The 121,610-nt window shown below is 37.1% G+C and overlaps 3 protein-coding genes across 3 annotated transcripts; 1 reads left to right on the plus strand and 2 right to left on the minus strand.

Annotated features, from left to right (window-relative positions):
- Positions 1 to 21,470: 21,470 nt before the first annotated feature.
- Positions 21,471 to 24,794, plus strand: LOC115929627 (uncharacterized protein K02A2.6-like). Its single transcript, XM_030999207.1, has 2 exons — positions 21,471 to 22,125; positions 22,177 to 24,794. The coding sequence occupies exons 1-2, from the start codon at positions 21,471 to 21,473 to the stop codon at positions 24,792 to 24,794; spliced, it is 3,273 nt and encodes a 1,090-aa protein (XP_030855067.1).
- A 34,654-nt stretch (positions 24,795 to 59,448) lies between these two features.
- On the minus strand, positions 59,449 to 115,281 carry LOC100889823 (fibropellin-1-like). The gene is made up of 36 exons (XM_030999209.1): positions 115,253 to 115,281; positions 108,585 to 108,689; positions 107,861 to 107,971; positions 105,460 to 105,570; positions 103,789 to 103,893; positions 103,061 to 103,171; positions 101,800 to 101,910; positions 100,134 to 100,238; positions 99,400 to 99,510; positions 98,143 to 98,253; positions 96,885 to 96,995; positions 95,625 to 95,735; positions 94,361 to 94,471; positions 92,694 to 92,798; positions 91,964 to 92,074; positions 90,294 to 90,398; positions 89,565 to 89,675; positions 88,312 to 88,422; positions 87,048 to 87,158; positions 85,380 to 85,484; positions 84,649 to 84,759; positions 82,978 to 83,082; positions 82,246 to 82,356; positions 80,579 to 80,683; positions 79,849 to 79,959; positions 78,177 to 78,281; positions 77,445 to 77,555; positions 75,777 to 75,881; positions 75,049 to 75,159; positions 73,381 to 73,485; positions 72,652 to 72,762; positions 70,980 to 71,084; positions 70,252 to 70,362; positions 68,592 to 68,696; positions 64,524 to 65,194; positions 59,449 to 59,511 (listed from the first exon to the last, which is right to left on the minus strand). Exons 2-36 carry the CDS (start codon positions 108,661 to 108,663, stop codon positions 59,449 to 59,451), a joined length of 4,293 nt encoding a protein of 1,430 aa, XP_030855069.1. The 5' UTR covers positions 108,664 to 108,689; positions 115,253 to 115,281.
- Positions 115,282 to 120,098: 4,817 nt separating this feature from the next.
- LOC105444507 (leucine-rich repeat extensin-like protein 5) lies at positions 120,099 to 120,740 on the minus strand. Its single transcript, XM_011678840.2, has one exon. The coding sequence runs from the start codon at positions 120,738 to 120,740 to the stop codon at positions 120,099 to 120,101; it is 642 nt and encodes a 213-aa protein (XP_011677142.2).
- Positions 120,741 to 121,610: the final 870 nt, after the last annotated feature.

Genomic DNA, 121,610 nt, shown 5'->3' on the forward strand with positions numbered 1-121,610 from the left:
TCGCCCAAAGTGGAATCGTTGTGATCACAATGACATGTGTTAGTTTCAACGTATCCTTAAACAGAATCTTTATCAATGGAGATCGTTGTTGGAATCACTACCGGTATATCAAATCTGCTGTTTTGTAGATGACCATGCACTTCCATACTTCAAGTGTCTACTCGAAATCAAAAGGAGGGGAGTTTCTATCACTTCCTATCAAGAATGAGAAAAATCCTCGAACTGTATCTGGAAAAATCTTCAATTCGATTACCGACAGTGAGAGAAAGAGTTACCTCATTTGTGAAACTATAAGTAAATAAATGCAACCAAGTAAATGGACTTAATATCTCTTTCAAAGTTCAAATCTGTATGTCTGTACTTTTACTTCTGTTGACTGTCAAGTAACAAGAAACTCAAAGAGTTTCCTCAACAATCACTGTAATTTCTTCTTTTCTGTTTCCTTCTTCGCTCTGTATCTATAATTTCTTTATAAGCAACGAATGAGAATTTCATTGGATTTTGCTTTACATAAAAAATGCATGTATGTAAGATTGTTATCTAATTAGAAGTTAATGCTTACCAGTTTGACAGGTAGTCCCAGTGTAGCCAGCATCACATACGCACGTAACGGTGGGATCTCCATCAGTACAAGCTCCTCTACTCATACACGAATCGGCAGCACAAACGACTAAACATGTGAAAATTGATTTCCAAAGGCAATGAATTTGACGGAAAAAACACACATCCGTTTTGAAAGATTAATCTTCACTTGACGGGATACAGGATATGTGTAAAAAGAAGACCTTGGATATTTGTTTTTATCATGTAATAAGAATTATAATTGTATGCTTCGCAAAGGCGCAAGTATTATTGTAACCACATTTCACACCATAGAGAGATCATGTAATTTGTTTGTATTAAGGTTCATCATGATTAGTGAATGGCCATGAGTGCAATACAAGATTTTGCACGAGGTGAAAGATAAGACTTGAAGAGACCCTAATGGAGCGTCTCATCTTTTACCGAATGCAAAATATTGTTCCATTGCACGAATAAAGACCATTCACTTTTTTATACAACACCTCGGACGTTTATGGGCTTAAAACAGTTTTTCTGGGCCTAAATCTCAGCGATTTCTTGTTTGTTTTTAATTCATGAAATTGCCGATAAGTGAGCGCGCAATATTAAGCAGGCAGCAAACCATGCGCATACCATACGCCGCGCGCGTTTTATTTTTTCGTACCACGGCGGCGAGCCCGGATTCCTATTTTATCATGAATATTCATTACGCAGGGTCGGGGAAAGTCTCGATTAGCTGGGATATTCATATAACCGAGGTGGGAACTGTATGTTGAGCTGAGGTCGCAGATTCATGCACGGCGCGCGCTATATACTCCCACAAAGTGAGAAGATTTAGTTCACGGAGAATGCATTATGGGTGAGTAATTGATTGAAATATCAGTAGATTAAGAGAATTTAGTCATTAATTTGAAAAAGCTGTAATTCGTGATCTACTGTAATTTCTTTACATTTTGAGACTGTTCTCAACAGATTTTTGGGGAAAAGGCTAGGAAAATATTTCTCTTGAAATTGCACTTTGATTTTCATCGTCGTGAAGTAGTTTGACTGCGGTTTGCCGTCATGTCACCCTTTAGAGCCCCGGGGTTCTGGCAGGCCCAACCCGGGAAATTTCGGTGCTCATCTGCATCAAGATAAAACTTTCTAATCAGGTTTTATTCCAAATTTGATCGTCATCGTGAATCTAATTCACCAATCATCCATTGAATTTGAATCTAGATTAAACGTTACACCTTAAAATAATCTATGAAGTATGACTTCTTTAATAATCCAAGAGGGTTAATTCTTGTTTATATCTTTAGTAGATGTGGACTCTGTTGGCTATAGGCCTACTTAGTGCCATCCGTTCGCTCAGTTGCATCATTGGTGCGTGTCAATTTTTAGACCAAAATTGTTTGTGACCATGGATAATCAAACAGCTCCAAACCATTTTTCATTTAGACGTAAACCTGGAATAAAAATATTCAGAAACAAACAAACGGCTAGACCTAGGATTCATTTATTTAATGTTTAGATGTTGTGCGTGTCCAGCTTGTCAAGTTGTCGTAACTTTTCTAGATCTAGAACTAGAGCTATTTAAGATTTTTTTTCTTCTCCAAAGTGTGCAGTTCATTTGATAAATCTATTTTTTGGACGTTGTCCATCCAAGGTGGACATGAAAGACTGGGCGAAATATCTTCAATTTGTAAGAAGGGTATTGAATTAAGTGAAAGTTTGACAAAATCTAGTGATGATCCGAAAATTATAGTTGACGGTCGAAAATATAAATTCCCTTGTGGGAACTGTGATAAGCCAGTCAAATGTAATCAACACGGCCTTCTGTGTTCTTATTGTAAAAAATGGTTTCACACTAATTGTCAAGCTATCAGTTTTTCAGAGTACTGAAGGTTATATTATGATTGCCCTGATGAGAAGTGGAATTGTTTAACATGTTGTCTGCCATCGTTTTGTGACTCAATATTTACTGACGATTGTTTAGAGAAAGAAAGCCAAAACGAGGATAGACTAAAAGAAAACTATTTTAAGGTAACGCGCGTTACACCTGAAAAGCAAGCGATAGCAAGAGTAATTCAGCCAAACCTCAGAGATGAAAACACTTCTCTTTATCAAGAATTTGAAGAAAAGTTTAAAATTAAAGGTCTTCATTTTTTACACCTTAATGTAAGGTCTATTCTTAACAAGATATCGGAACTTAGAATTCTTTTTAAAAGAAGAAGGCTGTCTGTTATTGCTTTCACTGAAACATGGTTAAACAATTCCATAAATGATGAAGAAATTGAAATAGACGGATATAAAATCATACGCCATGATCGATCCTCTGGCTCTGGAGGTGGTGTATGTTTCTATATCAGAAATTATATTGCATTTAATATTATGGATGCTATAAGTACTGGAGATACGAAATCCCTGTGGATAAATTTGCTTATACCAAGATCAAAACCAATTGTTGGCGTTCCGTATCGACCTCCGAAAAACAATTTGTTTATCGAGAAATTGTCCAATATTCTTGATACATTAGAGAAGGATGACGAAATAATTCTTTTAGGAGACATGAATATTTGTCTTCTTCGCAAATCGCCACTGGCTAAAAAATATATTGACTTGTTGAGTCTTCATGGGTTTAGTCAACTCATTAAAGAGGCAACACGCGTTACACCTACACGTTCTTCTGTATTGGATCATGTTGGTTGTACCAAAGAAAATAAAATAAGTCAAAGTGGTGTCATTGATCTAGGTATAGCGACCATTATTTTACTTTCTGTACACGGAAAAATGTTAGACTGGCTATAGGTCATCACAGGACTAATGATATCAGACCCATGAAAAAATATACAGAAGAGTCTTTCAATCTTCAACTATCTGTTGTTGATTGGTCACGAATAACTGACTGTACAGATGTAAATGAGGCATGGTCAATATTTCAACATGTTTTTATCTCAAATTTGAATATGACAGCGCCACTGAAACGGATAAGAATAAAACAAAGATCAGAAACTTGGGTGACTAAAGATATTCTTTCCCTAATTCAAGAGAGAAATATAGTATACAAAAAATGGAGGAAAAGAGCAAAAGATGAGAAGCTCTATAAGAGATACAGAGAATTAAGAAATATGGTCCAAAGAGAGGTGAAAAAGGCTAAACTTGATTACTTACAAAACAAGATAGAAGAAAATAAACAAGATTCGAAAAAACTTTGGCAGAATCTAAAAAGCTTAGGATTGAAATATAAGAAGCGAAAAGAACAAGAATCTGTCATTAAAATTGATGGGGAATTATGTCATGATAAGATGGCCATCGCTGATAAATTCAATTCTCATTTCACAAATGTGGCTGCCAAATTTGTAGACAAACTCCCCCCTTCCAAAGACTTTTTCAGCGCAGACAATGATTGTATTCGTGACTTTTACGAAAGAAAAGGTGTTCGTGAAAACAGCTTTGAGTTATTACCAATCAGTGAACAATTTGTTTTCAAAGAGTTACGTAAGTTGAATGTATCAAAAAGTACTGGGTTAGACTTGATTGCAGCTAAATTTCTAAAACATGGTGCGAAGGTTTTATTTAAGCCTCTAAGTTACTTAATGAACCTATCTATCTTGACGAGTACTTTTCCAGAGGATATGAAAATAACAAAAGTGACTCCACTTTATAAAAAGAAAGATAAAACTGATGTTAGCAACTATAGACCTATTAGTGTTTTAAGCGTAGCATCAAAGATTCTATAAAAATCGGTCTGTGTTCAGATTGAAAGATACTTCAAAGAAAATGATATAATTTATGAATTTCAATCTGGTTTTCGACATGATTATTCGACTGAAACATGTCTAATTCATTTGACTGATTATTTGAGGAGAGAAACTTCCCAAGGGCGCTTTGTTGGTATGGTGCTCCTTGATCTGCAAAAAGCTTTTGATACAGTTAATCATTGCGTCTTATTGAAGAAGTTACAACTAATGGGTTTTGATAAGGCAATATTAGATTGGTTCAGATCCTACTTATCTAATCGGCACCAAGTAGTAGTGGCCATTCATGATATTCGTTCCAAACTAATGCCTATAACATGCGGTGTTCCTCAGGGAAGCATTTTAGGCCCAATTCTATTTTCAAGTTATATAAATGATATATGTATTTGTATAAAAGACTTCAAACTATTATTGTACGCAGATGACAGCGTACTACACTATTCAAATCCTGATCCTAAATATGTTGAGGAAAAGCTCAGTGAACAGCTGTCTACGTGTGTCGATTGGATGACTGATAATAAGCTTTCTTTACACTTGGGAAAAACAGAAAGCATTTTATTTTGTTCTAAAAGTAGTTCTAAAAAGTCATTTGAATTCAAAGTGACACACAATAATCAAGCAATCAAGAGAAAAGAGTCTGTGAAGTATTTAGGCAATGAGTTGGCTAGCGCAATCTCATTTTCATCTTTAGTAGAATCAGTTGTAAAAAAAGCAAATTCTCGTCTGAAATTTGTGTACAGATATTAAAGTTGTATGGATTTAAAAGCAAGACGTACACTCTGTTTTGCTCTTATTCAATGTTTATTTGACTATGCTAACCCTGCATGGTATAGTAACATAAACAAGTCAGATCAAAAGAAGTTGAAGATTATACAGAACAAAATGGTAAGATTTATCAACTGTTCTGGTCCAAGAACTCATGTTGGCTACAGCGAACTTTCTAAAGCTGGTTTTCTTGAAGTCGACCAAAGATCAAAACAACTCGTATTGCATCACGTGCATAAAATATATCATACTAGGTCGAATCATTATATTCGATCCAACTTCGATTTTGTTACTGACGTACATGATTATAATACAAGAAATAGACGATTCAACTTTAACTTACTAGAAAGAGTAGGTAGTATTGGAAATTCGTTTTATTACAATGCCATAAAATATTGGAATTCCCTTCCCAATGGTGTAAAAGAAATAGGAAACTATGATCATTTTAAGAGGAAATTAAAGGAATACCTAATACTTGACAGTCAGAGAAGAGAAGTGAATGACATGTTGTATGATTGAAATTTTGATTCTTCTGTCGGTTCATACTTTTTCATGTTGTATATACTTATGTTTTCGTACGTTATAGAAATTCTACAAATTCATCATTATTTTCCTCTTCTTCCTTCTCCTCTTTTTCTTCTTCTCCTTCTTCTTTTTCTTCTTGTACTTGATATCATTTCTATCATCAGTTTAATGTTGTTATTATTATTATTATCTTTAATAAGTAGTTCTTTTAATTTTCTTATCTGTCTGTAAATATTACTATTTTAACTTATTAATTTTATACATGTCTGTAAGGGACCGCACTGGAAATAAGCTCTCGAGCTTTCGTGGGTTATCCTGTTCAAGCTGACTTATTTTTGATCTGTTATTATTGTATATTGTTGTATGTTGGAAGCTTGTCGAATAAAAATCAATCAATCAATCAGAAGACCCCTAGGGTAGTCGACAATTATGTTTACTTATACGCAGAAGCGGCGGAGCAACTTCCAAAGTGGGGGGGGGGGCACAAACAAAAAGGGCACTTTCTTGAAAAAAGGGCACCTTCAGAGGGAAAATATAATACAATAAATACATTTTTTTTGACATTTGTATATACCCCTATTTTGTGATTACATTATCAGGGATGATTTCAATATTGTTTCTCTTCATACAGCATATAAGATATTGCTTAAGTATCATACTTTGCTGTTGGGTGTAATGGTCTAAAAATTCATTTGCGAGCGAGGAATTTTTTTTAAAGATTTGTGAGGTCGCAGTGCGAAAAATTACATCTTATAAAGAGGAAAACCCAATCCTGATGGGGTTATAAGCACAATCTCATAACGGAAGACTGACTAGATCTTTGATAAGTTACATAATTATAACATCTATAACTATGGGCAAGCGTAGCGAGCGAGCTTTGTGGGAAATTGCTTTTAGTCGCTTGAAATTAGGGACACGTTTAATGGGTTCCATGACACATGCTCCGCCGACGATTGCTCCGCCGACATTTACTCCGCAAAACGCGACAATTGCTCCGCGACATTTGCTCCGCGACATTTGCTCCGACGTCAAATGCTCCGCCGACAGGTGCTCCGCCGACAGTTGCTCCGCCGACAGTTGCTCCGCCGACAATTGCTCCGCAGACAGATGCTCCGCCGACAATTGCTCCTCCGACAATTGCTCCGCCGACAATTGCTCCGCCGTCAATTGCTCCGCAAAACGCGACAATTGCTCCGCCGACATTTGCTCCGCCGACATTTGCTCCGCCTGAAGCGACACTTGCTCCGCCGACATTTGCTCCGCCGACAATTGCTCCGCCGACAATTGCTCCGTCGACAATTGCTCCGCCGACAATTGCTCTGCCTGAAGCGACAATTGCTCCGGTGACATTTGCTCCGCCGACAATTGCTCCGACGACATTTGCTCCGCATGAAGCGACACTTGCTCCGGTGACATTTGCTCCGACGACATTTGCTCCGCCCAAAAAGTGTCCCATTAAAAACAAATGCTACTAGTACTACGACAAATGCTTCGCCGACAATATTTTTTTTTCACGGGTTGTTTTTGTTTCTTTCTTTTTTTCTTCATTTTTTGAATGCATTTCATGACATTATGTAAGTGAAATGAAATGAATGAATGTTGATAATGTGGGAGGAAAAAGCAGTTGCCTAAAAGTCATTTCGAATATACTGAAATAACTTTCCATCTATCACTGTACGTCCCACATAATGTACACTAAACACTCATTACATGTCATGGGAAGTTTTTTTTTTTTTAAAGTAGAGCAGCAAGCCACATTCCCCAATACGCGCATACCTCCTAGTTAATTTCAAACAGCTCATCAATATGTAAGACCTGAAATTACCTCAATGAAAGAAGACTAATAACATGAGAGGAAAGAAAAGAGCAAAAAAGACAACCGTTCTTTGCTATTCCCCATAATGTTTGATTTAAAAAAATAAAAAATAAAATTATAGCTCCTTACGCAAGTTCTCCGGCGAAAGATAATTACTCCGCTCAAAATCTGTTTCATGTATTACTCATTAGCTGATCCAAAGCTCAAGGCTATCTCTCTCTCTTTCTCTCTCTCTTTCTCTCTCTCCCATGCTCCTCCTTTTCCTGTTTACACCGTTTTCTTGTCTTCTTTGCTCTTTTCTTTCCTCTCATGCTATTAGTCTTCTTTCATTTCCATCACTTCTTCTCTGCTCCCCCTCTCGAGTTCTATTTCTCTCGTGAAATTGAAACGTAAAGTAATACAATCATGTAGTACATTCTTGTTTAGAATAATATTTTCAATAATATCCAGTCCATTTTCTAAAGGTTTCTTTCCTTTAGTTAAGTGTATGTAGCTTTAATATATATATGTTAGTGTGCAAAACACTCCGTTTCATTCGAGTACTTTGTTTTCACTAAATAATGTAAGGGACTCACGAAGCCACCGGAAGAAGAGCAATTGGCTTATCATGAAGAACTAACATCAAACTGCAACAAAATGATTTGTATAAATGTAAATAAGCAGAAAGGCTGCCATCTCATTTTCCCGTCTGAATGGGTTCTCTTCCTTACGTATATAAGTGCCCTTATTTTCTAAACTTTTTTTTTTATATTTGTGTGTTTATTAAATTTTCAATCATATAAAAATTACATATTTACAAGTCATTGGTAATAATTAGACAAACAAAAAAACCAATATGTATAAGAACATCTAACAATAATGAAAGGATAAGAAAGTTATAAAAAAAAACATTATAGTAAAAAAAAAAATACACTGTACACATATAAATCATAGTTTGAACTCCAGTGCATAAAGGGGAGTGAGGGGGCACAGGAATAAAAGTTAAATCAACATGAGTATCATAAGTCAAATCGCCATTTCTTAAAATGCGAAACAAGCTTGTTCCTTTTTTTCGCTGAGAAATATTCAATATCTTTTTGTTTCTTTATAAAACTCTTAAAAAGATCAACACTTGGTAAATCCCCCTTACTTATTTTCTAAACTTCCATGATGACCTATTACATTGTATAATGCTTTACCTAGTAAGATGCATTGATCGAGGTAATTTCAGGTATTACATACCCGGCCCCCCACTCAGTGTTATTTAGGGTACGCATATGCTCGTTCCCTCTTTTTGAAAGCACCCCCTATCTGAGGACTGCCAACATTTCCGAACCCCCCTTTCGCGGGCTTTTCGCGGGCTTTTCCTGCCTTGGAGACCCCCCTAAATCGGGAAAAATGCTCAATGTACCCCCCTAAATTCGGAATAATTTCTCAGGATTCCAAAGAGATGAGAGAAAAAAAAGAAAAACACCCCCTTTTTAAAGAAATCTCCGGGTGAAAAGTCAAATACACCCCTTTTTTTACAATTCTCGGGCCGGACTTTGTCGCACGAAAAGTAACCCTTTACCGGACATTTTGGCAACACGCATGCGGTCATTTCGAAACCTGAGTGGGGGGGGCCGGGATTACATATTGATGAGCTACTTGAAATTAACTAGGAGGTATGCGCGTATGGCCGGGAATGTGGCTTGCTGCTCTACTTTTTTTTAAAAACTTCCCACGACATGTAATGAGTGTTTAGTATACATTATATGGGACGTACAGTGATAGATGGAAAGTTATTTCAGTATATTCGAAATGACTTTTAGGTAACTCCTTTTTCCTCCCACTTCATCAACATTCATTCATTTCATTTCATCTACATTATTTCAAGAAATGCATTCAGAAAATGAAGAAGAAAAAAAGAAACGAAAAAAATAGGTGTAAAGAAAATATTGTCGGCGAAGCATTTGTCGTAGTACTAGTAGCATTTGTAGTTTATGGGACACTTTTTGGGCGGAGCAAATGTCGTAGGAGCAAATGTCGGCGGAGCAATTGTCGCTTCAGGCGGAGCAATTGTCGGCGGAGCAATTGTCGGCGGAGCAAATGTCGGCGGAGCAATTGTCGCTTCAGGCGGAGCAAATGTCGGCGGAGCAAATGTCGGCGGAGCAATTGTCGCGTTTTGCGGAGCAATTGACGGCGGAGCAATTGTCGGCGGAGCAATTGTCGGCGGAGCAATTGTCGGCGGAGCATCTGTCGGCGGAGCAATTGTCGGCGGAGCAACTGTCGGCGGAGCAACTGTCGGCGGAGCAACTGTCGGCGGAGCATTTGACGTCGGAGCAAATGTCGCGGAGCAAATGTCGCGGAGCAATTGTCGCGTTTTGCGGAGTAAATGTCGGCGGAGCAATCGTCGGCGGAGCATGTGTCGGGTTACCGTTTAATGATGAGAGGAAAAGGGGACACTTATCGAAAGGGTTAAGACACTTATCAGAAAAGAAAAGGAGCACGTGTCAAAGTACAAAGGCTAATTATCAGAGGTGAAATTGGGGCACTTCTTACACCTAAACAAAGAGGCATGCACCAGGGATGATAAGGACATGGGCATTTGTCGACGGAAAAGAGGCACCCATCAGATTATGATAGGGGGCATTTATAAGCAGTGAAAAGGGGCATTTATGAAAAAGGGATAGGTTCTTTCTAAGAAAGGAAATTGGGTACATATCATTGTTAAAAGGGTAATGAGAAGGGGAAGTGGCTCTTATTAAAAAGAAAAAGTGGCACATGTTAAAATAAACGGGGCACTTATCAAAGACGAAAAGTGGTAATTATGATAAGGGGTAAGGCATTATAGGCATTATATAGGAAGGAAAAGGAGGACGTGTCAAAATAAAAGGGGCATTTATAAGAGATGAAAAGAGTACTGACTAGGAGGGGAAGGGGTGCTTGTCAAAGTAAAACAAGTATCTCTCAGAAGTGAATCGGGTCATTTACAATAGATGAAAAGGGGCACTTAAGAGAATGAAAAGGAACTATTTTCATAGATGAAAAGGGCATTTATGAGAAGAGAAAGGGCCTATTTTTAATGGGGGCACTTATAAGAAAAAGGGGCACTTATTAAAAATGAAAGGGGGCACATGTGATGATATAAGGTATCCAAGTTAAAAGGGGTTGTTATTAAAAGGGAAAGGGGCATTTTAAAAACTAAATAGGGGCACTTTTCAAAGTAAAAGGGGCACTTTCCTATGTAAAAAGGGGCACTTTTCCCATGCAAAAAGGGGCACTTTTAGGGTACTTGAAAAAATGGGAGCGCACTGTGCCCCCCTGCCCCCCCCCCCCGAGCGCCGCCTCTGCTTATATGGTATGTAGTCCACCTCTTTGTGTTATAATAAACTAATCCTACTTCATAGGCCATAGAAACCACTGTTTGGTGCACAAGTTAAATCTTCCATTTAGTTATTTTGTATTGTGGTTCATTAAATACACTGTTGCTCATAAAGGTGGAATATTTTTTTTTATCCCAATTTATGGAATTATTTTGAAAATAATTTAAAAATAATAGATCTAGATAATAGTATGCATTCTCAGATTTTATTAAATAATAATTTGCCAATGTGTGTTTTGCGTGACTGCTAAAGCATGTATATATGCTACTATGCTTATCAACTAGGGGACCTATGCCCTTAAGTCATAAATGACAGTAATGAGGATTAATGCCCCACAAAAGGGCACTAATATAGCACATCGACACGGTGTTGATCCTGGGGCCTCACACTTACGAGGTCATTGCTTTGTTACTGAACCATGACTGTACGCAGCGGGGGCTAGGGTAGGGGGCAGTTTCCATAATTAAAAAAACACACAGAAAATGCAATAAATTTTCAATAATTTATTGCATTTTACCCGGGTCCCCAACATAAAAAAATCCTCTGGACGGCCATGCATTATGGCTCAAAGCATGGGCACACAGAAGATTTTGTTATGTTGGGGATCGGGGTAGAATGCAATAAATTATTGAAAATTTATTGCATTTTCTGTGTTTTTTTTTTATTTATGGAAACTGCCCCCTACCCTACCCCCCGCTGCGTACAGTCATGGTTCAGTGACAAAGCAATGGCCTCGTAACTGTGAGGCCCCAGGATTAACACCGTGTCGATGTGCTATATTAGTGCCCTTTTGTGGGGCATTTATCCTCATTACTGTCATTTATGACTTAAGGGCATAGGTCCCCTAGTTGATAAACATAGTAGCATATACATGCTTTAGCAGTCACGCAAAACATACATTGGCAAATTATTATTCAATAAAATCTGAGAATGTATACTATTATTTAGATATATTATTTTTAAATTATTTTGAAAATAATTCCATAAGTTGGGATAAAAAAATAAATATTCCACCGTTATGAGCGACAGTGTAGGAATGTTGATTTCCACACCATATTAAAATTAAGGCCAACCATGACATAAAAAATAGCTATTAATTTGTATTATGCTAGATCTATTTTATTTCGTTAAGGAGAAAGGGATGCCTTGATTGTCGTATTGATTTTTTTCTTCTTTTTGTTCTAAAAGATTGAAACTGAAGAGCTGGAAGGAGGACATTACAACATCTCTTATATTCGCAAGATGAAGCAGAAAGTCCCATGCAGGTACAGTTATCAGGTTATTTAGCACACAAATATTAAACGACCACCTATTAATTCACTCAAAAGGAAATGGAACTAACTAGACATTGCAAGCATATATAGTGGAGGGTATATTTTATTCTAGTTTTACACCTAGTATACAAATATTGATGTCTTTTCTTTCTTTGTTTACAAAGGAAAATTTGTCCTTATTTACAGTAGGTCCTGTGTTTAGAAGAGCCGTATCAAATGCACATCGTAAGAACTACATGTAGGGTATACACAGGACCCCTCATTATTTTTTTGTAAGGGGTCCTTTCACTTCTTGAGCAATGAAGATGAAGAAGAACACAAAATAAGATTGATAAAAGTCTGTTTATAGGATGTATTATGGTTAATATGTATCCATCAGTATCAGTTTTTAATTGAGGTACCTACTTTGTTTGCTCTCATGTAGGATGAGGCTTCTCTACAGTGGATGATGAAGGCATTCTGGTTCGCAACTCAGGAGAGGAACAAAGAACAGATGTTGACGGGATCATATCTAGAGATGCGGGTGAACTACACTTCATACGAGCAAGTGTGCTAATATACATGAAGGTACTCCCAATAAATTTTTGTGGAACAAATGTCATAGAGAAAATTATAGATATGAAACAGATATTTTTCATTGTCAGTTGACTTGTAAAAGAATAATTGACTGAATATCACAATTGTAATTTAGATTAAGAATTAAATGTCAATATAGATGAAATAAAAGTCTACATTACGTATGTTTCAGTAGCATTATTTCCAGTACATTCTCTGGTCAAAGTTGTTTGGTCATGTTATGTCCCATACTTCACCGAGTATTATTCAATTACCGGTATGAGCACGAGTTGTATTACATTGTATTACTTATTTCATACCTTGTCTGATCCGAGCTCCAGCAGGCCTATCGTCTTAATGGGATCATCAGTAATAATCTAAGATGTGGTCAGTATTTAAACTAGTCTTGTACAAAAAATAGTTTAGGTTTGACCACTAGACCCCCAAGTGAATTTCAGTCCTTCCTTTTTCTGAGCAGGTATCAGGGTGTATGTTATTAGTCATTGTTGATTTTTTTATATCTTATTTCATTTTTCCATTCAACAGACTTGGGTTATATTTTTTTCTGAAAACTAGGCTACAACTTTAGTGATGAATGTAGAAGATATCTACACGAGACTACGTCTTAAAGATGCCACCCTCATATAATGAAAGAGGACAATAGAGATGGGTTTAAACTGGAATATTTACATGATATTTATTTGTTATTTGTTTAATATGTTTGTAGAATACTACATTCAATAAAGCTAATGAAGTTTATCATCTTGTCGACTTTCAAATAATTAAAGATAAGTAATCCTCTATGAATAAACATTAAAATTCTAACAATGTCAACTACCATCTTATAGGATGAAACTGAGAACAGGGCAGAAAGATTCTCCTTCAAATTTGAGTGATAAAGGTCTATCAGTCCATATTAAAGATTAAATTAATCAATGCTATTTTGATTATAATTATACATGTTAAAATTCATTTACATCTATGGACTTCTGTATGGGAAGTTTTGTAGATTATGAAATTATTGCTACTTTAAGTATTGTATGTAAGAAGGTTTGAAAGACAACACTCTAAATGCATTAAATATGGAAATTGCTAATCCTCATTGCCTTTCGTATCCAAACTGCTAGTTTTAATAGAATCATGTTTCGATGCTTCCCAACTTAAGAAAACAGGGAGTGGGGGGGGGGGGGGGCTTGCTATCCTCTTCCAGGTGCTGTTACTACATGGTCCATGTAACAGGTTGCAAAAGTGTACAAAAATGATTATATGTTTATATTAGAAGGATTTAGAAAGTGAAATTTTGAATTATAGCATTACTGTTGGTAGAAGTAATGGCAGTGTCGATTGTTAATGGAAGGTGGGGCTGGTTCCTGGTGAAATTTACGGTATGCCAATGTCAAATTAATAAAGAAGAGAAAACTATTCTTAAAAATAAAAATAATACAGGACATGGGCCTCCTAACAAAAAAACTTGTACCACTTTTTTTTTTTGGGGGGGGGGGGGGTGGCAAACCAATTAAAAATTTTCAGTGTTAACTTCAAATTTCTTTAACAAAATTATGTCAATATATTGTAATTAAACAATGTTTCACTTTCCTTTTTTCAAGTTAGATCTTTGAATAAAATGATTAACATACTTTCTGGTTTCTCTGGCCTCTACATTAAAAATGTTCTACATCTAGCAAAGCTCCTGGAAAGGCTGCAAAAAGGGAGAGTGAAGAGAATGAAATGAAAAAATTAATGTGGACAGTAATGGAGTGAATATGGAATGGTTGATGGTAGTTGATAACGAGTGAATGCAAATGAGTGGCAACAAGTACGACTGAAGGTGAGACAGAAAGGAATTGCAACAGGTTGCTCAGTCAAGAGAACAAACCTTGCAGAAGATAGTTTTCGAAAGACAGAGAAAGAGAGAAAAGGGGAATTATAAAAAAAGGAAAAGGGGGCATGTGTCAAAGGGGCATTTATGAGAAAGGGAAAGGGGCACATATCAGAAGGTAAAAGGGCACTTGTTAGAAAGTGTAAGGGGACGCGTGTCAAATTAAAAAAAATAAAGGGCTTTTATCAGGTATCACAAGGGGCACTTATGAAAATGGAACAGTGGCACTTATTATGAAGTAAAAGGGGCATTGAAGAAAAAGGGGCACCTGTCAGATTTGAATGGTATGTAATTATCGGCAGGACCGTAGCCAGAGTTTGATGGGTTTTTTTTGGGGGGGGGGAGGGCACATACATGTAATTGATCGACGTCCTGGGGAGGGGTCAAAAAGAGTTCAACCGATCTTGGATTAAAAAATAAATAAATTAATGTATGTGAAAGAATATGTAGTTTTCTCTCGAGTTTGTCTCATCATGCGTGTGATCTGTGGGTGCTGGGGTTCCTGCAGCAACCATATACATGGATTTTCTTCAGTGGGTGCATATAACTCATGGACACATTGTAAACATTGTAAACCTTCAAATTATGAATCAGCTCGTGACAAACATATAATCTAGATGAAGTACGCCATAGGAGGAAATCATTTTTGCACAGTATATGAGTAAGGATAGAACAATGTAAGAAAGAAACCAAAGAGAACTTTTAAGAGATAAAGAGAAAGGAAAGGAAAAAAATGATAGCTAGGCCTAAACAAAAATAAGAGCCGATAAAAAAAAAGAAGATTGAAGATATGGTATCAATATTATCTTGCTCCTTTCCCTTTTTTTTTGTCCTCTTTTCATTTCAATTTTCTTGCAATTTATTTGTTTCTTCTTTGGTATCTATTCCGTATTCTTTATTTCTTCCATTCATTTATTATTTATATATATTTTACTTTTTAACTTTGTTATTCTTCTTTCTAATCCCATTTTCCTTTCTTCCTTATGCAGTTAAGTGAGCATAGATCATAGAAATAATTTAAGTGCAATACATAAGTATTTTATTTTTGATAAATGTCTGTATGTAGGCCTATTCTTGTTATTTATTTTACACAGTTTATAATACTGTATCACATATTCAATACCACAATGCAACCTCTGCTTGTAATTTTTAAAAAGCAAACCTAGAACTGATTATTTTCCCATTCATAAAAAGAACTAGATTCAACTTGACCTCAGAAAAAGTAGGCCTAGGCTACTCACAAATTGCCTATCAAAGACTCTTACTTGAAATATATGCTATATATCTTGTCTAATGACATTTTGGCATTTACTAGTAATTAAACACAGCATTTATGACTGGATTATCTAAATGACCATGACATTACTTTTCTATGTCATATTATAGGCCTGCCATTAATCCAACGTACGTGTTACACACGATATTCGATGCTGCGCATGCCTCGATCAGACATGAATATTCAAGAGAATCGAGACTTTCCCCGGCCCTGCGTAATGAATATTCATAATATAATAGGAATCTGGGCTCGCCGTAGCCTTTAGTCAAGGCACTCGTGCTGTATTTCCCTAAACGCGCCTGAATACATAGACTAATCGCGCGACGACTGTGATCTGTGGGACGAGGTGCGTCAGCATCTCGGCCTTTACTAACCTGAGTGGTTGTTGTAGTTTATTTCTTTTGTTTTGTATTATATTTCGTCTATCACGGCGGTAGATAATTAGATGCAAAGCATCTTACCCAGAAAGCCGGCCAAACCGCCCCTTCCAATCCGACGCACCAATCAGAGTAGACGATTCGAGAAAACTTCATGCATATTCATTATCAACATGTATAATCATAAATACATTTTTGAGCTGTACAGAACATGGCGAGCGACGAAGGAGATCTCTTATCAAAGAGCCTTGAATATGCGGTCGAAAGGTTGAAATTATCATCTTTTAAGGAGTTACAATCAAAAGCTATAAAATCAGCAGTGAAAGGGGAAGATGTATTTGTTAATCTTCCAACGGGTTATGGCAAATCTGCGATTTTTCAAGCCATTTCACTGTGCAAGGACTTCTTTGTGCGGACGACCACAGTCGCTGCCAGCACACCATCCCCATCGGCGTCTACTCCCGAAGCTGCCCAGAGTTCGGGGGCCGGGAGGTACTACTCACACCGCACTGCACTGTCCATTGAAGTTATCGTTTCACCTCTTATTTCTTTAATGAAAGAATGTGAACCAAACTTGTCACACACAGTAAAATGATATCTTCAGTATAAGAAATAGCTAGGAAAACTCTTGCACAGGAACCATGCAGAATGTACTGCATAGAAGATATCTACCCTTTTTTGCACATCTATTACATTATAGACCTAAGCAGAATTTATACCAGAATTTGATGTCCTTTTCATTATTTTAATTCACTTGCATGCAGCTAGCTCAGCTAGCCCTGCAAATTCAAAGCTCCATGAACGCATCGTTTTCACACGTACACAGATATTCGAGTGTTGTACAATAACAATTCCGACCAGCTGATCGTGCGAACCACTAGAGTCTATGCGTAGGTTAAAATGAAAAACAAGGGAACAAAATTTTACTATAAATCTACTAAAGTAGCAAAATAATAAATACCCTAGTCAATAAGAAGAATATTGTTTTTGATAAATTCATATTTTATTCGAAATTGAACTAGATATTATTTTATTTTTTTAGTACATTTGAATACCGATTCCCCCACAATTTCATGGACGAAGGCATTCTAAACACCGCGCGGTAGGATTGGCCACGATCATCACTAGCTGCTGTATATGTAAGACCCTAATGCATATGCAAATAATGATGAGCTCCGCAATTTAGCAAAGGCCAAGCCGCTGAAGCGGCTCGGTCCAGCGATCACTGCTGTAAAGCCACACTGCGTTAGTCTATTTTCAGACCCTGCTCGGCAGACAAGCAGCGCGCGAGGCCTTGTCCAAAGGCTAGGCTCGCCGTGGTACGAGAAAATAAGACGCGCGCCGCGTGTACAAAGATTTATGTTTATTGTGACGCGGAGTGCAATTTCGTTTGATCCTTTCGTACCATTGCACTCTGACGTCATTTAGCTCACAATATACTTTGTACATCGTTAGTGACGTCAGAGTGCAATGGTGCGAAAGGATCAAACGGAATTGCACGGCTGGAGAATGATGCCGCTCAATGGTACTTTTAGTGCACGTCATGTGATCAAGAATGGACCAATGAGGTTGCAATAATCTTAGTAGGCGTTGTATAAAACGTATTAATAATGACATTCACATTAATGTAAATTCTTTTTAGAGTAGGGTTGTTTCATATTTTCTAACACAAATATAAGTGATGTTATGTTTAGCTCGTTACATAAGTCTTCTGAAGAGAAATGACATCCCTAAACATCTAAAACGTTCATTTGAAGGAAGTAGAACTCTTCCGGTAAAGAATTTCATAATTCAAAAGATCTTACTGGCGTCACTGCAAAGAGATCCATGAAAACCCGCAGCACATGTACATGCAGATACAGAAAAGGTCCACCTTATTTGTCCACACTACTGTAGGGCCCCTGTCGTGATGTAGGGGCAGCGCTTTTGACGGGTGTCCAGGGGATGGGACCACCGGACTCATCTTAATTAAGTCTAACAATTTAAGGTAATACAAAGTTTTGGAAAATTTTGAAAATTGGGTGGGTAGTGATTCCTAACAATTTGAATATATTTGGATGCCTCTGTGGATGTATTCAAAGCACTAAAAAATTTAACCCCTAAAACACTTCTGCTTTTGAGAAAAATTGAATATAAAAATTTACCGGTGCATGCTCCCGATAAATTTTGATAAATTTCAAAAATCGCCTACGGCCGTACATTGGTAGCTGCGTCCATGAAAATCTCAGAATATGTAGTTGTGATATATAATTTCCAAACGGGATTAGCTAATCGGTCGATTTTAGTCAAGAAACATTGTTTTATAGCTTAATAAATATCTTGACCTTGAGAGGGAGCTATACAACATAAAGAGTTTATTATTTACAATGTTTTAACTTTAGACTCCATTTCAACCGCGACAACGATCACTGAATATTGTAGGCTCGCATATGCTTCCAATATGTTTATTCGAACCAAATTCATGACCCCATACCAAAACTTTGCATTACCTTTAATCTCGAACCTAAAAGATTGCCCTCACGAGCGATAGAAATTACAATTTTCTCCTTGAAATTCACACAGCCCCCATCCTTTTTTTGTTAAAAAAACAATCGTTTCTCTTTCTCCCTCGAAGAAATGCATTATGGGGGTACTATTCTACTTTCATCTAAAATCTTCGTAGGCACACGTCGAGCCTTTTGCAACTTATCTGCAATGTAATCTGTATGTTTAGAGTTAACTTTAATTTGCCCTTCCCCCCCCCCCCGTCTCTCTCTCCCATTTTTCTTTTTCCCTTTTTATTCTTCTCCTTTTCTCTTTCTTTTCTTCCTCGCTCTTTTTTCTGTTTTCCTTCTTTTTGAGGCCGCCACAAAATTGGTGAAGGACCGCAACCGATTCGTCTCTCCCCGATCCGCCCCGATCCGCCGATCCGCCAATTGCGGTAGGTTGAGGTTTCCATCCCATTCAATACGTTGACGTTGACGTTTTCTCTTTCTTTACTTTTTTTTTTTATTTCCGTCGCTCTCCCATTTTTTAGGCTGCCAAACGCTGTGGATTGACTGGTGACGTTCTTTATAATTTTAATTAAGTTGTATACACTATAAAGAGACGATGACATTACAGTATTCTTACCTGCTCTGGTTCCTTCGAATCCTGCTGACCAAGGTTGATAATCAAGGGAAGCATCCCAAGAATTGAAGAAAGAAACAAGTGTTAGTGTGGTCAAAGAATATGAATGTATATTTCCACATTAGATCTCTTATCTCTGTTTTTACTTACCCCCGAAAAAACAACAACAACAATTGTCTTGAAAGTCAAAGCAAGTGAATAATGATACATTGTTATGTTACTAATGTTCAATTATCCCTTATTGAGACCTATGTAGAATGTCATTATTATCAGATATGCATTTTTTAAATGTCATTATGTTATGCACTGTATAAAAATAGTAAATAAATAAACTTGAACTTTTTTCCCTTCTTTTTTATAACTTATTATGGTCTGCGAATCTACCTCACACCCCAGTTGAATTTCTACGCTACACAAATGGTGGGTTCACCCTGTTCAGCATTTTGCTCAGTTTCTTTTGAGCATAACGTATGAAAATATTTAGGAGACAGAACTTGCTCTATTTAAAAAAAAAAAACACACCAATATTTAAAAATGAATAGGTTCGTCAACTATTCTACAACTAATGTCCAACCATTCGGTGTATGTGGAAACTATTCTGTTGTAATTCCTCAACAACTCTTCTTGCTATTCTGGAGCGGGAGCGAATGTCTGAAAATGCCTGTCAGCCGCTTTTGTAATCTATTCGCAACTAAAGTGAGATATACCTCAGTTACACCGTGAGACCGATCCTAGACTGAACCAACACAGAACCAACATTACATGACTCCGAATGACCAAGGACCGGTTGGTTACAAAATGTTTACTGTTTCAACTAACTTGTCATTAGACGGCGCTATATATACAAGTTCTCATATTCGAAATTGAGTTGGTCGATAACTGTATTTGATTTGCGGTTGTGAAACGGGGACCAATCTCATTATCTCTATGGAATAAGGATGCTCTCAAAACGGCAACATATGCCTACCCGTAGTAAATCGAATCGCAACGTGTGTTCATTTGACTTACAACACGACGTAAATGTAATAAAATCAAATGCACAATACGTAACCATACTTGCATAGAGCCAATATTCTGAACAACATGTATCATATAGCACCCATGCAGTCTCAATAAACTATTTTAAATATAAATCATTTTAATGCTTTATTTGCAAGGATATTGTATTAATCAAAGATTTATCTGCATTTAATTGTTACACAGGTCAGACACGGCTTCCTAACTGAATTTATATTTCGACGTTGCATTTTATTACTGGTTTTATAAACATAAACATTGTAAACGCTTATTATACTGTCAACCACGTTTCCTCATTCTTTCTTCTTTCTTTCTTCTTTTCTCTTTCTCCTTCTATTTTTCTTCCTTTCTTCATTTCTCCCATTTATAATGTATAATTGTATTCGTGTATTCGGGCGTACCCAGTACAAGCTATGCTTATCGGGTTTCGCGCCTTCTTCCTTGTAATACAGGTTCTTTAATTATATTTATGTTCCTATTTATAAATTGTATTGTTTGAACAGATGTCAAATATGTTGTCAAATTGAATGGAAGAAATAAATGTTTATTTGAATTGAATTTAATTGAAATTCACTACTGTATGTCTTACTTATGTATTTGCCTATTTAACATGGTACTATTTGCATGCATCTTATATGATGCAGGCTTATTTGTAAAAGGCATCACCTTTTAGCTGTAACTTTGAATTTTTATCAATACACCTTGTCAACTTACTTCAATTCAATTCAATAAATAAGACACGTCACAACACGACGTTAATATTTTAGACACATCTTAATTCGAATTGCAATACAACCTTAGGTAGACAGTGTAATATGTGATCTTATACATTGACTCAATGCTACATGCTATACACACACACACACACACAGTTAATGTACACTGTGGTATATGGGCTCTTCTTTACACAATATAACCAGGCATGCTGGATTGCAACCTAACTCTGATGTTTCTCTATGTGTCTTCATTTGAGTACTTACCATACAGCTAAACAACCCCACATTATATGGTGACAGCGATATAGAACCTACTGGACAATATTTGTGAACTTTGCATCATTTTGGAGTGATTTTGGAGGCCATCTTATTGGCACACTGTCATTGGATCAACAGGTGCTCCTTTCTACGGTCCCATATGATGATTTTACTGTGAGTAAAATATGCATTGACATTTGCATTACTATTGGAGTTTGAACAGCTGGTATGAACTATGAACGAATCATTTACACCCCGCATGAATTGGGAAGACCCCGACAGAGCCAATGCTGTTAAGATTTTTCATCAGCAGTGTGACTTATACTTCTCGGTCAAGAATGTTGCGATTGGAAAGCAAGTGGATCATGTTCTTTTGTTGGTGCCATGTTCTGGTGCCACAAGTATCAAGCTTTACAACTCGTGGGGTCTGGAAGGTGAAGATAAGAAGAATCCAACTGTTGTTTGGGAGAAGTTCGAGACACAACTGAGGCCAAGGGCAAATTTCCGTGTAGCTAGGCTATACCTTCAGAAATATGTACAGAAGGAGAGGGAAAGTGCAGATGATTATATCTCGCGCCTGAAGCTGCAGGCATATGACTGTGAATTTCGTGATGACACTGAGCTCCAAGAACGCATCATTGAGCAGTTCATCACAGGCACTAGATATCCTGAGCTCCAGAAAGATCTTCTAGGGAAGAGCAAGTCCCTCACTCTTACACAGATGCTTGAGCTGAGTAGAACATTTGAGGCATCACTGATGCACATGGCTCAACTAGCTCAAGTGCAGACACATATTCAGCCTGCATCGATTGATGTAGTTCGTCGGAAGACTAACACTAGTAGCAAGTGTCCTAATTGTGGTGGAAATCATGCTCGCAGTCCACGGGAAGCATGTCCGGCTTATGGCACCAAGTGTAACAGCTGTGGAAAGTTGAATCACTAGAGGAGTGTTTGTCGATCTCCAGCTCCAAGTACCCAGTGGTCTGGGAGATTTCCAGCTTCAAGTACCCAGAAGTGGAAGCAGAAAGCTAATTACGCTACGCCCCATCGTGGAGGCAAGCATGTGCACTCCATCCACAGCACCAACAATATTGAGGCAGCAGCAGCGGTTCCACTACTGAATGACGCAGTGGATGTCCTGTCATTCAATCGAATTATTGTGTCAGGTATCAGTGCTGTAGAGGTGGATGACAGGGACGACCTAACAATAGCGTATGTGGAGGTCAGACGGGATGAGAGAACCATAATGAAACTGCGTTCGAAGGTTGACTCCGGTGCGGAGGGCAACACACTTCCTCTTCGGATGTTTCGTGGGATGTATCCTGGCCATCTCACTAAAGATGGAGTTCCTCACCCTCAATCGGTGCATAACTCAAGTGCACGGCTGTTCGCTTACAACGAAACCCCAGTGATGCACTACGGTTCAGTGAGACTACCCTGTCGTTTCAACAACTCAACTTGGCTCTATGCTACATTCTACATCGTAGAGTCCAGGGGTCCAGCGATCATTGGATGTGACACAGGCTTGAAACTGAAGCTGCTTACTCTACACACACGCATCAACGAGATCAAGCATTCAGCACAGATAAGCTCTACTGATGACCTAGTAAGGCAGTATCCAGACCAGTTTGACAAAATTGGCAACTTCCCAGGAGAATATCATATTGTTCTTGATCCAGACGTTCAGCCTGTTGTCCATGCTCCTAGACGGTGCCCAATCCACCTACGAGATGAACTGAAGCTTGAGTTTGATGACATAGAAGGTAATGGCGTGATCACTAAAGTCATTGAGCCTTCAGCATGGGTCAGCAGCATCGCTGTTTCAAGGAAGTCGAATGGCAAACTCCGTGTCTGCTTGGATCCCAAGGATCTCAACCGAGCTATTCGACGTTGCCATTATCGCACTATCACATCAGATGAGGTGATACACAAGCTATCAGGTGCTAGACACTTCAGCAAACTCGATGCCAAGAACGGTTATTGGTCTATCAAGCTCGACCATGACAGTTCACTTCTAACTACCTTCAACAGTCCCTTTGGACGGTACAGATATCTCAGGATGCCTTTCGGTCTAGCAATGTCTCAGGATGTATTCCAGCAGCGAATGGACGAAATCCTCAAAGGTTGCCCCGGCAAAATAGGGATCGCTGACGATATTGTTGTGTTCGGCAAGAGTGAAGCAGAGCACGATCAGAATCTGAACCACCTCATGTTCAAAGCTGTGAAGTACGGTCTGCAGTTCAATAGTGGCAAGTGCAGCATAAAGGTCAACCAGATTTCCTTCTTCGGTATGATCTACGATGCAGATGGCGTCCATCCGGATCCTCACAAGGTCGAGGCAATCAAGTCAATGTCTCCACCTGAGAACAAGACCCAGCTTCGTGAGTTCCTTGGTATGATAACTTACCTTAGCCCATTCATGCGAAATCTTTCAGCCCAGACTGCAAGCCTACGTGGTCTTTTGAAGCAGGACGCTGAATTCCAATGGACTCCAACGCACCAGACTGCCTTCAATGATTTACGTGACAAGGTATGTCACGATGCAACTCGGGCGTATTTCGATGTTAACAAGCCTACGGTACTGCAGGTAGATGCTTCTCTGCAGGGCTTGGGAGCGACTCTACTGCAGGATGGAAAGGGTATCGCGTTTGCATCAAAGGCCCTCAGTGATGCAGAGACGAGGTACGCCAACATAGAGCGAGAGCTGCTTGCAGTGGTCTTCGGCTGTGAACGATTCCACATCTTCCTGTACGGGAAAAGTTTCATAGTTGAGACGGACCACAAGCCCCTGGAGATAATCCAGCATAAGCACCTGGAAGCAGCTCCACCTAGACTCCAGCGTATGCTTCTTCGTCTACAGCCATACAAGCTGACAATTGTCTACAAGCCTGGTAAGGATGTACCAGTAGCTAACTGCCTATCCAGACGTCCTCTTGGTCCTCCAGAACACATCCACCTTGACCTGCAAATCAAATTTGTACAGTTTGCTCCAGACCGTTTGAGTCAGTTGAAGGAGGAAACAGCCAACATGGCTCTACTATGTATCTGTGCCACTCCCATTGACAGACGCATACCAAGCCCAGCTGAGCTTCTTTACGGGAGGAAGATGAAGGACAACTTACCAACTCGAATCCGCAACAACTCCCCTGGTCGTGATGATGTTAACCATCGCATGCAGCTTCGACAGCAGAGCCAGAAGTATCATCACGACAAATCAGCCCATGACCTAGCACCACTCTCACCTGGACAGCTTGTGAGAGTCCAAGACCAGACATCACATCACTGGATAACAGCTACTGTTCGTGAGCAATGCCATGAGCCTAGGTCATACCTCGTCGAGACGCCTAATGGAAGGGTGCTACGCAGAAACCGGCAACACCTCGCTGATATTGAGCCCAGGCGTATCCATCATGATGAGGAGGTAACCAAGACACCTGATCCTCCTACACACGAAGAGATGACGCTTGATCCAACGCCCGACATCGGAGGTTCTCCTGCTCCAACCCCTGCCCCAAGCCCCAACCACCAGCAGACTACCCGCAGTGGCCGGGTGATCAAAAAGCCGGAGAAATTGACTTATTGATAGGACTTTATCTTTGACTTATTGATAGGACTTCATCTTTGGATATTTCAAGTTTGGACATTATGGACTCAGTTTATTTTTCTGTCGGGGGGATGTAATATGTGACCTTATACATTGACTCAATGCTACATGCTATACACACATACACACAGTTAATGTACACTGTGGTATATGGGCTCTTCTTTACACAATATAACCAGGCATGCTGGATTGCAACCTAACTCTGATGTTTCTCTATGTGTCTTCATTTGAGTACTTACCATACAGCTAAACAACCCCACATTATAGACAGTTTTTGTGAAGGCAGATTAAAAGTCATGTTAAAATTCGAATTAATACTTGTCTTAAATATTTTGTTGTGTTTTTAAAGTGACTCGGTAACACTGTTGAAGGTTGACGAAAAAAATGCGTAATTTGCGTATGAAATGTTACCTATTATATTCCTTCTAATGTTCTAACCCTCTAACATGCAACAAATCCTGAAAAATTCTCAAACCTCTGTGCGACACTCTTTAATAGTAAATTTTCCCTACGACTTCTGAATTTTACCAACCGTTTTTCTATGAAAAAAAGGCAAGAGGCAGGCTTTTAAACACTTTAAAGTCTGGAATGGAATTTAGAGCCCATTCATTGCTTTGTTATATTTTACATTTACCTAAAATATAATTAACTTGTAATCATATATTTTGAATAATTAAGGAATCGATCAGATCATTTTCCCAATTTTAATCATTAATAATGGTCTGTTTTCACTCAAACTTTCAGATTATCTTTAATTGTGCATCTAGCATTGAAGTCACTACCTAAGCACCATTTTCTCCCATCGGAACAATGTTACCAAGTCCCTTTAATACTACAGTACATGATTGACGATCAACAAAGTGGCTCATTATACCTGCTAGCCTTGCCCTTTTCCGGTCGTAGACACGAAGCCTTCCCAGTAACAATTGCCAAAATATTTTTAAAGATATCTAAACGAAAACGAAAAAATTAGGGCACATAAGGTTTTTTCAAGCGTTCCCAAAATAAGGAGATGGCAAATAATGACTTACCTGTAATGATTAACATTAAGACCAAGGCAATCGTCTTGTGATCCCCCATTCTTGTTAATTGTTTGAAATCCTGGAATAGAATAGATACACCTCAAATATGTCAATAAGCGCTATATAAAAGCTGAGTATTATTATTATTATTATTATTATTATGATATAGAAACATCTCCCCAATGTTTCTATTTTACAGAATTACTTAGAAAATGATCATCCAACATTTCTTTAGTTAGAAAGACACTTGGATGTAAATTCTCGTCAAAATATTGATGAATGATTCAGTGGTTATCATTTAATGTACAAGTACGAATTGTAGAATGTATATATACGTTAATTGTTACGCTGCAAGTCTATGACAACTTCGAACAGATAAATTAATTACAGTACAATTGTCTCATGGAATTAGAAATGACACAGACAAAGCTTACACTAATACATTCCCGAGATTTTGGAAAAATCAATTCCCTACCCATGGGTTGGATTGACCCTGTCATCGATAAACTGTTTTTAAAAATATGAAAAAAATATATTTACAACTAACAAGCAATCATGGAATATAAAATAATGTGCAAAGTAACGTTAATATTAGAGGGAGAAATGTATATAATATGTGCCTGACTGTGAGATTGATTTTCTTCAAATAGAAGTGAAGGCTGTTTTACGTCCTTTAAGATTATTAACATCTTGATGGCGTTGTTGTTTAAATGTATCGATATTCTGGGTATTTTTCGTAACACAAGTAGATTGCAAAATCTTATATATGCGTAATACCTATGCACCTGCATTATTGAAAGCATTACGATGGAAACATGACGGGAACTTTCAGAAAGGCCAAGTTTCTACTATAGTGACTACAATAACTTTAGCTTACGAAAGTTTATTGATTAAAAATACAAACAATTGAATGACTTGACGAGGGCTGAACACAACGAAGTATTAGAAGAAATTTCGAAAAACGCCCTCTATCGTCGATACGGTAAATAAATCCATTTTCATAGGTGAAGCAATTAGAATGATAGATGATATAATTCGTCATACATCAGTCAATGAAATACCTGGATATATGATGATAATTGATTTGAAAAGGCTTTCGATTCAGTTTCACAGACTTTTTTGCAGAAGGTTTTGTTTACATTTGGTTTTGGACCACCATTTTGTACATGGGTGGAGACTATATGTAATAATGCTCAAAGTTGTGTCTTTAATGGGGGCTCATCTACTGGGTACTTTGATATTAAGAGAGGTGTAAGACAGGGGGACCCCCTGTCCTCATATTTGTTTATACTTTGTATTGAAATCTTAGCTCGTTCAATATACATGTATAAAGACCCTGAAATTCAAGGATTTACTTTTAATAACGTACATGTAAAACAAATTCTTTATGCAGATGATATGACTCTCTTTATTCGGGACTCAAACTCATTTAAAAAAGTGGGGAAACTGTTTGAAAATTTTGCTAGAAATTCTGGATTAAAAATTAATAAAGAAAAAACTTTTATATTATTGTTAGGCCCTTCTCAAAATGAAAATATTGCTCTTCCTTTTGTTAAAGTAGTACAAATGGTCAAGATTTTGGTTATATTTTACTTTAGATGTTGAAATTCAGGAAAGGACAAATTATAAGGAAATTTCGAGTAAAATAAAAAAGTTGTCTTGGTGGAAACAAAGAGATTTAACTTTAATTGGGAAAATTCAATTGATCAAAACGTTTATTTTGTCAAAATTGATTTATGTATCGGCGCTGACACCAGTACCAAAATTGGATATTTAAAGATTTGGATAAACTGTTTTTTTACTTTTTGTGGAAAGGAAAAGATAAGATAAAACGAAATGTAATGTTCTTGGATTATTGTAGAGGTGGACTAAGATTAACGGACTTTCATCTATTTATTTTAGTGCAGAGGATTATGTGGGTAAAGAGACTTTTAAAAGGGGATGCAAACATGGGATGGAAACAATATTTTAATTATTTAACTAAAGATGCTGGAGGAATTTTGATATTTCATAATAATGCAACCGTAGGTATATCTGAATTAGTATTATCAGCATTTTATAGAGACATGTTGGATGTTTGGATGGCTACAAGAATATTTTTGTTAAAGGAAAGTGTTTCTAGGAGGAATGAGATTATCTATAATAATAGATTTGTTTTTATCGATGGTCATGTTCCTTTCGATGAGGGATTATTTAACAAAAATGTTTATAAGTTGCATCATATTGTTGATAAAGAAGGTAATATAAAATCTAATGAGGAATTTCAAAGAAAAGGTTTAAATAGTTTAGTTATTAGTAAAATACAACGTATTTTTCTTGGCATCCCGTCTTCATGGAAACAATTTTAAAATAAAAATACTCACTCAAATATAGATAGGGAATTAGATATGAATATTATTATGTTTGAAAAGGTATATATGTTAGATCAAATAACCTCACAAATTATATACGCTTTTTTATTAAATAAGAGAGTAGAAAAATCATATGCAGAACGACATTTAGAACAGACTTATAATATTCATGGAAAAGATATACGATTAACATTTTTAAGACTTAGAAAATGCACATTGAATAGTAAGCTTAGAGAATTTCAATTTAAAATGCTTTATATTATATATACTAAATTACATTTATATAAATTTAAAATGGTTAAATATGACAAAACTTACGAGCATTTATTTTGTCTTTGTGAGAAAGTAAAACCAATTTGGGAAGAGTGTGGGAATTTATTTAATTTAGTAGAGATTACAAATATAAATTGGAAAGGTATCCATGTAGGGATAATTGAGTTTAACATAGAGAAGGAACAGTTATTAAATCATATCATAATTTTGATAAAATATATGATATTTATAGATAGTAAAAATAGATAAAAACCACCAACTTATTTGGAGATTAAGAAAAGATTATTAGAAAATAGAAAGGAGGAGAAGAAATTAGCTGGGGACCGAAGTACACTCACATATCATTTTAGAAAGTGGGAAAATTTAGAATAGCTTCGTGCAGAATAAATAAAATAAGGAAGGCGAATAGAAGCAATGAAATGGACATGGCTGATAAAATGGTCGAGATTCTCACAAAATGTAGGCATGTTTTAAGTGTGTGTCTATGCACGTGTGTGTGTGTGTGTGTATGTAAGTATTTCCTTTTTTTTTTCTTCTTTTTTTTCTTCTCTTAAATGTCTTTTTATGTTCATGCCTTCTTCATGCATGCATGTTTCATGCTTTATTTGGGGTAAATTGCAAAAGTTCATTTGTACTATTTAGATGTGAATGTAAAATCATATTCTGTATAATGATATTAACATGCAGATTATTTTATGTATTGATTTTGTTTGGAGAAAATGAAATATCATTGGAGAGAGAGAAGGAAAAAGGAAAAAAACTTGTCAAATGTGGTCTAGCGCCATCTTTTGTTTAAAACATTATAGGAATATCTTTAACACTCATTACCATTGGTCTTTTCTGTTACAATATTTCAAAGTCGCAAACTGATGCAACTTTTAAGTTCTCAAAAGTTTAGTTTAGTTATTGCGTAGTATATTGTATGTAAGTTTATACTGTGTATAAATGAATTACATAGGTATGTAATAGTTTTTTTGTTGTTTTTTAAAAAATATTTTTGTAATGCCTTTTTATGTTCATGCCTTCTTTATGCATGCATGTTTCATGCTTTATTTGATGTAAATAGTAAAAGTTCTTTTGTATTATTTAGCTGTGAATGTAAAATAATATTCTATATGATAATATTAACATGAAGATTATTGTATGTATTGATTTTGTTATTGTTTGTTATTATAATTTTTGTTATTGTTTGTGAAAAGCAATGGAGAAAATAAAATATTATTGAAAAAAAAAATAAAAAAAATTCTAGTCAGTTATTAGGTTTTCTTCTCTGCACAGACAGTAAAAAGACAAGAGTCATCACAGTTGTTACCAGCATGCGGAGAAGCCTGCTTACTTCTTTCCTTCAATTTAGTGCTTAAGCAATCGAGCTCCAAGTGAAATCATTTTGTATGTAATCTGAGCAGTTTTATATCTATAGTATAAAAAATGTGACAATTTCGGAATGCATGGAGGAATTTGTTTCTTTTAAAAACATTAAAATCTTGAAATAAATTTGTTTGGAATACTTTTTTGATTTAACTTAAACATCCTGTATGATTCAGATGAGTGATAATAAAAAAAGAAGATTGCCAACGTACTTTCATTTAAGAAAATAGGTTCTGAATCAGAATTGTGTGATGGAGAAAGACTGAAATAATTGCAAATTGGAAATAGGCTTCACGATTGAAAAACAAAGTATGGATATCGAACACTGTTCTTGATTTTAAGTATCATAAACAGGTGAAGATGAACGTAGCCTGTATTTACTGATCATAACTCCTATTTTTTTTTAAATCGAGTGTTGTTTTTTCTTCAGTTTGCAAATAACTTCAAAGAGAACTGTCAGACTTTTAATATAATTATTACAAGACACCTACCTATACTTGCAAATGAGAAACAAATACAAATGTAAATGATAATGGTAATAATACTGAAATTGCACTTATCTCTATTTGACTCAGGTAATGATTATAATCCCAATAGAATCCGTCCTGAGAAGTCCCTTACAGATTGAAGTATGTGATTATGAGCAAAGATATGACTGTCTATATCATTTTTACCTAAGCAAAAACCAAATTCTATATGTGTTTTTCTCATTAGGGGTATAATGTGCTACGGTTAGCATTATAGATAAGCCGGGGAAAACCGTGTACGCAATGGCTGAACAGGAGTCTCTAAGTGAATTAATCAGGGATATAGTGCAGAACCTAATCCCAGTGAAGTGAGTTATGTGTGAGACATGAATAGGGAAGCTAGAGAAGTGTGGGGAATATAGGTCAATTACGGGACCAAGTTCCAGCCGAGAGTCAAAGAAGGAATGAATTAGTAAGAGATACAGCAAGACTGCAGGTCTTGAGTTGAGAATCTGATTTGGATATTATTTGAAGTGTATCCCTAAACGTTAACTTTTTATGACTTTTAAATTTGTGTGTTGGGTCTATTTTATCTTTCTTTTGTTGAAATATCAGAACTTTTTGTCTTTGCTTACAGCTGAAACTGGTGTAAATGTTTAAACCCGAAATCAAATAGAGGGTATTGCTGTATGGTAAATGGCACATCTGTAAATGCAAGTCTTGTTTTTACCATGTGACACCGAGCGAGGCAATTTCGATTTGGAAGTTGGAAGTGATAATAACAAAAGATGATTGCCAACATACGTTCACTTATGAATATAGGTTCTGAATCGGGATTGTGTGATGGAGAAAGAAATAGGCTTCACGATTGAATAAAAAAAGTATGGATATATCGAACACTGTATTGATTTTAAGTACTTTTATAAAACCTGAAGAGACACAAAGCCTGTATTCACTGATCACAATTAGCCTAACTTTGTCAAAATCAAGTGTTATTTTTTGTTATAAGTTTGCAAGTAACTTCAAAGAGAACAGTCCAACCGTTGCTATAGTCATTACAAGGCAACTGCTTGTACGTGTAAATGAGAAACCAATACAACTGGAAATGATAACTGTAATAATACTGAATTGCACTTACCTCTATTTGACTCTGGTATGTATGTTATCCTAATAAAATCTGTCCTTAGAAGTTCCTAACAGGTTGAAATATGTGATTATGAGCAAAGATATGATTCTGCACAATTTATATATCATTTCTATCTAAGCCACGCCCACTGTTTTCTCATTGCCATGAATATAACGTGGGCAACCAATGGATAGCCAATCAGAGGCGCGCTTTCATGCCTAAAACGAATGAAATATTGGACAATCATTGGCCAGTAATATTGTCCAATGGGTTTACAGTGCGTTAAAGCAGTGTTTTATTCCCTCTGGTTTATGATACTCGTGTGTGTAGGTATGTGTGTGTGTGTAGGTGCGATGGGGTGACCTTATTGATTCATTATTCACGGCTAACAAAAATATCAAACAACCAAATTTGCGTTTATGTCGTGGCTTTATTAACATTTTGAGATGGACGCTTATTTTGCACATTTTGATTTTCTGGGTGTCATAACAAAATAACACAGATATATTGAATCATAAAAAATGCTTACAAATGCAATGCTAGGCCCCCCGCCTATGAAATCGAGTGATGCCTAGGCTAAACTTATATACATTAAGTCATTATGCCTAAAGTTATGCTAGGCCCCCCGCCTATGAAATCGAGTGATGCCTAGGCTAAACTTATATACATTAAGTCATTATATCAGCCCCCCGCCTATAAAATCGAGTGATGCCTAAAGTTATAGAATATAGATGTATATATATACCAGCCTCTCCGCCTGTAAGATCGGATGATGCCTAAGATTAAAACGTGACACCCTGAGTTTGAAAATGTGTAGGTACAACTAGGTCCCCCCGCATTCAAATCGAATGGGGGCCGGAAAACTAAGAATTGACATGCGAACAAATTCGACTGAATATACATTGGCAACCCCCTCGCATGTAAAAATTGAGTGGGGTCGAAAATTATCGGATGACAATTATTGATCAATAAACTTATCAGTACCATGTGATTAGTGATTTACCCATACAAAACCGGGTAGGGGCGAAACCCAATGGGAAAAATTCCCCTACGGCCCACTTTCTTTGTGCACGACGCAAGTTGATGTGCGACCAGGCCAAATGCCCCCGGCTCTGCATTAACTTCATAAATCACTGACCAATTTATTACATAAACCCTATCCGTACCTTTCATACCTGAAACCCTAAATCCTTTCCGTACTAATACGTATACCTTGGCTACTTCGAACCACCAAGCAATACTTAATTTATGCCACTAATATACTAAAAATACTTTTATTGGTGGAGATAATGGGGAGGTGGTGGGAATGTTTTAGACTCCGTAAATTTTTATTCTTGTCCATTCAAAATGAAAGCCATAACTAGAATGAAAGCCCCTTCGTGCTATTTTTAATTTGCTGGCGGTATTTTCCGCGCTTGCTTGATAAGCGTACATACGCTTGTACATTTCCTTCCAATGTAATACAAAGTATTACATTTCCTAGCGCGTGAATTTCCCTCAAAAATGTAAACAACCTCTTGACCTACATTTTGTCAGCCTGTCAATAAACCATTTTAAATCGTTGTCTACTCTTTAAATTTTATTCATTCGTATAAAATGCATGGAGATAAATATAGGGATATGGGATGTTTGTGCCAAATACACAAACATGACCCCGACCCATTTATAGACATTGAAAAGGGATCATAACAGGGACACGTATACATGTATATTATACACTGTCGTCAGAGGTTCTGGTTAAACTATGGGCAAGAGGTGTCTCCACTATTTGCTGAGAAAATAGGAGTATTGGAGTCACTAGTTAAACCAGTACCTCAAATAGAAGGCATGGCATATATGTTTTATATCCTGCAACATTTTTTTAAACATTTTTTTTAAAGAATTTATTTACTGAATTGTGTTGAGAAAGCTATCCGTTGTCTGTTTGAGCTATGGCAGCCAGCCTATTACTATAATGCAGTGTACTTGTTTGTATATATTGATATTGGTCAAAAATGCATTTTTTTTTTCAAACTCCCCCCAAATACCCACAAATACTAATTTTACTACCATACATAATAATGATGATAATAGCACCTTTTCAGAGCGACCTAAAAATAGTTGAAATATTTCTGGTACAGAGCACGAAAAAGGGATAGTTTCACTATGAATTTGAGAGCGTGAGAAAATTTACTATTTGGCGTGGTATAGTAAATTCCGGAATCCACGTTTTCCACCTATCACCGATATTTCTGGGATCTAAATTTCTTCAAAGTTTGGAGTGCAACAAGCGCGCAAGCAAAATCTCCAGTTTGAAGTTTCTTCAGCCGGTATGGTGCACATAGCCATCGGAAGAGTTCCGGCGCCGCGTGCGCGTAGGATAGCTCATTGAGAAAAACAGCTGAAAAAACATAGTTCGACAAATTGGCTGCAGACTATCCCCGTATTCACCTGTTAAATGTTGAAGCATTGTTGAAACTTAATGAAGGAAGTGACAGCAAAAACACGAAGAAACAGATAAGGTACGGACCTTCTTTTAGGATTTTTGTAAGGAAATAAAAGCCGATTTTGATGATGATCTTGTGGATAACGAAGCCAGTTAGACCTCCTTCTCTCGCAGAGCTACGCTGGAGCTCGGAATCGAAACGGTGAATACTTACAGCAAGAAAACAATACAGGCCTTGTAATAGTTTTTTAAATAGTGAGATGCTCATGAGGGATATAAAACAGATAAACAATGCATTTCTTGGCTCTAGCAACTATGAGCTGTCAGAAGCATAATTATTAACTTTTCCTCGAGGTAATTTTGATATAAATTTACCCTCGGGAAAGTAACTATTTATGCCTCTTCATTAGCTATTATTTTTTGCTAGACTCTCGAATGGTATTGTTTATTTGTATAATTATGTATCACCTAAGATCCAGAACGTGAACAATAATATCACCAAACATCTTACAAGTACAGGAAATTCTTATTTAGAGCTCTGCCCATAGGAAAGAAATGAGCCTGCCGCATACTCCTGCGGCAGACTTGCCGCAGATCTGCAGCAGACCTGCCGCAGACAGTCATCTTTTTCACATGCAAATTAGTCTTGCCGCAGACTTGCCGCAGACTTGCCGCATACTCTTTCAGTATGATGAAGAGTCTGCGGCAGGTCTGCCGCAGACTTGCTGCAGACTTGCCGCATACTCTTTCAGTATGATGAAGAGTCTGCGGCAGGTCTGCCGCAGACTTGCTGCAGACCTGCCGCATACTCTTTCAGTATGATGAAGAGTCTGCGGCAGGTCTGCCGCAGACTTGCCGCATACTCTTTCAGTATGATGAAGAGTCTGCGGCAGGTCTGCCGCAGACTTGCTGCAGACTTGCCGCATACTCTATCAGTATGATGAAGAGTCTGCGGCAGGTCTGCCGCAGACTTGCTGCAGACCTGCCGCAGACTCTTCGTCATGAATATTCATATCTCATATAGACCTGCTGCAGACCTGCCGCATACTCTTTCATATCCAGTACGTGTCAATAAAGTATGCATGTAGAAGAACCAGTGATAAAATGATTGATACATAATCGATATTGGCAATATCGAAATTACCAATTAGGTAATACCAATATATATCGATGTTACCAATTAGGTATATTCTTTTCTCAATTGTATTAACTTCATCACATTGATCATTTGAAGTGTATTCAATAGTAACATTTAAAGTGACACAGGCTCGTACACATATATATACTAAATATGTATATTGTTTCTTGGTTAGTAATCATAGTTTCTTGGTTAGTAATCAATATATCTATTGCTTAAACGTGAATGTAATTGTAACATGATCAGACAAAATAATCTATTGGTTAATAATGGCAAAAGGAAAATAGAAATCACAAAAATGATGTGCATTGTCTTAATTTGCTTAACAAATCATGATAAATGTATTTTTCTGTCACACGTGTAAAGTAATAATGAATATGCATGAGATGATTGGTTTCAATTGGCCCTATTAGACTTTAATGGGATTTCCTGTGGCAGACCTGCCGCAGACTGTTCCTGTGGCGTACTGGTATGCGGCAAGTCTGGAGCAAAGTTTCGCCCTGCCGCAGATCTGCCGCAGACTGTTCCTGTGGCATACTAGTATGCGGCAAGTCTGTAGCAAAGTTTCATCCTGCCGCAGATCTGCCGCAGACTGTTCCTGTGGCATACTAGTATGCGGCAAGTCTGCAGCAAAATTTCATCCTGCCGCAGATCTGCCGCAGACTGTTCCTGTGGCATACTAGTATTTCGGCAAGTCTGGAGCAAAGTTTCATCCTGCCGCAGATCTGCCGCAGACTGTTCCTGTGGCATACTAGTATGCGGCAAGTCTGCAGCAAAATTTCATCCTGCCGCAGATCTGCCGCAGACTGTTCCTGTGGCATACTAGTATGCGGCAAGTCTGCAGCAAAATTTCATCCTGCCACAGATCTGCCGCAGACTGTTCCTGTGGCATACTGGTATGCGGCAAGTCTGCAGCAAAATTTCTTTCTGCCGCATACTTCGGCATACTCTTTGCCGCAGACTAAAAGTCTGCGGCAGGTCTGCGGCAGATCTGCGGCAGGTCTGCGGCAGGTCTGCGGCATACTTTTCACTTTCCTATGGGTGGTGGGCCAATCCGAGCAAAGAGTCCACTGCATCTCAGAATGATTATGAATACAAAACAGGCAATACAAAGGCACAAATTAATACCAACACGCAACACGCGAGCCGTGCTCAACCCGGCAATTTTATGTCATATAAACGGGAGCTTAGTGATCCGCGAGCCGTGTAAAACCCGCCATTTTGGATCCGCCAGAATGGTGGTTTTAAACCGCGAGCTGTGCTCAACACAGTAATTTATGTCATCTAACGAGATCACTGATGTATAGGTTAATGACCTACGCACATTGGAGTGGCAAATTCCCCTGATTGTGACGTCATTGTGACCCTCGGACCATGTTAAACTGGCCTGTTTTTGTCCATATAAACGCGGTCACGGTTGCCCTCTTCGTATTCAACACTGATTCAACAATGATTCAACCCCCGAGCCGGGTCACTGTGTAAACACGGTAAAAAGGTGATGGTGCGCGTGTTTGCGTGTGTATGTGTGTGTGTAATGAAAACAATCCATATAATAATACGCTAAGGCGTCGAGGGGGGTATCCGGGCTCCATTTTACGGCGCCCAAATCTCCCCTCCCGCCCGCCCCCGGGCGCCGCCGGGCGGTCCCGCGGACGGACGGGGTTTCAATCTACAGAATTGGCCACGTCCCGGCCCGGTGCGACGTCCCGGTCGTCGTCGACGTCGTCGATGCGTCCGCACGTCCTACTTATCCGTCACGAATTTCATGCTTTAGCATGAAACGGAAGTGGACGAGCGGTCTGAGGCGCCGGTTGCGTTCGATTCGCCGGCAGCTCTTGCACTTTTTGCACGCACGGGTTCGATCCCGCCTCCGTCGCAAGTTTTTTTTTCTTCCCCGTGTTTGTTTTGTATATTTTAGATGTTGTAATCTTTACCATTTTTTAAATTTTAATTAAAATGTAGACCTCATATTTAAAATTTAAATGAGTTGAGTCTTTATTTGATATTTATTAGCTTATTTCATGATCAGCGCAACAGATGTCTTCCCATATCCACGTCCAAACTTAGAGACCTATTTCCATCATTATTGCCGGGATTTTTATATAGTTTTCGTGAGTGGAGGTATGAAATCAAAGCTTATTTTGTGATTATTCTGGCCATGTTTACTCAGTTTTGATTATCATTTATTAAAGGAAAGTTTTCACAAGAAAATCAGAGAAAAACATCGTTCAGTTTCAAGAGCTCTGCCGTACGCATACAGTGTGTAGTGCAGTGCAGCTGCGCTGGCTGCTCGACTGATCTGAGTGAGTGAGTGAGCTAGCTATTCAGAGTCGAAGAGACTATGAAGGGCCAAACATGCCAATATTCGACAACTATACGCTATATTATGTATCCATCCATGCGACTATTTTATGTCTATCCATTCATTGAAGTAGGCCTACACGTGAACACAACAGCGGGCAGGCCGAAGTGCCATAAGATCGTTGGGGGGGGGGGGGCAAAATATTTTGTTTGCATCTTACATGTTACAAAAAAAATCTGCATCTTACATGTTACATGCAGACCCCACAAAACATTTTACAAAGTGTGGGGGGGGGGGGGGGTCAGGTAGATCGAAGCGAGTTGAGTGTAGGCGTGGGGTCCACGGGTTGTGGGGAGGGGGCGAGGGGATCAGGTAGATCGAAGCGAGTTGAGTGTAGGCGTGGGGTCCACGGGTTTCAAGGGGCCATAAACCCCCGAAAGCTCGGGGGGTTTAGGCGTTTAATTAGGGTCAGATGAGCATATTTTTAATACTTTATTTGGCGTGGGGTCAATACCTAGAGTTGCGTAGTGTTGCGTACCAACTACGCTGGCCTACGTTACTATATGCTGGGGGACGGAAAGGGGTACGCAAGATGAACGAAAACAATTCAACATGTTTAATTTTTTTCGCGTACTTTCGGCGTAGAAACTTGACGCAGAAAGTACGCCTTTTTACGCAACACTACGCTACATGACTACGCAACAGTACGCTACCCTACGCCAGATTGACAAAGCAGTAAAAGCTTTCCACACAGTAAGCAACCATAAGCAAACCTGTACGCCAGCCTACGCATAACCTACGCAGGGACTATTTTCCCATTAATACGCAGCCTAATTTCTGCATAGTCGGTACGCCACACTACGGAACTCTACGCAGTTCCAGTGGCTTAAAGAATAATTACCGGTACAGTTGGATCGTTTTTTTAATTTTTATATAAGGCCAAATTAAAAAAAAAACATTTTTAGCATCCTGTTTTCTCGAAAAATGGGAAGGAGGAGGCCCTTTTTTTTTTCTTTCAAAATGGCCGCTCCGTACATTTTCCCTGACATTCGGGCTATTTTTCAAGATGGCGGCCGACAATTTTTTTTTTTCTTATTTAAAATCAGAAATACATTTTAGCAGTGCTTTTCATGTTTTTTTTCTTTCAAAAAAAAAACAAAAAAAAAAAAATAAATAAATAAATAAATAAAAAAAAAATAGGAGGCGGCCCCCAAAAAGGAAGCAGGCGGGAACGCTGTTTTTTTTCTTTCAAAAATAAAAAAAATTAAAAAATAAAATATTTTTAAAAAAAGCGGGCGGGGACGCTAAACATGTATATTTTTTTAATGGCCTGAATGGCAAATAAAGTTCTTGGTGGTTTTAATTTAGACAGTCTGTATATATCTATTTACACCCCCCGCCCCCCTCTAGAATCCCGCGGATTTCCGCGGGTCCTGCTAGTCCATATAATAATACGCTAAGGCGTCGAGGGGGGTATCCGGGCTCCATTTTACGGCGCCCAGATTTCCCCTCCCGCCCGCCCCCGGGCGCCGCCGGGCGGTCCCGCGGACGGACGGAGTTTCAATCTACAGAATTGGCCACGTCCCGGCCCGGTGCGACGTCCCGGTCGTCGTCGACGTCGTCGATGCGTCCGCACGTCCCAGTTATCCGTCACAAATTTCATGCTTTAGCATGAAACGGAAGTGGACGAGCGGTCTGATCGAGGCGCCGGTTGCGTTCGATTCGCCGGCAGCTCTTGCACTTTTTGCACGCACGGGTTCGATCCCGCCTCCGTCTCAAGTGTTTTTTTTTTCTTCCCCGTGTTTGTTTTGTATATTTTAGATTTTGTAATCTTTACCATTTTTTTAATTTTAATTAAAATGTAGACCTGATATTTAAAATTTAAACGAGTCGAGTCTTTATTTGATATTTATTAGCTTATTTCATGATCAGCGCAACAGATGTCTTCCCATCCACGTCCAAACTTAGAGACCTATTCATTATTGCCGGGATTTTTATATAGTTTTCGTGAGTGGAGGTATGAAATCAAAGCTTATTTTGTGATTATTCTGGCCATGTTTACTCAGTTTTGATTATCATTTATTAAAGGAAAGTTTTCACAAGAAAATCAGAGAAAAACATCGTTCAGTTTCAAGAGCTCTGCCGTACGCATACAGTGTGTAGTGCAGTGCAGCTGCGCTGGCTGCTCGACTGAGCTGAGTGAGTGAGTGAGCTAGCTATACAGAGTCGAAGAGACTATGAAGGGCCAAACATGCCAATATTCGACAACTATACGCTATATTATGTATCCATCCATGCGACTATTTATGTCTATCCATTCATTGAAGTAGGCCTACACGTGAACACAACAGCGGGCAGGCCGAAGTGCCATAAGATCGTTGGGGGGAGGGGGGGGGGGGCAAAATATTTTTTTTGCATCTTACATGTTACAAAAAAAATCTGCATCTTACATGTTACATGCAGACCCCACAAAACATTTTTCAAAGTGTGGGGGGGGGGGGGGGGGCGAGGGGGATCAGGTAGATCGAAGCGAGTTGAGTGTAGGCGTGGGGTCCACGGGTTTCAAGGGGCCATAAACCCCCGAAAGCTCGGGGGGTTTAGGCGTTCAATTAGGGTCAGATGAGCATATTTTCAATACTTTATTTGGCGTGGGGTCAATACGTAGAGTTGCGTAGTGTTGCGTACCAACTACGCTGACCTACGTTACTATATGCTGGGGGACGGAAAGGGGTACGCAAGATGAATCAAAACAATTCAACATGTTTAATTTTTTTCGCGTACTTTCGGCGTAGAAACTTGACGCAGAAAGTACGCCTTTTTACGCAACACTACGCTACATGACTACGCAACAGTACGCTACCCTACGCCAGATTGACAAAGCAGTAAAAGCTTTCCACACAGTAAGCAACCATAAGCAAACCTGTACGCCAGCCTACGCATAACCTACGCAGGGACTATTTTCCCATTAATACGCAGCCTAATTTCTGCGTAGTCGGTACGCCACACTACGGAACTCTACGCAGTTCCAGTGGCTTAAAGAATAACTACCGGTATAGTTGGATCGTTTTTGTTTTTTTATATAAGGCCAAATTAAAAAAAAAACATGTTAAGCGTCCTGTTTTTTCGAAAAATGGGAAGGAGGCCCTTTTTTTCTTTTTTTTTTCTTTCAAAATTGCCGCTCCGTACATTTTCCCTGACATTCAGGCTATTTTTCAAGATGGCGGCCGACAATTTTTTTTTTTCTTTTTTAAAATCAGAAATACATTTTAGCAGTGCTTTTCATGTTTTTTTTCTTTAAAAAAAAAAATAAAAAATAAAAATAAATAAATAAATAAATTAAAAAAAAATAGGAGGCGGCCCCCAAAAAGGAAGCAGGCGGGAACGCTGTTTTTTTCTTTCAAAAATTAAAAAAATAAAAAAATAAAATATTTTTAAAAAAAGCGGGCGGGGACGCTAAACATGTATATTTTTTTAATGGCCTGAATGGCAAATAAAGTTCTTGGTGGTTTTAATTTAGACAGTCTTTATATATCTATTTACACCCCCCGCCCCCCTCTAGAATCCCGCGGATTTCCGCGGGTCCTGCTAGTCTATAATAATAATACGCTAAGGCTCCGCGGGGGGCGCGACGTCTCGGCGAGTCTTTGTATTCTATTGTTTTTTAATGATGGTGATGGTGCGCGTGTTTGCGTGTGTATGTGTGTGTGTAATGAAAACAATCCATATAATAATACGCTAAGGCGTCGAGGGGGGTATCCGGGCTCCATTTTACGGCGCCCAAATCTCCCCTCCCGCCCGCCCCCGGGCGCCGCCGGGCGGTCCCGCGGACGGACGGGGTTTCAATCTACAGAATTGGCCACGTCCCGGCCCGGTGCGACGTCCCGGTCGTCGTCGACGTCGTCGATGCGTCCGCACGTCCTACTTATCCGTCACGAATTTCATGCTTTAGCATGAAACGGAAGTGGACGAGCGGTCTGAGGCGCCGGTTGCGTTCGATTCGCCGGCAGCTCTTGCACTTTTTGCACGCACGGGTTCGATCCCGCCTCCGTCGCAAGTTTTTTTTTCTTCCCCGTGTTTGTTTTGTATATTTTAGATGTTGTAATCTTTACCATTTTTTAAATTTTAATTAAAATGTAGACCTCATATTTAAAATTTAAATGAGTTGAGTCTTTATTTGATATTTATTAGCTTATTTCATGATCAGCGCAACAGATGTCTTCCCATATCCACGTCCAAACTTAGAGACCTATTTCCATCATTATTGCCGGGATTTTTATATAGTTTTCGTGAGTGGAGGTATGAAATCAAAGCTTATTTTGTGATTATTCTGGCCATGTTTACTCAGTTTTGATTATCATTTATTAAAGGAAAGTTTTCACAAGAAAATCAGAGAAAAACATCGTTCAGTTTCAAGAGCTCTGCCGTACGCATACAGTGTGTAGTGCAGTGCAGCTGCGCTGGCTGCTCGACTGATCTGAGTGAGTGAGTGAGCTAGCTATTCAGAGTCGAAGAGACTATGAAGGGCCAAACATGCCAATATTCGACAACTATACGCTATATTATGTATCCATCCATGCGACTATTTTATGTCTATCCATTCATTGAAGTAGGCCTACACGTGAACACAACAGCGGGCAGGCCGAAGTGCCATAAGATCGTTGGGGGGGGGGGGCAAAATATTTTGTTTGCATCTTACATGTTACAAAAAAAATCTGCATCTTACATGTTACATGCAGACCCCACAAAACATTTTACAAAGTGTGGGGGGGGGGGGGTCAGGTAGATCGAAGCGAGTTGAGTGTAGGCGTGGGGTCCACGGGTTGTGGGGAGGGGGCGAGGGGATCAGGTAGATCGAAGCGAGTTGAGTGTAGGCGTGGGGTCCACGGGTTTCAAGGGGCCATAAACCCCCGAAAGCTCGGGGGGTTTAGGCGTTTAATTAGGGTCAGATGAGCATATTTTTAATACTTTATTTGGCGTGGGGTCAATACCTAGAGTTGCGTAGTGTTGCGTACCAACTACGCTGGCCTACGTTACTATATGCTGGGGGACGGAAAGGGGTACGCAAGATGAACGAAAACAATTCAACATGTTTAATTTTTTTCGCGTACTTTCGGCGTAGAAACTTGACGCAGAAAGTACGCCTTTTTACGCAACACTACGCTACATGACTACGCAACAGTACGCTACCCTACGCCAGATTGACAAAGCAGTAAAAGCTTTCCACACAGTAAGCAACCATAAGCAAACCTGTACGCCAGCCTACGCATAACCTACGCAGGGACTATTTTCCCATTAATACGCAGCCTAATTTCTGCATAGTCGGTACGCCACACTACGGAACTCTACGCAGTTCCAGTGGCTTAAAGAATAATTACCGGTACAGTTGGATCGTTTTTTTAATTTTTATATAAGGCCAAATTAAAAAAAAAACATTTTTAGCATCCTGTTTTCTCGAAAAATGGGAAGGAGGAGGCCCTTTTTTTTTTCTTTCAAAATGGCCGCTCCGTACATTTTCCCTGACATTCGGGCTATTTTTCAAGATGGCGGCCGACAATTTTTTTTTTTCTTATTTAAAATCAGAAATACATTTTAGCAGTGCTTTTCATGTTTTTTTTCTTTCAAAAAAAAAACAAAAAAAAAAAAATAAATAAATAAATAAATAAAAAAAAATAGGAGGCGGCCCCCAAAAAGGAAGCAGGCGGGAACGCTGTTTTTTTTCTTTCAAAAATAAAAAAAATTAAAAAATAAAATATTTTTAAAAAAAGCGGGCGGGGACGCTAAACATGTATATTTTTTTAATGGCCTGAATGGCAAATAAAGTTCTTGGTGGTTTTAATTTAGACAGTCTGTATATATCTATTTACACCCCCCGCCCCCCTCTAGAATCCCGCGGATTTCCGCGGGTCCTGCTAGTCCATATAATAATACGCTAAGGCGTCGAGGGGGGTATCCGGGCTCCATTTTACGGCGCCCAGATTTCCCCTCCCGCCCGCCCCCGGGCGCCGCCGGGCGGTCCCGCGGACGGACGGAGTTTCAATCTACAGAATTGGCCACGTCCCGGCCCGGTGCGACGTCCCGGTCGTCGTCGACGTCGTCGATGCGTCCGCACGTCCCAGTTATCCGTCACAAATTTCATGCTTTAGCATGAAACGGAAGTGGACGAGCGGTCTGATCGAGGCGCCGGTTGCGTTCGATTCGCCGGCAGCTCTTGCACTTTTTGCACGCACGGGTTCGATCCCGCCTCCGTCTCAAGTGTTTTTTTTTTCTTCCCCGTGTTTGTTTTGTATATTTTAGATTTTGTAATCTTTACCATTTTTTAATTTTAATTAAAATGTAGACCTGATATTTAAAATTTAAACGAGTCGAGTCTTTATTTGATATTTATTAGCTTATTTCATGATCAGCGCAACAGATGTCTTCCCATCCACGTCCAAACTTAGAGACCTATTCATTATTGCCGGGATTTTTATATAGTTTTCGTGAGTGGAGGTATGAAATCAAAGCTTATTTTGTGATTATTCTGGCCATGTTTACTCAGTTTTGATTATCATTTATTAAAGGAAAGTTTTCACAAGAAAATCAGAGAAAAACATCGTTCAGTTTCAAGAGCTCTGCCGTACGCATACAGTGTGTAGTGCAGTGCAGCTGCGCTGGCTGCTCGACTGAGCTGAGTGAGTGAGTGAGCTAGCTATACAGAGTCGAAGAGACTATGAAGGGCCAAACATGCCAATATTCGACAACTATACGCTATATTATGTATCCATCCATGCGACTATTTATGTCTATCCATTCATTGAAGTAGGCCTACACGTGAACACAACAGCGGGCAGGCCGAAGTGCCATAAGATCGTTGGGGGGAGGGGGGGGGGGGGGGGCAAAATATTTTTTTTTGCATCTTACATGTTACAAAAAAAATCTGCATCTTACATGTTACATGCAGACCCCACAAAACATTTTTCAAAGTGTGGGGGGGGGGGGGGGGCGAGGGGGATCAGGTAGATCGAAGCGAGTTGAGTGTAGGCGTGGGGTCCACGGGTTTCAAGGGGCCATAAACCCCCGAAAGCTCGGGGGGTTTAGGCGTTCAATTAGGGTCAGATGAGCATATTTTCAATACTTTATTTGGCGTGGGGTCAATACGTAGAGTTGCGTAGTGTTGCGTACCAACTACGCTGACCTACGTTACTATATGCTGGGGGACGGAAAGGGGTACGCAAGATGAATCAAAACAATTCAACATGTTTAATTTTTTTCGCGTACTTTCGGCGTAGAAACTTGACGCAGAAAGTACGCCTTTTTACGCAACACTACGCTACATGACTACGCAACAGTACGCTACCCTACGCCAGATTGACAAAGCAGTAAAAGCTTTCCACACAGTAAGCAACCATAAGCAAACCTGTACGCCAGCCTACGCATAACCTACGCAGGGACTATTTTCCCATTAATACGCAGCCTAATTTCTGCGTAGTCGGTACGCCACACTACGGAACTCTACGCAGTTCCAGTGGCTTAAAGAATAACTACCGGTATAGTTGGATCGTTTTTGTTTTTTTATATAAGGCCAAATTAAAAAAAAAACATGTTAAGCGTCCTGTTTTTTCGAAAAATGGGAAGGAGGCCCTTTTTTTCTTTTTTTTTTCTTTCAAAATTGCCGCTCCGTACATTTTCCCTGACATTCAGGCTATTTTTCAAGATGGCGGCCGACAATTTTTTTTTTTCTTTTTTAAAATCAGAAATACATTTTAGCAGTGCTTTTCATGTTTTTTTTCTTTAAAAAAAAAATAAAAAATAAAAATAAATAAATAAATAAATTAAAAAAAAATAGGAGGCGGCCCCCAAAAAGGAAGCAGGCGGGAACGCTGTTTTTTTCTTTCAAAAATTAAAAAAATAAAAAAATAAAATATTTTTAAAAAAAGCGGGCGGGGACGCTAAACATGTATATTTTTTTAATGGCCTGAATGGCAAATAAAGTTCTTGGTGGTTTTAATTTAGACAGTCTTTATATATCTATTTACACCCCCCGCCCCCCTCTAGAATCCCGCGGATTTCCGCGGGTCCTGCTAGTCTATAATAATAATACGCTAAGGCTCCGCGGGGGGCGCGACGTCTCGGCGAGTCTTTGTATTCTATTGTTTTTTAATGAGATCGCCGACCCAAGTTGGTGCGGCTATCTCCTCCTGAACCCTCCCCTCGGGGTACCCGTGCCCGGTGCCATCGTCCGCGGGAGAGTCTACTCTGTGGAATTGGCTATACTCCGCCCGAGGTCCTCCTCCATGTCGACGTCCAGGGCGAAAACAGACGCGATATGCATAATGCAGGATATGCGTGACGACAGAGATACCTCATGGATATTCAACATTGCATCCGTAGACACACGACCGATGACTATCCGTATAAAATTGTATACACAAAAATCGGTCGTAAAAAAACTCGAACCATATTCCATACCTTACCTGGCTTACCATGTCGCACGCAAGTACGCCAAAACACGTACATTTTCGCAGTTGCGAGATCGAGACGGAGCGTAGGGCTCGAGTTTTGGCGGTCGATTTTGTTTCGGTAGAAGCTGAATCTAGACCATGAACCACTAAACATCGCGAAACTGCAATCAATTTCCATCACGAATTCACGATTGCTGCAATATTATAAAGTTTCCATAAATAGAGGTATGAAATTAAAGCCTATTTTGTGATGTTCTCGCCATGTTTACGTAATTTTGATAGTCATTTCTTCAAAGTAAAGAAAATCAGACAAAATCACCGTAACTGACACCCATACAATACAGTGCATTGCCACTGTATTCACGATTGCTGCAATATTATAAAGTTTCCATAAATAGAGGTATGAAATTAAAGCCTATTTTGTGATGTTCTCGCCATGTTTACGTAATTTTGATAGTCATTTCTTCAAAGTAAAGAAAATCAGACAAAATCACCGTAACTGACACCCATACAATACAGTGCATTGCCACTGTGTAGTGTGTGTGAGATGAGCTGAGTTGCAGTTGAAAGTGTGTGAGTTGAATTCGAGTCGAAGAGATTTGACACTTTGAAATTGTTATCTGTTGGTTTGCATCATTATTGCCGCGATTTCAATATAGTTTCGTGAATAGATTTACGAAACCTGAGCTTAGAATTAGTAAAAGTATTACTAGACTCTAATGTCTACGTTTTTAAAAGACTGTTTGATTTTCCTGTGAAAATTTTACTTTGAAAAATGATTATCGAAATTCATGGTCAGAAATAATCACAATCTAGGGTCTATTATGTTACAGTTCTTGCATCAAATCAATGCATGAAAACTTAGTTATTGAACTAGAAAAATGTTTTTTTTTTTAAATAGGCAATTATGAAGTAGGAAGCCTGAAACCTAATAGCCTACTAAACAAATCTCTACAAAGTGTAGGCCTATCCTTATATGAATTAATGAAAAAGTAGCCCCAGAAAAAAGAGCCCCCGAAAATTTCCCTAAAATTTGAAATGGAGCCCCCGAAATGAAAAACTTAATTTTTTGCCTGCGCACCCCCTCTAGAATCCCGCGGATTTCCGCGGGTCCTGAGTTGAGTGTATATATAAAATAGGCGTGGGGTCCACGGGTTTCAAGGGGCCATAAACCCCCAAAAGCTCGGGGGTTACGTTTTTCAAAGTTGGGGGGGGGGGGGGGGGAGAGATCAGATCGCAGCGAGTTGAGTGTATATATAATATAGGCGTGGGGTCCACGGGTTTCAAGGGGCCATAAACCCCCGAAAGCTCGGGGGTTTTAGGCGTATAGGGTCAGATGAGCATATTTTTAATACTTTATTTGTGACACTTGCGGGTCACTAATTGGCGTGGGGTCAATACGTAGAGTTGCGTAGTGTTGCGTAACAACTACGCTGGCCTACGTTACTATATGCTGAGGGACGGAAAGGGGTACGCAAGATGAACGAAAACAATTCAACCTGTTTAATTTTTTTCGCCAGCCTACGCATAACCTACGCAGGGACTATTTCCCCATTAATACGCAGCCTAATTTCTGCGTAGTCGGTACGCCACACTACGGAACTTTACGCAGTTCCAGTGGCTTAAAGAATAACTACCGGTACAGTTGGATCGTTTTTTTAATTTTTATATAAGGCCAAATTTAAAAAAAAACATGTTTAGCTTCCTGTTTTTTTGAAAAATGGGAAGGAGGAGGCCCTTTTTTTTTCTTTTTATTTTCTTTCAAAATGGCCGCTCCGTACATTTTTCCTGACATTCAGGCTATTTTTCAAGATGGCGGCCGACAATTTTTTTTTTCTTTTTTAAAATCAGAAATACATTTTAGCAGTGCTTTTCATGTTTTTTTTTCTTTCAAAAAAAAATAAATAAATAAAAAAAAAAAAAAAAAAAAATAGGAGGCGGCCCCCAAAAAGATAGCAGGCGGGGACGCTGTTTTTTTTTCTTTCAAAAAAAAAAAAAAAAAAAAAAACTTTTCAAAAAATTTCAAAAAAAAAAAATAGGAGGCGGCCCCCAAAAAGGAAGCGGGCGGGGACGCATAACACGTATATTTCTTAATGGCCTGAATGGCAAATAAAGTTCTTGGTGGTTTTAATTTAGACAGTCTCTATATATCTATTTACACCCCCCGCCCCCCTCTAGGATCCCGCGGATTTCCGCGGGTCCTGCTAGTTATTCTAATATATCATGAAGAGATGTTCATTGTTCCAGCCCAATGGAAGCGTTCATTGAATGGTAATCTCAGGATAGTCACATGCTCAGTATCATGATAAAGTCACGACATACCGAGCTTTCATTTATTTCGTCTCTTTTCCTCTGTTTCGACCTATTACATCGATTTTAGTTTTGACATTATCCGCAGCTGAAATATCTATACTACTGCTACGAATAATGATTATTAATCTTTTACGCCTTTCTTATTTTCATAATTACATTTGATACAATGCTTTACCATACAACATGTTAAAGTCCGTAAATTCCGTGTCAAGCAATTGTTTTAATTGGTGTGGTTCCGCCACTCATGCATTATGTTTATATTTCGCAGCATAATGTGAATGAAACCGTGGGGTATTGAAAAACAAAAGAAAACTTTAAATTTGTTGTATAGTATACAAATATACATTGCCTTGAGAGGTTCTGGTTAAAACTATGCGCAAGAGGTGACTCCAATAGTACTATTTCCTGAGGGGCGCAGCCCCGAAGCAAATGCTACTTTTCGAGTCACCGAGGCCCATAGTTTAACCAGTACCTCGAATAAAAGGCATCCTGCATCAACAATTTATTATTATTAAAAAAAATAAATAAAAAAAAACATTTTTGGGAAAAAAGAATTTAGAACAAAAAATATGTTAATTTTTATCTAAAAAGATTTAAAATATTTTGTTTTCATTGAATTAAGATTTGAAAACAAAAATTAATTAAATAAAAAAAAAAAAAAAAATCACATTTTTTTTTCAACTCCCAAAAAGTAAACCAAAATAGTACTCTCATATAGTACTTTCTAAAAATAGGTCAAATATTTCTGGTCATGTGACGAGCTCTCAACCAATTAAAAGCCAACAAATTTGTGATGCAGGATATAATAATAGCTAGACCACCTTTCTCCATAAATGTCAATATCTTATCATACCTTTTCAATAGTAAATTTGTATGTCTAACCTATCACATGGGTTAGATTGCATTGCAATAATAATAATAATAAAGATAGATTTATTGAGCGCATAATAAACCTAAGTTTACATTTGTTTGCATTTGTTTTTGTGATGTGCAATTTACAAATATGTGGTATTTATAAATTCGGTGTTTTCTTGATGATTGTGTCGCCGATTATCAAACATGGTATCGGCAATGTTGGTCACATCCACAAACATATTTAAAACAAAACGAGCAGGTTATGATAGCTAAGGGTACTAGATGAAATATTTATATCATTTTATATGACTCATATTTTGCTTTTTAATATTTTGTGTCGATCGTTACATTTCTTTTTTCGTGGTTCAAAGAAGCTGATGTCAACTTCTTTAGGATTCAATTTCGATGGAAACAGCCATTCCTTTTTGGTAGAGTAATATCCTCATATCCCTGTATCCTTCAGAGTTTTGCTATTCTTGACATACTTGATGAGCTCTTGACGTTTCCTGTACGACTATAATTGAACATGAGTCCCACGACATGCCGGCCTTGATTGGACGTTTTTAATGCATCTTCAAGACGTTCATCCTGTCACTGATCGGTCGTCTACACTGAGTCTTCAAGATGACAAAGACATTCATTCTGTGACTGATCGGACGTCAATTAGGTCAAACAAAATGTACATGGGCATCAATATTAACTTGACAATATGTCAGTCTCATAGGCTGTCAGCTACATGACCTCTCGGTCTCTTTGGTCATATTGGGGTCATCCCAGTAGACAGACAGCCCATAAGGCCAACAAAGAATGTCAGTCTCACCGTGCGTCAGTCTGGTGAACCCTCGAAACGTTGTCAGAAGGTCCACGAGACTGACATTGTCGGTCTAATGGTCTGTCAGTTAAGTGAGCACTCAAATCAGATGTCAAAAGGCCTGTGAGACCGACATTGTTGGTCTTGTGGGCTGTCATCCCTGAGACCAATTAAACTCTAGGATCACGTACTCATTCCCATTAGTAGATATAGTTAGACAATTTGGTTTCACTATTCTAAAGAAATAAGTACACGTTGACTATGATTAATGACACCTCAATCCAAACTTTATTTAAAACATTAAAGGAAAGTGAATTGACAATACATTAATATTTAACGATGTAATGTATATTTGAGATTATGTACATCCATTGCAAAGAACACAATGTGAAAGCTCTAGTAATTTCAGCATTATGACATATTATTAAGAACATGTATAACCCGAATGAATACACTCTTCACCATAGTAACATTTTTAACAAATTATTAAGAAAATAGCTCTGCATCAACAAAATCAATAACTTCATAATTTTTTGTACAGATAAGCAGCTTTTTAACAGAGAACAGCAAAGTCAAAGTTGAGACAAATCAATTAAGGTGATAGAGCATACCATAGAAAATGTTAGGAAGATACATAACAAATTTGACACTGTTTATTGTGCATCCAAATAGAATCCGAAACTATACAATATAAGACTGAACTACAACTTTCTAGTATATGATATAGTAAGTTAGTTTGTAGGCATATTTCATATCTCTCTTCTTAAAGAACTCAATTCACTACCAGTTGGTATTCCCCTAACCTCGCAGACTTGGACAAATAATTGATTTTTTTTCTAAAGTGCTCCAATAGTTTAAAAGTACAATTATCCTTGGTCATATTGAATGGAGAAATAAAAATGAAAAAATCTGTTTAGTTCATTTCTTCAATGTCTTCCTTTATGTATCAATAACGATTACAGATGTAAAGTGCTTAACACAGTTTTGAGTACCATAGCCCTAAACACGGCCAGCACATAATGTGTGCAACATCTCACCTCAGCCCCCCCCCCCCAAAAAAAAAATATAAAAAAATGACAAGTTCATGTAGGGCATTTTTGAGTATCACAATATTTGTGTACATCTTATCAGATTCTTCATTTAAATATCATGTATGGAGCTTCCTCCCCATTCCAAGACTACAAAATACATTTCCAGTCCCACCCTTTAAACAGTTTCTTCAGGCAATAAATACAATTCATGCATAATTGTTCAACCTGTGTATTGGTCGATAAAGTGAAAATCAAATATTTTTACAATATCCCTGTGTCTGTTTGTGAATAGTTTTTTTTATACCTTTCAGGTCTACATCATCGTACTAGCAATTATCAACTTATTGATACATACACTACATTTTGATAAGAGAAACACATTATGGAAGCAAGCTTTAGAAGCCTGATACCCAGGTCATTTGTGTCATTCAAATTTTAATGCAATTAGAATATCAAACAGTGTTATATCAGATTTGTTGAAACTCGCATAAAAACAATGTCACATTGTTCTCTCCTATAATCCAAAATCTAATTAATCATGTACTTTCCACTCATTATTTATATTACATTTGGTAAGGGCACAAAATCTACAAAAAAATTGAAAACTTCAAGGTACTATTAGTCGTTTTTTAACGTCTTTATTCTGCATTTTAATGTATGTTTAAGAATATGTCCATGCAGAAAATTCAGGACGGATTTTAAGACTTGTTTAATGTGAATAGTAGATTAAAGCTATTCTAAACTTTTCTTATGATAAATATGTACAATAGAAGAAATCTTACCAAATCTAAAATTGATTTCATTTATTTTCAATTCAATGTTTTATTCAATCAATACCTATTTATAAAACAAAAGTCTGTTACTTACTTTTGAAAACACTGATGGTGTGGTTGTAAGAAATAGTTGTTTCCTTTATAAAGTGTTATTTGATTTTGTATATCGAAATATTGCTAATTTGTCTGATTTATTAACATGCTAGTAGCCAACAATAAATAATAAATATGATTTTGCATTATCGTGCGTTTATCTGACAAGACTATCCTGGTTAAATGACACGTTATGATTAATATTGTTGTTGGTATCGTTATTATTATTATTAGTAGTAGTAGTATATTTATTGATATCATTATTACTTTAATCATTAGAACTAAATTTCATTGAGTACATGAGTGCTTGCCATATTTGGATTTAAAAAATGCCTATTTCAAATTTCACATTAAAAATCTTATTGTCTGTATGATCATGGACCTATTACGAATGGACATTCAACGTGATTCTTTCATTGATCCTATGATAGTCGCCGTCTTCTGATTATGTGCATCTTAATGAGAACATTCAGCTGTTTTAACATAACGACTGCGTAAACATTTTCGGTCATTGACAAAGGAGCAGTTTCCCTCTCTTGGGTTTTGTTTGGATGGTGTGCTCTGTAAGAGTGTGTCTTAAATAAAAGCATCCCCAATGGGGAGCAGCAAAGTTGAAAAGCAGACAATTTTGGTGATATGAAATGTATTATTACTGATTCGCACACTTCCGCACACACCCATGACCTTATAAAACAGTTAGAAGGCCGTGATCTTTATAAGCCCTGTGCTTTGTAACTCTGGAATGTTATGAGGAAATAGGGGGAAACGGGATTTTAAATTACAACCCCAAAATCCAAAAATAACCTCTATCTGGTAATATCAACATGTTTTTCAAAATACCAAAACTTTGTATTACAATATAACAATATGTTTACAATATGATTGTGAATGGAGTGGGAATGCTTTTGCCTGTTATAATAAATGGTAATATGGGAACAGCTTTTGACATTTGAGTTTTGTTAGGTTCTATATATAAGTGATGATCATGATGACCACTGAGAAAAGAGATGTCAGCCATGTCACACAGCTAGAAGTGAGACCCTCAGAGCTGGATTTGTTGTCGTTGCATTTTGATGCAGTACAACAGGATGTGCAACTGGTAACACCATTTGCCGAAGTGCAATAAGGTCCACCACCTTCATGATATGTATTGCATTGGTCATCTGTGCATCCACGCGACACAACCGTGTGTGACGAGTTCTCATAATGATCAGTCTGCAAAAAATGAAGAAGTTTTATGATACTCTATGTAACTTGATCGTTCATACCTAGTTGAGTTTTTGGCAGTATTTTTTTTTAACGATGTTGTAGAATTTTAATTTCATCTTTTGATTTCTTGAAAATACGAATCGCACAGCTTTTTCCCCTCATCCAGTTAACTAATGTTTTTGTCCATTGGTTTTTATAGACATCTCACTAAAAAAATTGTTCTCTTGCTTTGTAATGTATTTCATTATTTTTTTTCTTTGATAAGAAAAATTAAAGAAAAAGAGAGAAGAAGAAAAAAAAAAAAATTTAAAATGGACAGAACTATCACTTACCCCGGTATTTGAGGACGAAATAAATAAACGGATGAGACACAACATAAGCTTAGGTGAAAATTAATGTTTACTTTGTATAAATTCGTGTCTTCTGTTTCACACCATCAATTTAGAGATATATCCTCATTGTATTTTCTGTTATAATACCAAACTATATACACATGCTAGATTAACCCTTAGGTTACTGTGAATAAATGTAAATGTCAAAGTAAATGTCAAAGTATTTAAATACCCAACAACTCTGTTCTTCATAGCATGTAACAATTGATACTCCAGAACCGCCTGCAAGTTCATCAGCAGTAGAGCAAACATCCGTTATGGAGTTAGTCGAACAGGAATGACATTGAAGAGTCTGCAAGGAACAGTTAAATGCACATGGTATTAGTTTTAAGAATGGATTATCTAATTATATTATACTTGGATACGTGATCAGCATGTATCGCTAAACATTAACAAATGCTATCCCTTCCAGGTTCCACATCAAAGGTAAACAAAAATTATATTAATAAAAAGATTGAATTTGATGACAACAAAATGTAAACAATTCAAAAAAATGTAACAACATTGTAAAATATTTTCTAAGCAATGATTGCCGTTTTTCTTCAGAACAAAAATGCTTTCGTTCAGAATATCAAACAAATGTATTCTGTAGGCAACAAGTCATTGCCTTAAGCACGAAGGAGAAAGTTCTTTCATAACAAATGTCTTTCATAGACCTTCCTAACAAAGAATTATACACTTTTAGATCATTATTATTGGTAAACACAAATACATAGCCACAAGAAACGTGTACAATATTGAAAAAAGCCTCTCTCCATCAAGCATTCAAAGATTTCACTCACTTACCCCCATCATTCTTGTGGCCGGGGTAGTTGCTGTAGTGATGGAAGTTTGGTAAAATATCATTATTGATATGATGTAAAGACATGAGGTGTTAACTATACATAATTATGTTGCCATACCTTGCTCGGTGATTCAGGAGAGGGAAGGGGGTGTTGCTGCTTAACATTTCCAATACCCTATGGAAAAAAGGGCAGAGTCTTGAAGGGTAAGTGAGGTGTCATTTTGCGAGTGAATATTTTTAAAGTATCCCAGAAATATTGTTATAAAATAAATATGTTAAAATTAGGATCGAGTACTCCCAAACTAGTCTGATCTTTGGAATGTTTTTTTTATACTTCTTTCCCACTTTTATCCTTTTTAGCTCATCCGGCCCGAAGGGCCCGATGAGCTTATGCCATGGCGTGGCGTCCGTCGTCCGTCCGTCCACAGTTTTCAAAATGCTTCTTTTACGTTATTTTTCAACCGATTTTGATTCTTATTGTTTCATATGATAGGGCTAGGAGGGGGATTTAAAATTTCTACACAGAATCGTGAAATTCATTATCTATGCTAATTTATGCAAATTTATTCGAAATCACAAAAAATACTTCTTCTTCATTTCTCTACAGATTTTGATTTGGTTTGCTTTATCTGGTAGAGCTAACTTTGGTACACTTAACTTCTACACAGAATTTTGAAATTGTTCTCTATTAATTAGTTATGGTAATTTATACAAATTTATTCCAAAAATAACAAAAATTGCTTCTCCCTCATTTCTTGACCGATTTTGATTTGGTTTGCCTTATCTGGTACAGCTAAATTTGGAACACTAAACTTTTACACAGAATTTTGAGATTTTGCTCCATTAATTAATTATGGTAATGTATGGAAATTTATTAAAAAAATAACAAATATTGCTTCTTCTTCCTCATTTCTTAAATAATAGGATATGTGATCTGCCTCCAAGTTGTGGTGTTTGGCAACATCTTGCACTCAAGGCAAGCACAACATCCAACACACCTGAGTGCAAATGGCTGAAAGATCACAATAATTAATTTTGTTTTAATTCATCAGTATTATGCATGCATTGTTTTCATTCTCTTGTTACCCCCTAATTCTTCAATTTGTTTAAATATTTTAACAATTTTCTCACACTAACTCGTTTTTGTCCCTTACAAAATTGTTATTTTGCCATATTTTTCTGTTGACAATTTACTGACTATTTATACCTCTGTCCTTTTCTTATCATAATAAAAGGTGAGTATGTTTTCATTTATCTCTAACTAAGTTCGAGTCCTGCTTGTCATACAACTATATATTTTTCACCCAATTTTCATTTCATTTCCTTTAGTTTCTATTTAATCTTGTACAACTAAATGAAATTATGTCCCTTCCAGGGCATCACATTTTTATTTTTTGACCAGTTCAAAAGTGTACCACATAAAATTTACGATATTTGTTGTTGCGAGATGCGGATGAGCGCTACGTCATTGACGTTCTGGATTCATAGTGTTATCCATTCGTTTTTATTATCCCCTTTCTGACAATTCTAGATAAATTGTCCTTTAAAAGAATTGAATTGAATTGAATTTATTTATTCACCACCATTGAAAACATTGAAACAAAAGATAAATGTACAATGACAATGTCAATATAACATAAATGCATGACATGAATTATAAAAAAATACATGTTCTACAGCGATATACATGTACATTATGACAAATATAAAGTAAACTTTGCTTCAAGAGTAAAACAATAAATGACTATTTACAATGATTTTGTGATCGATGGTAAAATAGAGTCAAAAATAGCACATGTGCTAGTCGAGTCTGACTCTCGTTATCTAAAGCATAAAATAAAGTTATTTTAAAAATACATGATGGGTTACCAAATCTTATAAATAAGATTTGTGTATAATATAAAAATGAGACTGGTTACTATATAAAACTATATAGTTACGAGGTTATGATTCGTGGTTTTCACTTAAAAGTAATTTTGTAAGTTTTTTACGAAAAGAGGTTCTTGATCTCTCAATTTTTAGATCAGTAGGAAGCATATTCCAAAAATTACTTCCAACAAACGAAACAGAAAACTTTCCTTGGTCTGTTTTGAATAAAGGAAGACGTAATTGTCGACCCGTTTTTTGTCTTGTGGAATATTCATGTTGTATCATACTGCAATAATGTTTTAAGGAATGAGGTAATCGTTCATTTATCAAATCAAACACAAAAGTACCAATAGATAAGTTATGCAATTTAAAAACATTCAACAATTTGAGGTCATGAAACAGTGCATTAATATGAAAACGATGTGGCTTGAAAGTTATAGCACGTACAGCCATCTTTTGAGTATAAAATATACAATTCAAGTGTGATTTATAAGTACTACCCCAAACCTCGATGCCATATGTAATATGTGGCTGTATCAGAGCTTTATACAACAGTATCAATATTTCGATTATTCGAGTTATCGAATCAGCGCATTTGTGAGAGAATGCAACGTAAACAATATAGTTCAGGGTCAAAGTTGTTTACGCTAGCAAAGTGCAGAAAGGTCAAAAGAGAAACTATTAGTTAGCGCATCGCGCGCGATACCGGTAAAGTGCGCGCATTCCAAGTTAGCATTTCGCCTCACATACTCAACAAGTTCCACTGGGGTTGGATGTTTTTCTTTATAAACTAAACCGGACTATCGCGCTCGATCAAGCCCGAACTTGACAGTGACAATGGGGAAGAAAAGAGGCGGGCAGACGACTAAACGCAAAGATCGCGAGACCAGAGCATCAACACGGAATGTTAGTGTTACCACAGGACCCAACACGAGAGTGACAAGGCCTAGTAGTACTTAGTAGGGCCTACTACTAGCTCTAGGTCTAGGCCTACTAGTAGTAGGAGAGGGAGATACACGTCAAGGTCAATGCCAAGGGAGTCGGTGTCGCAAGATCAGCCAGTGACCGGCCCAGGGACGGTGGAGCAGGTGCCTGCAGCCCAGGCAGCAACACCCAGTCAGTCGTCGGGACGACCCTCGGTCGTGACACAACCGGGTGAGTTTACGACAAACAACCGTCAGCTTGACATTACAGGCATTAGATCTAATGAAAGCATAAAGACCAATTCAGCCCTCGTCCCTACCGTATCGTTCCCTTCCATAGTACCAGGGCGGGATGGAGGTCTAAATCCAGACTTCGGGGATCATGTAGACTTAGATCTAGATCTAGATCTAAACCCGAAACCAATCGATCCGATCCCGTCTCAATCTCAATCCCCATCCCCATATCAACCTCAGTCTCAACAAGTCCCGATGCCATCTCCAATCGGACCAATGTCGCCCCAAACAGAAACCCTGGGTATCACGGTTCCCCACAATTTGAAAGAAAAAATATGGAAGGGAGAATACGTCGATTTTAACGGGTTACTAGGCAACCAGGGGATGACGGCTCGAGGGCAGGGATACGTTCCAATGGAACAGAGTCAATCGGGTTTTACTGTAGTTCAAACGGGACAACAACTCACGCTTTAACCAACAGTAACAGCAAGAAACAAGATCTACAACATTGAGGCGTGGACAAACGCCTTTTTGACATTTGCGAGTGTCTGTTTGCAGGCACATCCAAACTGCGCACAAGAGATCCTAAAATATTGCCACCTCATACGGTCGGTATCGAGCAAATACACGGGAGGCGATCACCAGCCAAACCGCATGAAGCAGATCTAGTAGATCTAGATAGAGTCTAGTCTAGTAATACAAGAAAACTTAAATACTGGGGATCAATATAACGAAGGAACATCAATGGCCAATAATAATAATGTTAACGTAAAGTCGGTAAAAGATCATCAACTACACTCACTAGCTCCATCTCCCATTAAAGTAGAAAGACTAGTAGCAGAGTTGGAAAGATATCCCAATAAAAAGGCAGCGCAATGCTTAGTAACCGGTTTCACCCAGGGCTTCATATTGTATTACAACGGCCCTCGGTTGCCTGCCGATCTACCAAATTTGAAATCGGCAGATCAGAATAAGGTAGCGACAAAAAAGAAAATCGATAAGGAAGTTACTTCGGGACGCTACGCAGGGCCATACGAGAAAAGACCCCTTCAAATTTGAGAGCAAGCCCAATTGGCTTAGTCCCGAAGAAGAACCCAGGGGATTTCCGACTAATAAATCACTTATCCTATCCGAAAGGGTACTCGATTAATGATTTCATTGCCGATGATGCATGCAAAGTAGAATACAGTAGCTTTGATACTGCCGTAGATTTAGTTTCTAGGACGGGAATAGGGGCCGAGTTAGCAAAAGAAGACATACAATCTGCATTCAGACTGCTACCCATATCAACCCAGGACTTTGAATTATTAGGAATAAAATTCGAAGGGAAGTATTACGTAGATAAGTGTTTACCAATGGGGATCCGATGCGCACCGGCATATTTCGAAAAATTCTCCTCATTTCTAGAATTCTGTGTGAGGGACAGGCTAGGAACAGATAGGATAGTTCACTACATGGACGATTTTTTAGCAGTAGGGTCGGCAAATGCAGGAGGTATTAAATGTTTAGGAATAATAACCAAATTTCGCTCAGTATGCAGTGAACTAGGTGTCCCTCTGGCTATGGAAAAATCGGAAGGGCCCTGTACAAAATTGACATATCTAGGCCTGGAGATCGACACCAGCGTCATGCAAGTTCGGATACCTGACGGTAAGGTAGCAGCCTTGAAACAGAAAATCCGCAGGGCCTTAGAACAAAAGTCTTTGGATCTGAGGAATATTCAGTCGTTAATAGGATCCTTGAATTTTGTTTGTCGAGCCGTACGGCCAGGTAGAGCGTTCCTAAGGAGGTTAATAGATCTCCTGAAAACAGAAGACGGGTCAAAGGGTTCACGGCGTTTAACGGATGGAGCCCGTGCTGACCTCGAAGTTTGGTCGTCTTTCCTGGAACAATTTAACGGGGTTACAATCATTCAGCCTAGGCAGTGGTCAACTGACTCAGACTTGAACTTATTCACAGATGCAAGCGGAGGCATAGGATTTGGCGATTACTTTCAGAACAAGTGGTTCAGTGGTGCGTGGCCTCAGCACGTGTTGAAACAAGTTTACTCCATCCTCCTTCCAAAGGTTATAGCGTGGAAGGTTGTAGTTTACATTAATAAAATTGAGAGTGCTCTTCCTCATCTCTCACATGAAGCAAATTATTGTAAGCTGATCATAAGTTTTCAAAAAGTCATGTATACAGTGTAAAAAAAATAAAAATAAAAAAATAAAAAAATAAATAAATAATAAACAAATAATAAGAAACCGATTATCGTGCTTACCAAATTATAGCACGGGCACAATATGATGCTCGTTTTAACCTTAACTACAAACAAGTCGAATAGGGTGGACTATGAATAAACATATGATCGTGAAAAGAATTATGTACATGTATACTTCCCCGAAGAACTCTTTTGTTTTCACCACAGGTACTCGAGCCCAACGGTTGTGGCTATTGGGGGATAGCTTCGTCAGGAGAGCCGGCGAGAGGGCATCCTGGACAGGCAACCACAACCTGGGAGTAAATGCAAGCGAGGTTAAATGGTTTGGCAGAGGCGGCCTAACCCTACACGAATTTCCGAGAGCTCTCCAGGACTTACTAAGGTACAACCCAGCTCCTACCATCATGATCATTCACGTGGGTTCGAACGACCTCGGCCGCTATGGAGCCAAGCAATGTCGACAGGCATTAGATGATGCCCTCACCACAGCCCGGGAACTATTACCGGGGTGCCACATTTCTTTCTCAAGCATAATACCTCGTTTGTTCTACTATGGATATGGCCGTACAGTGCACTCGCAATCAGCGATTGATAAGGTGAGGAAATCCCTGAACAAATATGGTAGAAGAAAGATCAGGGCATGCACAATGCATCGTTCATCATGCACAACTTCATCGCGCAAGAACACCAATACTTCAACAGGGACGGGATACACCTGTCGGACAGTGGATGTGACATCTTGATACAGAGTTTCGCAACGGCGGCTCGAATGGCTGGGTTAACTTAAAACTTGAAATCTCTGAGAAAACGCCGTTTAAATATAATGACTCCCTCAAAATAATGCACGTGAGTCTTGCGACTCAACACTTTAACATTTAAGCTGAATATAAAGATCATTGCAAAGTGTATATACATGCACATGTAAATAGAACAAGGCAGAATCTGATTTGGACCATGATATGGCTCGTTGACGCTGCTATCATGGTTGTTTTGTTGTTGGTTTTGGTATGGCAGCTCGTCAAGTATACCTACATGTATATTTCTAGTTTAGGGAATAATGCCAAAGATAATAAGATAACAGTGGATTGTACAGATGAATACGTACATGTAAATAGACGTTCGATCAAAATAGGACAGTCGACTAATGACTGAATCTTATTTGAGGCTGTGCAGCTCGACTGTACACGGGCAAACAGGTTATTATTGTCTTCAACATAGTGATCGTGTTTAATTGATTTAACGTGGATTCATAAATCGTAATTGTTCATTTCAATTTTGCTCGGCAAAGTCACATAAAATGTGATAATGGTGCAGAGAATTTAAGCACCTGGCTTGGTATTAAGGTTTAGGAACCGATGGAGAAAAATAATAAAAATAAAATTATTAGTATTTTTGATAAATGCCCTTAAAGAGATGACTATAGTTTGCTGTGTTTGAATGGGTCCAAGTGACAACAGATAACATCATTTCATTTAATTGTTCGTCCGTTTATGGCAGAAAGTAACAATTTAGAAAACAAAACAGACAAAACTATTAAGAGGAAAAAAAAAAAAAAAAAAAAAATGGTTTGTATTGGCTGTTTGGGGTTGAAAATTGTCAAGGTTGCTTATTGCTATTGATATTTATGTTAATTGTTGTTCATAACAGGGGAGAGCGGTTTGCCCAATGGCAAGGAGGGGCTCTCAGTAGGAGAGGTTGTTTAGGGGAATCCGTATCTCAGGAAACTGGGACTTCGGTTGGATGTCTTCCTCCCGGCTGGTCACGTGACCCGGGTTCCCCTACTTAGTATCTCGTTTTTATTTAGCCTCTCCCCTCTTCCCTGTACAATAGTGCGGGTACAGATATCGCCCCTTTTTAATTTCATTGCATTTCTGTTATTTGATTGTGACATTAATTGTTGGACGGTTTGAAAGGGGAAATTCTATCCCCAGTGGAATAAATGTTGAGAAAATGGCAAACAATGTATCCATGTTGTATTTCTTCTCACAAATGTTTAGGGACAAAGTGCCGTAATTTAAAGAGGATACCGACCTTTCTCCGTATACAGTCATTAACAGATTTTATATGTGAATTCCATGTTAAATGTCTGTCAATGATAATACCAACAAATGTTGCTTCCTCCACTTCTATTAATTCTGCCCCAGATATTTTTAATCTCCCTTTAAGCACAGCCTTTCTTCTACGACTACTGAAGAACATGAAATTGGTTTTTGACGCATTGATAGTAAGCTTATTTGCAGTGCACCAATTCTGTATTGATTTTAAATTTTCATTTACTTCACACTCATCTATTTGATCTACACCTTTGGGAAAAGTATGAAAAATATTAGAATCATCTGCAAATAGTCTGAAATTGAAATAATTTGTCACAGTTGGCAAGTCATTTATAGAGATTAAAAACAGAGTTGGTCCTAAGACAGAACCTTGTGGTACACCGCATTTGATATATCTACTTTCTGATGATGACTCTTTGTATTTCACAAACTGCATTCTGTCACTAAGATAGCTTTTGAGCCATTTCAGTGCATGTCCTCGGATACCATAATGTGAGAACTTTTTAAATAATATTTTATGGTTTATTGTGTCAAAAGCCTTTTGAAAGTCAAGAAACACGCCAAGCGTAACACATCCTTCGTCTATACTGTTCAATACCGTATTCATAAGATTAATTAATGATAATTTAGTACTATACTTTTTCCTAAATCCGTACTGATGGTGATATAAAATGTCATGCGTTTTTAGAAAACTGGTCAATCGAACATTAACTATTTTTTCTAATAATTTTCCCAAAATTGGTAAGACAGAAATGGGTCTATAATTCCCTGTTTCATGTTTATTACCTTTCTTAAACAGTGGACTGACTTTAGCAATTTTCATTTGATCAGGGAAATTTCCTGTTTCCAATGAAAGATTGAAGATATGTCTTAATGGTTCAGCCAAAATAGATGCACCATCCTTAATCAGGCGTACTGGAATGTTGTCGTAACCACAAGCTTTCTTCTCGTCTAGAGCCAACATGTGGTCATGAATTTTCCAAAAAAGGGATTGCTCAACACTATTATTCAAATAATCTTCAAATAATGTGGGTACATTTGGTATTGCTGATGCTAGATTTGGACCAATGTTTACAAAGAAATCATTAAATTCATTGGCAATTTCAGATTCAGTTGTTAGAACTTTATCATTTCCATTAATACGCCTTATAAGTTTTTCTACCTTAGTACCTTTGTTACCTTTATTTCTCCCAGATAGTAATTCATTGATGATGTTCCACGTTTTACTAGTGTTATTGCTGTTCTCAGCTAGCAAACCACTGTAATAATTTCTCTTGGCATTGCGAAGAACAGTCGTTAATACATTTCTGTAGTTCCGAAATTTTTGTACATCACTTACATCAAAATTAGATTTCCTTACTTTTAAAAACAATTTATATTTTTTTCGAACAGACTTCATTATTGATTTGGTTATCCAAGGTTTCTTATAAGCGCGTCCTTTGCAGCTTCTTTTCTCTTTGATTGGTGCATGTTTATTACAAACATTATTAAACAAATTAAGAAAAATGGAATATGCCATGTTAACATCTTCACAGCTATTGATATGTTGCCACTCTTGCCCAGCAAGATCATCTTTAAAGTTTTGTACATCATAGTTTTTATAACATCTGTAAGTTACAGTCTGTGGATAATGCATCTGCTTCGAATTTATACATGGATTTTCTAAAATCATGAATACAGGGTCAGTGATCAGAAATATCACATTCTATAACACCTGAGTGATTATCATACTTGTTCATATTAGTGTATATATGGTCTAATAAGGTTACAGACTCACTGGTTACTCTTGTTGGATATTTTATTTTCTGCTCAATTCCTACGCATTTCATCGCTGTTGAAAACCCTTCTGTTGTTCCGTCTGAACTTAATGAATTTATATTAAAATCTCCTATTACAATGGTATTGCGTCTGTCGACTTTAATGTCTTCTAGAACTGTGAGAAGACTTTCTTGAAACTCTTTAACATCTGTATTTGGTTTCCTATATAAAACACCTACCATCACCTTCTGGAATTCTCCATTGTTTATTTCAAACCAAATTGATTCTGTATGCTTCACTGTATAATCTTTCACGACGTATTTCAAATTAGAACGAATATAAGCTCCTACCCCTCCTCCTCTTTCTCTACCATCCCGGCACTTTACCTCCAATAAATAACCTTCCATTTCCAAGGTTGACTTTTCTAAAACTCTCCATACTTCTGATAATGCAATTACATCGAATCTGAACTTAACGCAATCTTCATATAACAACTTTAAGGAATCAACATTTTTGTTTAGCGAACGTACATTTACATGGGAGATACTAATTGATTTTTTACCGTCAAGTGGCAATAATGTACTATCAAATGAATTTGGACATAACTTACAAGAATGTGATACAGTGTTCAGGGGCGGATCTAGCTTTTTGCTAAGAGGGGGGTTGACCAAAATAATGACGATGCGGAGCATCGTCCACGAGCCGCGAAGCGCCGAGCCGATTTTTTTGGGGGTGTTTATTTGAACCCCGTAAGTGATGTTTTCCTGGCATCTATTAACACAATGGAGACCATAAAAAGCAGTGCATGATAACGTCTTTTTAAATCAAGTAACAGTTAAATACACAGTTATATCCAGAGTTATCATGTGTTTGGTTAAGTTACCAGATGAGTTGAAAATCTTCTCACAATATTTGCACTTGAAAGGGTTTCTCTCCAGCGTGCGTTCTTTTTTCTTTCTTTTTTTTTCACTTCGGCGGTGGCCCGTGTCCTCAAAAAAGCTGATGGGGGGGGGGGGGGGCAAGGGACTCTGTGACATTTGTTCGCCCAACCCCCCCCCCCCCCCCCCCCCCCAAAAAGAAATAATAATAATAATAATAATAATAATGATAATAATAATAATAATAATAATAAATGAAATAAATACATAGAAATAGAATAAAATAAAATTACAAGTTTAAAAAAAAAGATAAGATTTAAAAAAATGGTCCCCGGATTTTTTTTTTTTTTGGGGGGGGGGGGGGGGGGGGGTTGCAAACCCCCAACCCCCCCTCTAGATCCGCTTCTGGTGTTATCAAACATATTATTAGAATATTTGTATCATGAAAAAAGGACATTATGAGGAGACATTTCTCCAACAGGCGGAGTCTGAAGTTTTGTATTCGACATTATCTAAACCCACTGCGAACAAGTCGTCAGGGGTTGAAATTATCTTAAAAGTATCATCATTCATTTTGCAGACGATGTTCCCTGCCTTTGTCGAAACAGATTTCACCTCTGCAGATTTCTTTGCTGCCATCAAGACAGCATAGCGAGTAGAGGTGAGATCTTCATTCACAAAAACCTGCCTAAAGGATTCCTTCCCCTTCAAGTGGAAACGCCCCTGGTACACCTTGTCTCGCTTACGTTGGGCGACAAAGCGCACGACGGTGTCGCGCTTCTTCCCCGCCACCTTCCTTCCTAAGCGATGGCAAGCCGAGATGTCGCTCTCTGCAAGCTGCATCCCGGTCTCCCCAGCCACCTTACAGATTTTTTCGATCAGGATCTCCTCTGTCTCCTCCTTCTCCTCCTCAGCCAGACCGCTGATCCTCAAATTATCTTTCCTCCCAGCCTGCTCTATTGCATCTTGTCGAAACTGGAGGTGGAGAAGATGGGGATTGACCACCTCCTTAAATGACCGCAGGCATACCTCTTTCACTGCCTGAACTATAGCAGGAACGGCTGCCTTTACTGCTGCCTCAACTGCCTGTTTCACAACATCTCCCATCATGCCATATTCACCAATCTCCAACTCTTCAAGATGATCTCCTATATCAACGAAAATCCCCTTCTTTTCCGGAGATGCTGCAGCTGCCATCCCTCGTTGAGAGGCGACCTTGCGATCTACATCATTGTTGACCACAAATGGGCGCTGTGGTGATGGGGGTTTTGCCTGGCCCTGAGCGGCTCCTCGGAGAAACATTCAAGGCATATTATCCTTCTTCGCCTTTCCCTTACTTCCACGCCCAGGCATGTTGATAACAGCAAAAGGTGGATTTTCACTTCAGGAAAATAAAGGGATGGGACTGAAATGTGCCAACAGCTACAGAAGTCCAGATTTGGATGTGAATTCTAGCTTAAAATTCTCAGTTTCCAGTCATCTGTTGATCTGTGAACTCTCTCCAAGTAGTGCCTTAACACTAGACAAAGGCATCACATATCCATACATGGATCAAACAGTGACAGGTTTTGTTAAATCCAGTATTTTACAGGACACAAAATAGCAGTAAGTAAAACACCTTGACATACCAAATGTACCAAAAGAAGAGTTGCCGCAATGCTAACATGTTCTCTATAAAAAAGCGTTGCCGTAATGCTATTATGTTCTCTAAAAAAAGACTCTGAATTTCAGCGTAATTAATTAGCATTCTTGCATAATGAACAGTTTAGGGTCACAGCTAGCTGTGGACTTTAATACTTTCGTGATGGATTCCACAGAAAAATCGCTCAGTCAGACGCAGTGTTCTGCACTTAGAGAGAGAGAGAGAGAGAGAGGGGGGGGGGGTTCTAGGCAGTTACGAGCACATAGGTGGCAGGGAATGATGGGCATGTATGTCCAACACGTACTTTGATGATCACATGCAGGCGCGTACGCAGGGGGGTGTTTGGGGGGTTAAACCCCCCCCCCTTTGGTATTTTTATGTGTGTAAACCCCCCTAAAAAAACCTATAACCCCCCCTTTGGATTTTTATTTTATTTTATTTATTTTTTTAAATTATTAAAAAAAAGAAAAAAAAAGAAAAAAGAAATACCTCCATGGCTGACCTAAGAAAGGTGACCTTACCCCCCCCCCCCAACGGAGAAAAATGTCAATTTTTCAAATTTCGAGACCAAAAAAAAAAAAAAAGAAGTGGCCTCTTACCCCCCCCCCCCCCCCCCCCCCCCCCGCTTATTCAGCGGTCGGTTGAGTCGTTGCGATTTTTCTGGGACCAAAAAAAAAAAAAAAAGTGTCCGCTTACCCCCCCCCCCCCCCCCCCCCCCCCCCCCCCCCCACCACTGAGCGACTTTTCGGCTGGCTGAGTCGTTGCGATTTTTGTTTGGACTCCCTAAAAAAAAAAAAGTGTCCGCTTCCCCCCCCCCCCCCCCCCCCCCCCCCCCGCCCCCCCCCCCCCCCCCCACTGAGCGACTTTTTGGCCGGCGCAATTTTCAAATTTTCCTGAGTCGTTGCGAAATTTTGGACCCGATTTAAAACCCCCCCCCCCCCCCCTTTAAAAAATCCTGCGTACGCCACTGATCACATGTATATGTGCCAAAAAGCGTACGGCAACATGAGACCATAGCAAAACTCTAATCGAATCACTAACCATACAAGCTACTTTCAAATAGAACAACATACCTTCGCTGCATGATGTACAGTCTACACACGTCACCCCACTGCAGATAACTAGGAAATCAAAATGCAAGGAATAATTTTTAATAAATCAATTTCCTGACCAACGAAGTCGTATGATGTTTTACATGTTTGATTTCAGTCTTCTAAAACGTTATTTTTTGGGGTGGGTGTTCACAGCAAGTTCTCTCAATTTGTTCTGAACATAGTTTTAGGGGCACAGATTTGCAAATGGTTCCCACACACTTGACAACAGCTGTACACAGACGTAAGTGTCATTCGATTTATTGGAGTTTATTTAAATTCAGAGTAATGCGGATCACAGTATTTCTTTCATTTAATAATTCACGCTATTGTTAGATTTCTCATACATAATAATATACACATGAATGTACGTATTCTGTATCTCTTGTTTATGCCTTCGCCACCGGAGAGGTGGACGTATTGCATTATGTTTTTGGAGTTGTCCTTTGAGTTGATGAACTTCGAACTTGATGATTATAATTATGTATCATCATATAAGAGGACAACCTGATTATATATTTCTTGGTTAAAGGTCAAGGTCATATAGGTCGATTTTTTTGGATATGGGCCCCCTCCCCTGGCGTTTAAGGAGGAGGGGGGGGGGTGCGATTTTTCAATATTTTGAAAGCCCCCCCCCCCTCTCCCACCCACTGAGCTCATTTGGACTAGCGGGATTTTCAAATTTTCGGGAGCAAATTTTTTTTAGAAAAAATAGTGCTTATAGTGATTATTTTCTATATCCAGGACGCAAATTCAACGAATTATATTCGTAGGATTTAGCTGACTGAGCTAGGCCATGAAAAAGTAGTTTTTTCGGAGGGGGAGCATAATTCAACAATATCTTGATGCTTTGAAGTAATGCAGGATGTGTTACAAGTTGAACCCTTCAGAGACTACACTGAAAAAACCAGGGTGTTAAATTTAACACCATGGGTGTTAGTTTTAACACCATCCCGGTATCTATATCGGAAAACCCTAGCTGGTATTATTTAACACCAGGGTTTGGAATTAAACAATTCAATTCCACTCTTGGTGTTGAAGTAATTCCGCCTTTGGTGTTAAAATCTAACACCATTGTTTCAACTTGGTGTTAAAGTCCAATTCTAGTTTTGGTGTTTAAAATTCCAACACCATTTTTTTCAACACCAGTGGTGTGTAGAATTTAATCCTGATTTTTTTGTTAAAATCAATACCAATAATTCTACACTCAATTCAAAGAATCCTGCGATGTCTGTTGGATTTTGTGGTAACAATTTTTTAACTTTTCTGTCTGCAGAACAAATGTTCACACTTAACGGCATGATTGCGCTGATGAAATAGGATTTTCAGACCTTGACAAAAAATTCTATAACCACGATATCCCGAAGAGATTCTTGACACCTAGCTTGCGCATGCGCATGTACGATAGGACGTCATATCATATGACAACTGTCGTCCAATGATTTTGCTCGATTCCACTAACTTATGCGCATGCGCAAGTACAACACCATAACACCAAGACTCGGAACATCAACCTGTTATTAAATATTTCGACACTCTGTTGGTGTTGAACGGACGTGAAGGGACGTGAAATTAACACTAAGGGTGTTTTTCTTTCTATTCCGCGCTGGTGTTAGAAATTTAACACACTGTTTTTTGTAGTGTATAATCAGGTACTACATCCCAATATTAAAGTAAAAACTGACATTTAAAAAAATGACAGGTAGGTTTTTTTTGGTAGGCTTTCCCCAAACTTTAGCCCACTCCATTTTCGGGAGGGAGGGGGGGGGGGGGGGTGGGTTAGTGTTTGAAAGTTAAAATGTTGATTTTGACATATATAAAGGGGTTAAGTGCACGATATTACCGTATATCATGGCTTAAATCATCGTTATCATTACGTGTCTAATAATTTCCTTTGAAACCAAAAGATTTGTCGACGTTAAATCCTGATGTTACAACATATGTTCATACCTGTACCACACAACTCTCCAGTATATCCTGCATTACATTGACATGCATTGCCCTCACCATTACAGGTACCTCCGTTCATACATGTGTTGGGAGCAGAACAATCAACTGCAGAGAGAAGAGAAAACATCCTTAAATTAACGAATCTTTATATTCACCGTTTACGTGGAAATGCATGAATGACGAGTATTCAGACGCTCTGGAGTTTTATTAATTCAGAACCTTTATGATAGCCGTCTTGAAATTTGCATTTAAAAAAGTTAATCCATCCCTTAAAATTTTCACTGACCCTATTGGTTTATATTGTTGGGAAGCTATTCTTTGTCACACATACATACACACTCTCTCCTAAGGACAATTTTATAGAATAAAGGTTTGTCTTGGAAACGATTTCTATCTTTTCGGTTAAGGTCCAGGACTACAAAACACCCCAGAATGACCCAGAGGGCCCCTGTCATGTTGCAGCGGCAGAGGCCTAAGTTGTCAGTTGTCTATGCAGGGGAAGGAGCCACCGGACGCTCTTAATTAAGTCTAACAATTAATCTAGAACCTTCAAGATTGCCCTCAACGAGTAGAAAATTGTTATTTTCTTCTTGAAATTCAAACAGTCCCCCATTCATTTCATTACAAACCGTCTCTCTTTCTCTTTCATAGAACTGCATTTAATTTTTTGTATTACTGTTCAACTTTCATCTGAAGTCTTCGTAGGCACACGTTGAACCTATTGCAACTCATCTGCAATGTAATCTGTATGTTAAGAGTTAAGTTTGATGTTCTTTTTTTTTTTCCGTTTCGCTTCCTCCCAATATCTTTTTTTTCTTTGTCTTATCTTCTTTTCTTTTTACCCTTTCCTCCCTTTTTCAGGCCCCCGCTAAAGAAGGGGGGGGGGGGGGGGACCGCGGTCGATTCACCCTTCCCCGATCCACCATAGCTGTATACATTCATTGAATATATTTCAACAAATTGCGGTGGGTTGAGGTTTCCATCCTTTCTAAACAGTCAACTACTTGAACATTTGTTTCACTGAAAGGGTATATTCTAAACTAATTAGCAAGTACCATCAGGTTTAAAAGTATTGTATGATAAGAATGAAAGCTTTGTTTTGCACGTTTGTTGCAATAAACTAAAAATAAGTGTTCATTTTTAAAATTGTTCATAAGGTTATGAATGTAGATTGCTAATTAATTGTAGTTTGGAGTACATTTTCAGCGACTTGTCTCATGAAAATCAAGGGGCTTGAATAATAGTGCTGATTTTATTGAATAGCTCTATCTTGTGTTATAAAAGAAAGAGTGAAAAATAATTTTGTGACGGATTGGACTATTTTTAGCGATAGGACCCGGGGTAGCCTAACAATTTGTCAACCTTGTCATTTATGTTCGACACTGTAGCTTGATTCACATTTTTGTAATTTGGGAAGATTAAATGATTCTTTAACTTTTTACGTCAGGCCATCGCTGGGAATCAACTAAAAAAAGGCCATTAAAATAAATTATCACTGAAACTTTTCACTGTTGATCAAGTGGAGATGCAAGCCGTGAGTTGAATTTGACTCTGATACGAAGCATGAAAGACTAGGTATCTATAATGTCTTGATGAGAAAGGAGCATTTGCTTTATGTCATAGGTGTTTGCATTTAATCTGCCTTGACTTGATAGCTTACCTGCACACGGAGACCCAGCATAACCAGCAGAGCACGCACAAGTATACATGTTCACTCCATCAGTACAATCTTCATTAGCCATACACGGACCGGAAGCACATTCGTCGATATCTATGCAAATTGAGTTGTAATGATATTCATTGGAATGAAAGTGACAAGAAAATAATTTCCATGTTGTCATATTTGTCCATATTTAGCGATTAACAGGAAAATCAAACAACAATTGCTTTTAAATGCATATTAACGACAAATGAGAAAAAAATCTACTTAATTTGTAAAACTATTAATCAAAAAATAAAATAAAGTAAACAAACTAAATCTATCTTGCATTCGTCCGATTAATTTCCAAATTCATGGACTAAGAAGAAGTAAAAATCTATAAAAAAACCAGTTTCGTTGTCACTGACAATCCTTGAAGAGGCCCTCGAAGAAAAAGAAAATAACAGGAAAATTAAGTAAAAACTGACATTTTAAATAATGACAGGTAGGTTTTTTAGGTAGGCTTTCCCCAAACTTTAGCCCACTCCATTTTCGGGAGGGAGGGGGGGGGGGGTGGGTTAGTGTTTGAAAGTTAAAATGTTGATTTTGACATATATAAAGGGGTTAAGTGCACGATATTACCGTATATCATGGCTTAAATCATCGTTATCATTACGTGTCTAATAATTTCCTTTGAAACCAAAAGATTTGTCGACGTTAAATCCTGATGTTACAACATATGTTCATACCTGTACCACACAACTCTCCAGTATATCCTGCATTACATTGACATGCATTGCCCTCACCATTACAGGTACCTCCGTTCATACATGTGTTGGGAGCAGAACAATCAACTGCAGAGAGAAGAGAAAACATCCTTAAATTAACGAATCTTTATATTCACCGTTTACGTGGAAATGCATGAATGACGAGTATACAGACGCTCTGGAGTTTTATTAATTCAGAACCTTTATGATAGCCGTCTTGAAATTTGCATTTAAAAAAGTTAATCCATCCCTTAAAATTTTCACTGACCCTATTGGTTTATATTGTTGGGAAGCTATTCTTTGTCACACATACATACACACTCTCTCCTAAGGACAATTTTATAGAATAAAGGTTTGTCTTGGAAACGATTTCTATCTTTTCGGTTAAGGTCAAGGACTACAAAACACCCCAGAATGACCCAGAGGGCCCCTGTCATGTTGCAGCGGCAGAGGCCTAAGTTGTCAGTTGTCTATGCAGGGGAAGGAGCCACCGGACGCTCTTAATTAAGTCTAACAATTAATCTAGAACCTTCAAGATTGCCCTCAACGAGTAGAAAATTGTTATTTTCTTCTTGAAATTCAAACAGTCCCCCATTCATTTCATTACAAACCGTCTCTCTTTCTCTTTCATAGAACTGCATTTAATTTTTTGTATTACTGTTCTACTTTCATCTGAAGTCTTCGTAGGCACACGTTGAACCTATTGCAACTCATCTGCAATGTAATCTGTATGTTTAGAGTTAAGTTTGATGTTCTTCTTTTTTTTTCCGTTTCGCTCCCTCCCAATATCTTTCTCCCTCTATCTTTTTTTTCTTTGTCTTATCTTCTTTTCTTTTTACCCTTTCCTCCCTTTTTCAGGCCCCCGCTAAAGAAGGGGGGGGGGGGGACCGCGGTCGATTCGCCCTTCCCCGATCCACCATAGCTGTATACATTCATTGAATATATTTCAACAAATTGCGGTGGGTTGAGGTTTCCATCCTTTCTAAACAGTCAACTACTTGAACATTTGTTTCACTGAAAGGGTATATTCTAAACTAATTAGCAAGTACCATCAGGTTTAAAAGTATTGTATGATAAGAATGAAAGCTTTGTTTTGCACGTTTGTTGCAATAAACTAAAAATAAGTGTTCATTTTTAAAATTGTTCATAAGGTTATGAATGTAGATTGCTAATTAATTGTAGTTTGGAGTACATTTTCAGCGACTTGTCTCATGAAAATCAAGGGGCTTGAATAATAGTGCTGATTTTATTGAATAGCTCTATCTTGTGTTATAAAAGAAAGAGTGAAAAATAATTTTGTGACGGATTGGACTATTTTTAGCGATAGGACCCGGGGTAGCCTAACAATTTGTCAACCTTGTCATTTATGTTCGACACTGTAGCTTGATTCACATTTTTGTAATTTGGGAAGATTAAATGATTCTTTAACTTTTTACGTCAGGCCATCGCTGGGAATCAACTAAAAAAAGGCCATTAAAATAAATTAACACTGAAACTTTTCACTGTTGATCAAGTGGAGATGCAAGCCGTGAGTTGAATTTGACTCTGATACGAAGCATGAAAGACTAGGTATCTATAATGTCTTGATGAGAAAGGAGCATTTGCTTTATGTCATAGGTGTTTGCATTTAATCTGCCTTGACTCGATAGCTTACCTGCACACGGAGACCCAGCATAACCAGCAGAGCACGCACAAGTATACATGTTCACTCCATCAGTACAATCTTCATTAGCCATACACGGACCGGAAGCACATTCGTCGATATCTATGCAAATTGAGTTGTAATGATATTCATTGGAATGAAAGTGACAAGAAAATAATTTCCATGTTGTCATATTTGTCCATATTTAGCGATTAACAGGAAAATCAAACAACAATTGCTTTTAAATGCATATTAACGACAAATGAGAAAAAAATCTACTTAATTTGTAAAACTATTAATCAAAAAATAAAATAAAGTAAACAAACTAAATCTATCTTGCATTCGTCCGATTAATTTCCAAATTCATGGACTAAGAAGAAGTAAAAATCTATAAAAAAAACAAGTTTCGTTGTCACTGACAATCCTTGAAGAGGCCCTCGAAGAAAAAGAAAATAACAGGAAAATTAAGTAAAAACTGACATTTTAAATAATGACAGGTAGGTTTTTTAGGTAGGCTTTCCCCAAACTTTAGCCCACTCCATTTTCGGGAGGGAGGGGGGGGGGGGTGGGTTAGTGTTTGAAAGTTAAAATGTTGATTTTGACATATATAAAGGGGTTAAGTGCACGATATTACCGTATATCATGGCTTAAATCATCGTTATCATTACGTGTCTAATAATTTCCTTTGAAACCAAAAGATTTGTCGACGTTAAATCCTGATGTTACAACATATGTTCATACCTGTACCACACAACTCTCCAGTATATCCTGCATTACATTGACATGCATTGCCCTCACCATTACAGGTACCTCCGTTCATACATGTGTTGGGAGCAGAACAATCAACTGCAGAGAGAAGAGAAAACATCCTTAAATTAACGAATCTTTATATTCACCGTTTACGTGGAAATGCATGAATGACGAGTATTCAGACGCTCTGGAGTTTTATTAATTCAGAACCTTTATGATAGCCGTCTTGAAATTTGCATTTAAAAAAGTTAATCCATCCCTTAAAATTTTCACTGACCCTATTGGTTTATATTGTTGGGAAGCAATTCTTTGTCACACATACATACACACTCTCTCCTAAGGACAATTTTATAGAATAAAGGTTTGTCTTGGAAACGATTTCTATCTTTTCGGTTAAGGTCCAGGACTACAAAACACCCCAGAATGACCCAGAGGGCCCCTGTCATGTTGCAGCGGCAGAGGCCTATGTTGTCAGTTGTCTATGCAGGGGAAGGAGCCACCGGACGCTCTTAATTAAGTCTAACAATTAATCTAGAACCTTCAAGATTGCCCTCAACGAGTAGAAAATTGTTATTTTCTTCTTGAAATTCAAACAGTCCCCCATTCATTTCATTACAAACCGTCTCTCTTTCTCTTTCATAGAACTGCATTTAATTTTTTGTATTACTGTTCTACTTTCATCTGAAGTCTTCGTAGGCACACGTTGAACCTATTGCAACTCATCTGCAATGTAATCTGTATGTTTAGAGTTAAGTTTGATGTTCTTTTTTTTTTCCGTTTCGCTTCCTCCCAATATCTTTCTCCCTCTATCTTTTTTTTCTTTGTCTTATCTTCTTTTCTTTTTACCCTTTCCTCCCTTTTTCAGGCCCCCGCTAAAGAAGGGGGGGGGGGACCGCGGTCGATTCACCCTTCCCCGATCCACCATAGCTGTATACATTCATTGAATATATTTCAACAAATTGCGGTGGGTTGAGGTTTCCATCCTTTCTAAACAGTCAACTACTTGAACATTTGTTTCACTGAAAGGGTATATTCTAAACTAATTAGCAAGTACCATCAGGTTTAAAAGTATTGTATGATAAGAATGAAAGCTTTGTTTTGCACGTTTGTTGCAATAAACTAAAAATAAGTGTTCATTTTTAAAATTGTTCATAAGGTTATGAATGTAGATTGCTAATTAATTGTAGTTTGGAGTACATTTTCAGCGACTTGTCTCATGAAAATCAAGGGGCTTGAATAATAGTGCTGATTTTATTGAATAGCTCTATCTTGTGTTATAAAAGAAAGAGTGAAAAATAATTTTGTGACGGATTGGACTATTTTTAGCGATAGGACCCGGGGTAGCCTAACAATTTGTCAACCTTGTCATTTATGTTCGACACTGTAGCTTGATTCACATTTTTGTAATTTGGGAAGATAAAATGATTCTTTAACTTTTTACGTCAGGCCATCGCTGGGAATCAACTAAAAAAAGGCCATTAAAATAAATTAACACTGAAGCTTTTCACTGTTGATCAAGTGGATATGCAAGCCGTGAGTTGAATTTGACTCTGATACGAAGCATGAAAGACTAGGTATCTATAATGTCTTGATGAGAAAGGAGCATTTGCTTTATGTCATAGGTGTTTGCATTTAATCTGCCTTGACTCGATAGCTTACCTGCACACGGAGACCCAGCATAACCAGCAGAGCACGCACAAGTATACATGTTCACTCCATCAGTACAATCTTCATTAGCCATACACGGACCGGAAGCACATTCGTCGATATCTATGCAAATTGAGTTGTAATGATATTCATTGGAATGAAAGTGACAAGAAAATAATTTCCATGTTGTCATATTTGTCCATATTTAGCGATTAACAGGAAAATCAAACAACAATTGCTTTTAAATGCATATTAACGACAAATGAGAAAAAAATCTACTTAATTTGTAAAACTATTAATCAAAAAATAAAATAAAGTAAACAAACTAAATCTATCTTGCATTCGTCCGATTAATTTCCAAATTCATGGACTAAGAAGAAGTAAAAATCTATAAAAAAAACAAGTTTCGTTGTCACTGACAATCCTTGAAGAGGCCCTCGAAGAAAAAGAAAATAACAGGAAAATTAAGTAAAAACTGACATTTTAAATAATGACAGGTAGGTTTTTTAGGTAGGCTTTCCCCAAACTTTAGCCCACTCCATTTTCGGGAGGGAGGGGGGGGGGGTGGGTTAGTGTTTGAAAGTTAAAATGTTGATTTTGACATATATAAAGGGGTTAAGTGCACGATATTACCGTATATCATGGCTTAAATCATCGTTATCATTACGTGTCTAATAATTTCCTTTGAAACCAAAAGATTTGTCGACGTTAAATCCTGATGTTACAACATATGTTCATACCTGTACCACACAACTCTCCAGTATATCCTGCATTACATTGACATGCATTGCCCTCACCATTACAGGTACCTCCGTTCATACATGTGTTGGGAGCAGAACAATCAACTGCAGAGAGAAGAGAAAACATCCTTAAATTAACGAATCTTTATATTCACCGTTTACGTGGAAATGCATGAATGACGAGTATTCAGACGCTCTGGAGTTTTATTAATTCAGAACCTTTATGATAGCCGTCTTGAAATTTGCATTTAAAAAAGTTAATCCATCCCTTAAAATTTTCACTGACCCTATTGGTTTATATTGTTGGGAAGCAATTCTTTGTCACACATACATACACACTCTCTCCTAAGGACAATTTTATAGAATAAAGGTTTGTCTTGGAAACGATTTCTATCTTTTCGGTTAAGGTCCAGGACTACAAAACACCCCAGAATGACCCAGAGGGCCCCTGTCATGTTGCAGCGGCAGAGGCCTATGTTGTCAGTTGTCTATGCAGGGGAAGGAGCCACCGGACGCTCTTAATTAAGTCTAACAATTAATCTAGAACCTTCAAGATTGCCCTCAACGAGTAGAAAATTGTTATTTTCTTCTTGAAATTCAAACAGTCCCCCATTCATTTCATTACAAACCGTCTCTCTTTCTCTTTCATAGAACTGCATTTAATTTTTTGTATTACTGTTCTACTTTCATCTGAAGTCTTCGTAGGCACACGTTGAACCTATTGCAACTCATCTGCAATGTAATCTGTATGTTTAGAGTTAAGTTTGATGTTCTTTTTTTTTTTCCGTTTCGCTTCCTCCCAATATCTTTCTCCCTCTATCTTTTTTTTCTTTGTCTTATCTTCTTTTCTTTTTACCCTTTCCTCCCTTTTTCAGGCCCCCGCTAAAGAAGGGGGGGGGGACCGCGGTCGATTCACCCTTCCCCGATCCACCATAGCTGTATACATTCATTGAATATATTTCAACAAATTGCGGTGGGTTGAGGTTTCCATCCTTTCTAAACAGTCAACTACTTGAACATTTGTTTCACTGAAAGGGTATATTCTAAACTAATTAGCAAGTACCATCAGGTTTAAAAGTATTGTATGATAAGAATGAAAGCTTTGTTTTGCACGTTTGTTGCAATAAACTAAAAATAAGTGTTCATTTTTAAAATTGTTCATAAGGTTATGAATGTAGATTGCTAATTAATTGTAGTTTGGAGTACATTTTCAGCGACTTGTCTCATGAAAATCAAGGGGCTTGAATAATAGTGCTGATTTTATTGAATAGCTCTATCTTGTGTTATAAAAGAAAGAGTGAAAAATAATTTTGTGACGGATTGGACTATTTTTAGCGATAGGACCCGGGGTAGCCTAACAATTTGTCAACCTTGTCATTTATGTTCGACACTGTAGCTTGATTCACATTTTTGTAATTTGGGAAGATAAAATGATTCTTTAACTTTTTACGTCAGGCCATCGCTGGGAATCAACTAAAAAAAGGCCATTAAAATAAATTAACACTGAAACTTTTCACTGTTGATCAAGTGGAGATGCAAGCCGTGAGTTGAATTTGACTCTGATACGAAGCATGAAAGACTAGGTATCTATAATGTCTTGATGAGAAAGGAGCATTTGCTTTATGTCATAGGTGTTTGCATTTAATCTGCCTTGACTCGATAGCTTACCTGCACACGGAGACCCAGCATAACCAGCAGAGCACGCACAAGTATACATGTTCACTCCATCAGTACAATCTTCATTAGCCATACACGGACCGGAAGCACATTCGTCGATATCTATGCAAATTGAGTTGTAATGATATTCATTGGAATGAAAGTGACAAGAAAATAATTTCCATGTTGTCATATTTGTCCATATTTAGCGATTAACAGGAAAATCAAACAACAATTGCTTTTAAATGCATATTAACGACAAATGAGAAAAAATCTACTTAATTTGTAAAACTATTAATCAAAAAATAAAATAAAGTAAACAAACTAAATCTATCTTGAATTCGTCCGATTAATTTCCAAATTCATGGACTAAGAAGAAGTAAAAATCTTTAAAAAAAACAAGTTTCGTTGTCACTGACAATCCTTGAAGAGGCCCTCGAAGAAAAAGAAAATAACAGGAAAATTAAGTAAAAACTGACATTTTAAATAATGACAGGTAGGTTTTTTAGGTAGGCTTTCCCCAAACTTTAGCCCACTCCATTTTCGGGAGGGAGGGGGGGGGGGGGGGGTGGGTTAGTGTTTGAAAGTTAAAATGTTGATTTTGACATATATAAAGGGGTTAAGTGCACGATATTACCGTATATCATGGCTTAAATCATCGTTATCATTACGTGTCTAATAATTTCCTTTGAAACCAAAAGATTTGTCGACGTTAAATCCTGATGTTACAACATATGTTCATACCTGTACCACACAACTCTCCAGTATATCCTGCATTACATTGACATGCATTGCCCTCACCATTACAGGTACCTCCGTTCATACATGTGTTGGGAGCAGAACAATCAACTGCAGAGAGAAGAGAAAACATCCTTAAATTAACGAATCTTTATATTCACCGTTTACGTGGAAATGCATGAATGACGAGTATTCAGACGCTCTGGAGTTTTATTAATTCAGAACCTTTATGATAGCCGTCTTGAAATTTGCATTTAAAAAAGTTAATCCATCCCTTAAAATTTTCACTGACCCTATTGGTTTATATTGTTGGGAAGCTATTCTTTGTCACACATACATACACACTCTCTCCTAAGGACAATTTTATAGAATAAAGGTTTGTCTTGGAAACGATTTCTATCTTTTCGGTTAAGGTCAAGGACTACAAAACACCCCAGAATGACCCAGAGGGCCCCTGTCATGTTGCAGCGGCAGAGGCCTAAGTTGTCAGTTGTCTATGCAGGGGAAGGAGCCACCGGACGCTCTTAATTAAGTCTAACAATTAATCTAGAACCTTCAAGATTGCCCTCAACGAGTAGAAAATTGTTATTTTCTTCTTGAAATTCAAACAGTCCCCCATTCATTTCATTACAAACCGTCTCTCTTTCTCTTTCATAGAACTGCATTTAATTTTTTGTATTACTGTTCTACTTTCATCTGAAGTCTTCGTAGGCACACGTTGAACCTATTGCAACTCATCTGCAATGTAATCTGTATGTTTAGAGTTAAGTTTGATGTTCTTCTTTTTTTTTCCGTTTCGCTCCCTCCCAATATCTTTCTCCCTCTATCTTTTTTTTCTTTGTCTTATCTTCTTTTCTTTTTACCCTTTCCTCCCTTTTTCAGGCCCCCGCTAAAGAAGGGGGGGGGGGGGACCGCGGTCGATTCGCCCTTCCCCGATCCACCATAGCTGTATACATTCATTGAATATATTTCAACAAATTGCGGTGGGTTGAGGTTTCCATCCTTTCTAAACAGTCAACTACTTGAACATTTGTTTCACTGAAAGGGTATATTCTAAACTAATTAGCAAGTACCATCAGGTTTAAAAGTATTGTATGATAAGAATGAAAGCTTTGTTTTGCACGTTTGTTGCAATAAACTAAAAATAAGTGTTCATTTTTAAAATTGTTCATAAGGTTATGAATGTAGATTGCTAATTAATTGTAGTTTGGAGTACATTTTCAGCGACTTGTCTCATGAAAATCAAGGGGCTTGAATAATAGTGCTGATTTTATTGAATAGCTCTATCTTGTGTTATAAAAGAAAGAGTGAAAAATAATTTTGTGACGGATTGGACTATTTTTAGCGATAGGACCCGGGGTAGCCTAACAATTTGTCAACCTTGTCATTTATGTTCGACACTGTAGCTTGATTCACATTTTTGTAATTTGGGAAGATTAAATGATTCTTTAACTTTTTACGTCAGGCCATCGCTGGGAATCAACTAAAAAAAGGCCATTAAAATAAATTAACACTGAAACTTTTCACTGTTGATCAAGTGGAGATGCAAGCCGTGAGTTGAATTTGACTCTGATACGAAGCATGAAAGACTAGGTATCTATAATGTCTTGATGAGAAAGGAGCATTTGCTTTATGTCATAGGTGTTTGCATTTAATCTGCCTTGACTCGATAGCTTACCTGCACACGGAGACCCAGCATAACCAGCAGAGCACGCACAAGTATACATGTTCACTCCATCAGTACAATCTTCATTAGCCATACACGGACCGGAAGCACATTCGTCGATATCTATGCAAATTGAGTTGTAATGATATTCATTGGAATGAAAGTGACAAGAAAATAATTTCCATGTTGTCATATTTGTCCATATTTAGCGATTAACAGGAAAATCAAACAACAATTGCTTTTAAATGCATATTAACGACAAATGAGAAAAAAATCTACTTAATTTGTAAAACTATTAATCAAAAAATAAAATAAAGTAAACAAACTAAATCTATCTTGCATTCGTCCGATTAATTTCCAAATTCATGGACTAAGAAGAAGTAAAAATCTATAAAAAAAACAAGTTTCGTTGTCACTGACAATCCTTGAAGAGGCCCTCGAAGAAAAAGAAAATAACAGGAAAATTAAGTAAAAACTGACATTTTAAATAATGACAGGTAGGTTTTTTAGGTAGGCTTTCCCCAAACTTTAGCCCACTCCATTTTCGGGAGGGAGGGGGGGGGGGGGTGGGTTAGTGTTTGAAAGTTAAAATGTTGATTTTGACATATATAAAGGGGTTAAGTGCACGATATTACCGTATATCATGGCTTAAATCATCGTTATCATTACGTGTCTAATAATTTCCTTTGAAACCAAAAGATTTGTCGACGTTAAATCCTGATGTTACAACATATGTTCATACCTGTACCACACAACTCTCCAGTATATCCTGCATTACATTGACATGCATTGCCCTCACCATTACAGGTACCTCCGTTCATACATGTGTTGGGAGCAGAACAATCAACTGCAGAGAGAAGAGAAAACATCCTTAAATTAACGAATCTTTATATTCACCGTTTACGTGGAAATGCATGAATGACGAGTATTCAGACGCTCTGGAGTTTTATTAATTCAGAACCTTTATGATAGCCGTCTTGAAATTTGCATTTAAAAAAGTTAATCCATCCCTTAAAATTTTCACTGACCCTATTGGTTTATATTGTTGGGAAGCAATTCTTTGTCACACATACATACACACTCTCTCCTAAGGACAATTTTATAGAATAAAGGTTTGTCTTGGAAACGATTTCTATCTTTTCGGTTAAGGTCCAGGACTACAAAACACCCCAGAATGACCCAGAGGGCCCCTGTCATGTTGCAGCGGCAGAGGCCTATGTTGTCAGTTGTCTATGCAGGGGAAGGAGCCACCGGACGCTCTTAATTAAGTCTAACAATTAATCTAGAACCTTCAAGATTGCCCTCAACGAGTAGAAAATTGTTATTTTCTTCTTGAAATTCAAACAGTCCCCCATTCATTTCATTACAAACCGTCTCTCTTTCTCTTTCATAGAACTGCATTTAATTTTTTGTATTACTGTTCTACTTTCATCTGAAGTCTTCGTAGGCACACGTTGAACCTATTGCAACTCATCTGCAATGTAATCTGTATGTTTAGAGTTAAGTTTGATGTTCTTTTTTTTTTCCGTTTCGCTTCCTCCCAATATCTTTCTCCCTCTATCTTTTTTTTCTTTGTCTTATCTTCTTTTCTTTTTACCCTTTCCTCCCTTTTTCAGGCCCCCGCTAAAGAAGGGGGGGGGGACCGCGGTCGATTCACCCTTCCCCGATCCACCATAGCTGTATACATTCATTGAATATATTTCAACAAATTGCGGTGGGTTGAGGTTTCCATCCTTTCTAAACAGTCAACTACTTGAACATTTGTTTCACTGAAAGGGTATATTCTAAACTAATTAGCAAGTACCATCAGGTTTAAAAGTATTGTATGATAAGAATGAAAGCTTTGTTTTGCACGTTTGTTGCAATAAACTAAAAATAAGTGTTCATTTTTAAAATTGTTCATAAGGTTATGAATGTAGATTGCTAATTAATTGTAGTTTGGAGTACATTTTCAGCGACTTGTCTCATGAAAATCAAGGGGCTTGAATAATAGTGCTGATTTTATTGAATAGCTCTATCTTGTGTTATAAAAGAAAGAGTGAAAAATAATTTTGTGACGGATTGGACTATTTTTAGCGATAGGACCCGGGGTAGCCTAACAATTTGTCAACCTTGTCATTTATGTTCGACACTGTAGCTTGATTCACATTTTTGTAATTTGGGAAGATAAAATGATTCTTTAACTTTTTACGTCAGGCCATCGCTGGGAATCAACTAAAAAAAGGCCATTAAAATAAATTAACACTGAAGCTTTTCACTGTTGATCAAGTGGATATGCAAGCCGTGAGTTGAATTTGACTCTGATACGAAGCATGAAAGACTAGGTATCTATAATGTCTTGATGAGAAAGGAGCATTTGCTTTATGTCATAGGTGTTTGCATTTAATCTGCCTTGACTCGATAGCTTACCTGCACACGGAGACCCAGCATAACCAGCAGAGCACGCACAAGTATACATGTTCACTCCATCAGTACAATCTTCATTAGCCATACACGGACCGGAAGCACATTCGTCGATATCTATGCAAATTGAGTTGTAATGATATTCATTGGAATGAAAGTGACAAGAAAATAATTTCCATGTTGTCATATTTGTCCATATTTAGCGATTAACAGGAAAATCAAACAACAATTGCTTTTAAATGCATATTAACGACAAATGAGAAAAAAATCTACTTAATTTGTAAAACTATTAATCAAAAAATAAAATAAAGTAAACAAACTAAATCTATCTTGCATTCGTCCGATTAATTTCCAAATTCATGGACTAAGAAGAAGTAAAAATCTATAAAAAAAACAAGTTTCGTTGTCACTGACAATCCTTGAAGAGGCCCTCGAAGAAAAAGAAAATAACAGGAAAATTAAGTAAAAACTGACATTTTAAATAATGACAGGTAGGTTTTTTAGGTAGGCTTTCCCCAAACTTTAGCCCACTCCATTTTCGGGAGGGAGGGGGGGGGGGGGGGTGGGTTAGTGTTTGAAAGTTAAAATGTTGATTTTGACATATATAAAGGGGTTAAGTGCACGATATTACCGTATATCATGGCTTAAATCATCGTTATCATTACGTGTCTAATAATTTCCTTTGAAACCAAAAGATTTGTCGACGTTAAATCCTGATGTTACAACATATGTTCATACCTGTACCACACAACTCTCCAGTATATCCTGCATTACATTGACATGCATTGCCCTCACCATTACAGGTACCTCCGTTCATACATGTGTTGGGAGCAGAACAATCAACTGCAGAGAGAAGAGAAAACATCCTTAAATTAACGAATCTTTATATTCACCGTTTACGTGGAAATGCATGAATGACGAGTATTCAGACGCTCTGGAGTTTTATTAATTCAGAACCTTTATGATAGCCGTCTTGAAATTTGCATTTAAAAAAGTTAATCCATCCCTTAAAATTTTCACTGACCCTATTGGTTTATATTGTTGGGAAGCAATTCTTTGTCACACATACATACACACTCTCTCCTAAGGACAATTTTATAGAATAAAGGTTTGTCTTGGAAACGATTTCTATCTTTTCGGTTAAGGTCCAGGACTACAAAACACCCCAGAATGACCCAGAGGGCCCCTGTCATGTTGCAGCGGCAGAGGCCTATGTTGTCAGTTGTCTATGCAGGGGAAGGAGCCACCGGACGCTCTTAATTAAGTCTAACAATTAATCTAGAACCTTCAAGATTGCCCTCAACGAGTAGAAAATTGTTATTTTCTTCTTGAAATTCAAACAGTCCCCCATTCATTTCATTACAAACCGTCTCTCTTTCTCTTTCATAGAACTGCATTTAATTTTTTGTATTACTGTTCTACTTTCATCTGAAGTCTTCGTAGGCACACGTTGAACCTATTGCAACTCATCTGCAATGTAATCTGTATGTTTAGAGTTAAGTTTGATGTTCTTTTTTTTTTTCCGTTTCGCTTCCTCCCAATATCTTTCTCCCTCTATCTTTTTTTTCTTTGTCTTATCTTCTTTTCTTTTTACCCTTTCCTCCCTTTTTCAGGCCCCCGCTAAAGAAGGGGGGGGGGGGGACCGCGGTCGATTCACCCTTCCCCGATCCACCATAGCTGTATACATTCATTGAATATATTTCAACAAATTGCGGTGGGTTGAGGTTTCCATCCTTTCTAAACAGTCAACTACTTGAACATTTGTTTCACTGAAAGGGTATATTCTAAACTAATTAGCAAGTACCATCAGGTTTAAAAGTATTGTATGATAAGAATGAAAGCTTTGTTTTGCACGTTTGTTGCAATAAACTAAAAATAAGTGTTCATTTTTAAAATTGTTCATAAGGTTATGAATGTAGATTGCTAATTAATTGTAGTTTGGAGTACATTTTCAGCGACTTGTCTCATGAAAATCAAGGGGCTTGAATAATAGTGCTGATTTTATTGAATAGCTCTATCTTGTGTTATAAAAGAAAGAGTGAAAAATAATTTTGTGACGGATTGGACTATTTTTAGCGATAGGACCCGGGGTAGCCTAACAATTTGTCAACCTTGTCATTTATGTTCGACACTGTAGCTTGATTCACATTTTTGTAATTTGGGAAGATAAAATGATTCTTTAACTTTTTACGTCAGGCCATCGCTGGGAATCAACTAAAAAAAGGCCATTAAAATAAATTAACACTGAAACTTTTCACTGTTGATCAAGTGGAGATGCAAGCCGTGAGTTGAATTTGACTCTGATACGAAGCATGAAAGACTAGGTATCTATAATGTCTTGATGAGAAAGGAGCATTTGCTTTATGTCATAGGTGTTTGCATTTAATCTGCCTTGACTCGATAGCTTACCTGCACACGGAGACCCAGCATAACCAGCAGAGCACGCACAAGTATACATGTTCACTCCATCAGTACAATCTTCATTAGCCATACACGGACCGGAAGCACATTCGTCGATATCTATGCAAATTGAGTTGTAATGATATTCATTGGAATGAAAGTGACAAGAAAATAATTTCCATGTTGTCATATTTGTCCATATTTAGCGATTAACAGGAAAATCAAACAACAATTGCTTTTAAATGCATATTAACGACAAATGAGAAAAAATCTACTTAATTTGTAAAACTATTAATCAAAAAATAAAATAAAGTAAACAAACTAAATCTATCTTGAATTCGTCCGATTAATTTCCAAATTCATGGACTAAGAAGAAGTAAAAATCTTTAAAAAAAACAAGTTTCGTTGTCACTGACAATCCTTGAAGAGGCCCTCGAAGAAAAAGAAAATAACAGGAAAATTAAGTAAAAACTGACATTTTAAATAATGACAGGTAGGTTTTTTAGGTAGGCTTTCCCCAAACTTTAGCCCACTCCATTTTCGGGAGGGAGGGGGGGGGGGGGGGTGGGTTAGTGTTTGAAAGTTAAAATGTTGATTTTGACATATATAAAGGGGTTAAGTGCACGATATTACCGTATATCATGGCTTAAATCATCGTTATCATTACGTGTCTAATAATTTCCTTTGAAACCAAAAGATTTGTCGACGTTAAATCCTGATGTTACAACATATGTTCATACCTGTACCACACAACTCTCCAGTATATCCTGCATTACATTGACATGCATTGCCCTCACCATTACAGGTACCTCCGTTCATACATGTGTTGGGAGCAGAACAATCAACTGCAGAGAGAAGAGAAAACATCCTTAAATTAACGAATCTTTATATTCACCGTTTACGTGGAAATGCATGAATGACGAGTATTCAGACGCTCTGGAGTTTTATTAATTCAGAACCTTTATGATAGCCGTCTTGAAATTTGCATTTAAAAAAGTTAATCCATCCCTTAAAATTTTCACTGACCCTATTGGTTTATATTGTTGGGAAGCAATTCTTTGTCACACATACATACACACTCTCTCCTAAGGACAATTTTATAGAATAAAGGTTTGTCTTGGAAACGATTTCTATCTTTTCGGTTAAGGTCCACGACTACAAAACACCCCAGAATGACCCAGAGGGCCCCTGTCATGTTGCAGCGGCAGAGGCCTATGTTGTCAGTTGTCTATGCAGGGGAAGGAGCCACCGGACGCTCTTAATTAAGTCTAACAATTAATCTAGAACCTTCAAGATTGCCCTCAACGAGTAGAAAATTGTTATTTTCTTCTTGAAATTCAAACAGTCCCCCATTCATTTCATTACAAACCGTCTCTCTTTCTCTTTCATAGAACTGCATTTAATTTTTTGTATTACTGTTCTACTTTCATCTGAAGTCTTCGTAGGCACACGTTGAACCTATTGCAACTCATCTGCAATGTAATCTGTATGTTTAGAGTTAAGTTTGATGTTCTTTTTTTTTTTCCGTTTCGCTTCCTCCCAATATCTTTCTCCCTCTATCTTTTTTTTCTTTGTCTTATCTTCTTTTCTTTTTACCCTTTCCTCCCTTTTTCAGGCCCCCGCTAAAGAAGGGGGGGGGGACCGCGGTCGATTCACCCTTCCCCGATCCACCATAGCTGTATACATTCATTGAATATATTTCAACAAATTGCGGTGGGTTGAGGTTTCCATCCTTTCTAAACAGTCAACTACTTGAACATTTGTTTCACTGAAAGGGTATATTCTAAACTAATTAGCAAGTACCATCAGGTTTAAAAGTATTGTATGATAAGAATGAAAGCTTTGTTTTGCACGTTTGTTGCAATAAACTAAAAATAAGTGTTCATTTTTAAAATTGTTCATAAGGTTATGAATGTAGATTGCTAATTAATTGTAGTTTGGAGTACATTTTCAGCGACTTGTCTCATGAAAATCAAGGGGCTTGAATAATAGTGCTGATTTTATTGAATAGCTCTATCTTGTGTTATAAAAGAAAGAGTGAAAAATAATTTTGTGACGGATTGGACTATTTTTAGCGATAGGACCCGGGGTAGCCTAACAATTTGTCAACCTTGTCATTTATGTTCGACACTGTAGCTTGATTCACATTTTTGTAATTTGGGAAGATAAAATGATTCTTTAACTTTTTACGTCAGGCCATCGCTGGGAATCAACTAAAAAAAGGCCATTAAAATAAATTAACACTGAAACTTTTCACTGTTGATCAAGTGGAGATGCAAGCCGTGAGTTGAATTTGACTCTGATACGAAGCATGAAAGACTAGGTATCTATAATGTCTTGATGAGAAAGGAGCATTTGCTTTATGTCATAGGTGTTTGCATTTAATCTGCCTTGACTTGATAGCTTACCTGCACACGGAGACCCAGCATAACCAGCAGAGCACGCACAAGTATACATGTTCACTCCATCAGTACAATCTTCATTAGCCATACACGGACCGGAAGCACATTCGTCGATATCTATGCAAATTGAGTTGTAATGATATTCATTGGAATGAAAGTGACAAGAAAATAATTTCCATGTTGTCATATTTGTCCATATTTAGCGATTAACAGGAAAATCAAACAACAATTGCTTTTAAATGCATATTAACGACAAATGAGAAAAAATCTACTTAATTTGTAAAACTATTAATCAAAAAATAAAATAAAGTAAACAAACTAAATCTATCTTGAATTCGTCCGATTAATTTCCAAATTCATGGACTAAGAAGAAGTAAAAATCTATAAAAAAAAACAAGTTTCGTTGTCACTGACAATCCTTGAAGAGGCCCTCGAAGAAAAAGAAAATAACAGGAAAATTAAGTAAAAACTGACATTTTAAATAATGACAGGTAGGTTTTTAGGTAGGCTTTCCCCAAACTTTAGCCCACTCCATTTTCGGGAGGGAGGGGGGGGGGGGGGGGGGGTGGGTTAGTGTTTGAAAGTTAAAATGTTGATTTTGACATATATAAAGGGGTTAAGTGCACGATATTACCGTATATCATGGCTTAAATCATCCGTCGTTATCATTACGTGTCTAATAATTTCCTTTGAAACCAAAATATTTGTTTTGCACGTTTGTTGCAATAAACTAAAAATAAGTGTTCATTTTTAAAATTGTTCATAAGGTTATGAATGTAGATTGCTAATTAATTGTAGTTTGGAGTACATTTTCAGCGACTTGTCTCATGAAAATCAAGGGGCTTGAATAATAGTGCTGATTTTATTGAATAGCTCTATCTTGTGTTATAAAAGAAAGAGTGAAAAATAATTTTGTGACGGATTGGACTATTTTTAGCGATAGGACCCGGGGTAGCCTAACAATTTGTCAACCTTGTCATTTATGTTCGACACTGTAGCTTGATTCACATTTTTGTAATTTGGGAAGATTAAATGATTCTTTAACTTTTTACGTCAGGCCATCGCTGGGAATCAACTAAAAAAAGGCCATTAAAATAAATTAACACTGAAACTTTTCACTGTTGATCAAGTGGAGATGCAAGCCGTGAGTTGAATTTGACTCTGATACGAAGCATGAAAGACTAGGTATCTATAATGTCTTGATGAGAAAGGAGCATTTGCCTTATGTCATAGGTGTTTGCATTTAATCTGTCTTGACTTGATAGCTTACCTGCACACGGAGACCCAGCATAACCAGCAGAGCACGCACAAGTATACATGTTCACTCCATCAGTACAATCTTCATTAGCCATACACGGACCGGAAGCACATTCGTCGATATCTATGCAAATTGAGTTGTAATGATATTCATTGGAATGAAAGTGACAAGAAAATAATTTCCATGTTGTCATATTTGTCCATATTTAGCGATTAACAGGAAAATCAAACAACAATTGCTTTTAAATGCATATTAACGACAAATGAGAAAAAATCTACTTAATTTGTAAAACTATTAATCAAAAAATAAAATAAAGTAAACAAACTAAATCTATCTTGAATTCGTCCGATTAATTTCCAAATTCATGGACTAAGAAGAAGTAAAAATCTATAAAAAAAAACAAGTTTCGTTGTCACTGACAATCCTTGAAGAGGCCCTCGAAGAAAAAGAAAATAACAGGAAAATTAAGTAAAAACTGACATTTTAAATAATGACAGGTAGGTTTTTTAGGTAGGCTTTCCCCAAACTTTAGCCCACTCCATTTTCGGGAGGGAGGGGGGGGGGGTGGGTTAGTGTTTGAAAGTTAGAATGTTGATTTTGACATATATAAAGGGGTTAAGTGCACGATATTACCGTATATCATGGCTTAAATCATCGTTATCATTACGTGTCTAATAATTTCCTTTGAAACCAAAATATTTGTTTTGCACGTTTGTTGCAATAAACTAAAAATAAGTGTTCATTGTTAAAATTGTTCATAAGGTTATGAATGTAGATTGCTAATTAATTGTAGTTTGGAGTACATTTTCAGCGACTTGTCTCATGAAAATCAAGGGGCTTGAATAATAGTGCTGATTTTATTGAATAGCTCTATCTTGTGTTATAAAAGAAAGAGTGAAAAATAATTTTGTGACGGATTGGACTATTTTTAGCGATAGGACCCGGGGTAGCCTAACAATTTGTCAACCTTGTCATTTATGTTCGACACTGTAGCTTGATTCACATTTTTGTAATTTGGGAAGATTAAATGATTCTTTAACTTTTTACGTCAGGCCATCGCTGGGAATCAACTAAAAAAAGGCCATTAAAATAAATTAACACTGAAACTTTTCACTGTTGATCAAGTGGAGATGCAAGCCGTGAGTTGAATTTGACTCTGATACGAAGCATGAAAGACTAGGTATCTATAATGTCTTGATGAGAAAGGAGCATTTGCTTTATGTCATAGGTGTTTGCATTTAATCTGCCTTGACTTGATAGCTTACCTGCACACGGAGACCCAGCATAACCAGCAGAGCACGCACAAGTATACATGTTCACTCCATCAGTACAATCTTCATTAGCCATACACGGACCGGAAGCACATTCGTCGATATCTATGCAAATTGAGTTGTAATGATATTCATTGGAATGAAAGTGACAAGAAAATAATTTCCATGTTGTCATATTTGTCCATATTTAGCGATTAACAGGAAAATCAAACAACAATTGCTTTTAAATGCATATTAACGACAAATGAGAAAAAATCTACTTAATTTGTAAAACTATTAATCAAAAAATAAAATAAAGTAAACAAACTAAATCTATCTTGAATTCGTCCGATTAATTTCCAAATTCATGGACTAAGAAGAAGTAAAAATCTTTAAAAAAAACAAGTTTCGTTGTCACTGACAATCCTTGAAGAGGCCCTCGAAGAAAAAGAAAATAACAGGAAAATTAAGTAAAAACTGACATTTTAAATAATGACAGGTAGGTTTTTTAGGTAGGCTTTCCCCAAACTTTAGCCCACTCCATTTTCGGGAGGGAGGGGGGGGGGGGGTGGGTTAGTGTTTGAAAGTTAAAATGTTGATTTTGACATATATAAAGGGGTTAAGTGCACGATATTACCGTATATCATGGCTTAAATCATCGTTATCATTACGTGTCTAATAATTTCCTTTGAAACCAAAAGATTTGTCGACGTTAAATCCTGATGTTACAATATATGTTCATACCTGTACCACACAACTCTCCAGTATATCCTGCATTACATTGACATGCATTGCCCTCACCATTACAGGTACCTCCGTTCATACATGTGTTGGGAGCAGAACAATCAACTGCAGAGAGAAGAGAAAACATCCTTAAATTAACGAATCTTTATATTCACCGTTTACGTGGAAATGCATGAATGACGAGTATTCAGACGCTCTGGAGTTTTATTAATTCAGAACCTTTATGATAGCCGTCTTGAAATTTGCATTTAAAAGAGTTAATCCATCCCTTAAAATTTTCACTGACCCTATTGGTTTATATTGTTGGGAAGCAATTCTTTGTCACACATACATACACACTCTCTCCTAAGGACAATTTTATAGAATAAAGGTTTGTCTTGGAAACGATTTCTATCTTTTCGGTTAAGGTCCAGGACTACAAAACACCCCAGAATGACCCAGAGGGCCCCTGTCATGTTGCAGCGGCAGAGGCCTAAGTTGTCAGTTGTCTATGCAGGGGAAGGAGCCACCGGACGCTCTTAATTAAGTCTAACAATTAATCTAGAACCTTCAAGATTGCCCTCAACGAGTAGAAAATTGTTATTTTCTTCTTGAAATTCAAACAGTCCCCCATTCATTTCATTACAAACCGTCTCTCTTTCTCTTTCATAGAACTGCATTTAATTTTTTGTATTACTGTTCTACTTTCATCTGAAGTCTTCGTAGGCACACGTTGAACCTATTGCAACTCATCTGCAATGTAATCTGTATGTTTAGAGTTAAGTTTGATGTTCTTTTTTTTTTTTCCGTTTCGCTTCCTCCCAATATCTTTCTGCCTCTATCTTTTTTTTCTTTGTCTTATCTTCTTTTCTTTTTACCCTTTCCTCCCTTTTTCAGGCCCCCGCTAAAGAAGGGGGGGGGGGACCGCGGTCGATTCACCCTTCCCCGATCCACCATAGCTGTATACATTCATTGAATATATTTCAACAAATTGCGGTGGGTTGAGGTTTCCATCCTTTCTAAACAGTCAACTACTTGAACATTTGTTTCACTGAAAGGGTATATTCTAAACTAATTAGCAAGTACCATCAGGTTTAAAAGTATTGTATGATAAGAATGAAAGCTTTGTTTTGCACGTTTGTTGCAATAAACTAAAAATAAGTGTTCATTTTTAAAATTGTTCATAAGGTTATGAATGTAGATTGCTAATTAATTGTAGTTTGGAGTACATTTTCAGCGACTTGTCTCATGAAAATCAAGGGGCTTGAATAATAGTGCTGATTTTATTGAATAGCTCTATCTTGTGTTATAAAAGAAAGAGTGAAAAATAATTTTGTGACGGATTGGACTATTTTTAGCGATAGGACCCGGGGTAGCCTAACAATTTGTCAACCTTGTCATTTATGTTCGACACTGTAGCTTGATTCACATTTTTGTAATTTGGGAAGATAAAATGATTCTTTAACTTTTTACGTCAGGCCATCGCTGGGAATCAACTAAAAAAAGGCCATTAAAATAAATTAACACTGAAACTTTTCACTGTTGATCAAGTGGAGATGCAAGCCGTGAGTTGAATTTGACTCTGATACGAAGCATGAAAGACTAGGTATCTATAATGTCTTGATGAGAAAGGAGCATTTGCTTTATGTCATAGGTGTTTGCATTTAATCTGCCTTGACTTGATAGCTTACCTGCACACGGAGACCCAGCATAACCAGCAGAGCACGCACAAGTATACATGTTCACTCCATCAGTACAATCTTCATTAGCCATACACGGACCGGAAGCACATTCGTCGATATCTATGCAAATTGAGTTGTAATGATATTCATTGGAATGAAAGTGACAAGAAAATAATTTCCATGTTGTCATATTTGTCCATATTTAGCGATTAACAGGAAAATCAAACAACAATTGCTTTTAAATGCATATTAACGACAAATGAGAAAAAAATCTACTTAATTTGCAAAACTATTAATCAAAAAATAAAATAAAGTAAACAAACTAAATCTATCTTGCATTCGTCCGATTAATTTCCAAATTCATGGACTAAGAAGAAGTAAAAATCTATAAAAAAAAAACAAGTTTCGTTGTCACTGACAATCCTTGAAGAGGCCCTCGAAGAAAAAGAAAATAACAGGAAAATTAAGTAAAAACTGACATTTTAAATAATGACAGGTAGGTTTTTTAGGTAGGCTTTCCCCAAACTTTAGCCCACTCCATTTTCGGGAGGGAGGGGGGGGGGGTGGGTTAGTGTTTGAAAGTTAAAATGTTGATTTTGACATATATAAAGGGGTTAAGTGCACGATATTACCGTATATCATGGCTTAAATCATCGTTATCATTACGTGTCTAATAATTTCCTTTGAAACCAAAAGATTTGTCGACGTTAAATCCTGATGTTACAACATATGTTCATACCTGTACCACACAACTCTCCAGTATATCCTGCATTACATTGACATGCATTGCCCTCACCATTACAGGTACCTCCGTTCATACATGTGTTGGGAGCAGAACAATCAACTGCAGAGAGAAGAGAAAACATCCTTAAATTAACGAATCTTTATATTCACCGTTTACGTGGAAATGCATGAATGACGAGTATTCAGACGCTCTGGAGTTTTATTAATTCAGAACCTTTATGATAGCCGTCTTGAAATTTGCATTTAAAAAAGTTAATCCATCCCTTAAAATTTTCACTGACCCTATTGGTTTATATTGTTGGGAAGCAATTCTTTGTCACACATACATACACACTCTCTCCTAAGGACAATTTTATAGAATAAAGGTTTGTCTTGGAAACGATTTCTATCTTTTCGGTTAAGGTCCAGGACTACAAAACACCCCAGAATGACCCAAAGGGCCCCTGTCATGTTGCAGCGGCAGAGGCCTATGTTGTCAGTTGTCTATGCAGGGGAAGGAGCCACCGGACGCTCTTAATTAAGTCTAACAATTAATCTAGAACCTTCAAGATTGCCCTCAACGAGTAGAAAATTGTTATTTTCTTCTTGAAATTCAAACAGTCCCCCATTCATTTCATTACAAACCGTCTCTCTTTCTCTTTCATAGAACTGCATTTAATTTTTTGTATTACTGTTCTACTTTCATCTGAAGTCTTCGTAGGCACACGTTGAACCTATTGCAACTCATCTGCAATGTAATCTGTATGTTTAGAGTTAAGTTTGATGTTCTTTTTTTTTCCGTTTCGCTTCCTCCCAATATCTTTCTGCCTCTATCTTTTTTTTCTTTGTCTTATCTTCTTTTCTTTTTACCCTTTCCTCCCTTTTTCAGGCCCCCGCTAAAGAAGGGGGGGGGGACCGCGGTCGATTCACCCTTCCCCGATCCACCATAGCTGTACACATTCATTGAATATATTTCAACAAATTGCGGTGGGTTGAGGTTTCCATCCTTTCTAAACAGTCAACTACTTGAACATTTGTTTCACTGAAAGGGTATATTCTAAACTAATTAGCAAGTACCATCAGGTTTAAAAGTATTGTATGATAAGAATGAAAGCTTTGTTTTGCACGTTTGTTGCAATAAACTAAAAATAAGTGTTCATTTTTAAAATTGTTCATAAGGTTATGAATGTAGATTGCTAATTAATTGTAGTTTGGAGTACATTTTCAGCGACTTGTCTCATGAAAATCAAGGGGCTTGAATAATAGTGCTGATTTTATTGAATAGCTCTATCTTGTGTTATAAAAGAAAGAGTGAAAAATAATTTTGTGACGGATTGGACTATTTTTAGCGATAGGACCCGGGGTAGCCTAACAATTTGTCAACCTTGTCATTTATGTTCGACACTGTAGCTTGATTCACATTTTTGTAATTTGGGAAGATAAAATGATTCTTTAACTTTTTACGTCAGGCCATCGCTGGGAATCAACTAAAAAAAGGCCATTAAATAAAAATTAACACTGAAACTTTTCACTGTTGATCAAGTGGAGATGCAAGCCGTGAGTTGAATTTGACTCTGATACGAAGCATGAAAGACTAGGTATCTATAATGTCTTGATGAGAAAGGAGCATTTGCTTTATGTCATAGGTGTTTGCATTTAATCTGCCTTGACTTGATAGCTTACCTGCACACGGAGACCCAGCATAACCAGCAGAGCACGCACAAGTATACATGTTCACTCCATCAGTACAATCTTCATTAGCCATACACGGACCGGAAGCACATTCGTCGATATCTATGCAAATTGAGTTGTAATGATATTCATTGGAATGAAAGTGACAAGAAAATAATTTCCATGTTGTCATATTTGTCCATATTTAGCGATTAACAGGAAAATCAAACAACAATTGCTTTTAAATGCATATTAACGACAAATGAGAAAAAAATCTACTTAATTTGTAAAACTATTAATCAAAAAATAAAATAAAGTAAACAAACTACATCTATCTTGAATTCGTCCGATTAATTTCCAAATTCATGGACTAAGAAGAAGTAAAAATCTATAAAAAAAAACAAGTTTCGTTGTCACTGACAATCCTTGAAGAGGCCCTCGAAGAAAAAGAAAATAACAGGAAAATTAAGTAAAAACTGACATTTTAAATAATGACAGGTAGGTTTTTTAGGTAGGCTTTCCCCAAACTTTAGCCCACTCCATTTTCGGGAGGGAGGGGGGGGGGGGGGGGGTGGGTTAGTGTTTGAAAGTTAAAATGTTGATTTTGACATATATAAAGGGGTTAAGTGCACGATATTACCGTATATCATGGCTTAAATCATCCGTCGTTATCATTACGTGTCTAATAATTTCCTTTGAAACCAAAATATTTGTTTTGCACGTTTGTTGCAATAAACTAAAAATAAGTGTTCATTTTTAAAATTGTTCATAAGGTTATGAATGTAGATTGCTAATTAATTGTAGTTTGGAGTACATTTTCAGCGACTTGTCTCATGAAAATCAAGGGGCTTGAATAATAGTGCTGATTTTATTGAATAGCTCTATCTTGTGTTATAAAAGAAAGAGTGAAAAATAATTTTGTGACGGATTGGACTATTATTAGCGATAGGACCCGGGGTAGCCTAACAATTTGTCAACCTTGTCATTTATGTTCGACACTGTAGCTTGATTCACATTTTTGTAATTTGGGAAGATTAAATGATTCTTTAACTTTTTACGTCAGGCCATCGCTGGGAATCAACTAAAAAAAGGCCATTAAAATAAATTAACACTGAAACTTTTCACTGTTGATCAAGTGGAGATGCAAGCCGTGAGTTGAATTTGACTCTGATACGAAGCATGAAAGACTAGGTATCTATAATGTCTTGATGAGAAAGGAGCATTTGCTTTATGTCATAGGTGTTTGCATTTAATCTGCCTTGACTTGATAGCTTACCTGCACACGGAGACCCAGCATAACCAGCAGAGCACGCACAAGTATACATGTTCACTCCATCAGTACAATCTTCATTAGCCATACACGGACCGGAAGCACATTCGTCGATATCTATGCAAATTGAGTTGTAATGATATTCATTGGAATGAAAGTGACAAGAAAATAATTTCCATGTTGTCATATTTGTCCATATTTAGCGATTAACAGGAAAATCAAACAACAATTGCTTTTAAATGCATATTAACGACAAATGAGAAAAAATCTACTTAATTTGTAAAACTATTAATCAAAAAATAAAATAAAGTAAACAAACTAAATCTATCTTGAATTCGTCCGATTAATTTCCAAATTCATGGACTAAGAAGAAGTAAAAATCTATAAAAAAAAACAAGTTTCGTTGTCACTGACAATCCTTGAAGAGGCCCTCGAAGAAAAAGAAAATAACAGGAAAATTAAGTAAAAACTGACATTTTAAATAATGACAGGTAGGTTTTTTAGGTAGGCTTTCCCCAAACTTTAGCCCACTCCATTTTCGGGAGGGGGGGGGGGGGGGGGGTGGGTTAGTGTTTGAAAGTTTAAATGTTGATTTTGACATATATAAAGGGGTTAAGTGCACGATATTACCGTATATCATGGCTTAAATCATCCGTCGTTATCATTACGTGTCTAATAATTTCCTTTGAAACCAAAATATTTGTTTTGCACGTTTGTTGCAATAAACTAAAAATAAGTGTTCATTTTTAAAATTGTTCATAAGGTTATGAATGTAGATTGCTAATTAATTGTAGTTTGGAGTACATTTTCAGCGACTTGTCTCATGAAAATCAAGGGGCTTGAATAATAGTGCTGATTTTATTGAATAGCTCTATCTTGTGTTATAAAAGAAAGAGTGAAAAATAATTTTGTGACGGATTGGACTATTATTAGCGATAGGACCCGGGGTAGCCTAACAATTTGTCAACCTTGTCATTTATGTTCGACACTGTAGCTTGATTCACATTTTTGTAATTTGGGAAGATTAAATGATTCTTTAACTTTTTACGTCAGGCCATCGCTGGGAATCAACTAAAAAAAGGCCATTAAAATAAATTAACACTGAAACTTTTCACTGTTGATCAAGTGGAGATGCAAGCCGTGAGTTGAATTTGACTCTGATACGAAGCATGAAAGACTAGGTATCTATAATGTCTTGATGAGAAAGGAGCATTTGCTTTATGTCATAGGTGTTTGCATTTAATCTGCCTTGACTTGATAGCTTACCTGCACACGGAGACCCAGCATAACCAGCAGAGCACGCACAAGTATACATGTTCACTCCATCAGTACAATCTTCATTAGCCATACACGGACCGGAAGCACATTCGTCGATATCTATGCAAATTGAGTTGTAATGATATTCATTGGAATGAAAGTGACAAGAAAATAATTTCCATGTTGTCATATTTGTCCATATTTAGCGATTAACAGGAAAATCAAACAACAATTGCTTTTAAATGCATATTAACGACAAATGAGAAAAAATCTACTTAATTTGTAAAACTATTAATCAAAAAATAAAATAAAGTAAACAAACTAAATCTATCTTGAATTCGTCCGATTAATTTCCAAATTCATGGACTAAGAAGAAGTAAAAATCTATTAAAAAAAACAAGTTTCGTTGTCACTGACAATCCTTGAAGAGGCCCTCGAAGAAAAAGAAAATAACAGGAAAATTAAGTAAAAACTGACATTTTAAATAATGACAGGTAGGTTTTTTAGGTAGGCTTTCCCCAAACTTTAGCCCACTCCATTTTCGGGAGGGAGGGGGGGGGGGGTGGGTTAGTGTTTGAAAGTTTAAATGTTGATTTTGACATATATAAAGGGGTTAAGTGCACGATATTACCGTATATCATGGCTTAAATCATCCGTCGTTATCATTACGTGTCTAATAATTTCCTTTGAAACCAAAATATTTGTTTTGCACGTTTGTTGCAATAAACTAAAAATAAGTGTTCATTTTTAAAATTGTTCATAAGGTTATGAATGTAGATTGCTAATTAATTGTAGTTTGGAGTACATTTTCAGCGACTTGTCTCATGAAAATCAAGGGGCTTGAATAATAGTGCTGATTTTATTGAATAGCTCTATCTTGTGTTATAAAAGAAAGAGTGAAAAATAATTTTGTGACGGATTGGACTATTTTTAGCGATAGGACCCGGGGTAGCCTAACAATTTGTCAACCTTGTCATTTATGTTCGACACTGTAGCTTGATTCACATTTTTGTAATTTGGGAAGATTAAATGATTCTTTAACTTTTTACGTCAGGCCATCGCTGGGAATCAACTAAAAAAAGGCCATTAAAATAAATTAACACTGAAACTTTTCACTGTTGATCAAGTGGAGATGCAAGCCGTGAGTTGAATTTGACTCTGATACGAAGCATGAAAGACTAGGTATCTATAATGTCTTGATGAGAAAGGAGCATTTGCTTTATGTCATAGGTGTTTGCATTTAATCTGCCTTGACTTGATAGCTTACCTGCACACGGAGACCCAGCATAACCAGCAGAGCACGCACAAGTATACATGTTCACTCCATCAGTACAATCTTCATTAGCCATACACGGACCGGAAGCACATTCGTCGATATCTATGCAAATTGAGTTGTAATGATATTCATTGGAATGAAAGTGACAAGAAAATAATTTCCATGTTGTCATATTTGTCCATATTTAGCGATTAACAGGAAAATCAAACAACAATTGCTTTTAAATGCATATTAACGACAAATGAGAAAAAATCTACTTAATTTGTAAAACTATTAATCAAAAAATAAAATAAAGTAAACAAACTAAATCTATCTTGAATTCGTCCGATTAATTTCCAAATTCATGGACTAAGAAGAAGTAAAAATCTATTAAAAAAAACAAGTTTCGTTGTCACTGACAATCCTTGAAGAGGCCCTCGAAGAAAAAGAAAATAACAGGAAAATTAAGTAAAAACTGACATTTTAAATAATGACAGGTAGGTTTTTTAGGTAGGCTTTCCCCAAACTTTAGCCCACTCCATTTTCGGGAGGGAGGGGGGGGGGGTGGGTTAGTGTTTGAAAGTTTAAATGTTGATTTTGACATATATAAAGGGGTTAAGTGCACGATATTACCGTATATCATGGCTTAAATCATCCGTCGTTATCATTACGTGTCTAATAATTTCCTTTGAAACCAAAATATTTGTTTTGCACGTTTGTTGCAATAAACTAAAAATAAGTGTTCATTTTTAAAATTGTTCATAAGGTTATGAATGTAGATTGCTAATTAATTGTAGTTTGGAGTACATTTTCAGCGACTTGTCTCATGAAAATCAAGGGGCTTGAATAATAGTGCTGATTTTATTGAATAGCTCTATCTTGTGTTATAAAAGAAAGAGTGAAAAATAATTTTGTGACGGATTGGACTATTTTTAGCGATAGGACCCGGGGTAGCCTAACAATTTGTCAACCTTGTCATTTATGTTCGACACTGTAGCTTGATTCACATTTTTGTAATTTGGGAAGATTAAATGATTCTTTAACTTTTTACGTCAGGCCATCGCTGGGAATCAACTAAAAAAAGGCCATTAAAATAAATTAACACTGAAACTTTTCACTGTTGATCAAGTGGAGATGCAAGCCGTGAGTTGAATTTGACTCTGATACGAAGCATGAAAGACTAGGTATCTATAATGTCTTGATGAGAAAGGAGCATTTGCTTTATGTCATAGGTGTTTGCATTTAATCTGCCTTGACTTGATAGCTTACCTGCACACGGAGACCCAGCATAACCAGCAGAGCACGCACAAGTATACATGTTCACTCCATCAGTACAATCTTCATTAGCCATACACGGACCGGAAGCACATTCGTCGATATCTATGCAAATTGAGTTGTAATGATATTCATTGGAATGAAAGTGACAAGAAAATAATTTCCATGTTGTCATATTTGTCCATATTTAGCGATTAACAGGAAAATCAAACAACAATTGCTTTTAAATGCATATTAACGACAAATGAGAAAAAATCTACTTAATTTGTAAAACTATTAATCAAAAAATAAAATAAAGTAAACAAACTAAATCTATCTTGAATTCGTCCGATTAATTTCCAAATTCATGGACTAAGAAGAAGTAAAAATCTATTAAAAAAAACAAGTTTCGTTGTCACTGACAATCCTTGAAGAGGCCCTCGAAGAAAAAGAAAATAACAGGAAAATTAAGTAAAAACTGACATTTTAAATAATGACAGGTAGGTTTTTTAGGTAGGCTTTCCCCAAACTTTAGCCCACTCCATTTTCGGGAGGGAGGGGGGGGGGGGATGGGTTAGTGTTTGAAAGTTAAAATGTTGATTTTGACATATATAAAGGGGTTAAGTGCACGATATTACCGTATATCATGGCTTAAATCATCCGTCGTTATCATTACGTGTCTAATAATTTCCTTTGAAACCAAAAGATTTGTCGACGTTAAATCCTGATGTTACAATATATGTTCATACCTGTACCACACAACTCTCCAGTATATCCTGCATTACATTGACATGCATTGCCCTCACCATTACAGGTACCTCCGTTCATACATGTGTTGGGAGCAGAACAATCAACTGCAGAGAGAAGAGAAAACATCCTTAAATTAACGAATCTTTATATTCACCGTTTACGTGGAAATGCATGAATGACGAGTATTCAGACGCTCTGGAGTTTTATTAATTCAGAACCTTTATGATAGCTTTCTTGAAATTTGCATTTAAAAAAGTTAATCCATCCCTTAAAATTTTCACTGACCCTATTGGTTTATATTGTTGGGAAGCAATTCTTTGTCACACATACATACACACTCTCTCCTAAGGACAATTTTATAGAATAAAGGTTTGTCTTGGAAACGATTTCTATCTTTTCGGCTAAGGTCCAGGACTACAAAACACCCCAGAATGACCCAGAGGGCCCCTGTCATGTTGCAGCGGCAGAGGCCTATGTTGTCAGTTGTCTATGCAGGGGAAGGAGCCACCGGACGCTCTTAATTAAGTCTAACAATTAATCTAGAACCTTCAAGATTGCCCTCAACGAGTAGAAAATTGTTATTTTCTTCTTGAAATTCAAACAGTCCCCCATTCATTTCATTACAAACCGTCTCTCTTTCTCTTTCATAGAACTGCATTTAATTTTTTGTATTACTGTTCTACTTTCATCTGAAGTCTTCGTAGGCACACGTTGAACCTATTGCAATTCATCTGCAATGTAATCTGTATGTTTAGAGTTAAGTTTGATGTTCTTTTTTTTTTCCGTTTCGCTTCCTCCCAATATCTTTCTCCCTCTATCTTTTTTTTCTTTGTCTTATCTTCTTTTCTTTTTACCCTTTCCTCCCTTTTTCAGGCCCCCGCTAAAGAAGGGGGGGGGGCCGCGGTCGATTCACCCTTCCCCGATCCACCATAGCTGTATACATTCATTGAATATATTTCAACAAATTGCGGTGGGTTGAGGTTTCCATCCTTTCTAAACAGTCAACTACTTGAACATTTGTTTCACTGAAAGGGTATATTCTAAACTAATTAGCAAGTACCATCAGGTTTAAAAGTATTGTATGATAAGAATGAAAGCTTTGTTTTGCACGTTTGTTGCAATAAACTAAAAATAAGTGTTCATTTTTAAAATTGTTCATAAGGTTATGAATGTAGATTGCTAATTAATTGTAGTTTGGAGTAGATTTTCAGCGACTTGTCTCATGAAAATCAAGGGGCTTGAATAATAGTGCTGATTTTATTGAATAGCTCTATCTTGTGTTATAAAAGAAAGAGTGAAAAATAATTTTGTGACGGATTGGACTATTATTAGCGATAGGACCCGGGGTAGCCTAACAATTTGTCAACCTTGTCATTTATGTTCGACACTGTAGCTTGATTCACATTTTTGTAATTTGGGAAGATAAAATGATTCTTTAACTTTTTACGTCAGGCCATCGCTGGGAATCAACTAAAAAAAGGCCATTAAAATAAATTAACACTGAAACTTTTCACTGTTGATCAAGTGGAGATGCAAGCCGTGAGTTGAATTTGACTCTGATACGAAGCATGAAAGACTAGGTATCTATAATGTCTTGATGAGAAAGGAGCATTTGCTTTATGTCATAGGTGTTTGCATTTAATCTGCCTTGACTTGATAGCTTACCTGCACACGGAGACCCAGCATAACCAGCAGAGCACGCACAAGTATACATGTTCACTCCATCAGTACAATCTTCATTAGCCATACACGGACCGGAAGCACATTCGTCGATATCTATGCAAATTGAGTTGTAATGATATTCATTGGAATGAAAGTGACAAGAAAATAATTTCCATGTTGTCATATTTGTCCATATTTAGCGATTAACAGGAAAATCAAACAACAATTGCTTTTAAATGCATATTAACGACAAATGAGAAAAAAATCTACTTAATTTGTAAAACTATTAATCAAAAAATAAAATAAAGTAAACAAACTAAATCTATCTTGAATTCGTCCGATTAATTTCCAAATTCATGGACTAAGAAGAAGTAAAAATCTATAAAAAAAAACAAGTTTCGTTGTCACTGACAATCCTTGAAGAGGCCCTCGAAGAAAAAGAAAATAACAGGAAAATTAAGTAAAAACTGACATTTTAAATAATGACAGGTAGGTTTTTTAGGTAGGCTTTCCCCAAACTTTAGCCCACTCCATTTTCGGGAGGGAGGGGGGGGGGGGGTGGGTTAGTGTTTGAAAGTTAAAATGTTGATTTTGACATATATAAAGGGGTTAAGTGCACGATATTACCGTATATCATGGCTTAAATCATCCGTCGTTATCATTACGTGTCTAATAATTTCCTTTGAAACCAAAATATTTGTTTTGCACGTTTGTTGCAATAAACTAAAAATAAGTGTTCATTTTTAAAATTGTTCATAAGGTTATGAATGTAGATTGCTAATTAATTGTAGTTTGGAGTACATTTTCAGCGACTTGTCTCATGAAAATCAAGGGGCTTGAATAATAGTGCTGATTTTATTGAATAGCTCTATCTTGTGTTATAAAAGAAAGAGTGAAAAATAATTTTGTGACGGATTGGACTATTTTTTAGCGATAGGACCCGGGGTAGCCTAACAATTTGTCAACCTTGTCATTTATGTTCGACACTGTAGCTTGATTCACATTTTTGTAATTTGGGAAGATAAAATGATTCTTTAACTTTTTACGTCAGGCCATCGCTGGGAATCAACTAAAAAAAGGCCATTAAAATAAATTAACACTGAAACTTTTCACTGTTGATCAAGTGGAGATGCAAGCCGTGAGTTGAATTTGACTCTGATACGAAGCATGAAAGACTAGGTATCTATAATGTCTTGATGAGAAAGGAGCATTTGCTTTATGTCATAGGTGTTTGCATTTAATCTGCCTTGACTTGATAGCTTACCTGCACACGGAGACCCAGCATAACCAGCAGAGCACGCACAAGTATACATGTTCACTCCATCAGTACAATCTTCATTAGCCATACACGGACCGGAAGCACATTCGTCGATATCTATGCAAATTGAGTTGTAATGATATTCATTGGAATGAAAGTGACAAGAAAATAATTTCCATGTTGTCATATTTGTCCATATTTAGCGATTAACAGGAAAATCAAACAACAATTGCTTTTAAATGCATATTAACGACAAATGAGAAAAAAATCTACTTAATTTGTAAAACTATTAATCAAAAAATAAAATAAAGTAAACAAACTAAATCTATCTTGCATTCGTCCGATTAATTTCCAAATTCATGGACTAAGAAGAAGTAAAAATCTATAAAAAAAACAAGTTTCGTTGTCACTGACAATCCTTGAAGAGGCCCTCGAAGAAAAAGAAAATAACAGGAAAATTAAGTAAAAACTGAAATTTTAAATAATGACAGGTAGGTTTTTTAGGTAGGCTTTCCCCAAACTTTAGCCCACTCCATTTTCGGGAGGGAGGGGGGGGGGGTGGGTTAGTGTTTGAAAGTTAAAATGTTGATTTTGACATATATAAAGGGGTTAAGTGCACGATATTACCGTATATCATGGCTTAAATCATCGTTATCATTACGTGTCTAATAATTTCCTTTGAAACCAAAAGATTTGTCGACGTTAAATCCTGATGTTACAACATATGTTCATACCTGTACCACACAACTCTCCAGTATATCCTGCATTACATTGACATGCATTGCCCTCACCATTACAGGTACCTCCGTTCATACATGTGTTGGGAGCAGAACAATCAACTGCAGAGAGAAGAGAAAACATCCTTAAATTAACGAATCTTTACATTCACCGTTCACGTGGAAATGCATGAATGACGAGTATACAGACGCTCTGGAGTTTCATTAATTCAGAACCTTTATGATAGCCGTCTTGAAATTTGCATTTAAAAAAGTTAATCCATCCCTTAAAATTTTCACTGACCCTATTGGTTTATATTGTTGGGAAGCAATTCTTTGTCACTCATACATACACACTCTCTCCTAAGGACAATTTTATAGAATAAAGGTTTGTCTTGGAAACGATTTCTATCTTTTCGGTTAAGGTCCAGGACTACAAAACACCCCAGAATGACCCAGAGGGCCCCTGTCATGTTGCAGCGGCAGAGGCCTATGTTGTCAGTTGTCTATGCAGGGGAAGGAGCCACCGGACGCTCTTAATTAAGTCTAACAATTAATCTAGAACCTTCAAGATTGCCCTCAACGAGTAGAAAATTGTTATTTTCTTCTTGAAATTCAAACAGTCCCCCATTCATTTCATTACAAACCGTCTCTCTTTCTCTTTCATAGAACTGCATTTAATTTTTTGTATTACTGTTCTACTTTCATCTGAAGTCTTCGTAGGCACACGTTGAACCTATTGCAACTCATCTGCAATGTAATCTGTATGTTTAGAGTTAAGTTTGATGTTCTTCTCTTTTTTTTCCGTTTCGCTTCCTCCCAATATCTTTCTCCCTCTATCTTTTTTTTCTTTGTCTTATCTTCTTTTCTTTTTACCCTTTCCTCCCTTTTTCAGGCCCCCGCTAAAGAAGGGGGGGGGGGACCGCGGTCGATTCACCCTTCCCCGATCCACCATAGCTGTATACATTCATTGAATATATTTCAACAAATTGCGGTGGGTTGAGGTTTCCATCCTTTCTAAACAGTCAACTACTTGAACATTTGTTTCACTGAAAGGGTATATTCTAAACTAATTAGCAAGTACCATCAGGTTTAAAAGTATTGTATGATAAGAATGAAAGCTTTGTTTTGCACGTTTGTTGCAATAAACTAAAAATAAGTGTTCATTTTTAAAATTGTTCATAAGGTTATGAATGTAGATTGCTAATTAATTGTAGTTTGGAGTAGATTTTCAGCGACTTGTCTCATGAAAATCAAGGGGCTTGAATAATAGTGCTGATTTTATTGAATAGCTCTATCTTGTGTTATAAAAGAAAGAGTGAAAAATAATTTTGTGACGGATTGGACTATTTTTAGCGATAGGACCCGGGGTAGCCTAACAATTTGTCAACCTTGTCATTTATGTTCGACAGTGTAGCTTGATTCACATTTTTGTAATTTGGGAAGATAAAATGATTCTTTAACTTTTTACGTCAGGCCATCGCTGGGAATCAACTAAAAAAAGGCCATTAAAATAAATTAACACTGAAACTTTTCACTGTTGATCAAGTGGAGATGCAAGCCGTGAGTTGAATTTGACTCTGATACGAAGCATGAAAGACTAGGTATCTATAATGTCTTGATGAGAAAGGAGCATTTGCTTTATGTCATAGGTGTTTGCATTTAATCTGCCTTGACTTGATAGCTTACCTGCACACGGAGACCCAGCATAACCAGCAGAGCACGCACAAGTATACATGTTCACTCCATCAGTACAATCTTCATTAGCCATACACGGACCGGAAGCACATTCGTCGATATCTATGCAAATTGAGTTGTAATGATATTCATTGGAATGAAAGTGACAAGAAAATAATTTCCATGTTGTCATATTTGTCCATATTTAGCGATTAACAGGAAAATCAAACAACAATTGCTTTTAAATGCATATTAACGACAAATGAGAAAAAATCTACTTAATTTGTAAAACTATTAATCAAAAAATAAAATAAAGTAAACAAACTAAATCTATCTTGAATTCGTCCGATTAATTTCCAAATTCATGGACTAAGAAGAAGTAAAAATCTATAAAAAAAAAACAAGTTTCGTTGTCACTGACAATCCTTGAAGAGGCCCTCGAAGAAAAAGAAAATAACAGGAAAATTAAGTAAAAACTGACATTTTAAATAATGACAGGTAGGTTTTTTAGGTAGGCTTTCCCCAAACTTTAGCCCACTCCATTTTCGGGAGGGAGGGGGGGGGGGGGGGTGGGTTAGTGTTTGAAAGTTAAAATGTTGATTTTGACATATATAAAGGGGTTAAGTGCACGATATTACCGTATATCATGGCTTAAATCATCGTTATCATTACGTGTCTAATAATTTCCTTTGAAACCAAAAGATTTGTCGACGTTAAATCCTGATGTTACAATATATGTTCATACCTGTACCACACAACTCTCCAGTATATCCTGCATTACATTGACATGCATTGCCCTCATCATTACAGGTACCTCCGTTCATACATGTGTTGGGAGCAGAACAATCAACTGCAGAGAGAAGAGAAAACATCCTTAAATTAACGAATCTTTATATTCACCGTTTACGTGGAAATGCATGAATGACGAGTATTCAGACGCTCTGGAGTTTTATTAATTCAGAACCTTTATGATAGCCGTCTTGAAATTTGCATTTAAAAAAGTTAATCCATCCCTTAAAATTTTCACTGACCCTATTGGTTTATATTGTTGGGAAGCAATTCTTTGTCACACATACATACACACTCTCTCCTAAGGACAATTTTATAGAATAAAGGTTTGTCTTGGAAACGATTTCTATCTTTTCGGTTAAGGTCCAGGACTACAAAACACCCCAGAATGACCCAGAGGGCCCCTGTCATGTTGCAGCGGCAGAGGCCTAAGTTGTCAGTTGTCTATGCAGGGGAAGGAGCCACCGGACGCTCTTAATTAAGTCTAACAATTAATCTAGAACCTTCAAGATTGCCCTCAACGAGTAGAAAATTGTTATTTTCTTCTTGAAATTCAAACAGTCCCCCATTCATTTCATTACAAACCGTCTCTCTTTCTCTTTCATAGAACTGCATTTAATTTTTTGTATTACTGTTCTACTTTCATCTGAAGTCTTCGTAGGCACACGTTGAACCTATTGCAACTCATCTGCAATGTAATCTGTATGTTTAGAGTTAAGTTTGATGTTCTTCTCTTTTTTTTCCGTTTCGCTCCCTCCCAATATCTTTCTCCCTCTATCTTTTTTTTCTTTGTCTTATCTTCTTTTCTTTTTACCCTTTCCTCCCTTTTTCAGGCCCCCGCTAAAGAAGGGGGAGGACCGCGGTCGATTCACCCTTCCCCGATCCACCATAGCTTTATACATTCCTTGAATATATTTCAACAAATTGCGGTGGGTTGAGGTTTCCATCCTTTCTAAACAGTCAACTACTTGAACATTTGTTTCACTGAAAGGGTATATTCTAAACTAATTAGCAAGTACCATCAGGTTTAAAAGTATTGTATGATAAGAATGAAAGCTTTGTTTTGCACGTTTGTTGCAATAAACTAGAAATAAGTGTTCATTTTTAAAATTGTTCATAAGGTTATGAATGTAGATTGCTAATTAATTGTAGTTTGGAGTACATTTTCAGCGACTTGTCTCATGAAAATCAAGGGGCTTGAATAATAGTGCTGATTTTATTGAATAGCTCTATCTTGTGTTATAAAAGAAAGAGTGAAAAATAATTTTGTGACGGATTGGACTATTTTTAGCGATAGGACCCGGGGTAGCCTAACAATTTGTCAACCTTGTCATTTATGTTCGACACTGTAGCTTGATTCACATTTTTGTAATTTGGGAAGATAAAATGATTCTTTAACTTTTTACGTCAGGCCATCGCTGGGAATCAACTAAAAAAAGGCCATTAAAATAAATTAACACTGAAACTTTTCACTGTTGATCAAGTGGAGATGCAAGCCGTGAGTTGAATTTGACTCTGATACGAAGCATGAAAGACTAGGTATCTATAATGTCTTGATGAGAAAGGAGCATTTGCTTTATGTCATAGGTGTTTGCATTTAATCTGCCTTGACTTGATAGCTTACCTGCACACGGAGACCCAGCATAACCAGCAGAGCACGCACAAGTATACATGTTCACTCCATCAGTACAATCTTCATTAGCCATACACGGACCGGAAGCACATTCGTCGATATCTATGCAAATTGAGTTGTAATGATATTCATTGGAATGAAAGTGACAAGAAAATAATTTCCATGTTGTCATATTTGTCCATATTTAGCGATTAACAGGAAAATCAAACAACAATTGCTTTTAAATGCATATTAACGACAAATGAGAAAAAATCTACTTAATTTGTAAAACTATTAATCAAAAAATAAAATAAAGTAAACAAACTAAATCTATCTTGAATTCGTCCGATTAATTTCCAAATTCATGGACTAAGAAGAAGTAAAAATCTATAAAAAAAACAAGTTTCGTTGTCACTGACAATCCTTGAAGAGGCCCTCGAAGAAAAAGAAAATAACAGGAAAATTAAGTAAAAACTGACATTTTAAATAATGACAGGTAGGTTTTTTAGGTAGGCTTTCCCCAAACTTTAGCCCACTCCATATTCGGAAGGGAGGGGGGGGGGGTTAGTGTTTGAAAGTTAAAATGTTGATTTTGACATATATAAAGGGGTTAAGTGCACGATATTACCGTATATCATGGCTTAAATCATCGTTATCATTACGTGTCTAATAATTTCCTTTGAAACCAAAAAAAATTGTCGACGTTAAATCCTGATGTTACAATATATGTTCATACCTGTACCACACAACTCTCCAGTATATCCTGCATTACATTGACATGCATTGCCCTCACCATTACAGGTACCTCCGTTCATACATGTGTTGGGAGCAGAACAATCAACTGCAGAGAGAAGAGAAAACATCCTTAAATTAACGAATCTTTACATTCACCGTTCACGTGGAAATGCATGAATGACGAGTATACAGACGCTCTGGAGTTTTATTAATTCAGAACCTTTATGATAGCCGTCTTGAAATTTGCATTTAAAAAAGTTAATCCATCCCTTAAAATTTTCACTGACCCTATTGGTTTATATTGTTGGGAAGCAATTCTTTGTCACACATACATACACACTCTCTCCTAAGGACAATTTTATAGAATAAAGGTTTGTCTTGGAAACGATTTCTATCTTTTCGGTTAAGGTCCAGGACTCCAAAACACCCCAGAATGACCCAGAGGGCCCCTGTCGTGTTGCAGCGGCAGAGGCCTAAGTTGTCAGTTGTCTATGCAGGGGAAGGAGCCACCGGACGCTCTTAATTAAGTCTAACAATTAATCTAGAACCTTCAAGATTCAAGATTTGTTTATTTCTTTCCACTTGCATAAAAAAAAACATTTCATTCAGTAACAGTAGTAACAAGTTCATCGAAAACTAGCATAAAAACATTAACAATGAAACAGTTATAAAGACTTTAACAAATGTGGAAAAAGAGGTGGTCTGTTAAAAAAGCACAGCTTGTTAAAACACAGATCACCTTTACAGAAACAACTTTTTTTTTTTAAAGAAGTAGGTTATATTACAGGGGGAGGGGGACCAATACTAATCTAGTTACCTATACAGACTATAAATAAATATCAGATCTACTACTAATTTACAAAATATGGTAGACTAAAAAAGAAAACAGAATAAAGATAATGGAAAAGTAAAGAAATAGGGGAAGGAGGATAATGTACAACACGGGGGGGGGGGGACAATGCTATTCCAGTTACCTATATTGAATACTAATAAAAATCAGATCTATTCACTGTAAGTGTACAGTAGATGAAATTTCAGCTTACGTTTGAAGACAGAAGAGCTTACAGACTGCCTAATAGAACAGTCTAAAGAGTTCCAATACTTTGGTCCAGTATGTGCAAGTGTATTAATCCTAAGCTGAGTTCTAGCTGATGATACATGGTATAAGGCAGCCTGCCTAGTAGAGTATTTGTGTATTTGGTTATTCTTTACAAAAATAGATGCTATTGACATGGGAGCTTCACCCTTCTCCAACTGATACATAAGATATCCCAGATATAGAAAATATATATCTTTTACCTTCAGCATTTTATTTTCGTAAAATAGCTTGTCAGTGTGAGCACGCCAATCAGCTGCCGAAATAATTCTCACTGCTCTCTTTTGAATGAGCAGAATTTTATTTAAGTAGGATTTGGCTGAGGCACCCCAGGCTAGCACACCATAATTTAAGTATGGCAAAATTAAGGAACAGTACAACATGCTAAGTACTTTTCTTGGGAATACAAACTTCAATTTGTTGATCATACCAACATTTCTAGAGAGCACTTTACTTAAATGAGTAGTATGCATCTTCCAAGTCAATTTATCATCAATGTGGAGACCTAAAAATTTAATAAATGAGACCTTTTCAATATTTACCTGATCAAAGACTACATTACCAGGCATTACTGTTTCACTATTACTGAATAACATATGTTTAGTTTTTATTAAGTTTAGTGACAGTTTATTTGCATGAATCCATTTAGTCAATACACAAAGCTCTCTATTTACAGTTTCTAAAAGAGTATTTAAGTTTCTATGGGAACAGAATACACTTGTATCGTCTGCAAATAGCAAAAAAGAAAACGTCTCTGAGGATTTTGGAAAATCATTTACATATAAAATAAAAAGCAGGGGACCCAAAAGGGAACCTTGAGGTACTCCACACGTGACGGGTAACATATCTGAACAAATTTCGCCGAGCTGCACAAATTGCTGTCTGTTACTAAGATAACTTCTAAACCATTCGAGTGCAGGTCCTCTTACCCCATAATAAGAGAGCTTGTGCAACAAAATATTATGGTTCACCGTATCAAAAGCTTTGGAATAATCCAAAAATATACCAACCGTATGGAGGTGTTTATCAAGTGCCGAAGATATTTTGTCTAAAAGACATAAAACAGCATGAGAAGTTGTGTGTTTCTCGCGAAAACCAAACTGAGAATTTGAGAAAACTTGACACGACTTCAAAAACTTTATCAATCTAATATATACAAGCTTTTCCAAAATCTTGGAGAAGACAGTAAGTAGAGAAATTGGTATATAATTACCAGTTTCTACAGGGTTCCCTTTTTTATATATATGCACAACTTTAGCTATTTTCATTTTTTTAGGAACAATTCCATGCATTAAAGACAAGTTATAAATGGGAGTGAGAGGTACGACTACAAATGAAATTACTTCTTTTATCAAATCATTAGTTATACCATCGTATCCAGGGCTCTTCTTCCTTTTCAAGCCACTTACAACATCTATAACCTCAGAATTCACTACAGGAACAAAAAATAAAGACTTTTCATTTGGACTGATTAAATAATTTCCATAGGTTTCCTGTATATCAGGTATGGAGCTAGACAGAGTAGCACCAATGTTAGAAAAATATTCATTAAATGCTTCACACATAAGTTTCTTGTCTTCAATAAGACCATCCTTCCAGGTGAGTTTTGTAATACTCTGTAGTTTAGGATTGGTTTTCAAGACATTTCGAATAACTTTCCATGTACCTTTAACATTATTACACGTAGACTGGAATTGAAATTGATAATAGTCTTTCTTTGCTTGGCGCAGAGCAGAAGTCAATATATTTCTATAGTTAGTATACTTAAGCTTGGCTACACCAGTCTGCTTTGCTTTGTATCTACAAAACAAACGATTCTTTTTATTTATTGACCTGAGTAAAGACTTAGTGACCCATGGCATACGAGGTACTCTTTTATATTCTTGCTTACTTCTTTGCACCAAGGGAAAGCATCTGTCATAAGATAACACCATTATATCCATGAATTTATCAAAAGACTTATCAACTTCTGTTTCACATAAAACTTTGTTCCATTCAACAGTTTCCAATTCTCTCTTAAATTTTCTTATATTTCCCTGAGTGAATTTCCGTGTTAACTTATCACAGGATTCAGTACAAGAACTCCTTAATGCTAAAGATGTTCTAGCAAATATAGGGAAATGATCCGATATATCGGCCACTATTATACCAGCAGTGGGAATAGGGTGCAAATTGGTGAAAATATTGTCAATTAGGGTTTGTGAGTTATCTGCTACTCTAGCTGGCTTATTAATCAGAGGAATCAAAGAAAATGTACTTAAAGTATCATCAAAATTATTAACAGAGTTATCGTGATCATAACTTGATAAATTTATATTAAAATCACCCATAATAATTATTTTTTTATTTCTGGATAATGGGCTTGAAAGAGTGTTAGACAATTCTTCAATAAATTCATTCACATCACCATTTGGTGGCCTATAGACTACTCCCACTAACAAGTTTTTTTCTCCAGGAATTATAATCTCAACAAATAGAGATTCTAGTGAATCATTCATAATGTACAATTCTGTTTTTGTATGACACTCAAATGAAATGGGAATATACATTGCTACACCACCACCGGATCTGCTTTGTCGATCATTAGTGATTAGTTGATACCTAGGAAGATCGTACATGGCAGTTGGATGACTAGAAAACCAAGTTTCAGTGATTCCAATTATTGGGTACTTATCCTGAAAAGTGTCCAAAAACAAGGAAAGCCTGTCAAAATTTGCATTCATGCTACGCACATTAAAGTGCAAAAAGGACGTTTCATTGACAGGACAGTTTTCTAAATGTTCAGAAAATTGTTTTTCAGTAAAATATTTTGAGTCGTGCACTGTAGCTTCAACCTCGTCATTCAACATATATTCAAAATGTGTTGCATTCATATTCAACTCTGCAACAATATTATCATCAGACTGAGTGTGGCTCAATTGAGTAGCATTAACCTGAGGCATCATAACCTTGACTAAAATCTGCACATAGATCTGTGGTTATAAAGAAAGTAACTGGATTTAGCAATAGCACAAAAGGGGAAAAAAAGACATACACATAATTGACAGAGATGTTAAAAGCCATCCTTTCCGCATGGGCAAGCATCAACTGTACACAAATGTGATGTGTTAACATATTTACAAACTTTCCGGCTCAAAATGAGTAAGGAAAAAAGACTCATTTACAGAGGAAAAAAACTAACAAGTAACAGCAAAAAAAAAAAAAACGTGGGTTGCTTCTGGGGCCCAGAATCAACCTAAGAAAAATAATGATTTTCTCTAGCGTACATAATACATATAGAGGTCTACAGACTGTTTAACATACATTCATTATGACTCACATCATTCACATGTGAAGAGATCAGATTGGTCGTTTTACTCACTGGTTAAATATCCAACCAAGTAGAAAAAGAGGTTAAAGAAGTACCTGGAAAATTCAAAGGAATGCTATGAATTAGATGCAAAGAAACAAAACAATAGAGTTGAGATCACAGATAAACACAGTCAAGCCTAATGAAACATCGAGCTCATGAATTGACGGTCGTGATATTAAGATGCATGGGCAAGATCAGTGGCAGCTTGATAGAAAACAGCAGGGGCACCCCCTCGAGAACGCCACTTCCCTGCAGAAAAGTGAAGGAATGTCCCAGCGCGATATGCCTCTGCCACTTCCTTCTTCCACTTATTCTTCTCATCCCTGTCCTGTTTAGTGAAGTCATCCACGATGTAGAAGGGAGCATCCTTTAGCTTCTGGCGCTTGAGAGACATGATGTGCCGCTTGTCCTGAAAAGACAGTAATTTGAATAACATATGTCTCGGCCTCCCATCAATTGCTTTCCCGTCTCTGTGTGCTCGCTCAATTTGTGGATTTTGCATCCCAAAGTACTTTAACAGCAAAGTGGCAACTTTCCCATCAGGCTTTTCTCCAATATCCTCCGCCAGGCCGACGATCCTTAAGTTATTTCTCCTTGAGAATCTTTCAAGTTTATTTTCTGCCTCCTCGGCTTTATGGATTTGGATGTGGAGATTTTCAAGTTTCTTCTCCATAGAATCGACCTTCTGCTCAAGAGGCTGAACACGTTGCTCAAGATCAGTTGTGCGGGTGGCTTGAAATTCCAGGGCAGACTCAAAACCATCTAGCTTAGATTGAATGTTAGTTATGCCCCGACGCACGAACTGCTCAAAATCAGAGCCCGTGGCACGGGCATCTGAGTTGCAAGGCACCGGCTGCGGCAAACCATCGCACAGCTCAGCTTGCGCTGGTACATGCACGGACACAGATGCAGACTTACCGGAGGCCGAGTCGCGTGGCTTAGATTGGCTATTCCTAGGCATGACGAGGGTTATGAATACTTTCTCCTGGCAGAAATCTCACCTAATAAACAGCTGATAACTGTATCAAAATGTTCTTCACTCTACATAGTAAAATGAAATTAAGTTGTTTGTGAGAGAAATCAAATCTAAGTCCATGTAACAAACGAACATTTCTGGAGCCCCAGCCCCAGCAATTGTTATTTTCTTCTTGAAATTCAAACAGTCCCCCATTCATTTCATTACAAACCGTCTCTCTTTCTCTTTCATAGAACTGCATTTAATTTTTTGTATTACTGTTCTACTTTTATCTGAAGTCTTCTTAGGCACACGTTGAACCTATTGCAACTCATCTGCAATGTAATCTGTATGTTTAGAGTTAAGTTTTATGTTCTTCTTTTTTTTCCGTTTCGCTTCCTCCCAATATCTTTCTCCCTCTTTTCTTTTTTTCTTTGTCTTATCTTTTCTTTTTACCCTTTCCTCCCTTTTTCAGGCCCCCGCTAAAGAAGGGGGAGGACCGCGGTCGATTCACCCTTCCCCGATCCACCATAGCTTTATACATTCCTTGAATATATTTCAACAAATTGCGGTGGGTTGAGGTTTCCATCCTTTCTAAACAGTCAACTACTTGAACATTTGTTTCACTGAAAGGGTATATTCTAAACAAATTAGCAAGTACCATCAGGTTTAAAAGTATTGTATGATAAGAATGAAAGCTTTGTTTTGCACGTTTGTTGCAATAAACTAAAAATAAGTGTTCATTTTTAAAATTGTTCATAAGGTTATGGATGTAGATTGCTAATTAATTGTAGTTTGGAGTACATTTTCAGCAACTTGTCTCATGAAAATCAAGGGGCTTGAATAATAGTGCTGATTTCATTGAATAGCTCTATCTTGTGTTATAAAAGAAAGAGTGAAAAATAATTTTGTGACGGATTGGACTATTTTTAGCGATAGGACCCGGGGTAGCCTAACAATTTGTCAACCTTGTCATTTATGTTCGACACTGTAGCTTGATTCACATTTTTGTAATTTGGGAAGATAAAATGATTCTTTAACTTTTTACGTCAGGCCATCGCTGGGAATCAACTAAAAAAAGGCCATTAAAATAAATTAACTCTGAAACTTTTCACTGTTGATCAAGTGGAGATGCAAGCCGTGAGTTGAATTTGACTCTGATACGAAGCATGAAAGACTAGGTATCTATAATGTCTTGATGAGAAAGGAGCATTTGCTTTATGTCATAGGTGTTTGCATTTAATCTGCCTTGACTTGATAGCTTACCTGCACACGGAGACCCAGCATAACCAGCAGAACACGCACAAGTATACATGTTCACTCCATCAGTACAATCTTCATTAGCCATACACGGACCGGAAGCACATTCGTCGATATCTATGCAAATTGAGTTGTAATGATATTCATTGGAATGAAAGTGACAAGAAAATAATTTCCATGTTGTCATATTTGTCCATGTTTAGCGATTAACAGGAAAATCAAACAACAATTGCTTTTAAATGCATATTAACGACAAATGAGAAAAAATCTACTTAATTTGTAAAACTATTAATCAAAAAATAAAATAAAGTAAACAAACTAAATCTATCTTGAATTCGTCCGATTAATTTCCAAATTCATGGACTAAGAAGAAGTAAAAATCTATTAAAAAAAACAAGTTTCGTTGTCACTGACAATCCTTGAAGAGGCCCTCGAAGAAAAAGAAAATAACAGGAAAATTAAGTAAAAACTGACATTTTAAATAATGACAGGTAGGTTTTTTAGGTAGGCTTTCCCCAAACTTTAGCCCACTCCATTTTCGGGAGGGAGGGGGGGGGGGGGTGGGTTAGTGTTTGAAAGTTAAAATGTTGATTTTGACACATATAAAGGGGTTAAGTGCACGATATTACCGTATATCATGGCTTAAATCATCGTTATCATTACGTGTCTAATAATTTCCTTTGAAACCAAAATATTTGTCGGCGTTAAATCCTGATGTTACAATATATGTTCATACCTGTACCACACAACTCTCCAGTATATCCTGCATTACATTGACATGCATTGCCCTCACCATTACAGGTACCTCCGTTCATACATGTGTTGGGAGCAGAACAATCAACTGCAGAGAGAAGAGAACTCATCCTTAAATTAACGAATCTTTACATTCACCGTTCACGTGGAAATGCATGAATGACGAGTATACAGACGCTCTGGAGTTTTATTAATTCAGAACCTTTATGATAGCCGTCTTGAAATTTGCATTTAAAAAAGTTAATCCATCCCTTAAAATTTTCACTGACCCTATTGGTTTATATTGTTGGGAAGCAATGCTTTGTCACACATACATACACACTCTCTCCTAAGGACAATTTTATAGAATAAAGGTTTGTCTTGGAAACGATTTCTATCTTTTCGGTTAAGGTCCAGGACTCCAAAACACCCCAGAATGACCCAGAGGGCCCCTGTCGTGTTGCAGCGGCAGAGGCCTAAGTTGTCAGTTGTCTATGCAGGGGAAAGATTTTGATTTGATTTGATTTGATTTGATTTTATTCAGACAATATAAAAATATATACATGTCTTGGGTTACAAAACAAGGTTTAGAAAAACCCATACAGGTTTGCATCCCAGATATGGACAGTAAAATGGCATACATAATTACACAGCAAATACTGATACATAAAATATCGAAGTATGACATAGGTTATAGTTCAATATAAATACAACAACAGAAATACAAGTTAGAAATTGCAAGACACTTCTTTTTCAAAAATCTAGATTGAGATGTTTTAACAGAGCCTATTTAAAGGTATTTAGCGATTGACTGTTTACTACTGTTTGTGGGAGTTGATTCCATTTATTAATTGTTTGGGGATAAAAGGATTTCATATAATAGTCTGTTCTGGCATATGGAACGTGCATCTTAAAAGTATTATCATTTCTTCCTATTCTGTTCGCTCGTGTGCACCTATTTACTTCTCCTACATTAATCAAGTTATTTACAATCTTATAGTAAAAAACAAGTCTATGGTACTTTCGTCTATTTTCTAATAAATTCATTTTGACATTTTGTAATAACACGTTATAACTCGTAGACCAATCCTTACACATCATCCTTACGTAACGTTTTTGAATACGTTCAATCCTCTCTTTGTGTGTGTTTCTATAGGGATCCCATGCTGTACAACAATATTCTAAACGTGAGCGAATTAGTGATTCAAAAAGACTTTTTAAAATAGACTTTGGACAATTAATAAAATTCCGTCTTATAATTCCCATGATCCTGTTACATTTTGTATATAAGTCAGTGCAATGGTCGTTCCAGTTTAAAGAATCATTTATTACAAGACCTAAGTATTTTTCAGACTTTACATTTGTTAACTCCTGTCCATTGAGAGAATAATTATATGTTATATCGTGAAGCTTTCTAGACATTTTCATAGTTTTACACTTTGATACATTAAAGTCGAGCATCCATGTTTCAGACCATTTACTTAAAACTTCTAAATCATTTTGTAATATCTTGCAATCATCTACATTGAAAATTGGACGGTACAATATACAATCGTCCGCATATAATCGAATAGTTGATGAAATATTATTAGGCATATCATTAATGAAACATAAAAACAATATCGGGCCTAAAATTGTTCCTTGCGGAACGCCTGATTTAACTTTGATCCATGAAGAACATTCGCCATTTATAACCACCCTTTGATATCTATTCTGTAAAAAATTCATTATCCATTCTAAATTTTGAGATCTTACACCATACATTTCAAGTTTTGTTCTTAAAAGGTCGTGAGGTACACTATCAAACGCCTTTGCAAAATCAAGGAAAGCAATGTGGACGCTTGAACCAGACTCCATATTATAACTCCAATCATTAATTGCTTCTATAAGTTGTGTTTCACAACTTCTTTTTTCCCGAAAACCATGTTGATTGTCACATAGTATATTATTTTCATTAAAATGTTCAATAAGACGTTTACAAATTATGCGTTCTAAGATCTTGCATGTAATGGACGTAAAAGATATAGGGCGATAATAGGCCATTTTCGTAATGTAACCAAATTTAATGCATATGTCTTTGTGAAGTGCCTCAATACAAATTATTTCATTCACCTGATAGAAATAATAGTATTTCAATAGTCAGAATGCAACTGCATATATTAAGTGTTACTAGGTAGGTCAAGCCATAATGTTTGTCCAACCTGGCAACAACTAATGTATGCAGTTAGGATTCTGTCTATTGAAATACTATTATTCTTATCAGGTGAATGAAATAGTTTGTATTGAAGCACTTCACAAAGACCTGTGCATTAAATTTGGTTACATTACGAAAATGGCCTATTACCCGGATCCTGTTTGTTGCCCTTTTTATACAATGGACATATATTAGCTTTTTGCCAATCGGCTGGCAATACACCTGATGACAAAGACAGATTAAAAAGTTTACAAAGAGCAGGTGCCAATTGTTCTGCACCTTCTTTCAACAAACATGGGGCTAATTCATCGGGGCCTTGCGCTTTTGAAATGTCTACATTCTTTAACAACTTTAAGACTTCAGCTTCGGTACATTGAATATCCTCCATAATAGGAGCATTACTATTTGAGTCGGGCTTAAAAAGTTTACAAAGAGCAGGTGCCAATTGTTCTGCACCTTCTTTCAACAAACATGGGGCTAATTCATCGGGGCCTTGCGCTTTTGAAATGTCTACATTCTTTAACAACTTTAAGACTTCAGCTTCGGTACATTGAATATCCTCCATAATAGGAGCATTACTATTTGATTCGGGCTGGGAAAGGGTTTCACAATTACTAAAAATTTGATTAAATTGTTCATTAAAAACATCAGCTTTTTGTTGATCTTCAGTAATAATTCTACCACTGACATTTAAGAAATCTATCCTACCACGGGCACACTTTCTGGACTTAATAAAATTCCAAAAAAGTTTAGGATTACGTTTAAGACTATTGCATATATCATTGCGTAAATAATTCACATAATTCAATTTAACTTTCTTTTTTACTTCTTTTCTCAACTGTCTGTATTTTTCCCAATGGGTTCTCTTAGTTGTTCTTTTAGCTTTCTTAAACGCTCTATTTCTTTTTCTCATCAATTTCCTTAAATCCTTATCTACCCACGGAACATTTGATCCTTTTCTTAAATTACCATGCGGAACATTTGCATCACAAATCTTTATTATTGTAGATTTAATCAACTGCCAATATTCTTTCAGATTAACATCTCTGCTTTCCTCAGATAAAGGTGCTTCTTTCAAATCTTTTCGGAATTGTTCAAAATTAGCTTTAGAATAAAAATATATATGTTTCTTTTTTAATTCACTGTTATTCATACAACAAATAATGAAACTTATAGCCTCATGGTCACTTATACCAGGAATTATATTAACTTTAGACACATCTGATGGATGAGACGTAAATAATAAATCTAGTATGTTACAAGTCTTATCAGTAATTCTTGTTGGTTGACTTACATGTTGATAAAGAAAATTGTTGTCAATAACCGACATAAAGTATTTTGTTAACTCAGAGTTTTCGGATGTGACATTATATCCGTTTACCCATTTCAAACTTGGTAAATTAAAATCTCCTGTCATTTACCATTATGAGTTATTAATGACATAGATTTTTCAAATTCATAAATACTTTCTATTTTACTGTTTGGAGGTCTATAAAAAACTCCAAGAAAAATAGATTTTGTTTCTTTAAAAAATAATTCGCACCAAATAATTTCGCAGTTTGTCTCAAGGTCTTCTCTATGGATTACTGACAAAATATTATGATATGCTATAAGAATTCCTCCACCATGTCTATTCCTATCTTTTCGTACTACCTTAAAATTTTGGGGAAATATCTCAGAAGATAAAATTTCCGGACATAAATGAGTCTCCGTAATACAAAAAACATCAGGTTTATCATGTTCAATAATTGTTCTTATTTCGTCGATCTTATTCACAACGCTTCTTGCATTTAAGGATATACATTTTAGATTGTTTGGATTATTTTTATTGTCATGTTCAAAATATGGAGTACATGTTTTAATATTAGGCTCGTCGAGGTGCACAGGCGAGTGATCAACATTGGCACTCTCTTCTTGGCCAGTCTTTTAATAAGTGCAAAACTTCTCTTTGTGACCAAGCTGGTTACATCGGCGACATTGGAGTTGGATTCCATGTCGACAAGTGTTAGCTCTATGATTGGGTTCACCGCAGTATTCGCAACATGTCCCGTACATTGTAGATGATTCGCGGACTACTGATGCATATGCTCTGTTTCCATAGGGACCAAAACGCGTCGCGGTAGTTGATCGTTGTCTTGGCGTGAACATTGATGGTTGAAATGTGGAGCGTGGTGGCTGGGGGTTCTCGAACATCCTCGGGGGTGAAAGATAATGCGATGGTGCGTAGGCGTTCGGATGAGGTTTTGGTGGGTATGGAGGATTAATGTAGCTCGATGGGCGTAGCGGAGGGAAGGCGTACTGGTAAGGTTCAGCTGTGGCGGCTTGGGAGGGTACGGGAGCTGGGGCAGCCTGAGGAAAAGAAGATCGAGATGGTATCCCAGGGGGTTGAGATGATGATGGTCCCTTCCGTGGCCTTGGAGGATGGACTGGTAGACTGGATGTGCCTGGGGGTGACGGTTGTGACGTTTGGCGGGTGCTTGAAAATGGAGGTCGTTGAGATGATGACGTGTTTGACTGTGGGTTGTCAAGCATAGCGACAATGGCGTGCTTAACCTGTTTCATATCCATTGTAAGTTGATCAGGTCGTTGATTAATACATCTGCATTTCATACAAATGCTCTCTGTTACGTCACACATCAAGTTACATAACATGCAGTTTCGTACAGGGTCGTGATCCTCACTTTGAGTGCTTTCATCATTGTTGATACTGACAATAGAACTATTGTTAGACATTGAAGATGTTGAATGGTTCGTACGATCGGGTTCGCCGATGATTACAAAATGGCGACCTATCTCAATGTTCAAATCGGGATAAATTTGTGATAGTTCGCCCAAATAAAAGTCTGTCGGCGAAAGTCCCTGGGGCACAGATTTATGGCAATTGAAAATTAGGCTGAGTGAAAAGGAAATACTTCCACTTGTAATCCCTTTGGGCAGTTTGTACTTAAAAGTTTTTTCTCCAGGTTTACCATGATATTTATTCGAACGTACTTTACTTGCCATGTCTGGGACTACGTATATCGGAGACGAAGAGTCGTAAAAAACATGCAATATATAAACTTACGATATAAGTTCTAGAGAAGTGGCAAGAATACTGGATATCAGCTCAGCAGAAGAATAGCAACATATTGAGATGATTCACACGAATATATGCAATTCCAAGTGGTAAAATATGATAAAAGATGATAAAAGATAAAACATAGGCCTCTCATAGGTGTGCAGCACAACACCGGACGCTCTTAATTAAGTCTAACAATTAATCTAGAACCTTCAAGATTGCCCTCCCAACGAGTAGAAAATTGTTATTTTCTTCTTGAAATTCAAACAGTCCCCCATTCATTTCATTACAAACCGTCTCTCTTTCTCTTTCATAGAACTGCATTTAATTTTTTGTATTACTGTTCTACTTTCATCTGAAGTCTTTGTAGGCACACGTTG

Source organism: Strongylocentrotus purpuratus, unplaced genomic scaffold (assembly GCF_000002235.5).
Source record: "Strongylocentrotus purpuratus isolate Spur 01 unplaced genomic scaffold, Spur_5.0 spur5_scaffold_5, whole genome shotgun sequence".
Lineage (NCBI taxonomy): Eukaryota > Metazoa > Echinodermata > Echinoidea > Camarodonta > Strongylocentrotidae > Strongylocentrotus > Strongylocentrotus purpuratus.

Coding starts and splice junctions, on each gene's coding strand:
- LOC115929627 (XM_030999207.1), top strand. CDS start 21,471: ATGAATTGGGAAGACCCCGACAGAGCCAATGCTGTTAAGATTTTTCAT. Junction 22,126..22,176: donor TCCGGCTTATGGCACCAAGT/GTAACAGCTGTG, acceptor GTCGATCTCCAG/CTCCAAGTACCCAGTGGTCT.
- LOC100889823 (XM_030999209.1), bottom strand. CDS start 108,663: ATGAACGGAGGTACCTGTAATGGTGAGGGCAATGCATGTCAATGTAAT. Junction 82,357..82,977: donor TGGAGAGTTGTGTGGTACAG/GTATGAACATAT, acceptor CAATTTGCATAG/ATATCGACGAATGTGCTTCC. Junction 65,195..68,591: donor TGGAGAGTTGTGTGGTACAG/GTATGAACATAT, acceptor TTCTCCGAGGAG/CCGCTCAGGGCCAGGCAAAA.
- LOC105444507 (XM_011678840.2), bottom strand. CDS start 120,740: ATGGATATGAAACAGGTTAAGCACGCCATTGTCGCTATGCTTGACAAC.